At 37.8% G+C, this 144,179-nt stretch overlaps 1 pseudogene; it reads right to left on the bottom strand.

Annotated features, from left to right (window-relative positions):
• Nucleotides 1–25,203: 25,203 nt before the first annotated feature.
• Nucleotides 25,204–25,889, bottom strand: LOC118988276 (GTP-binding nuclear protein Ran-like; annotated as a pseudogene).
• Nucleotides 25,890–144,179: the final 118,290 nt, after the last annotated feature.

Raw genomic sequence — 144,179 nt, 5'->3', positions numbered from 1 at the left:
TTTCAATTTTTCCACAAAGAGGGAAGCAGAAGCAGGGACTGGACCTTGTAATTTTTATGAAAAAAATTAATCTCTTCCTTAACCAGAACTGTTTGACCTAATAGAAATTTCTTGCAAAGACTTTTAATACCAAGGTGCTCCTGAGTCCAGACGGGGAGCCAGAGGTGGAGCTACAGAAAAGCTTACAAAGCCTTCACTGTGACTACTTGCTCCTTGTGGTGTGGACCGCAACACCAGCACTACTTAGGAGCTTTTGAGAAATGCAGGGTTTCAGGCCTTCCTTCAGAACTAGAGTATCAGAACCTGCCATTTTACAAGCCCCTCAGGTGATATATGTCTCTTAAAGTTTGAGAGACTATTCTGGAAGAAGTTGCTCTTAGTATTAGCTACTAAGCCATAGAATCATCCAGGAAATCAAAATTACTGATGTCTGATGTGGTGGGCTAAATTGTGTTCCCCTAAAATGATACGCTGAAATCCTAATCTCTAGGACCTATGAATGTAATATAATTAGAAATAGGTCTTTGTAGATGTAATCCAGTTAAAATGAAGTCATATTGGATCACAACAGTGAGTCCTATCCAACTGGTATCTTATAAGAGAAGAGAGAGAATGGTTTGGATCCAGAGACAGAGGAGACACAGGGAAGAAGTTCGTATGACAACAGAGACAGAGATTGGAGTGATGCAACTACAAGTCAAGGAATGCCAAGGATTTCTGGCCACCACCAGGAGCTAGTGAGATGCAAGAAAGTATCTTCTCCCAGACACCAGGAGAGAGCATGGACCTGCTGGCACTTTGATTTCAGCTACTATGAGAGAATAAATTTAGATTTTTTAGGTCAACAAGTTTGTGCTGTTTTGTTATGGCAGCCCTAGGAAATTAATACACCTATCTCTCACATCCAGAAATTCTGATTTAATTCTTATGGGCTACACTCTGTATGCCTTGCCATTATATATAAACTTTATATATGATAGTGCCCATTGTTTGCTTTGTTTTGAAGACTAATAAAGTATTTTAATGGAATCAAATAAATCATTGAAATAAAATTAATTTATTTGATTATACCTGCAAAATAATTTTTATTCTGTTTTAAGGCCAGGCCCTACCAGGATAATGATTTGGAGGAAAGAAATAGTCTGTTGTATCCTGACCCTGCAAACCCCAAAAGTAACAGAAACCATCCCTGGCTGCAGTTCTGACTTTTACCACATTTGTAAAATTTAAGCTTAATCTGAGAGTTATAAACATTCTCAAGTACAATATTTATTGTTTATAGGAATTTTATGGGAACATTGAAAAGAAACCATTAAATGTGCTATAAAAACAACACATTATTATTAGAAGAGAAAGAATTTTAAACAGCTAACTTGATTCACACTATTCAGCAGTAAGTTATCAAAATGCATGTGAAGAATTAGAGCTGCAATACCCTTTATTAAATCTTCAAAATAGTTGACAAAGATTTTGACAATTCACATGCCATACTTGGGTGGGGTCCACATAGACATAAAAATTAAGTACTATAAAACTACAGAAAAATATCTGGAAAGCTAGCAGGATTATGAGTGGGTTTTAAAAAATTTATGCTTCATTTTATTTACCCATGTTTTCTAGTTTTCCTATCATTAACAACTAGAGAATTTGAAATGAAAATAATAATGGTTGTATATAATTTTTAATAAGAAGGCTAGAATCAGTTTCAATGGAATAGAAAAGACTAACACATTTTAAGTCTGCCAAAGCACATTGTCACTGGTCCTGCTCATAGCTCCTAATCTGTTCCTCTTATGAAAGTCATGCCTTGATCAGACCTTCCAATAGAATAAACATGGGAGATGGAAACTGATGATGCTGATCATGTTTAACACAAAGATTAAAGCTGAAATGAGCAGGTCTCAACAAAAGGAACACATGAAAAAATAAATATTCACAGTGAGTTCTGAAGTCATGCCATAAGACCTGGATACAATAGGCTTGGAGTTAACCATAGGTGTTAAAGTTTCAGAGGAAATGTACCAAATGGTGATTCAATCCCACCTGCAGAATACCATCACTTTCTTACATGAGTTACAGCTATGGAATATCTGTAAAACCTTCCTAGAGAAAAATAAAAAATAATACTTAAGTCAATAAATTAATGCTTCAAAATTCTGTCATTATGACTCAGAAGAGAGGCATGTACAAAAGAACAACACATTACCATTACACAACAATACACTAATACACAACAATACCATTTTGTGTATTAGTCGTTGAGAAAGATAAAGGGTTAAAATTAAATCAGCCATCATGCAGGGCAATGTAATAGAAACTTTGTTTATGGAAGCCCATTCAATGATTACAGCTGCCACATGAAGTAGGCAGTGAAAGCCAAGCTCAGAGAATCTTGAGTCACTCACACCGCAGCCATGACTTAACACCACACTTTCTGATTTCTAGTCCAGATAAGTCCTGACTTTGAAGCTTAGACTACAATGGTGTACATGAAGAGCCAAAGATAAGAATTTCCACAGGGCTCTGTTAATGTTAGGCTTAATGAAAACCACTGAACTGAAAGAAACAGGTAATGGAAGAAAAAGTTAAACAAAAAAGGAGTGCAAGAAGTGTATAAATGAGAAAGATTATGATAATGGATAAACAGAAGAATAAAAAAGCAAATTAAGAAGACAATCAAGAGTTTCCAATGAAGATGTCCACATAGGTACTTGGAATCTCTCACAACCACATAAAAATTACAACTGAATTTCAGAACAACCATCATTCACAAGTGCCTGAAATCCAGCTGAACAGAAGTCCTCTAACTAAGTATATAAAGAAGAAGCTACCTAGAGACTGGTAAGAAGGACAAAGACATAGAACAGGCTGATCCCACACATGGACAAAAATCTAGACTATCTCAGCTGCAGAGGTGCCTTCTGAGGCGTGAGGGGATCCAGTCCCACCCCAGGTTCCCCAGCCCAGGCTTCTAGTGTCAGGAAGAGAGGTCCCCATGACTTTTGGCTATAAAAACCAGCAGAGGTTATGACTGAGTGAGAGGGAGGGTTTCTGGAGTCCCAGGCACTTCTTAAAGAGCCTGTGCACTGACTTACTTGGATGTACTTACTCTGAGCTCCAGCACTGGGCCAGCAGCTCAAAAAGCACAAGGGACACATGAGAAGGAACTGAATTTTTTGGCATCAGGGCAAGATCTAGGGAGTAGCTTTCTCCCAGACAGAAGTGCTGGCAGAGGCCTTAGTTCCTTTGCTGAGCCCTCCCCACCACAGAGCCTGCAAGCACACTATATATCTGACTCTCCATCAATTTAGCTAAACTGTTGGCCTCACCCTAGTGATCTCTGAGACCCCACCTCACCCAGCTTTCATGTCCATGCAACTTATTTCCTATGGCTTTTTTATACCAATGGCCCATTTTGGTTCATGCTTTGGATATTTCTAAAATCTCTCAAAAAAGCAGCATCTAGCCTCTGTGTACCCGGTACCTCTTGCTAAGTGGTCTCATGTCTGGCACTAGCAATTGCTAACCTCAGGTTGCCGCTTGGCCTTTCCAGAGAACCTCCAAGCCCAGCACAAGTAGAAGTCATCTGCAGGTCACTCTGTAGCTCAAGCAGGGTGGCCCTGGGAAGGGTAAAGGCAGTGGCTGACCTTGCAACTCCAAGGAGGCCCCATAGCCAGCATCACTGGACAGTTTCAGATCAAGCCAGATTATAAGCCAACCACCTCCACAAGCAACAGACTCAAGGGATAGACTCAGTGGGCACCAAAGCCCTGGTTAAATGAGTGCTTCTTTTGGGGTCAGCCCCTGCACAGCAGTTCTGCAACTGTAGTCATAGCCAGTACTCCCATCCAATTGTCCTGGGGGTCAACCCTTCCCAGTGACATGCTAACAGCAATCAAGGTTCAACTACAAAAGGTCAATGCACAAAGCTCACATAGGCCACACCTGAAGTACGCAGCTCAAATCATGAAAAGGCATTGCCACTGGAGGCTAAAAGGTACCACCTACATAAGGCCACACTACTAAGTCTGGGAGATGTATCAGCTTTACCTAACACATAGAAGCAAATACAGGAAACCTGCCAAAATAAAGAGACAAAAAAACACAGTTTTCAAATAAAATAACGGAAATCTTCATAAAAAGAACTAAGTTAAAAGAAGGCAAGCAAACAAACAGACACAGAGTTTAAAACAATGGTTACAAGGACACTCAAGGAACTTAGTGAGAACTTCAACAGCCTAAAAAAAGTAAGTGAAAACCATAAAAAGAACCAGTCATAAATGAAGGGTACACTAACTGAAATGAAGATTTACAAGGAATCAACAGTAGAGTGGATGAGCAGAGAATCAAGCCAGCAATTTGGAATAAAGGGAAGCAAGAAACACTAAGTCAGAACAGCAAAAATAGGAAAAGAATTTTTTTAAAAACAAGGTTAGTGTAAGGAACCTCATTTCCTTGTAATGAAAGTTGTTCCATGTGGGACAACTTCAAGTGTAGCAATGTTAGCATCATGAGCGTTCCAGAAGGAGAAGAGAAAGAATAAGAAATTGAAAACCTATTTGAAAAAATAATGATGAAAAATTTCCCTAACCTGATGAAGGAAATAGACATACAAGTCCAGTATGTGCAGAGAATCCCACAGGAGATGAACCCAAAAAGGCCCACATTAAGAAACATCCTAATTAAAATGCAAAAGCTTAAAGGCAAAGAGAGAATCTTAAAAGTACCAAGAGAGAAGCAGTTAGATATCTATAAGAAAACTCCCTTAAGACTGTCAGCTGATTTCTCAACAGAAACGCTACAGTCAGAAAGGATTGGTACAAAATATTCAGTGATGGAAAGCAAGTATGTACAATCAAGATTATGGTACCCAGAAAAGCTATCATTTAAAATTGAAAAATAGACAAAGAACTTTCCAGACAAGAATAAAAGTTCATCACCATCAATCCATTATTACAAGAAATGTTAAAGGGTCTTTTTAAAAAAATAAGATACAAAGATAAAGATAAAATATGAATAATAAAATGGCAATAAATACATATTTATTAAAAATTACTTTAAATGAAAATAGATTAAATGTTTCAATCAAAGGGCTTATGAAATAATATTCTCAAGGTCCATACATGTTTTTGCAAATGGCAGTATTTCATCTTTTCTTATGGCTGAGTAGTATATCATGGTACCTCATCTTCTTTATCCAATCCTCTACTGAAGGATAGTTTGGTTGACTCCATGTCTTGGCCACCATGAATAATGCTGCAATGAACATAGGGGTGAATATATCTTTGTGAATCCACGTTTTCAAGTTTTTTGGGTAGATACCCAGTGAAGGGATCACTGGGTCATATGGTAACTTTATTCTCAATTTTTTAGGAGCTACAAGTCAGTTTTCCTTAGTGGCTATACCAGTCTACATTGCCATCAGCAATGAATGAGGGTTCCTTTTTCTCCATAATTTCTCCAACACTTGTTATCACTTGTCTTGTTGATAGTAGCCATTCTAACAGGTGTGAGGCAGTATCTTATGGTAGTTTTAATTTTCATCTTCCTAATAGCTAATGAGGTTGAACATCTTTTTCATCTATGTGTTCCCCATTTGTATGTCTTCTTGTAAGAGGTGTCTGTTCAGATCCCCTGCCCATTTATCTTTTTCTTTTTTATTCTTATTTTTATTTTTAATTATATTTCATTGTTTATGCTATCATAGTTGTTTCCAGTTTTCCCCCTTTGTCCCTCTCTGCTCAGCCTCCCCAATCTCTCACGATAATCTCCACGCCAGTGTTTGTGTCCACGTGTCCTGCATATATGTCCTTTGGCTACTCTATTCCCCATGCTGTACTTTAGATCCCCATGACTATTCTGTAACTACTGATTTGTACTTCTTAGTCCCTTCACCTTTTTCATCCATCCTCCCAACCCCCCTCCAATCTGGCAATCATCAAAACATTTTTCAATTAGAAAGTTTGTTTGGTGTTGAGTTTTATGCGTTCTTTATATATTTTTGATATTGAGCCTTTGTTGGAGCTGTTGTTTAAAAATGCCATCTCTCATTCAGTCAGTTGCCTCTTTGTTTTGTTGATTTATTTTGTTGTACAGAAGCTTTTTTGTTTAATATAGTCCTACTCATTTATTTTTGCCTTTATTTCCCTTGCCTTTTGGGGTCAAATTCATAAACTGTTCTCCACAACCAGGATCCTAATTTGTACCTAGGTTTTTTCTATGCTAAGTGAAATAAGCCCATCAGAAAAATCTAAAAACCATATAATTTCATTCATATGTGAGAAATAAAACTGAAAGTCATGGACACAGACAGCAATGTGGTGGTTGCCAGAGGGAAGGGGTCAGAGATTGGAGGGGTACCTAATATATGGTGATGGAAGGTGGTCTGACTTTAGGTAGTGAATACATAGTGCAATATAGAGACCTAGTATCATAGAAATGTACCCTTGAAGCTTATATAATCTTATAACCAATGTTACCCTAGTAAATTTAGTATATATAATAAAAATAAAGACATATGGTGACTGAATAAATAAAAAAGCAAGGCTCTTACATATGCTATCTACAAGAGACTTATTTCAGCTTGAAAGACACACACAGACTAGAAGTAGAGGTATAGAAAGAAATATTTCCTGAATATGGAAACCAACAAACAAACAACAAGCTATGGTAGGTCTGACTTATACCAGACAAAATAGACTTTGAAACAAGGGCCATAACAATAGACAATGAAAACACCATTAATTTCACTTCTGGGTATTTATTCAAAGAAACCAAAAATACTACATCAAAAAGATATTTATATCTATGTGTTTATTGCAGCAGTTTTTATAAGCCAAGATATGAAAACAATCTTAAGTGTCCATCAGTAGATCAATGCATAAGGAAAATTAATGCATGTATACAGTGGAATATGACTCAGCCATACAAAAGAATGAGATATTGCCATCTGCAAATACCCTTTAGCAAGGACCTAAAGGGTATTCAGGTAAGTAAAATAAGTTAAACAGAGAAAGACAAATGCCAGATGATTTCACTTATATGTGGAATTTAAAATCAAAATGAACAAACAAGCAGACATAAACAGACTCATGATACACAGAACATTTTGAGGGTTGCCAGATGGGAAAGGTGGTTATAGGGGTGGGTGAAAAAGGTGAAGGGATTAAGAAGTACAAATTGATATAAAATAGTTATGAGGATGTAAAGTACAGCACAAGGAATATAGTCAATAATATTGTCATAACTATGTATGGTGTCAGATGGGTACTAGATTTATCAGGGTGATCACTTCATAGATTATATAAATGTTTAATCGCAGAGTTGTACACCTGGAACTAATATAATATTGTAAGCCAACTATAATTTAAAAAGAAAAGAGAAAACTAAAACAAGAAGAGAATCATGACTAAGTTACTTTTGGAAGATAGTATATTAGAAAAACTATGGTATATCAAGTTAGAACAATGTAAAGAAGATGAAGAACAAAAGAAGGCCTATTGTTAGTATGTAATATATATGTTTATTTGATAAATAATTATAATATTAATTAAAGTCACACGTTTCCGCATAAAACTACATTATATTAATGGTGACTGCGGTAGGCAAGGCAGAGAATTCCAAAGCTTAATGTGCATGAAGAAGAGTATACAATTGAAGGCAGCCCCATTTGTCTCGTAGAACCCTAGATATTAAGAGGATTTGGTATTTCCAGGTATTAGAGAGGACAAAAACACTCATTTAACAGGAATACAAGGGAACCTCCTGAACCCGATGAATTTTATCCATGAAAAACACACATCTAACATCATAATGATGGAAAAACTGAAAGCCTTCCTAAGAATAGGAATGAGGGGGGAGAAGATGGTGGTGAGGTAGGTGGAATCAGAGTCCACTGCTCCCAGCTCACGAGCAAAACACCAAGCCAATCTTCTGAGGAATAGAGCGAACAGCCAATGGTATTCCAGAATATATAAAGATTGGAGACCAAAAATTATAGAGGACATTGAAAAATCAGACAGTAAGGAGAGTGCTTACTGGCAATAAGGTCCCTGGGACCAGCACAGGAACCAGGGCGGCTGTAGACCCAGTCCGGCGCCCACTGGGTCTTGGGAGAAGGTCTTGGGAGATTCTTGGGAGAAAGCCAGGCTGGGCTGTGTGAGAGACCGGGTTCTTGTTTGCACTGGGGGGCTTAAATAGGAGGAATTTTTCAAAAACAAAAAGAGAAAAAAGAGGCACTCTGCAGTCGTTTGGAGAATTCTCCACAGCAGCCACCCACCTCCTGCACCCCTACCCCCACATCCCGGTTGGTGCACACCCGATCTGAGGTCTGCAGCTTGTTGCCTGTCCACGCTCACCAGGGACAGAGTGCCTCCCACTTGGACCTTGAACCCAGAGCCCTTCAGGGCCAACTGGCTCTGGAGGAGGAAGGAGCCTCACAGTGGGGAGCTGCAGTCCCAGGGAAGACTTGACTCAGATGGGGGCTGAACTACCCTGAAGAGGCACTGAGAGTTTCTAGTGTCTAGAACAGCAAAGAGCAAGAAAGTGGTATGTGAGTTGGCCCCAATTGGTGCACCTCAAGGACAGCGCAACTGGTGGACTAAAGGCCTAGGCTGGGTGCAGAAGGGCACTGAGGAACTGGTCTGGAGACTGGAAAACAGTGAAGAGTGTGGCTCAGGAAGGGAGAAAAGCAAAACCAATCCCTCCTCAGCCTGATGCAGCCAGAAAGACCAGCAGAACTGGTTTGGCTGGTTTAAAGTCAGCAGAAGGCTTTAAAAAAATCCTCTTCCTTTCTGTCCTTCTTTCTTTCTTTTTTATTCCTTCTTCCTTCTTTCTTTTTTAATTTTAATATTTTTAAATTCTTTCTTTTTTNCAGCAACATAATTATAGTAGAGGATTTTAACACCCCACTGTCAAAAATGGACAGATCTTCCAAACAAAATATCAACAAAGGTATTGTGGCATTGGACAACACCCTAGATGAAATAGACTTAACTGATATACATAGAGAGCCCTTCACCCCAAAGAAGCTAAATACACATTCTTTTCAAATGCACATGGAACAGTTTCAAAGATAGACCACATGATAGGACACAAAACAAGCTTCAACAAATTCAATAAAATTGAAATTATACCAAGCTTTTTTTCCAACCCCAAGGGACTGAAACTGGAATCTAACCCCAAAGGAAAAAACCCCAAACACTCAAAATCAGGGAGAGTGAATGGCATGCTATTAAACAAAAAATGAGTCAAGAATGAAATCAGGGAAGAAATCAAGAAGTTTCTGGAAACAAATGAAAATGAACTCACAACAACCCAAAACTTATGGGACACAGCAAAAGCAGTCTGGAGAGGGAAGTTCATAGCAATACAGGCTTACCTAAAGAAATAGAAACATTTCAAACAAACAACCTAACCTTACGCCTACAAGAACTCAAGGAACAACAACAAACACAGCCCAGAGCAAGTAGAAGAAAGGAAATAACCAAGATCAGAGCAGAACTAAATGACATAGAGACTAAAAGCACAATTCCAAAGCTCAATGAATCCAGGAGCTGGTTCTTTGAAAAGATAAACAAAATAGGCAAGCCTTTAAGTAGGCTCAACAAGAAAAAAAGAGAGAGGACCCTAATAAACACATTCAGAAATTGAAGAGGAGAGATTACAACTGATACCACATAAATAGAAGGGATTGTAAGAAATTACTATGAAGAACTGTATGCCAAGAAATTTGAAAACCTAGATGAAATGGACAAATTTCTAGAAAAATATAATCTTTCAAAACTCCATGAAGAAGAAGCAGAAAGCCTGAACAGACCAATAGCAGCAGATGAAATTCAAGCAGTAATCAAAAACCTCCCAACACACGAAAGCGCTGGACCAGATGGTTTCACAGGAGGATTCTAGAAAGCATTTAAGGAAGAACTAACCCTCATCCTTCACAGACTATTCAAAAAAATCCAAATGATAGAAAACTCCCAAACTCTTTTTATGAAGTCAGTATCATCCTAATCCCAAAACCAGATAAGGACACAACAAAGAAAGAAAACTTTAGGAATATCACTGATGAACATAGACGCTAAAATCCCCAATAAAATATTGGCAAACCACATCCAATGGTACATTAAAAAGATCATACACCATGACCAAGTGGGATTCATTCCAGGGATGCAAGGATGGCACAATATTGGCAAATCAGTAAATGTAATACATCACATAAACAAAAGCAAAGACAAAAATTATATGATTGTATCAATAGATGAGGAAAAAGCATTTGATAAGGTACAGTGCCCATTTATGTTAAAAACACTCAGCAAAGTGGGAATAGAGGGAGCATTCCTCAACATAATAAAGACCATGTATGAGAGACCTACAGCCAACATCATACTCAATGGGCAAAAACTAAAAGCTTTTCCACTAAGATCAGGAACAAAACAAGGTTGTCCACTTTCACCACTTCTATTTAACATAGTATTGCAAGTTTTTAGCCACAACAATTAGATAAGAAAAGGAAATAAAAGGCATCCAAATCAGAAAGGAGGAAACAAAACTGTCACTGTTTGCAGATGTCATGATAGTGTACACAGAAAATCTTATAGACTCGGCCAAAAATACTGCTCTACCTAATAAATAAATTTGGCAGCACAGTGGGATCCAAAGTCAATATCCACAAATCAAAGGCATTTTTGTATACCAACAATGAAACATCAGAAGCAGGAAAAAAATCCCATTTGATATAGTAACAAGAAAAATAAAGTACCTAGGAATAAATCTAACCAAGGAGGTGAAATACCTGTACTCAGAAAATTACACAACAGTAAAGAAAGAAATTAAGGAAGACACAAACAAATGGAAACATATACCATGTTCATGGGTTAGAAGAATTAACATCATCAAAATGTCCATACTACCCAAAGCAACTTACAGATTTAATACAATATCTATTAAAACACCAATGGCACATTTCAAAGATATAGAACAAACACTTCAAAAATTTATATGGAACCATAAACAACCCGAATAGCTGCTGCAATTTTAAGAAAGAAGAGCAAAGTAGGAGGGATCACAATACCTATACCAAACTGTATTACAAGGCTACTGTAATCAAAACAGCCTGACACTGGCATAAAAACAGGCAGACAGACAAATGGAATAGAACAGAGAGCCCAGAAATAAACCCAAGTCTGTATGGTTAATTAATTTTTGACAAAGGGGGAAGCAGCATAAAATGAAGTAAAAATAAGTTTTTCAACAAATGGTGTCAGGAGAGCTGAACAGCTACATGCAAAAAAATGAAACTCCAGTACCAACTTACATCATATACAAAAATAAGTTCAAGGTGAATAAAAGATTTGAATATAAGTTGTGACATCTTTAAAGTCCTAGAGGAGAACATAGGCAGGAAAATGTCAGATATCTCATGCAGTAATATTTTCACTGATATGTCATCTAGAGCAAGGGAAATAAAGAAAAAAATTAACAAATGGGATCTCATCAAAATAAAAAGCTTCTGCATGGCTAAAGAAAACAGTATTAAAATAAAAAGAGAACTAACTGTATGGGAAAACATATTCACCAATGATACCTCAGACAAGGGTTTGATCTCCAAAATATATAAAGAACTCACATAATTCCCCTCTAAGAAGACAAGCAACCCAATTAAAAAATGGGCAAAGGACTTCAACAGACACTTTTCCAAGGAGGGCGTACAGAGGGTCCAGAGATACATGAAAGGCTGCCCAGTATCGCTAGCTATCAAAGAGATACAAATTAAAACCACAATGAGATACCATCTCACATAGGTCAGAATGGCCATCATAAACAAAATAACAAACAACTGTTGGAGAGGTTGGAGAGAAAAGAGAACCCTTGTGCACTGTTGGTGGTATTTCAGATTGGTGCAACCACTATTGAAAAATAGCATGGAATTTTCTAAGAAAACTAGATGGATCTTCCTTTTCATCCAGCAATTCCACTGCTATGATTATATCCTAAGAACCCTGAAACACCAATCCATAGAACTTATGCACCCCAGCGTTCACAGCAGCACAATTTACAATAGCCAAGTGCTGGAAGCAACCTAGGTGCCCATCAGTAAATGAATGGATCCAAAAACCATGGTACATTTACACAATGGAATTCTATGCAGTAGAAAGAAAAAAGGAGCTCCTCCCCTTTGCAACAGCATGGATGGGACTGGAAAGCATATGCTAAGCAAAATAAGCCAGGTGGTGAAAGACAAGTACCATATTATCTCACCTTTATCAAGAACCTAATCAACAAAACAAAAAAACAAGCAAAATACAACCAAAGACACTGAAATTGAGAACAGACTGACAGTGACCAGGGGGGAGAGGATAGGGAATTTCAGGGGAAAAGGTTGAAGGGTTTGCAGGAACAAGGACACATGGACAATAACAAGGGGCAGGTGGAAATGCTAGGTAAGTGGGTAGGGCTTGGTGACACTGGGCTGGGATGGGGGAAAAGGCAGAAAACTGTACTTGAACAATTAAAGTTTAAAAAAGAATAAGAATGAGGCAAGGATGTTCACTCTTGTCAGTTCTATTTCACATTGTACTGGAGGTCCTAAATAGGAGAATTAGTCAGTAAAAAGAAATAAGAAGCACCCAGACTAGACAGAAAGAAGCAAAACTGTATTGGCAGATAATAATCTTGTACATAGAAAATCTTAGCCCTCTAAAAAAACTAGTATAGCTAATAAGCAAATTCTGCAAGATTACAGGATACAAGATTAATATGCATCAACCAGTTGTGTTTCTACACACTAGCAACAATCCAAAAATGAAGTTAAAAAGCATTTCCATTTAACACAACATCAAAATGCTCAGGAAAAAAATAACAAGGGAAGTATAAGATTTGTATACTGAAAAGTTTAAGACATCATTGCAAGAAGTTATAGAAGATGGATGTAAATGAAAAGGCTTCCCATGTCCATGTATTTGAAGCCTTGATATTGTTTAAATGGCAATAGTCCCAAAATTGATCAGATTCAATTCAAACCTTATCAAAATCCAAGCTGACATTTTTGCAAAAATTGATAAGCTGAACATAAAATTTGTATGGAAATGCAAGGGATATAGAATAAACAAAATAATTCTTTTAAAAAAAGAAAAAGTGGATGTTTCCCATTTTCCCATTTCAGATTTACTGGGAAACTACAATAATTAAGACTATGTGTGTGTGGTATAAAGATAGATATATGAATCAATAGAATAGAATTTAGAATTGAGAATCCAAAAAGATTCCCACACATCTATGGTCAATTTCTGACAAGGGTGCCAAGACAATTTAATAAGGAAAGAATAATCTTTTCAACAACTGGATATCCATACATAAAAAAGTTGGAACCTTGCTTCACACCATGTATAGAAACTAACTTAAAATGGATCAAAAAACTAAATAGGGAATTAAACTATAAAACTCACAGAAAAAAACAAAAAAAAATTCATGATTGTATTAGGAATGGTTTCTTAGAATTGACACCAAAAGCACAGAAACAAAGGGAAAAGAAGCAGGTAAAGTGGACACCATCAAAAAAGTGAACAGACAACCAATAGAATGAGGAAAATGTCAATTACATATCTAATAAGCAACTTATATCTAAAATATATAAAGGACTCTTTGAACTTAATAATATAAAAGATATTTAACCTAATTGAAAATAGGCAAGTTTCTCCATTGAAGATAAAGAAAAAGTTAACAAATATATGAGAAGATGTTTGACATCACTGGTCATTAGAGAAATTAAAATCAGAACCATGATGAGATAGCTATAATAAAAAAGAATGAAAACTAGAAATGTTTAGTGCAAGTGGAGGAATTGGAATGCTCATATATTGCAGGTGGGAATGTACAATGTTGTATACACTTTGGAAAAATATTTGGCAGTTCCATAAAATGTTAAGTGTGGAGTTATAGCAATTTTACCCCTAGGTATATTATATCCTCAAAGAACTGAAAACATTTTTATACCAAAAATTGTACAGAAATATCCACAGCAGTGCTGTTCATAATACCTAAAGAGTGGAAACAATTCAAATATAAATAAATGTATAAATAAATGAACAAACTTCGGTATATTTATATAATGGAATAAAGAAATAAAGTACTGATACATGCTATAGCCTGGATGAATCTCGAAAACACTATTCTAACTGAAAAAAGCCAGACGCAAAGATCACATATTGTGTGATTCCATTTGTATGTAATGTCCAGAATAAACCAACCCATATAGACAGAAAACAGATATGTGGTCATCTGAGGCCTGGCAGAGGGGGAGTGAGGACTTCCTGTTAATGGCTGTAGGGGTGTTTTGTGGGAGATAGTGGGGAGAGATGATGAAAGTGTTCTAAAATTAATGTGATAATTGTACAGCTCTGTGAATATATTAACACTGCACTGTTTACTTTAAAAGAGTTAATCTTATGGTATGTGACTTATATGTCAATAAAAGTATTATTTCAAAAAAACACAAGGAGAGCTAACAGTGATTAGGAAAGAGAAAATATAATAACAAACATAAGGTTAATTCTGGATTTCCATGAAGTCCCCATATAATAGAAGGTTATTAGAACTTGAGTCTTTTTGACTCCAATATTCAAGAGTAGATCCTCCCTCTGTTAAAATACATATATCCTCTCGAGTTTTGTTTTTCAAATTTACAGTGCAATTTAGATTGAATGCCTTTGTCTTTCCAAACCCAAGGGGCTTGGCAGGGAAAGAATAATAAAGAGGAGCTTTGCCTCTCTGTCATCGGCTCTGGCTCATCCAATTTAATTGACATATACTACCTATTTACCCTCACCTCACTAGGCCTGGTGGCTAGGAAGCAACAGATTGAGATGATACCACATGAAAAGCTTATATGCAGGAGAGTATTTTGGGGGAATAGATATTTTGAGACAATCTGACATTAATTTCTACATTAAGCAATGCCTGTGACTCTGACTTGTGGCAAAGAGACACAGGACAGTCTGAAAGTGGCCACTGTAAAAAGCTCTGAGTAGCTTTAAGAACAAGTAAGAAATATGACTACTCAAGAACATTTGAAGAGCTCTTATGCTGTTTAGAGCTAAAGGAAAAGAGCAGCAGAAGGAAAGACAAGACTAACCTTGTCTGGTATTAGCCAAAGTTAAAACAGAGCCTGTGAAAGCCTTTTGCTGCCATGGTAAATCATCACTTGTCAACTTGGATTTGTCTCAAAGGCACTGTTATAACACAATAAACATAGGTGGAAACATGCAAAGAACTCCAGAACTCTGCCTAAACACCCAGACTAACCTTTTATCATCTCCCTGGAGTTGCTGGAACCACCAGGTGAAATCAATGGGTCAATGCTGAATCTCTTATTGGCTCTATATCTACTCACTAGGGATGAAAGAATTGTCTTAGTAATTGAGAGATAGCTTCTGACTCATATCCAGCTAAAGAAGCCAGCTTTTTCTTGGTGTCTGAAAACATTTCAACCTTTATTTCAGCAATTTTTACCCCATGCACTCTCCATTCTACATTATGAGTGGCCCCAGGAGTAGGTAGGCATGAACTGGGTAAGAAAACATTTTTACAATGCCTCAAACCAAGATTAGAAAGAAAAATAGCTTAAAAATCTAGAGAGAAAATTCATTCTTATAAGATTTCCAGACTAATGTATTTTATAAAGATAGAAAGGACATGGATATACATACCAAATATTTTACACACGCGTGTGCACACACACCAGAGAAATCCAAAACAAAGTTAACTTTTAGTTGCCGCTGGCAGAAAGAAGTTGTATGCAAGAATAAACAGGAAGATACTGATACATTTTCGGTAACTGATTTTCAGTAACAAACCTCATGGTACCTGGAAATGTCTAGCTGGTTCCCATTTACGTGGATGCAGAATGATTGTTTTATAAGCCTGTGTCCAATATGCTTGCCCAATGAAGAAATGTTCAGCATGTCAAAAGCAAAAGCCAGCTTGTACAATGGGAGCTCAAATATACTTGCATCTAAACCCAGGAGCTCAAATATTGTAGGATTTATGACTGGGGAGGAATTATTTATTCAAAGGTAAAATTTGAAACAAGAAAACCTGAAGCCCTCAAGGAAATATCGGCATTCTTGTTCTTAGCACTGCTTTGTTCAGAAATTTATCAGAGTCATAGCCATTATATAAATCAGATAAACAGATGTAACACAATGCAGTGAAATCTACTTTTGTTCTTGCATTTGTTTATACACTCATAAAATCATGAAATGAATTCCATTCTGTAAAAAGAACTAGAATATAGAGTCATTCAGCTGTTGATAAATTTAGTTACTAACTCAGTCTTGGACCGTGACTGATAATTTTCTTTAACCAGCAACTATACTCTTCTAATTACTTAGAAATAGTATAGTAGTGAAGTTCATGGGCTTTGAAGTCTGTGGACCTGAGATTCAGACTGAATCATAATTCTGCCACTTAACTACATCACCTTAGGCAAGTTAACCTGCCGGAAGCTTGTTATGAGAACTAAATAGGATAACATGCACCAAGTATCCTATACAGCCCAAAATATAGTAGGTATTTGAGGAATTGTTAGTACTATTTGTAGTACAACAGTATAATATAAGTAAGGTTACCTGCTGACTATAAAATATAACAATTTAGGGTAATTAGAAAATTAGGAAATTTAGACAGATAATTCATGAGTTTATTTTAAGTGTGGTACATTTGTCAGATGTACTTAGATGACATTTATTTTATTCTCTATCTCCTCTCCAGGTCATATTGGCCATATTCAGCAGATAGGTATATTGTTGAGGGCTGGGAGAAGAGAGAACTAGAATATTTTCAGTCAGAAAGACCATGATTTACTCCAGAGGAAGAATGAGAATAAGAAAGTGGGATAGGAGAAAACGAAAAGGAGCCTACATAGTTTGAGGTAAGAGGCAGTTTTGACAGAGTATGAAATATGTGAATGAGAGAGTCTTAGAGGAAGTCTTGGGATATGTGAGGATGGGAGCAAGACAAGTAGGGGAAAGAATTTTTTCAATCTTATAATCTTTTATAATATTTCTTTTTTAATTGTTATATTATAATTGACACGCAATACTAGTTTCATGTGTTCAATATATTGATTGGGCATTTTATAACCTATAAGGTATTCATCCTAACAAATCTAGTACTCATCTGACACCATGTGGAGTTATTACAATATTATTGACTCTATTTTCTATGCTGCACTTTATATCCCCATGACTATTTCATAACTACCAATTTGGACTTCTTACATTGTCCCCCAACCCTCTTCCCTCTGGCAACTATCAGTCTGCTCTCTATGTCTACAAGTCTGATGTTTGTTCATTCATTTTGTTATTTAGATTTCACATGGAAGTGAAATCATATAGTATCTGTCTTTCTCTCTCTGACTTATTTCCTTAGCATAATACTTTCTAGGTTCCTCCATGTGGTTGCAAATACCAAGATTTCATTCTTTTTCATGACCAGGTAATAGTGCATTGTATATATGTACCTCTTTATCCAATCACCTGTCAGTGGACATTTAGGTTGCTTTCATATCTTGGCTATTGTAAATAATGCTGCAATGAACATAAGTGTGCATATAATTTTTGAATTGGTGTTTTGGATTTCTTTGGATAAATACCCAGAAGTGAAGTTGCTGGGTCACATGGTTGTTCTACTTTTAATTTTTTGAGAAAACTCCATGCTGTTTTTCATAATGGCTACACAAATTTAAAATAAATAGGATAAAGAATTTTAATGAAGATTTAATTTTGAGAAATGCCTTGAGAAAAAAAATAGCCTTTTGAGTTACTATATTGGTATCATAGACTGGGAATAGTATGTTCTTTGAGAGATATAAGTAAAAATTTGAATTACTTTTATTACTTTTAGTTGCAACACTGTTTTTCTTCTCTTGTGTCACTGTGACAAGTAGGGATGACATACATATTTGGGTCACACACAGAAAATTGGAACTTCTGAGTCCTTCACAGGTGTGCTTATAGCACAGATATTCAGTCCTACAGGTTTCCAACATTATGGTCCATCTCTGAAGGTTTGAATCATACTGGCTAAGTAGGCACAATTTTTCCTATGGCCTTGCCCTTCTATCTACGCACTGCTATTAGCTAGCTGGCCTGGGACTCTTTGGGCGGGGCCAAAGGGTACATGAACAAAGAAGTACATGAACATTATAGATGAGGTGTATGCATCTTTAGGTAAAAAAATTGGTAGGAAATACTACAATCTTGATTATTTAAAATAAAATACAGTAGCTAATTTACATAAAAAGCAGAAAACTAAATAATTTCACTAATAAAGAAAAAATGCTTTCTAGATACTGGGGATAATGATAATTATTATATTAATTATAATAACAGTTACTGGTTTGGGGTAATTTAATAAATAAAATTACCAATGGTCAAAGAGGATATATGACCTTCCCAATGTCACAAAACTAATAAATTGTGAAGTTGATTTTACAAAATCATTCAGGCTTTGCATCCAAAGTACTTAAGAGTCATGCTATGTTACCACAAAAAGGTAATAATAATAAAGCACTTTTTTCTGTACTATGTTTACAGTACATATTCAATAGAGAGTGCATAATGAAAAAAAGATACAAAGACAAGATAAAAATAACTTGTACTCCTACTCCCAAACATAACTACTGATAATATTTTGGAATATACTGTTTCAGCTGTTGTTATTTTGGTTTTTTAATCTTCTTTTTTATTTTATTTTTATTTTATTTTATTTATCTTCTTAACTCAATATTAATTACTTTGTTCTGGTTTTCTCTAAACTTATTCTTAATCAACTAGAACAATTCCCACTATTTAAATACCAAGAGAAACCACTTTGTTATTTCTTTTAACTTACTAAATGCAACACAGAGCCTTCATGTACTTCGTGAATCATTGTGTCTCTTCTCTGGTCTCTCCCAAACCAAAAATGCCTGAATTCCTCTCTCTGCTCATGCCCAAGATATCTGTAATATTAACTAGAGGCTCTTCCCTGGGATACATTTAATTAATCCCTCCAGGCTGTCAGGAGAGGTAAATGACTCAACGACTTGACTTTTTAATAAAGCTAGACACATAAGTGCCATGTTCAAACATGATAAGCCATAACATGATATTTACAAGTTAATCCTTATTAATTTATTTACAATAACTCTGAGAAACCACTAAACCTGATTAATCATACAGGCAATGGACATGAGTTTTCAGATACTCACTGGTTTAAGAATGAGATGGATCTGAATTTTGACCCTAGCCCTACCACCTTCTAGCTATAAAAATTACTTAACTTTCTAAGCCTCAAATTTCATCATCTGAAAAATAAAACAGTGGAGAAAAATTTTCAGGGCTGCTGTAGGACATACATATATATAATGTAAAATGCCTAGAAATAATCAGGATTCAAAAGAAGTTTATTTCCTCACCTCATTAAGAAATATATTGTTGGTGAAATGTACTCTTGTTTTTTTAAAAAATTAAAAATGGTGTATTAATATTAAGAATAAAATATATATGTCAAGAGATACTGAAGTATCATGGAGATGTAATAATATATTGCTATATTTCAAAAATTTAATTGTTCTTATTAAAAGTAATTGGACATATATAAAACTACAGAATGAGCTTTATACTTTCCAGGTTCATAGTGGTTGAATTTCATTAATAGCCAATTCAGTATTTTATGCTTTAATTAAAAAATTCTTTTCATAGGGGCAAAAATACTTACCATCAAGTATAAATTTGAATCACAGGAGCTTAATCATTATTAATTTGTCCTAACTATTCTCATAATGATGTGCTTCTAGCTATATGTCAGTTCATTTCCCAATTACAAGAAAAACAGCAAAAGAAGTCAAGTGATAGGATCATATAAATTCTACGCAGTAAGACAAAATAAGATGCAAGACCTATACTCATAGAAAATAGAAATGAGGTAGTAAACAAACAGAAGCAGCCAGATTATTTTTTAAAGGAGAGGTTGGGAAGGATAATAAAGTGGCACATTCTTCTTTTCCCACACAAAGGCCTGGAATTGGACATCTATAACAAATATGATGTTGCAGGGGTGGAGGAAGATGAGTAAGTAGAACACAGAGGATTATTAGGGCACCGGAAATATCCTGTGTTATACTATAATGATGGACACGTGTTATTATGTATTCACCATCTGTCCAAACCCATAGGATGTCCAACACCAAGAGTGAACTATAATGTAAACTGTGGACCTTAGGTGACAATGATGTGTCAATGTAGACTCACCAGTTATAAAAAATGTGTCACTCTGGGGAAGGATGTTAATAATTGGGAGGGCTATGCATGTGTTGGGGTAGGGCTATATGGAAATCTCTGCACCTTCTTTTTAACTTTTCTGTGAACCTAAAAGTACTCTAAAAATAAGCACTTTTTAAACATAAGGCACCGGATTAGTGAACCCAGCTATTCCGCTGCTGCTGTGTGTTTAGGGATTTGTCCTTTGATAATTCATAGAAGAACAATAGTTTCTTGCAGTGGACAAAGTAGGAAGAAATATGGAATGAGAAGAGGTAAAAGGAAAGCAAACTCAGAAAAATAAAAATATAAAATAATAAATAGAGGTAAATAGCTTGTGAAGAACAAAATCTTCGGCATTGCGTTTTTCTTTGGTGAGCTTTAGCTGTAGTGCTATTTTGATCCCCTTTAACAAATTTAAGAACAGATCAAATAACATCAGCTCACTGGAAGGCTAGACTGATACCCACCATGAGTCATGTAGGACACTTTCGTACTTTCGTCAGGTAGATGTAGAGACTCTAGCTCCCCAAGTAAATTTAAAACCTCATGGATCTATGTTCCTCAGGAATATTCAATGATGCCAGGAAAAAGTTGGCAGAGCCTACCTCACTCATCTCAAGATGCTCTTTCCCATTCTTGCCCTTGTCTGATGTCCCCCCAAGTGTCCTTTGTTCTGATGTCTGAAAAAGGGTTTTTGCTGAGAAAGTGGTCCTGCAGAATGATATGTGTTGTGCCATTCATCCTGCCAGGGGCTGGGTGACAGGTGTGGTAATTAAGAATGGAAGAAATGCCAACAGCAGAGCAGAATGGAGTAAAGACTGATTACTAGGCTAAGCAGGCTGCTTGCCTTTCTTTGGGAGCCTCCATAGTGTTCGGGAGCCTAGTCTTTAGAACAAATACATGATACCCATTGCTCCTCCTGAGGCACTGTCCAGCAGGGTCTGGCATTCATGGGAATGGATGGCTTGCAACAGAAGATTAGCATCAAGTCAGGATAATGGTCTGCAGGCTTGAGAAAGGAACTTTTACTATGTGACTAGAACCTGCAATGAGATTCAGGCTGCTTCTCTCCAAAGATCCTGTAGTTCAGCACCCATGTCAAAGCACAAACCAAAACTAGGAAACAGAAATCTGAAGAAAATGACCTCTGGATGTTCTTGAAAACATCAAACACTTCAAAGGAAAATGAAACACTTGCAAGGATGCACAAACTGCTTTTACCACTTGGGAAAAAGAACTTACATACTGAATCTGAATATTAAAATTTGAGGAGAAAAAAAGAACCACATTTTATTTTGTTTTCTTCATTTCCTCTGAGCCTCATGCTGAATTCAGTGGAGGAAAAATTTACTACTTTTTAAGTAGATTTTTTTCCTGTCAAGTTGTAAATTGGTTTGAATACCTTTTCATGATTTTTAATTCTATCAATGTGAAATTGGTAATTATTTATGGCTTACCACACCTGAGACAAGATTTCTGGAGAAAAGCTAATTTAGATGTAAAGTAATTTCTCATGAAATAAAAGTTTACTTTCTAATCATGGAAAGATTTATCTTTGCTCTTTCTGGGTCTTGCAAATAAAATCAAAGTCCTCAGTGAGGCTTTCTCTATTCAAATTTTAAGGAATCTAGAGCAGAAAATGGATGCAGTTCATAGTAAGGGGATCCTTAATATATAGATATTAACTTATTTATAGATCAGAGGCATGCTGTATAAAATATTGATTCACTCAGAAAATGGACATGACTTACAGCTAGGAGCTAGGCTTGACATATTCCCCAGACAAGAAGATGGAAGACCCTGAGCTTCTGGTATACTGCAGATCATGTGTTTTGTTTAAAAACAGTGAATAGTGCAAATTAAAGAAGAAAAAACTACTAAACATGAAATTTTATTTCTGGCTGGCAAAGCTGCTGAATTTTATTATAAAATTAGTTGTCACGGTAGGCAGGGCTGGTTAACTATAAATGAATGTCACGCAGGGCACTGTAATCACAGGCAGGTTCTCCACAACTATTAAATGTCCAGAGAAGTAAATAGAAATAGGAGGACTTTGTAATACAAAGCTGAAGCATCTGCATGCCATTAAACAAATGCAGAATGGTGGCAGTGTATTTATAAGTCCCTGAGCATTAAAGTATTTAAGGCTTAGAAGAAAATGTCCCAAAAGTCAGTTTCCCTAAATATAGCAAATGTTACATTTATCCTTGCCCACAGATTTCTTCTTTGGGATCAGAGATGATGGAAGGAGATTAAATTCACTGCCCAGGATATTGTTTTTAGATTTGTGCTCCATCTAAAAAGCTTTGGGAAAATCATTATTTGTTATCACAGCTTCACGAGGTCTGCAGGACTGTCAATCATGCAAATAATTTTAAATGGGAAAAAGGGATAGACTTGACATTTAATGGGAGCTAACACTTAACTGAAAACTTTGTATGTGCCAGATGGGATGCTAAGAACTTTGTATATATCATATTATTTAACTACTAACCATTAAATAATGCCATACAGTTAGAGTTATTGTATTTATTTTATAAATGAAAAGCAAAATGAGACAGGTTAGGTACTGGTGAACACAGTAAGTGGCAGCATTGGGGCTGGAATCCAGGTGGCCTGTTGTGGAGCCATATGCTAAAAATCACTGTGCACCCTACATCTATAACTTGACTTAATTCAGCTGATATAGATTGAGATGATCTGCTTACATCACTTGATTAGTCACTTTTAAGGAAACATCTCATTTTACATGAAACTATACATACATCCAAAATGATGAATTAATAACTTAGACAATGGTAATTTGCAATACTAAAGCCAAATAAATCTCCAATTGACAAATCAGTCTTCAAACGTGGAGCTCTTAACTTGAAATCCAGAGATAGTATTTAGGAATTTCATTAACTCTAGCAATTGCATGGAAAATTATGGGTCCATAGCTTCCTTTGTGTTCTCAGAGGGGTTTAGAATTCCACAATGGGAAAGAACTTCTGGCCTAGGAAATTTTAAAAAAAGAGGAGAGAAGGGTAAGAAATGTGTAATATAGAGGGTCCTAGAAGCTACACTGGTTGACCTCCATAAAGAGGTCAAATAACAGCTGACTACCCCTTCTTACAGAGGATATAGACACATTACAATTACAAATTCACACTTACTGAGTGATTACCAAGTTCTACGCACTAAGAATTTTATTTGTTATCATGATTGACCCAGGAAGTCAGATTCCAGAACCTTCACCTCTAACCCACTTTGTAGTATTGCCTCATGCTAACAAGGACTGGGCAGTGGGTGATGTGGAAGAGGAGAAGGGGGACTGATTTATCAGCTGATAATTAGCCCACAGTTACCAGCATCAGCATCCTTCCTCCTGATCACTGCTTTTCCCTTCCCAGAAAGAGGGAGATGTGAGCTTCTGGCACATGGTTGTGGGTCTTTGGTCAAGAGCCAGCTAAGGGGCTGGCTGGGTTCATGGGAGGACTGGTACTTGCAAGGAGAGCATATTAACACAGGGTGAGGGAAGTGATAAATGGGAGTCTGCTAAGGAAACAGTGGGGATAGATAGGTGGAAGTAGGTTAGTTGAAGGATTTAACCCCAGTGAAAACCAAGAGCAAAACAACTCTGTTCCAAAGAATCACTGTAGATGTAGACGTGAAAATGGAGGAAGATCTTGGTAAACGAGCCTGATTGAAGACTTAAAGGAGGATGCAGTATCACAGGATACTAAGCATGGAGCAGCGTGTTTGTTGGGGGGTGGTAGTGTGGAAGTCCAGAGCAGACTTGCAATTGCGTATTAATTACCACATTTGCTCCCACCAAGACACAGTTTTAGCCACTTCAGTGAAAATGTGGAGACAAAGGGAGCTTCCTAGTTGGCTGCAGGGCATTCACCATCGATTGGAAGCACCTGATATTAAAGCTGTTGCCCCTGGTTCCTGCAGCCAGCTGGAGGCTGTTTTTACTTTGTGTGAATTGCTGCTGTGCCATGTGAATGCTGCGACCTGCCCAAGGCCACACAACCAGCAGGTGGTAGTGATGCGAGGATTTGAGCTGAGATCTGTCTCCAAAATCCACATTCTGCTATGGACACAGCATTTCAAATGAGGTCTAGCTGCTAGTAAATGTCAAGACAGTAAATAAAAATATACAGTGCTGTTCTCATCAAAATAGAATCATTATTGACCAGTATTGATTAGCCATTCAGAGTCTAAGCAATACCTATTCAAGCCCCTGGGAGCTTAATAGGAATATGTTAGAGCTAAGCTTCACTACATACATATCTTATCTTGATTGTTTTTTGACTATTTTCTTCAAGTTTTATTAAACTACTTTCTGCTTTTTTTGGTTTTAGCATTAAACACTAGATTTTTAATTATGTGATTACCTCACAGAAAATCTTAATGTAGCTATTATGAAAATGGCATCTTTTTAATTTCTGGTATGAATTTAAAGGTAAATATAGTATACAAAAAAATCCAATTCCTTCCCTAGACAAGTCTGCTCCCTTGGGCTCTAAACATAGTCTTTCCAAGCACGATGGTCCAGAAAGCCTCAGAATAATTCTGGTCAATTTTAAAGATTTATTAACTTTGTGCTATTGATATTCAAAATGCAATTTTATTCTAAATAAAAAAGAATGGGAATGACAATAACAACCAAGTTTTCACCACTGGATATTGTGATGCAACTGCAGAAGTCTTACAGTTGAAACTGAATAAGAAAACAACTGTGTTCCAAAACAGCTAAATATGCAGGTCCAGAAAATGAAGGTATTTTTAACTGCCACATTCCCTCTAAAGCCCATTCATCTCTTTCAGCATCCCAAAGATTAAGCACAGGCTCTGCTTAGCTATATAATAAAATGCCAAACATGCTGCACCACTGACATCACTGGACCACAACCTATGGAACTAGACTTCTGATGCTGGGCTCCAGTGTCATCATCTTCAGGCCATCATCCTTAGGAGGGAGAGTGATCGTCAGAGTACCCTCTAGGTTGTGCTCATACTGTGCTGCCAAAGCTGGTCCATGACAACCTCTGGTGAGGCAGGAGCAGGAATGGTGACAAACTCCAAGTTGGGGTCTCCAGTTAGTTTTCTAGGAAGCCAGAGAAAGGACTTTTCAAAGTTACAGTTCCTTTTGGAAGAAATGTCATAATACTGAAGATTCTTCTTTCAGTGAAAGACAATTGATTTTGCCTTAACTTTTCTTCCTTAATATTCACTTTGTTGCCACACAACACGACAGGGATACTTTCACACACTCATACCAGATCTCTATGCCAGTTAGGCACATTCTTGTAAGTAACTCTCAAAATGACATCAAACACTATAATGGCACACTGGGCTTAGACCTAATAGCTGTCTCTCAGTCGCCAAACTTCTCCTGGACTGCTGTATCCCACACATGAAATGAATAGGCCCTCTGTTGGTGTGGAACACGAGGGGATGGACCTCAGCACCCAAAGTAGCTACATATTTCTCAAATTCACCAGACAGGTGATGCTTCACCAGTGTAGGTTTTCCAGCCCTACCATCACCAATCAATACAAATTTAAACTGAACTTGGAGTTCTCCTTGGGTAGTCATCATGATGGGACTCCTGGAAGTGTTTCCAAGCCAGTCTGACTGAGAACTCTTAACTTTCTTTTAGATTAGGAACTGGAAGTAGATATTTACATTAAAAATGGTGCAGAACTTCCATTCTGTCACTTACATTTCTTTTATTTCAAACACATTTATTAGCATAGTAAAAATCCTGGACCATGAAACAAGAAAAATGAATAATCTGTAACTCCACTTTTCTACTGTGACCAGTTAGTGGGTTAGTATAATGCCTTCTGTCTTTTTCCTCTGATATATTTTTTTGTAATTTGGCTTTGTAACACTAAATATTTAATATTGTATTTTGCTTTTATCTGTTAATGTTATAGTCCAAGTATTTTTTCGCATTGCCATATAATTTTCAAAGTATTATTTAAGGACTATAAAATGGTATATCAAGTAAATGCATCATACTCACTGGATCTCCAACTTGATACCCATTAGGTTATTTCTATTTTTATATTATAAATAATGTTATGAATATATTAATCTATATAGATTTTTCCATATTTTAGTTTTATTTCTATGCCTCTTGATATTACTGGGAGATATTGGGTGCTACAAAAAATATAGGGTAAATAAAAGCTCATGGGGACTAAGATAAACTGTCTGAAAGTATGATATAATAGAAAGAAGTGTACTTGATAACAGGAATACAGGAAATTTGCTGCTGTGTTGTACATAAAGGCTGAATTATACTGAAATGAACTGTCTTATGCAATGTTGTCAAGTCATAAATACTGCAAAAGGATTAAAAGTCTTACATAAGAATCCTAACAGATACATAATAGTAAATTGCCTTCCTAATTAGATTAGGACAATTTACAACACCTCCAGAAATGAATGATGATGACACTATTTTAGTACCGTCAGAAGAATTATATAGCATTAGTTTTTAAACCTTTGATAATTGAATGAGAAATACTTGGTTCTAATTTACATTGACTTATAAGCCAGCTGAACATTTAACTAATACATTATGTTGAATACATGTTTATTGCTTTCTGCCACTGAGTTTCTCCAGGCACAATCCCCTTATAATCTACTTCTGCCCAGACTTCCCCAAACTAAACAAGAGCCCATATTTCTACCTCTCAATGACTTTACTGTTAGCCATGGTGTGTTTACATTTCATCTCCATTGTCACCTCCTCAGAGTGGATTTCGCTCTGGTGTTTTATGTTTTCAAACTGCTGTGTATAGAGCAACACTTGTGATGCTCTATAAATAATAAATAATAGAAGTCCTGTAGTCCTCTGCCAGCAGCCTTTGATCAAGGGCAGCTTTCAACTCACTTCACCTGAGCAAACATAAAGAAGAAAAAGAAGGAACTTTCTCCACGGTGTGGCTATTTATATGCAGTGATCGAACAGGTTGCTACGAGGAGGCATCAGAAATCCACATCACCCCAGCTCATAGAGAAACTCCACTTCCTGGTCGTTGCTCAAGGCACAGCTCTGCACATCCAAGGCAGCTGCTGTGAAATCTCACTCAAGTGCATTACAGACTGAAAAGATTCATTACCCCTTAGTCTTTCCTCTTTATCAAGAGACCCTATGTGAGCAGATGCTTCTCATCTTAGCTACTTGAGGCAGAGAGAAATGGAATAGTGTTTGGGTTTCAATGCCAACTTTTCCAAAAGAAGGTTTGAGGAAAGAAGCCACAGTGTTCTTAAGAGGAAAATGTTCAACTACTTTTCAAACAAAGTCAATCACAAAAATCTTTAATCCATTGTTTTTACCAGTTTAAAAAAAAATTTCCAATTCAATGTCATGACCATTTGTTAAAAAGATCAGGAAAAAAGAGGGTATCATAGAGAAAGAAAGGAGAGAACAGTGTAGAAGAAAGAGAAAGGGAGAGAGATAGAGAAGTGGGGAAAACAAGGTAGACATTGTAGGGAACAAACAAAATGTTACCCTGACTGGTGTGGCTAAGTAGGTTGGGCATCATCTCACAAACCAAAAGGTCACTGGTTTGATTTCTGGTTGGGGCACATGCTTGAGTTGTGGGCCAGGTTCCCAGTTAGGGGTGTATGAGAGGGAACTTAACCATGTTTCTTTCCCTCTCTTTCTCCCTTCCTTTCCCTTGTCTCTGAAAATAAGAAAGAAAATCTCTTAAAAAAGAACATTGTTAACAAGGGAAAAAAGAGAAAGGGATCCTGGGAAGGAAATGGGTACAGAAAACAATCCAGGTAAGGGGAGTGAAACCCAGGGAATTTTGTCACCATGCCATCTAGCTACAGTGCTAGCAATTTCATCTGCCTTTCTAAATATTTGTGGTTTTGAAAAATTTTTGAAATATTCTTATATTGTGGTACTGTAGAACACTTTAAATGTACACAAAAATAGAAAGGAGAATATAATAAAATTTGTGAAACCTTAGTCCAGCACCCAAAATTACCAGTCTGGGTTCATTTTTATACTTACTATCTTCCTCCTGCATCATTTTCATGCATACTCTAGATATCATACATCATACCATTTCAATTATTTCAGTATAAATTTCTAAAGCATGATGTATTTAAACATATGAAACCACAATACCATTATCACACCTAAAATGTAACACTAATTTTTAATAATACCAGAGTATCAGTGCTCAAATTTTTAATTATCTTATATATAAACGTCAATTTTTTGTTTTTTGTTTATTATAGTTGTTGTTTATTGAATACATATCTAAATAAGATCCATAGAGTTGGTGATTTGTCTTTTAAGTATCTTTTAACCTCTGTTCTTCTAGCACTTTATTCTCCTCACAATTTATTGCGAAAAAAATAATTAATTTTGTCCTGTAGAATTTTCTATATTTTGGATTTTAACATAGTTCTCTCTGTATTTTTTAAATTGATGGTTGGATATAGAGAGGTGATCAAATTCAGATCTCATGTTTTTTGGAAAGCTATTTCATAGTCATGTTTTGTTCTGCCACTAGGGAACAAATAATGCTTGACAGTCTCTATTTTGAGATTGTTAGTAAACATTAATGATCAATGACTAGGTCAATTAATTTAATAGATATTGCAAATGTTATGATAATTTCACTATCCCATCCTTTTTCTGAGCTGAAAATTTTTATAAAGATAGATTATTTCACCAACTTTTCATTTATGTGGTGGATCAAGTCTCATGAAAGGTAGGATACATTTTTGTTTTTAATTTGTTGTTTGTTTAGCTTTGTTTTAAGCTGGATTTTTCAGGTTTCAAAATGATTGGGTTCACTAATATCTCCCAACAGTGATCAATAAATTTAAAAAAAATATCTTTATGAATATGTAGATTTAACCATATTGCTATGTTTCAAAAATTTGTGGTTAACTTATTGATGTTAAAATTATCCTATCTTTAGCCAGTAGGAGCCTATTAAGTTTTCTAAATTCTTTTAACATTACTTGGTAGTCTTTGATAATTTTCTTACTTTCTGATAATGATAAAGATACCCCTAGCTTATCTTGTACATTTTCTGCCCTCCACTTGAAATCAGTCAGTTCTCAAGAAGCAGTGGTTTCTAATAGTGGAGAACAGTATTTTAATGCAAAAAAGTCTAGAAGTTATTGTTTCTAGACCTTTTCAGTAAAAAACAGGTATAAAAGCAAAATTATATATATACAGGTTACAATAAATCATGAGTTCATCCTCATAGTTCTTTCTAAATTGAGAATCACAGAAATTTTACTTAATTTCTTATACCTTACATTTATATCTCTTTCTCCCACATGAAGAATCCCAGTTATTAAAACACTAGAAATAAGAAAAATAAAGAAGATCCAAAACGATGGGAGAGTGAGTGGAAGTTACACTGACCTCCTCCCAGGACCAATCAGGAATTGCAACTAAATTGTGGAGGAATCACCCAGAAAAAACAACTGAACAACAGTGAGACAGAAGCCTTATAACCATGGACAGACAGAAGAAACAGATTCAACACAATGTGACTGGCAGGAAGTGTGGAGGGGGTGAAAAAGGGCTGGCTGGGCCCCCATAGGGGGCAGTTGAAGTGCCAGAGGGATATCTCAGCAGCTGGGGAATTCTCCTGAGAAGTGTGAAGTATAAACCCCAAGCTGGACTCTCCAGGCTACAGCACCAGAGCCCCAAAAGTACACAGGGCTCTGGTACTTTTCTCTCTCCCAGAGAGTAGCAGGGTTTCTCTCTGCCAGAGATAGACAGCTGGAGATGCAAAGGACCAATGCATACATTTTCATATGCAGCTACTTACCCTGAGGAAAGGGCAAAAGGGGGAACCAAAGTCGGCTAGAGGAAAGACACTTGAGGAAAGACTGCGGGCAGAAGTTTGGGGAGAGAACTGAGAGTAGCCTCCAGGATCCAAGTGCTGAGTCATACCCCATACTGAAGGAGCCATTTAGCTCAGGTGGAGGACTCCCTTCTGAGCTACAGCAGCCTAAGGGGAAACAATAGGCCGGCTCCCAGGAGGTTCTCAGCCCCACCTGTGGTGCTTAAACCTGATGGCTGATTGCAGAGTGACTAGATTAATAACTGAAGAAGTCAGGCACAGATGGTACATCCCTGGTAGTCTTGGACAGGCTGCCTAAGGCCAGACTGGGACATCACCTGACATCACCAGGGGCAGACCCAGAAAGAAAAAAACAGTGGTTAATACTACATGATACTGAGACAAAATCTTCCATGATCTTCTCCATGATTTGGGATATTTTCTTTCCTGCATAATTTTTAAAATGCATTCCTTATCCTTCAAGTTTGTGCATATTAAGCCACTGGACTTTATATTATAGTTTATTTCAATCATCATATTTTGCTCCTCCCTTCTCTTAATACCATTTTACCTTCTTCTTTCCTCTTATTATTTTTATTTTAAATTTATTTTCTCTCTTACTAAAATTTGTTCCATTCCACACTCTCACTATTTCTCCCATGTCCATCGTCTCAAAACCAATTTTTCTGTGAGTGGTCATCTCACATTCTTTTTCCCACTCTTAAAAATACCTGTCCTCTCTCCACGTTTAGCAATCTTTGATTGTTGGTTGTGGATAAGGTTGTTGATATTGTATTTTTTCAATTTCAGTTCTAAATCTTCACTATCCTTGTATTGCCAATCTCAAATTTTACCATTCCCCTCTTCAACTCCATTCTTCCTTCATCATGTTCATTTTTTTATCTCAAATTTTAATTTTTCCCTTTCTTAGCCTGGTTTTTACTTCTTACTCTTAGTATTCAGTCTCTCTCTATGATCTCAAAATCACCTCTTTTTCCTCTCCACATCTCTTAAGCTTTTCTTTCTTTTTCCCTCTTATTCCCAACCCTTCTATTTTAATCTTAACTCATTTATTATTGATAGTGCTGTGGTGGATCTTTTTATCCAATTTCTTTCTTATTTCTTTCATTATTTATTTACTTGTTTCTCTTTTTCTTTATCTCTCTCTTTACTTCTTAAATTTTCTATTTAAACTCAATACTATACACTTCTATTCTCTTACTCCATTATCCTTTTTCATTTCTTTTTTTTATTTACAATGTGAATTTTACTTTCTCTTTTCGCATTGCTCTGATTCCCTACTCTTGTTAGTGCTCCTTCCTCTATCCTCTCAAAATCATTTTTCTTTCAGTTAGTCATCTCATATTTGCCTCTCCTTTATTATAAAAGTCTTATCTCTTCACACCCTTATTAATACTGGTTTGTTTGCTGTTGATAATGGGATTGTGGGTGGGAGTTATTTTTGAGGATGTGGGATTGTTCCCTTGGCTGTGTGGTTTTGTTCTGGCAGTAACTGCACAACAAAATACAATACATGGTCGGTGGAGAGACCCAGTCAGCAAGCTGGAGGAAAAGATCCACCAAAAAATGACCTAAAAACAGAAGTGAATTATATCTGGAGAGCCTAAACAAATAGCATAAATGGCATCCCAGGAACATCAAGTTCAGAAGATCAAGGAGACTTCACCACAGAACCCACAGCTCTCTTATCATAGAAGTTCACACCATAAAGACAAGGAGTCAAAGCAGATCAACTTGAGAAGCAAGAACAAACAAAAATACTCTTTTCTAAAATGGAAGACAAATAAAGAACCCCTAACTTAAAGGGAAGACAGGATCCCTAGGAGGAGTGCTAAATGAAATAGAGCCAAGTAAACTTTCAGATACTGAGTTGAAAACAATGGTTGTAAGAAGTTCAGTGAGCTCTGAGAATTACTGAAAACTACAGGGAAGCTCCAAGGAAATTACTGTGAACTATATCAGCATGAAAAAGGACATAGAAAATATCAACAGTGTCTTTGGTTATCAAAGACACTGAAATAGAGAAGAGGCTGACAGTGACCAGAGTGGGGAAGGGAGGGAATTTCAGGGGAAAAGGGGAAGGATTTACAGGAACTAGTATAGAGGACACATGGACAAAAACTAAGGGGGGGTGGAAATGGGAGGGAGGTGGGGAGCACTGGGGGGGGGTGTTAGGATGGAAGTAAAAGAAAACTGCACTTGAACAACAATTAAATAAAAAAAGAAAGAAAATATCAACAGGAGACAGGAAAAAATGAAGGTACAATTTCTGAACTAAAGAACAGAGTAGAAGGAATTAAAAGCCACCCACATGGGAATCAGCACCAGAGGGGCCCAATTTGCTGGTGGGAAGCAGGGGAACATACTGAAATTCAGCAGAAAGCAGAGCAAGTGCCATAGTTCCCTGTCAGACCCCTTTCCCACAGACAGCATCACAACTCAGTGACATGGGTTGCCCCACCAAGGAACACCTAAGGCTCCAACCCTCATTATGTAACAGGTGCATCAAGACAAAAAAATAAAATGGCCCAAATGAAAGAACAGATCAAAGCTCCAGAGAAATACAACTAAGCAATGAAGAGATAGCCAACCTATCAGATGCCATTTCACAGCACTGGTGATCAGGATTGTCACAGAATTGGTTGAATTTGGTCACAAATTATATGAAAAGATATAGGCTATGCTAAGTGAAATAAAGAAAAATGCACAAGGAACCAATACTGATGGGAAGGAAACTGGAACTCAAATCAATGGAGTGGACCAAAAGAAAAAAAGAGCATCCAACTAGAAAAAAATGAAGAAACAAGAATTCAAAAAAATGAGGAGAGACTTAGAAACCTACAGGACATCTTTAAACACTCCAACATCCAAATTATAGGAATACCAGAAAGGGTCTATGGCCATATCACCCTGACTGTACCAGATCTCTTCTGATCTCAGAAGCTAAACAGGGTCAGGCCTGGTTAATACTTGGATGGGAGGAGTACCAGAAGGGGAAGAGGAAGAGCAACAAGTAGAAAGGTTATTTGAACAAATAAAGGAGAACTTCCCCAATCTCGCAAAGGAAATAGACTTCCAAGAAGTCCAGGAAACCCAGAGAGTCCCAAAGAAGTTGGACCCAAGGAGGAAGACACTAAGGCACATCATAATTACATTACCCAAGATTAAAAATAAGGAGAGGATCTTACAAGCAGCAAGAGACAAGAAGGCAGTTACCTACAAAGGAGTTCCCATCAGACTGTCAGTTGATTTTTCAAAAGAAACCTTGCAGGCAAAAGGGGCTGGAAAGAAGTATTCCAACTCATGAAAGGCAAGAACCTACATCCAAGATTGCTCTGTTTAGCAAAGCTTTCATTTGGAATAGAAGGGCAGCTAAAGTGCTTCCCATATAAGGTCAAGTTAAAGGAGTTCATCATCACCAAGCCCTTATTATATGAAATGTTAAAGGGACTTATCTAAGAAAAAGAAGATCAAAAACATGTATACTAAAATGACAGCAAACTCATGATTATTAATAACCACACCTAAAACAAAAACAAACTAAGCAAACAACTAGAACAGGTACAGAACCACAGAAATGGAGATCCAAATGCTGTAGAAATCTGCCCTGACTGGTTTCAGGAGCTGGAAACCTCCCCATGGCTAAGGCTGACCTTCAGACCATAAGCCACTCAGGAGACAAAGCTTATTTCCCTGGCCAGAGCATCACTTCTGCTCCTTTTTTCATTACTGGCCCCAGTACTTGATCAGTTAGCCAATGATGGGTAAGATTTCTCAAGGGGGGGATGACCTAAGACAGACATGATCATGAGGAGGCCCCAGGGAAGGACTTAGAGGGCTATGGAGAAAGGGGGTGATGGATCCTTGCCCCTCAGCTTTGACAAAGCCTGAGTCCTCATTTCTCCTAATTCCTTGGATATCTTGCCTCCTCTGCCTGACTTAAGCCTGAAACAATGACAGAGGGTGGTGCATCACTGTGCTGGAAAGGGCGGGGTCCCCGGGTGATCAGGCCTGAGAAAGGATATGTAAAATCTTATGAAGCCTGCTTTGTTAAGAATGCTTCTAGTTAAATGATAAAAGCCCCAGCAGGAAATGGGTTTGTTTCCCAGAGTTTTGTAGGCTTTTAGCTGATAGACCCTGACTCAGAAGAAGCACTAGTAGTTCTTTGTATGCTATCTACTGTTTGATCCTTACTGCCTGACAATGATTAATGAGCTGTACCTGTAGTCCTGCTCAAATTTAACCCAATAAAAGCCTGTCTAGGCAAAGGTCAGGGCACTTTCCCCTTGAAAGAGTGGCCAGGCCATTCTGAGGCACTCCCCACTTGAGGGAGTAGCCATGCTGTCCCTTTCTCTCCACAGAACTTGGTAGTCTATTTGAATTTGTTTCATGTCTCATCCATGACGCCTCTGGCACTGTGGGGTGGTGCATACGTCAACATGGAAGACTAGCAACAGGGGAGTGGTAGGAAGAGAGAGGGGAAAAGGTACAGAGAATAAGTAGTATAGATGGTATAGGTAGGAAATAGGCAGGGGGAGGGCAAGAATAGTATGGGAAGTGTAGAAGCTAAAAAACTTATTAAGTATGATATGTGGACATGAACTAAAAAGGGGGAATGTGGGTGGGAGAGGGTGTATTGGGTGGAGGGTAGTGAAGGGGGGGGGTAAATGTCTCATAATAGCATAATCAAGAAAAAATTTTAAAGATTTTATTTATTTATCTTTAGAGGGGAAGGGAAGTAGAGAGGAGGAGAAATATCAATGCATGGTTGCATCTCATGAGTCCCCTGCTGGGAAATGGCCTGCAACCCAGGCATGTGCCCTGACTGGGAATCGAACCATGATCTTCTGGTTCACAGACCCACACTCAATCCACTGAGTACACCAGCCAGGGCAAGAAAATATATTTTTAAAAAATAAAAATAAAATAACCATCAAAATTATTGTGGCTATTCAGGATCATTTTCGGTTCCATATAATTTTTTGAAATGTTTGTTCTTTATCTACCAAATATGTCATTGGTATTTTAATAGGGATTGCTTTTAATCTATAAATAGCTTTGGGTACTATGGACATTTTGTTGATGCTAATTCTTCCAATCCATGAGCATGGTACATGCTTCCATCGATTTGTGTCTTCTGTAGTTTCTTTCCTCCATGCTGTGTAGTTTTCTGAGTACAGGTCTTTTACCTCCTTAGGTTTATCCCTAGGTTTTTATTTTTCTCGTTGCTATAGCAAATGAGATTTTTTTTTGGATTTCTGGTTCTGATATTTCATTGTTAATGTACAAAAATCCCTTTGATTTCTGATTATTAACTTTGTATCCTGTTGTTTTGTTCAATTCACTTGGTAGGTCAAGTGGTTTTTGGTAGCGTCTATGGGATTTTCTCTGTGCACTCTCATGTCATCTGCAAACAATGACAGTTTTGCTTCTTCCTTTCTAATTTGGATGCCTTATATTTCTCTTTCTTGTTGGATCACTACGGCTAGGACTTCCAATACTATGTTGAATAGAAGTGGTGAAAGCAGCCTTTCTTGTCTGGTTCCCAATCTTAGTGGGAGAGATTTTAATTTTTGCCCATTGAATATGATATTGGCTCTAGGTTTCTCATATACGGCCTTTATTATGTTGACGTGTACTCCCTCTATTCCCATTTTGTTGTGTGTTTTTATCATAAATGGGTGCTGTATCTTATCAAATGCTATTTCCATACTATTCATATGATCATATGATTTTTGTCTTTCCTTTTGTTTATGTGATGTAATATGTTTATCGATTTGGAAATATTGTACCATCTTTGCAACCCTGGGATGAATTCCACTTGATCATGGTGTATGATCTTTTAAATTTATTGCTGGATGTAATTTTCCAATATTTTGTTGAGGATTTTAGCATCTCTATTCACCAGCAATATTGACATGTAGTTTTCTTTCTTTCTTGTGTCCTTATTTGGTTTGGGGATTAGGATGATGCTGGCTTCATAAGAAGAGTTTCAAAGTCTTCCCTCTTGAATTCTGGAATAGTCTGTGAAGGATGTGGGTTAGCTCTCCCTTAAATGTTTTGTAAGATTCTTCTGTGAAACTGTCCAGTCCAGGGCTTTTTTGTGCTGCTAGTTTTTATTAGCACTTTGATTTTGCCAGCTGTTATTGATCTGTTCAGACTTTCTGCTTCTTCTTTATTCAAATTTGGAAGATTTTTTTTTAGTAGTTTGTCCATTTCACCTAGGTTTTCACACTTCTTGGCATATAGTTCCTCATAGCAATTTCTTACAATCCTTTATATTTCTGTGGTATCAGTTGTAATCTCTCCTCTTTCATTTCTGATTTTATTTTGGTCCTCTCTTATTCTTGGTGAGTCTGCTTAAAGGTTTATTGATTTTGCTTGTCTTTTCAAAGACCAGCTTCTGGATTTATTGATCCTTAGAATTGTGCTTTTAGTCTCTAGGTTATTTAATTCTGCTCTGATCTTGGTTATTTCCTCCCCTTTACTTGCTCTAGGTTGTCTTTGTTATTGTTCTTCCCATTATTGTAGATGTAATGTTAGGTTTTTTATTTGAAATGTTTTTATCTTATGTAGGTAGGCCTACATAGCCTGCATGGCTATGAACTTCCCTCTCACAACTGCCTTCACTGTGTCCTATAAGATTTGGACTGTTGTGAGTTCATTTGCATTATTTTCCAGATACTTTTGATTTCTTTTTGATCTCATTGTTAATTCATTCATTGTTTAATAGCATGCTGTTCAATCTCCATGTGTTTGAGTGTTTTTGAGTGTTTTTCCCTGAGGTTGGTTTCTAGTTTCAGGCCCTTGTGGTCAGAGAAAATATTTGATATGATTTCAATTTTCTTGAATTTGTTGAGGCTTGTTTTGTGTCCTCTCATTTGGTCTATCTTTGAAAATGTTCCACATGCATTCGAAAAGAATGTTATATTTTGCTTCTTTGGGATGGAAGGCTCTATGTATATCAGTTAAGTCCATTTGATCTAGGGTATTGTTCAATGCCACAATATCTTTGTTAATATTTTGTTTGGAAGATCTGTCCATTTTTCACAGTGGGGTTTAAACCCCCCTAGTTTAAGTGTGTCTCTATCCATATCTTTCTTGAACTTGTACAAAATTTTTCTTATATATTTGGGTGCTCCTTTGTTGGGTGCATATGTATTTACAATGTGTATGTCTCCTTGATGGATCTTCCTTTGAGTATTATGAAGTGTCCTTCTGCATCTCTCTTTTTTAATGGCCTTTGTTTTGAAGTCTATTTTTTCTTTATAAGTATTGTTACCCCAGCTCTGTTTTCTTATCCATTTGCTTGTATTTTTTTTCCATTCTTCACTTTTAGTCTGTGTAGATCTTTTTTTCTGAGGTGGGTCTCTTGTAGGCGGCACATGTATGGGTCATGTTTTCTTTTTTATTCAGCTACCCTATGTCTTTTGATTGGAGCATTTAATACATTTACATTTAAGGTTATTATTCATAGGTACTTATTCATTGCCGTTTTACTTCCTTCATACCTATGTTCCTTTATCACTCTTTTACTCCCTTTTTTAAAAGCAGTCCCTTTAGCATATCTTGCAATGCTGGTTTGGTAGATGTGTATTATTTGAGCCTTCTTTTGTTTGGAAAACTCCTTATTTTGCCTTCCATTTTAAATAAGAAGCTTGCTGGGTAGAGTAGTCTTGGTTGCAGGCCTTTACTTTTCATTGCTTGGAATATTTCTTACCATTCCCTTCTGGCTTATAGTGTTTCTTATGTGAAGGCACCTACCAACCTTATTGGGGCTCCATAGTATGTTACTTCTTGTTTCTCCCTTGCTGCCTTTAAGATTCTCTCTTTGTCAACACTGAAATAGAGAACAGGGGGACAGTGACCAGAGGGGAGAGGGGAGGGAATTTCAGGGGAAATAGGGAAGGGAGTTAGAGGAACAGATATAAAGGATACATGTACAACAATTAAGAAGGGTAGAAATGGGAGGGAGGGGGGAGTATGGGGAGTGAAATGAGATGGGAGTAATAGAAAACTGTACTTGAAAAATAATTAAATAAATTTAAAAAACATTCTCTCTTTGTCTTTGAATTTTGCCATTTTAATTAGATGTGTCTTGAAGTGGACCTCTTGGAGTTCCACTTGATTGAGACCCTCTCTACTTCTTGAATTTGTTGGCTTTTTCTCTCATCAAATTAGGGAAGTTTTCCATCATTACTTTTTCAAACAGGTTTTCTATCCATTGCTCCTCTTTTTCTCCTTCTGGTATCCCTATCAAATGGATATGATTTGTTTCATGGTGTTCTCCATTTTCCCTAATCCCTCTTAATTTTTTCTGAGTCATTTTTTATTTTCTTGCTATTTCTGGGAGTCTTTTTTTACCTTACCCTTCAACTTGCTGATTGATCCTCTGTTTCATCTAGGCTACTTTTGATTCCTTCTTCTGTGTTCTTCAGTTCAGAAATTGTATTCTTCATTTCCTCTTCCTCTTGTTGATAGCTTCTATGTTCTTTTTCATGTTGATAGAATTTGTAGTAAGTTCCTCATAGTTTCCCTGTAGATCTTGGTAATTGTCAATGAGCTCATTGAGTTTCTTTCTAGCCATTGTTTTGAGCTCAATATCAATTGACTTGCCTCTATTTCATTTAGAATTCTTTCTGAATGAAGGACATTCTTTCTGAATATCCTTTCCTTTAGGACATTTGGGGAGTGTTTCTTTTTCTTCCCAATTTGTGAGACTCTTCTTGTTTGCCTCTGCTTTTTCAATTGATCCATTTTGACTCCCTGAATTTGCAGTGTGAAGTTTTATAGTAGGAGAACTCTGAGATTCAGTGGTACAGACTCCTTAATCTCCTGAACCTGATGTTGTCCAGGCACCCTTTATATGGGCTCTCTGGATACAATTGGATTTGATTTTTTTGGATCTTTCTTTGGTGGGTCCTTCCCTCAAGCTGGTTGACTGAGGATCACTCTCCCCACCACATTTTGTATGCTGTTGTGCAGGTGCTGCCAGAACAAAATAAAAAAGCCCAGGGGATCAACCCACATCTGCAAAAATATGCCCCCTTGCAATCCTACTATCGATAGCAAATAAACCAGTATTAATAAACCAGTCTCCTTTCTTATAAGACTATTATAAGAAAAGAGAGGAATACACTATAATATAAAATCTAGTAACTTAATATGCACAATCTTGCTGAACAAGAAATGGATATTAAAAAGTTTTTCAGTAAAGAAAGCACTGCTAGTCATGGAGAAGACCACAGTGGATTTCAGCTCAGTGGACTCTAATATTTACCATTGTTCTTCCTTTCTGGATCTGCCTCTGGTGATGTCTGATGTTGACCCCATCTGACATTAGGCAGCCTGCTCTGAGGCTGCCAGGTATCTACTATCTGTGGCTCTCTAGTATGTGTTGCTTGGAGGGGAATGGTCTGCCTGAGCAGGGTGGCTGCTGCTGTATGGGGGATGAGTCAGCACCAGGATTCTGGAGGTTTCTCTCCCCAAAGCCTCCATCCCCAGTCTCTTCTCAGGCTTCTTCAGCCCACTCTGCCCTCAACTTTGCCAGAGCCCTGGATAAGTGGCTGCAAGTGAAAATTTGTACATTGGCTTTTTAAATGGCTCTTTGCATCTCTAGCTGTTCATCATTGGCACAGAGCCACCCTGCTGCTTATCACTGCCTCTTGTTATCTGTGTACTTTTTGGGCTCTGGTGCTCTAGCCTGGGGGTACCGTTTTCAGATTTAAGACTCCACATTTCTCATGGGGATCCAACCAGTTGTTTAATTATCCCTCTGGCGCTGCCACCTGTGGGCACCCAGCCTGCCCCTCTCAAGTCTCCACCACAGTCCTTACCAGTCAGTTAGTGCTGAAGATGATTCTTCTGTCTGTCCTAGGTGATAAGGCTTCTCTCTCATTATTGTTCAGCTGTTTGTTCTCGGTGATTTCTCCACAATTTAGTTGTAATTCCAGATTGGTCCTGAGTGGAGGTTAGTGTGGCTTACATTTACTTTTCTGCTATCTTGCCTCCTGCCTGCTAATGGAATTTTATTAAGCACCTGATTGGGCACCATGTTATATCCTATGTATGAAAAATTAAATGAACTAAATTGCCTTTTGCCAGCTCTTAAGCAGCCACATCTCTGCAGAGTTTTAATGTGGCATTGTTTTTAGCTAATAACCTGACTGCTTCTTGCTCTGTAATTTTAAATTGTATGAAATCAAGTCTTAGCAGTGCCAGGCTAACCTGATTTGAACTCCTCTTGTTGGCTTTCAGGCTGATGTTGCTCTGTGTCAGTCATTTTCCCTGGGTCACAGACATGAAAATATTCTGCCAACCTAGTGAGATAGTGGGAACATTTGACAAAGAAAAATGCTGTAAGATTCTATTCACAATTGGCAATATAAGTAGAGTGGGATATTATTCATAAATGAACATGCCAATGTTGAATTATCAGTTTGCATTTTCTGTGTGATTGCAGTTGGAAGGTCCTAAAGGACAGCCCATTTTCAATCAAATCTTGCCCATAGTAGCAGTATAGTCCATTCACTTTATGATTTGCTCATGGTTTTCTGACAGCTAAAATTTTTATCGCACAAACTCTTTGAAATACTTGTCTAACTTACTTTCAGAAAAAAATGTTTCCAATATGCTAGTGGTTTGCAAAGGAAAGTCCTCTGTTTTGGGGATTGATGTGTTTTTAGTTATTACATGTGGGATATTATATATTCAGTACAATTAGCTTTCTAAGGGAAGGAGCTTATATTTATTCCTGCGTTCCCAACACTTAGCATTATAGATGTTCCCTAAGTTAAAATAAATGTGAATTAATTTATAAATTGAAGAAAATAAAGAAAACATCTAGCAATGTAGACAGAGATAATAATATGAGCCAATTATCCATTTAATAAATACATTTTCAAGACTGACTTCTAACCTAGCCCTTCATTGTTTTTCTTCACCAGCTTTCTCAAATATATGGTTGCATGGAAAGCTGTATCAGAAATCTCAGGGTGTCATTCAATAGGACTGATCTAGGCCTCTGAATTTTTAATAATCATTATGTGGGTTAAATTGTTTTTTCTCCAAAATATTATGTTTAAGTACTAACTCTTGCTACTTGTGAACATGAGCTTACTGGGGAATAGGGTCTTTGCAGATGTAATTATACAAGGAAATACTGGAGTAGGGTGGGCCTTTACTCCAGTGTGAACTGGTATTCTAATAAGAAAAGGCAAAGCAGCCCAGAGATAGAAGCATGCAGGGAATATAACAAAGAGGGACTAAAGGCCAGATGATGATGGAGGCAGAGATTAGAATAGTGCAGCTATAAGCCAAGGAATGCCTATGATTGCTAGGATCCATCAGAAGCTGGAAGAGAGAGCATGACCTTGCTGACACCTTGATGTCAGACTTACAGCTTTCGGACTATGAGAAAGCAAATATTTATTGCTTTAAGCCACTCTGTTTCTGATCCTTTGTTATGAAAGTCCTAGGAAACTAATATAGTCACATCTTTCCCTCTGTAATCCTGATTAAATGGTCATAGACTAGAGTTTGATCTTACCTAAAATTTTTATCCCTGGAAATGTATAATTTTTCTTGGTTTATTAATTAAACAGAGAAATTTTTTTTTTTTTTTTAGTTTTAAGATTTTATTTATTTATTTATCTTTACAGGGGAAGGAGAGAGGGAGAGAAACATCAATGTATGGTTGCCTTTTGTGCGTCCCCTGTTGGGAGTTGGCCTGCAGGGAACTGGACTACAACCCAGGCATGTGCCCTGACTGGGAATCGAACCGCGATCCTCTGGTTCGCAGGCCCGCACTCAATCTACTGAGCTACACCAGCCAGGGCATAAACAGAGAAATTTGATGTTCCCTGTCTTATTTTTCAACCTGTCAGACCATAACCCAGAACCAATTTTTCCCAACAAAAGTGGTTCGGGAAGGTCTATTTATTGGCTAGGTTGACATTTGAACACTGGTCCTCCTGTCCCTTTAGTTTACTTTTCTTTCTGCTACACCAATCTGTTTTACTTTCTTAGTCTGACACAGGACTCTTTAAAAGCATGCCAAATGGATTTTTTCTGTTTAGAAAAATTTTTTCATAGTTTATTCAAAGCTTTCTGGAGTCTCCTGTGCTGAGCTGCAATAGGGTCATGGAATTATTCTTTTTATAACTTTTAAAGCATTTTATATTGCCTTATAAGTGTATTTTTCTGTTTCTTTTTAAGACTTTATTGGAATAGAAACAGCCAAAGATTATGCTTCCTCAAAGCATAATTATGTTGTCTCAAAGACTAACTGCTCTAAAATTGTTCCATATTAACTACACAATTAAATCTTTTTCTTCTGCAAAATTTCTAGGAAATAAGACATAGGCAAATATTAACTGGTATCATGTACGTAGGTGCCTTCCCCCCTCCAAATCTATATAAGTTGGACTGCAGAGTTTTCAGTGAAGCAGAAGTTAAGACATTGATATAAGGATGTGGGTTGAAGGTATAATTAGCGAGAATCATCAATTCCACCTCCGCATTCACCTGTCAGGGATCAGGGAAGAATTACAGGCAGTAATAAATTCAGGTTTCCTGAGCCCATCACACCTTATGAACTCCGATTCACAGAGGGCTCAGAAAGATGGCCTTATGCTTTCTCTCAGTCTATGGAACATGAAAATATTATGCAACATTCTCTTTCCTCCTTTAGAAAAATAAAAGAGAAAAATAAAATTGAGATTAGGAAACTTTGTCTTCAGTTCCAAACTATTCATTCTTCTAAAAATCATTGTTACAATTCAGAAACTGTGATCAGGATATAAAGATGAGAACATGAAATCCCTTCTCTCATGTATGTAACCAAGTTGGGGAAACAGCCACATACACAACTGACGTAATTGATATGATGTATAAGAGGGGTATAAGAAAAATGCGACTGGAAGTAGTTTCCAGGGAGACATCAAAGAAGGCTTCACAAAGGAGGTGACTTTTGAGTGGAAGCCTACAAATGAGCAATAAGACTCTGAAGCTTCTAGAAGTTATGGGTTGTGAGGAAATGAGGTACTTCAAAGCAAACTGTCAAATACAACTTTCTATGATGATGAAATGTTCTCTATCTGCATTATCCAATACATTCAGCTATTGAGTACTTGAAGATGTGCATAATATGACTGAAGAAGTGCATGTTTAATTTTATTAATCTTAATTAGTTTATAATTAAATTTCAACTAGTGGTTACCTTAATGGACAGCATAGCTTTAAGTAAATTAAACAGTATATGCAAAAGCAAGGAATCTGAAAACATGGCTTATTGGCACAGGGTAGCAGGTGTTTAAGGGGATGAAGTACTACATTTTAACAGAAATTGTAGAAAATAGGAGGTGATGTTGCTGCAAATGTTGGCTGGTGCTGGATTACAAGTGACCTTAAATATCATTAACGTACCAAAGATGTTGGACTTTATCATTCCGGTCGTTGATGACATAGAAACATTTTTTAATAAGAAAGTGTATGACACAGCCCTGGCTGGTATGGCTCAGTGGATTGAGTGCGGGCCTGTGAACCACACGATCGCGGTTTGATTCCCAGTCAAGGGCACATGCCTGGGTTGCAGGCCAGTTCCCGGTTCCCGGCAGGGGATGCACGAGAGGCAACCATACATTGATATTTCTCTCCCTCTCTCTTTCCCTTTCCCTCTAAAGATAAATAAAATCTTAAAAAAAAAAAAAAAGAAAGTGTATGACACAATCTTATTTTAGATCATTACACTAGTTTGGCTGGCTTTTATAATATAGTATTTGGAATCATATTGACTTTATGTGTGGGGTAAGGGGGTTGGGGCCACTTGAGTTATTGGCATTTTTCCCTCCCCGGTGACAGTACTGGTGTTCCAAAACAAATGCTGACGTGTACAAGTAATATATTTGCTCCTTGACACTTCTTTTAGGCTCTTAAACAATGGCATGTGGCAGAAAAAAAACCCTCATCCAATTGTTTTTATAATATATAAACAAATTAATGGAGGGGTGGGCACAGACATCTTCATATAGGGAACTGATCTACCACTGGTTTCGTCACCCTTACAAAACACTTGGCATCTAAGTACTTATGACATACTAATAGTGAGTATGCTTTGTTTTGTAGATTGTTAAAGGAATACTTTAATAACCATTCTCTCTTCCAAAATCAGTCTCTCACTTGCCTTCTCTTGGATATATTTTCCAGTTCTGTGTTTAAAAGAACAAGTCATGGATATGAAATAAACTAATAACATATTTTGGAATAAATTTATTACATGTTGAAGCTTTATAGCAGTGCCCAAGTGGAGACTCTGGAGCTAGACTGTTCCAGACTGATTCAAGGGACAGCCTGCCACTTCCTAATGATGTGTATATTGGTAGTTTAGGTAACCATTCTCTGCCCCTGCTTTCCAAGACAGAGGTAATTGTACTCATAGAGTTGTTCCAAGAATACATGAGTTAACAAATGAAGGGTTACCTAAGTTTCTGATTAATGGTCAATGCTTAATATACATTAACCATTGTTTTTATAAATCTAAGCCTTCTTTGGTACACTCTCTGATATGGCCTCCAAAGATCCAAATTGGAACCCTGGGTTTGGTGGCACAGTATGGAAGGTCATTTGGGCCATCCTCTCTTTCCACTACAGGCAAAAAACGTGACTATAAATTTTGGCATGGACACCTCATATTATATTTTAAAAAAGAATAAAGAAAGAACTTATTGACACCAATGGGTTTTTTAACATGCTTAAATTACTTTCCAAGAAATCTCATAATCCCTACTTCCTACAACAAATCTGAAATAAATTGACATGCCATTTCACAACTCAGAATCTACTAGAATCAAGAACCATGTGATCTGGAATTATCATTAGAAACAAAGTGGGTTTGTTTACCTGCCGATAAACAAATGGTGAGACAGGCTGCAAATGGTGACAGGGGCCTGAATTATAACTGGGTTCCTGCTCTACTGACTGTATTGGACAAATCATGTAACAAGCAAGTGGAACAAGCTGAAAATATTAATGCAGATTTTTTAGAAAGTAAAGTAAGTGAACTGAACTGATTTGATATGTTTTGAAAACAAGGGGGATACAGGAATCAAAATTGAAACTGGACTTTTTGCTTAGACAACTATGTGGTATCATACACAAAAATAAAATACACTTTGTTTATTCAACAAACAGTTAATGTGTGCTTACTGAAAATTCCTAGCATTATTCTAATGAGGATAAAATGGCCGTAAGTACATCAAAGATCTCACTGTTATTAAGGTGGCATTCAAGCTGGGAAAACAGATAATCAATGAGTTCAGTTGGGGACATATTGAGTTAAAGGTATCTGTTAAATCTCAAAGTAGCAATGTCCATGGCAACTGGTTGTATGGGTTAAAGTTAGGAGAGAGATTTGGGTTGTAGACAGAGATTGAGAATCATCTGCACATAAATAGATGGTTGTTGAGGTGGTGGGAGAAAATGAGACTCCCTGGGGAGAGAATATAAGGATAAAACCCTGAGGAGAAAGTGGGATAGCAGAGTACCATGGAGGTTCAGTAAAGAACAAGTTCATAAAGGAAATGAATAGCTGAAACCTCAAGTTGTGCCAATAGGTCGAGGACCACTGAATACAGCATGAGGAAAGATTGGCTTCCAGTTGGTAAGGAAGGAAACCAGGTTGAATGGAGAGGAGGGATGGTTTGGAAATTAGTTAGAAGAAACTGTACATGCAGGCACTTCTCCCAGAAAATACATTTTGAGGAGAAAACATAGGACTGTAAGTGAAGGTTAGATGAGAACATTTAAGTGTCCTGAGGATAAGTGAGAAGAGAACACTTTTAGATACAAGATAGCAAGGAAATAGTTGTTGGGTAAGAACTGAGAAGAGGGCAGGTTCCAGAGCAGAGGGTAAGGTACCAGCCCTGGATGTGGAAAAAGAAACACCTTCATTGTAAGAGAATGGAAGGAGGAAGGGTGTAACTATTGTGTATGTCGGAGAATGAAAGACCTGGAGAGGTAAGAAAAGGACCTTATACTCTGTGCTCCATTTGGACCTCATCTTGTAGGAGATGTGGATCCTTTGAAGGTTTTGAGCAGGGAGATGCACGGGTAGGTCTGTCTTTTAGTTTTATGAATCTGGCAATAGTCCACATGCATTTGAGGTGAACAAGACTTGAAATAAGCCAACCAATTTAGAGAACTCTGTGGTAATGTGAGAGTTGTGAGAATCCTGAGCCAAAGAGGTCAGAGTAAGGGATGGAAAGAGGGTTCTGAGTCAGAGTTAGGGATTAATTGGGTGCAGTAAATGAAAGAGAATGAAATTGTGAATGATTGTCAGATGTTTTGCAGGTTCATGATAGAGTGATTAACTAATGACAGAGAATTCATGAAGAAAAGGTTTAGGGAGATAATGAGTTAAATACTGGAGATGGTGAGTGATGTGTGTGTATAATACCCAGTGGAGATGCCCAGCAGACAATTGGATAGGTGAATCTGAGACTGAGGAGGGGGACTGAATGAGAAGCATGTTTATTAATAGTAATACTTAACTAATATTTATTTAGATTTAACTATATGCATGCACTTTGCCTACTCTGTTTTATTCTCCCATCAACTCTGTGAGGCAGATACTGTATTGTAATTCCTATTTTATAAATAAGGCAGCTTTTCCTTAATCACAGAGGTAGTAAATGGCAGAACCATGATTCAAATCCTGCTGAGAAGTCATTAATGCCTAGCTGCTAAGTGAAGCCATGGGCCTACCGAAGGTTGTCCAAGGACACTGTGTAGGCTAAGAGAAGGGGAAAAACATTCCTGAGTAAATAACATATTTCAAAGGGTGAGCAAAAAAAGAGACTAAGCCAGGAACAAAGAAAGATTGTCTGTTTACTAGAATATGGCAGGTAATATTGTGCCCTTTCTATTCCTGGGATACAAACATCCTAGCTCAATGTTTCAAAGCACAGGCATTCTGTACATACCTGAGCTGTGCGTGTTTTTAGTTGCAGCAAAATTAAATTTGCCCACAAGCATTTCAAGGTAACAAGATACACTTTTGCCTCAGAGAACCAGTTAAAAACTATGGCTCTTCTCAGCCAGGTTCTCCACCTTACAATTGGCATCTGGCTCCACTTAGTCCTGAAACAGTACCAGGCTTCAAACTCTAGATGCTTATCTCCATTCTAAGACTGCTTCACTAGACTTAGAATTTTCTCTGGGCTGGGCCCTCCTTCCCTCAAGCTCCCTAACAGCTCTGTCATACCAGCAAGAAGACTTGTGTTCTATGATTACTCTCTAAGCAGCTACAGCCACAAGAACAACACAGCCATTCTTTTCAGTGATTTCCTTAGTCAGTGCATTAGTCTTACTTGTAATTAGAAAGGTTATTGCTGTTATTTCTCATGCTCTGTAAGAATATCCACTGACATCCCTGAATTATAATTAATTTTTGAAAAGAGTGTTATAAGCAGTTTCCTGCTGACTTGCTAGGGAACTGCAATGCACCAAGTGCATGAGTTTCAGCTCTGATAGATTTCCTTTGGATAAGTTGAGATTCATGCCAGATGCTGGCTCACGAATTGCTGGGATTGTGTCAGAATTCCAGTTTGGTCCTACCTGAGCATGGTCATAGCAGGTGTGATTGACAGTTTGACCTGGGAAGCAGCTTAGCTGTATGTCATGAAACATGCTCAAGAGACTGTCTAACAATGCTACACCTTGTGACTGTGTTTTGTGCACCTGGAATGGCCTCATAAATCAGATGTGCTTGTTTCCAATAGCTCCCAGAAAAAGGAAAAAGAAAGATAAAGACATTCTGAGTGTATTTCTGTAAGGCTGTCCTACAAGTGTCTTAGAAGAGTAGCATTGTCTTTCTGAAACATATCTACTCATATGTGCAGACCACCAACATATAAAATAAAGACTGACATGTTTTTCTTTTCCTTTTTTCTGATCAATATGGGCTTTTATTTCATTATGATACATTGCCTTCATTCTGTTGTGATGAAATGCAGAAAAATATAAAGATTTCTTTTTCTTTTTTAATTACCCCTTTAATTAGCCCTGTAATCCTAGCTTTATGGTCTGTGTGTAGTGGGTACTCAAGCCAGTGAGGCAACACCCTTGACAATAACCCAGAAAGGCACATGGTATAATCACCCTGGCATGAGGCTGGGCCACAGATGGATGATTCTGCTGTGGTTGACATATGTGTGAAATGGCAGGCAGTCATCATTTAAATGGGTTTTGGCTGATTGACAAGCTGAAAATCCTTTAGTACAAAGTGCAGTTTATGATAAAATTAGTATCTGATTATAGTTTTACTTTACTGGTCCATCAAATGCAATGCCACCAATGTAGACATTTAACTCAGGAAAACCTTGGAGAGCCTCTCTCCTCTCCCCATTGATGTCAATTTAAACATATTAAAGTAAGAAAGATTGAAAAACGGAACTTGACTGAGCCTTCTACCCTAGATACCCCTCACCTGTTCTCCTCTGAGCCTGCAAATGACAACACCCATGGATCCCTAAGGGACCCATTTTTGAACTTTTAGACATTAATTTATCTCCTAACCCTTTCCTGAATATCTAACAACTTAAGTTTAAATTTCCTTTCCTTGTTTGTTTTTACTTGTATATAGTATTTTTGAGAGAAATTGCATAATGTATTGTGTTAATAGAGACATGTATATGTATAAAACATACATAAATATATGTATATGTTACACAAAAGCACTTATGGAGAAACACATTTAATTTAAAAAAGACACTACAACTTACTGATTCTGTTCATTTGGCCACCATAATTTTAGAATGATAATGTTGTGTTAAATTAGTTGATTAGAAAGTGTTTGTGCTATGCCTATACTATAGTAAAATAGTCAATTCAGTAAGAAAGCATACATTTCAGCTAGTTATTTTTACTATGTAGAACAAAAGATCAAATTTTCACATTTCAGTTGAAAGTATAATATCTTAACATAACAAAATAAAAACTAGGTATGTTGTGGTTTGGGGATCAATAAATCTGGCTAAGTAGAATACCAGTCCCCTGTAAGCCCCCACAAAAAAAAAACTGGTGATATGCTATGTAATAGTTCCCCGGCTTGTTAACACATCCCTCTGAGAAACTTGTATCCCTGAAATACTGTGAAAAAAGATAAAGAATACATTTTTTTAGAATGATTAGGACAGATATGTTTTTTTATGTGGAGGGGGAAATCAGGTTGAAGGATATTTTTTAAATGTCTTATTATATCTATTTGTTTTTCATTCATTTCATAATTATTTATTGAGCCATATGCTAGGCACTGTGGAATGCGGAAACGGACAAGACAGTGCCTCTGACTAGCACATTGTGTGCACAACTAACAGTAAACTAAATGGAAATATACAGTAGAGTGCCAGCCCCCAAGGAGCTGAGCATCAGAGGACACTGGTATGAACCATTGGAAGTATAGAAGGTCAGAGAAAGTCCAAACTGATAGGGAATGGAGAAGTGGGGAAGACCTGATTAGGAGCTGTGTCTTGACCTGGACTTTGAAGAGGGGATGCTATTTAAACAGAGAAGAGTATAAGAAAAGAAGATAAAAAATATGAACAGTGAGAGGACAACAAACTCAGTTATTAACAACCACACCTAAAACAAAGGCAAACTAAAAGGACAGCTAGATCAGGAGCGGAAACATAGAAATGGAGATCACATGGAGGGTTAGCAGCAGGGGAGTGGGAGGAGGAGAAGGGGGGAGAAGGTGCAAAGAATAAGTAGCATAGACAGTGGGTAGAAAATAGACAGGGGGGAGGGCAAGAATACTATGGGAAATACAGAATCTAAAGAACTTGTGACACATGGACATGAACTAAAGGAAGGGAATGGTGGAGAGGGGTGTGCAGGGTGGAGGGGAGTGATGGGGAGAAAATGGGGCAACTGTAATGGCATAATCAATAGAATATATTTTAAAACACTTAATAAACAGAGAAGAGAGGGAAGGTCATTTGAAGCCAAGAGAAGGCAACAGCATGAGCACTGAGCTGGGAATGAACATCGTTTGGAGAACAAGGAGATTAATGTGGCTGGATTATCAAGCAGAGTATCAGATGAGGTTGGATGAACAAGTTGGTACCGAAAAGGATGTGCTTAGGCATTGGAACTTGGTCATAGGCAATGGGGAACCTTGGTTTTAATCCAAATGGGGGGTTTACAAATACTTGATTTTTTCCTCCTTTGTGAAAATGACATATTTTATTTCTAAGTAATGGTTTCAGACTACAGTAGAGAAAGCATTAACAATTAAATCAACAATACATTGCTATGAAGAATGTGAGAAGGAAAATATCTGACAACAGTGGCTAAAGAGACATGGATTTTGATGCAGTTCCCTCTCTTTCATGTTCATTCATTAATGTCTTTATAAATAAGTGAGCACAATTCAACCAGAGAATAATTATATATAATTATATGCTTCTGTAGAAATACTGGAGAGTGGCATTTGATTAAATTTCCACCCACCACAACTCACCACTCTTCCAATAATGGCTTCTGGGATCCTTCATACTGGTGTTTCTAAGTATAAAAAGAAACAGAAATGAAATGCCAGGGGTTTTACAAAAAAGATTTTAATTTCTTAGGTACTCCAGGCAAGTCCAAAAAGTTAGTTTAAGCACCTTATTATGAAGACTGACAATGCAATTTTTTTGGAGTTAAGTATCTTGGGGTTGAGGGAGGGCATTTTCCTGAGAGCTATAAAAATGTTCAATTTTTTACTAACTCACTGTCATGCTTCATGATTTAATTCTGATATTTTGCACAAGCAATTTGGCTTAATCAATAAAAGTTTCATTAAACCCAATTTGTAGAATGTTGCTTTGTTTGTTTGTTGATGGTAATGATATTATTATAAAATTACAGCCAAATTAATGTTATAGTAATAATTACATAAGAGTGTTTATATTGATAATATTTAATAATAACACTGGCATTAGCATTATTTTTATTGAAAGCTTACTATATTCCATCAACTACAAGCACTTTATATGCATTATCTCATTTAACCCTCACAACCATCTGAGTTAACCTCTTTAATTTCATATGACTTTTCATTTGTAAGTCACCACTTTGCACACTAGATTAGGGCTATAAATAGGACCATACAAAATAATTATAATTATCAACAGAAAACCTTACTATTATTTGCGACCTTAAAATTTTTTTCTCCAAGTATTAAGAACTTTGTTATAAATATAATACATAAAAATTAAGAAAAATATTACTCTGTTATAAATGCATGAGGGAATAAAAAAGAAGAAAACTAATATTTATTTGATAATATTCTAATTTAAGAAAATTAAAGTGTTTTATTTTTTTCAAAGAAAAGTCTGAAGAGTAGTTTTAGCAGCACTTGCTTACTTCTTCCCATTTAACTTATATTCAGAGCATCTTTTCCATACCTTGGCAATTTTCACACTTTTTTCTATGTTTGAATGAACATCCACCTTTCATCATTTGCTCCTTTGTGCTGAAATAGTTCTGAAAGTTATTTTAGTATAAATGTTATTGCTGACCTCACTTCCTCCAAGATACCACATCCTTTTCGTCACAACCACTTTCTTTATTTCTGTCTCTTCATTCATCCTAAGTTCTTAAGACTGCATGTGTGGAGCCTCTAAAATACCAGCATTGTCAATATTTTCAGATCATCTATCTCTTCCAAAGCTCCATTTATGCGCATTCAAAATTCAGTTCCAACTATACCATTTGTGTTTCTTGGCTGCACTTTCACCTGTGTTGGTCAGTGTCCTCTTTTGATTACTCATTTTTGTAAAAGTCATGTTACTTTATCACTGGGACACAAGAAGGCAGCACAACAATACACTTTGTTATCTGTGTGTAAATTGAATAAGAGATGTTTCCTAGTGACCAAACACCCACAGGCTTTAAAAGAAGGGACATAATTGGTTACTGTTCATAATACCCATCTGTTATTTACATTGTGATTTGTGGGCTGAGAAGCTAAGAGGGAAGTTTGTAAGTTATGCAATAACTAATGTCAATATATTGGGGTAACAAATTTGAACAGTCTTTTTAAGCACTAGTATTATTTAACTATATTGTTAACTCAAATTCTTGCAGCCAGAAGTGTGCAAATAAGGGCTTTCTGCAATTGCTCATGTTGATACAACTGATGATGATAAAGCCAATGCTTGAATTCAAGTCTGCGTAGTCCCTAAGACCATGCATGCTTTGACGGATGCCTTGCCATTGATTCAGAAATTTATTCTCCACAGAGAGAGAGAAAATTTCTTTTTCTGGAGGAGGCATGGATGAAGGAGAAATGATGAGAGGGAAGTTAGAGGAAGAACCACTGAAGAGGATGAAAGGGGGAAGAGTTAAGGACATGGAAAGAGAAACACTGGAAAAGACAGAAAAAGTGAGAGACAGAGAGAAAGAGAAAGCAAGTCAAAGAGCATGCAAGAGAAATAGAACAAACAGAACAGGTAAGAGAAATGACAGTAGCAAAAAGAAAGAAAGAAATAGGAACAAGGAGAGAACAGAGTTCAGTTTTCCAGGACATTGATTCACTGGTCAGTGTGAAATACCAGAACACTGTTAATTATAAACTGTTCCCTGCCCTCTTTCATTACCTAAACTCTGAGCTTCTAATGATTAAAATATTGCCAGTTTTATTTTTCATTACCTTGTGCCTAGAAACCTGCCTGACTCAGCAATGCATAATATTGAATAAACTTCAAAATTATAATATTGTCAACAAGGCATTTGAGATTAATCTTGTGATATTTAATAATTGATGTAAGAATAGAAGTACATAATATAAAATAACCTCATCCTTCTATCAAAATAAATGCTACATGATTAAAGAGGCGAATATAAAATTCTAATAAAAAAACTAGCAGACCATAAGATTAAGAAAATTATTTCTAGCTTTGGGGAAATGGCAATTATAAATGAGAAATGATTGACAGAGTCAGTTGCATAAATATTTAAAGCCCTGATACAATAAAAAAAGTTAACATCACTAAAATACAGAAGAAAAAAATAGACTGAAAATATATCTGCAGCAAACAAGAAGGCTCATAAAAATTGACAAGAAAAGCATCTAGACCCAAGGGTAAATAAACAAATGAAAAGGCAATTCGCACAAGAGGAAACACAATCACTAAACAAAAGTTTAGAAAAATAGCCTTTGAAACTACCAAAAATACAAATAGAGAGTATTATTTTGCACATGCTATATTAATTAGAATTATAAGCAAAAATCCATAATCCTGATCAAAATATTTTAAAATTAGTATCAGGCATACCAATAAGGGCAATTTAAATTTGTTCAACTGCCTTAAAATTTTATTTGAAAATGTATTTTATGAGATTTTTTTAAATTCTTACAATTAGACCCAATAAAATTACTCAGAGGAGTAAAGAGTAATGTTAAAAGTGAAGTATATAAAAAGCACATAAACATAAATATTTCCTTTGCAGTCTTATTTACAAGATGAAAATGAAATTGACAACTACAGAACTGTGTGAAATGTTATGCAGCCATTATAAAATTGATATAAAAACAAAAACATTTGATAAAAGAATAAAACAAAACACAATATTTTGTGAGTGCTATCTAAATATATACTCCAAATATATATGACATTCTAAACTCAGAAGAAAATATGGCAAAATGAGAGCAGTTGCTTGGAAGACAGTGTTTAGATTTTTTAAATTCCCATAACTTTTATTATTATTATTTTACAAAATGTATTACAAAATAGTGTGTTTTTACATTATACATCTTAGTGAGATTACTGTTTTCAGAAGCTGAAAACCCTTTATTCAGTTACTGGGACTGAAGAAATGATCAAGCAAAATATGTTTCTCAAGGTAAAAGTGTAGCCAGAGTACAACACATAAGAAAAGTTCTCTTTTCATATGCTTTATCATAATAATCTGAATATAGAAAGGCAAGGCCCTAAATTATACCCCAGAAAAAAAACAATGGAGACTGTGCTTTGAAACTTCCCAATAGGACACAATATTAAAAACACCCTCCAAAACATTCTTTTTAATGACCATATTTGAGCCATTTGAAGCCCTAGCTCCGTATCTTTCTGTGAGTTATCATTTCAAACAGATATTTTTAATTTTTTACCTCAACTTAAACATTGCTAACAACCAATCAAACTAATTCCTCTGGATAAGCATATAAATACCAAATAAAAATGGTTATATGGCTTGATGATGCAATGCCCAAATCACCAACTTGCTGGCTTAGTAATTAATGGAAATTAAATGCATGGAACTACCACATAAGAATATTCTGAGACACATTATGCTCATAATCAATTGTTTTATTATCCCCAGTGCCTTAGAGTTTTGTTTTATTAATACCAATATATTTTCATCAGTTGAATCAATAAGGATGTGTTATAATGAATGTTTCATGCTCAGTCTTGAGGATAATAGAAAAACTGACAGACTAAAAAATGACTGCAGTTTCCTTCTGCTCTTATCTAAGTCATTATGGTTGCTGCAGGGTTGTTACCCAGGCAGCTCGTCCTTGCCTCCATAGCTTTGAAGGCAGATTCTCCCAGAACAGTCACTGCAGGATGGCAGACCAGCCAACCTTCTTTGGGGTTGGAAGTCTGAGCCCAGTCAAGTGGTCCCTGTAAAGAAGTCACTTGGGCCTTGGCTGGTGTGGCTCTGTGGACTGAGTGCACTGAGTGCCAGCCTATGAATCAAAGGGTTGCCAGTTCAATTCCCAGTCAGGCCACATGCCTGGGTTGTGGGCCAGGTCCCCAGTAGGGGGCATGCAAGAGGCAATCACACATTGATATTTTTCTCCCTCTCTTTTCTCTCCCTTCCACTCTGTAATAAATAAATATTTTTTTTTAAAAAAAGAACTTTCTTGGCCACAGGCAAAGGAGCCTCTGGAGGCAGCTCTTCCTATCCTATGGGAGGGGAAGATAGTCTCCTCTCTACAGCAGACAGATGAAGCTCTTTTTTTCTCTGCCTGGGGAAGTGACTCGGAGGCAAGTACAGCCAAGCACCGGAAGGCCTGGCTTGTGGGCTGCCCAGCTGCAGAAGCAGAAAACTGCTGTGCAATGTCATGAATGCCATGATGAGAAGGATGCAAATGGTGTTTCATGATCCCATAGAAACAGGACCTATCCCTGTCTTAGAGAAGGATTTTCAAAAGAAATGAAAAATAAATTGAAATATTAATAATGAGAGTTAGCCAGAAGAAAGGAGGAAGGGAAAGTTCAAGAAAAGATGAAACTGGAATGGGCTAGGGGAAGTGGAGAGGGTTTCAACAAAGACACTGGGGAAGTGGCTCAGAGGCCACTTACTGAAAAGGAATCTCCAGTGACATAGGATGAAAACGGAAAGAGTATGTCCTAGGAATCAAGTGAAAAATGTGTTTCTGAAAAGAGAGAATTTATCCATTGTGTCACATGTCTCTAAGATGGGGATTGAGAATCCACCATTGGATTTCACAACATGAAGGTCTTTAGTGATCTTTGCAATTGTGGTGCTGAAGTGGGAGAGGGGTTAAAAGTTTGACTAGAGAAGAAAAATGAGATGAAAAATAAGTAGACACAAAGAATATAGACAGTATGATGAGAATTTTTGCAACAAAGAAGAGTAGAGAAATACAATGATAGCTAGAGGGAGTGTTTGGTCAAGAAAATATGCTTTTTAAAACAGAAAACATCACAAAATATTTTATTGTTGGTGAGAAAGAATGAGCAGTCAAGGGAAATTGATTGTTCAAGAGATGGGGAGAGTTGAAAAAGCAAAGCATTTGAGAAGATAAGAGGGAATGGGGTCTGGGGCGAAAAGAGACATGACCCCAGATGAGAGAAAGGCCTCCTCCATGGTAACTGGAGAAAAGGCAGCACATACAGGCACAGGCTGGAGCAGCACTCTGAGACCATGGGAGGCAGTTTAGTTATTCTTGAGCCTAGAGGTTGTCGAATGAATGAACAATGCCTTCAGTTAATCAATTCAAAAGGGATTGTGTAACATTGATTTTATAGGATCATGACTTGGATTTGAAAGAACTGCTTAAAGGAATTTCTCAGTGCACTTCATGCCATGGGCATAGACATGTAATAACTGCACAGACTCCCAACATACCTACACAAGAAGAACACAAAAAATATGTATTTTTGTTTATTCATCCAACTTCCCTCCTTTAAATAATAATAATAATGCATAACACATGACTTGTGTCAGGCATTGCTCCAAGCATTTTGCTTATATTACTTCATTTAATCCTCTCAACAAATCTAGGAGGTACTGTTACTATCCTCATTTTGTAAATGAGACACTAAGATACATAGAGGTAACATAACTTGCCTAAAGGCCCACAGCTAGCAAAGGACCAAGCCAGAATTTCAGCCAAGGGATTCTGAAGCAAGAACCCATGTTCTCAATCATTTGCCATATAGCCTTTCTGATGAACAACTATTTCCAAGTGCAAGTTCTGTTAAACTTTATTTAAAAAGAATTCTTGGTAGTCATCCCTTTACTGCACAGGTTTTGGCTGGGAGATGGGCAAATGTAGGGTGACCTGAGTGAGTAAACCTGAAAGAATGGCAGTTGGGCTTCCCCAGGTCTGGTAAGGAAGTGCTTATACAGCCAGCCTGTGGCCCAGCTCCTTGAGAAGCCATGTGCTTACCTAGGCCTCACAGACCCCTCCAGTGTCTTCTTGAACCTCTACACCCCCTGAAGTATACTGCATAACCCAGAATAGGGACTCACCCTCCAAGCTCCCTCACAGCCAATTGTCAAAGCATCCAACTAGCCACTGGATGAAGTAGGCAAACATGGGTATGGCATAGACAGGTAGTACTCACTCAGTGTTCCATGTGCTCCTTTATGCTACCCGGACTTTCATACAGTCAAGGTGAAGTCACATGCTGTGTTGTGAACAATGGACTGTAAATATCACAGTGGCATATGTAAGTCCCAACCCAAGGCAATTAAGAATCACTCATTCCCTTTTTCCTACTACAGCAACCACAGAGGTCCCTTGTTCTGGATGATGTAGCTATGGGGTTGAGGCAAACCACTCAACCCACATCAGATCTTATGTGAATAAGAAATACATCTTACGATGTAAGCTACTAAATTTGGGAGGATTGTCTGTTGAAGCAGTTATCACTAATCACCTTGATTAATAAAGTGGGCAAGTGACTCTTCATCTCCAACATTTTCCCCAGGGAGCCAAATCACTGCCTCTCATAGACTAGTTGCTGAGGAGAACTAAGGCTGAGCCCTAGAAGACTCTCAGGCAGCCTAGTGAGAGTGGCAGAAAGAAAAAAGGGGGGGGGGGCTTTGCTAAAGGATATTTTGTTGAAAAAAAATAGAAGTTATCTCAAAGCAATTTAAGTAAAAGGGGAAGTTATTTTAAAGGCAGTATTTCTCAGGACCATCTAAAGACAAAATGACGTGTATCTGAGCTAGACAGGGACACACTGAAATTCAGAAGTCAGAGAAGCCACTGTGTTCTCAAGAATCATGTGGTTCCTCCCTCTCTTCTTTTCTCTGGTTCTCTTTCTCCTTTCTTCGTCTGATTTCATCTGCTTCACATGACCCCTCTTGGGGATACTAGTCCTGACTTTACCTGGTTTTTCATGAGTGCCTGCCATGATACAACTGTCTTGATCTTGGTGCTACAATCCAGATCTCTCTGAGAGAGAATCACGTTGGTTTAACCAACCTGCCTGTGGTTCCCCCTGAATGTAAGTGTCTATGATCGCACCCAATTTAATTAGTCTTGGCCAGAAGCCAGGGTCTCGTGACCTCAGAAGTGGCTGTGGGTGGGTGAACTCCAAAATAGGGACTAAACCGAGACCTTAAAAAGGTGTTTGACACAGGAGGAAATTTCTATGGGGCCTTAAAACAGTATTGCTAAAATATTTAAGAAGATAAGGGAGGCATTATGTATTATAGAAAAAAATAAAAGACCTAGTACAAGCAGAAGGAATAAGGGCATCGGCCAGAAGGAGAAATGAATGCAGAAGTGAGTCCTGGGATGAAGTCAGACCTGGATTCATGAAGCAGGCCCACTGCAGATGGTGCCAATCTGTCATGGACACTAAAGCACCATTGAAATGTGTTGGAAACATGGGACTATTTAATTCAGAACCCCATACATGGCATCCCACATACCCAGGGAAATGTAAATTGGTTCCATTGCTGCTGATCTAGGCAGTGTCCTAAAATGAAGTTACAAAAACATAATATTCTTCTCCAGGGCATACATGTCTCGGCTGAGCATTTTTGCAAGTTGGGTAGAGCAGCTACACCCCAAACCAGCTCACTGAAATTTGCATGCAATCAACCCTCAGAATCAGCAACATCTGAGAACTGCATCATGCATGACATAGAACTACTTAGCAAAAACAAATGGTTTATTTTTGTACACATTTCAAATCCTTGAGTATGTCTTCCAAGAAAGGCACATCTGTTTCAGGAAATCACAAATGAGAGCTGAAAAGAAAACAGAAGTGTAGAAAAATGTTTTTATAGAATTGTTTTTCACAACATTTGACTGCTTCTGCCAGGGAAAATTATTTAGTAAGTGAATTTGTTTCAGAATAAAATATACATTAATAGAAAATTAGTTTATCCTCACCTCCCTTAAATGTTTAGAGAATATTGGTTTGAAAGATTGCCAAATTATTAACCTGCCTAAGTATGGATCTTGGTCCAGCTCTGGCTTGGGCTGTGATGAAGCAGGAAATAAGTTCTCTGTAATTGTGCAGATGGTGATAAGAAACCAGACTCACCCAGGAAAATAAGAAAAAAAATGCTAGCTAGTAATTGCTAAACTGTGTCACATTAAATGTCCACCCCAGCTTGCCCAGAAGATGCTTGCAGAGGAAGATGGGACGCAGTTACTAAGAGATGCTTTAACACAGTAAATTTAATCCTGGAGTCATACTCAATTTAGGCTTAAAGACCATTTTTTATGAATGAGAAAAAATACCAACTTAAGAGACTGTAACATGCTTTCTCTCTATTCTCATATCCTCCCATGGTAAACACAGACTCCTCCATGCTGTATGAATAAATTAACTTCCACAGACATTTAAGACATATTTCTTATCAATTTAATAAATTTAAATTTTCCCCTTTAAACATTTTTTTCTGGAGTCTTCTATATCCCCTACTTAGTGTTACCCTGATGCAGTAAATACTAACTTCAATTCAATTTGATGAGCATTTGTTTAATTAAATTGAACTATTTATGAAGAATCTACTATGTTCAAGACAGCGTGTTCAGTATTATAAGACTGCAACACTGAACAAGAGTTTAGCATCTAATAAAGAACACCACCTTTCATGCAAGCCTAGGAGGGGAACCAGGAGGAACTATGACTTGAAACTACTTGAATACACAGAGCGAGAGAGACCCATCTTCAGACTCAGAAACAATGTCCAGTGCAACAAAAAGAAAACAATACCCAAAAAAAGGCACTGGACAGTTGATACTGACTAGGTTAGCCACAGGCTCAGGAAGGGCCATGGAATAACAAGTGTCCAGCAAGACAGAGGAAAAGGAACACAAAGGAATTTCAGAGCAGGTGAAAGCCATACTGGGAAAGTCAGGGGTGGGGACTGGGAGCTGGGGCCTAGCCCTCAGAGCAGAGGCCTGCAGTAACCACAGGCAGAGATGCTCAGGGCTGTGGGTGGCCATGTGCTAGCCAGAGGGTAGAATGTGTCCAGAGAAATCCAGGAAGCCTAGGACAGAACCTTGGGAATGCTGTCACATAGGAAGTATATCAACGAAGAAGTCATAATGAAGAGACCGTGAGGAAGACCTCAGGATATTGCACCGTCAAAAAAACCACGTGGAGGGGAGTTTTAAGGAGGAATGATTGGTCACCAGAAAGGTCTGGGAGGTCAGGCAGAGAAATAACCAGTGGGTACCCATTAGAAAATTGTCGGAGACCTAGAAAGCCCAGGTGAGTGTTCACTGAAACAGTTGCCTAAGCAGTTCTCACTTCCTCTGCTTGACAATCCTGGCAGGTTTGCACGAAGGGCATCTTCATAGCAAATGCCACACTCACATAAGATGAATCATGTTTTCCTCATGAGAGTCAGCTCAGGTGACTCCCAAATGCTATGAATGCACATCATTTTTAATTTCAACAGAAATGAGATTGTTTCCAAACAGAATGGGAATTTGTTTCTCACCTTGCTATTGCAAGAACTCAAAGTCACTCGCTGAATTTAATTTTTTTCTGTGATCAATTATTTTATGACAAGGAGCTGTCTAAATTTCCACTTGGAGTGACTATAGGAATGAGGCTTACAAAACTGCTTACAGAGTCAGTGAGGGCCTGCAAGCAATCAGAGACAAGGTGGTGAGCGAACCCACGTGGCATGTGAGTGGCACAACCAGGATGCTATTCAGTCTCAGCTTGTGGACCCTGTAGGCCAGTCTCAGGGACAGCCTGTGTGTAAGTGGTGGGGGAGAGAGAGTGCTGCAAAGTTCCAGGATACACCCACATGATGGAGAGTGAATGCACCCCCTCCTTGGGCCTTTTGGCATGAGATTCTAAGATACATATTTTTTAAAGCCAACCCTTTTAAAATTACACTTTTTGGGAGGTCCATACCTGTATTTTCTTAAACTTAGAAGTTCTGAGTTTAAAACCTGGCCCCATTACTTTCTAGCTGTATGATTTGGGGCAAATCCATTAATCTCTTCTGCAAGCCCCAGTTTCCTCATCTATAAACCAGGATAAATAAACCTTACCCTGCAGGTAGGACTTATGGCTCTGGCATGTAAAATATCTGACATAAACAGCTGGTCAATGAATGCAAGTAGTACCATTATAATTAACAAGCAGATCTTCCTCCCTTCAGCCTCTATAAGTACAGCATTGCAAACAAGGAAAGTAGTACAGGCTGGTAGAAATGGGGAAATTAATCCTCACTGTTTGGTGCATTTTCATCAAAAAAGCTGTGAAGTCAGTGAAGAATGAAGCTGAGTGCTAAGCCCACTGCGTCGCTAACAGAAAATGCTGAGGAAAGATCTCAGCCCAGGGACCCTCCATTTTCTGTTCCAGAAGTGCTAAATCTGAGTGTTCGCCTTTGGATACATCCTTCCTAGGGATTGAAAAGAAGAAGAAGAAACAACAAAAGCCTTAAACTACTAAACCATTAGAGCAAACTGTAGAGAAAGATGAATTCCACACAAGCTAAAGAAAGTTGAAATTAAAGAAGCAGCTGAAATACGAAATTTAAGCAACAGAAAGGAAAATAAAAGCTCCAAACACCTTTTAGGATTGAACATGTGCAGTCACTAAGACATGATTATGCTGCACATGGTCTGCTTCTCTAGGTAACATGAGCTTCAGGGGCGTTGCTTGCTGAAAAAGTGAGAAAATTATGGTTTCTGAAAGCTGATCATACACTCGGTCTGTTGACATTTGCTCCAAGATTTTATATACCACCATCTGAGAACCATTAGTATTTTTCACTATAAATGCCCAGTAGATATGCTGTCTCCTGGCTTTGGAGGCAAGGGAGTCAGCTTAAATTACCCCAAGACTGCATGGGAGCCAAGGCAGAGAACAGCAGTCGCCTGAATTTTAAAAGTCTAGTTTGAAACTTACGATCCCTTCAGCCTTAGAGGAAGTTGGCTAAAATTTGCCAGCAAAAGATGAATTTGAGGCCTGCCTGGTGTGGCTCAGTGATTAAGTGCTGGCCTGTGAACCAAAAGGTTGCCAGTTTTTGATTCCCAGTCCAGGACACAAGCCTTGGTTGTGGGCCAGGTCCCCAGTAGGGGACTTGCGAGAGGCAACCACACACAGATGTTTCTCTCTCTCTCTTTCTCCATCCCTTCCCTCTGTCTAAAAATAATTTTTTTTAAAAAGGTCCTCTCTTATTAAAAAAAGGATGAAACTGACAAAGAAAACAGGTTAAGAGAAAGGGAAAGTAAGAAAGAGAATAGAGGTGACAATTGTCTAGTGATTTGGGTGCAAATGAAAAAGCCTGTTTGGGCTGGTTCAAACCCCTGAGAATTGCTGAGGGAAGCTGAACACAGCCTGAGGAACACTGACTCCACAGACATAATACTCGGGTGTCTATGCACCTTTCAGCTGGACAGGACCCACTCTCAATGCCCAGTATCTGCATACTTAAGTTTTGACTGGTCTAGGTCAGGTCAAGCAAGTGTTGATTTGGCTTGAAAGTGGGGATAAGGGAGCAGGTGCACTGAGGATAAGCAGTTCCCAGAGAACAGGGGTCAAGTCGCTACCCAATGTTTGTCCACCATGTATAAAAATGTAGAAAGAGATGAGCCACAGAAAAAGGAAACCTCCATTGAAAAAGCATCTCCAAAATTGATGATTCTTATGGCATGAACTTTTTATCTGAAATGGTATTTAAGAGACAAGTAAGGTGGTAAGAACCCAAATGTCATCAACATGTGAATGCATGAACAGGATGCGATACATCCAGATAATGTAATATTATTCAGCCTTAAAAAGGAAGGAAATTCTGACACACACTGCAACATGGATAAACCTTGCAAACATTAGCCTAAATGAAAGAAGCCAGATTCAAAAGGACAAATACTCTCTAATTCCATTTTTATGTGGTATCTAGAGCGGTCAGGTTCATAGAGAGAGAGCAACATGGTGCTTACCAGGGGCTAAGGGAGAGGGAAGAATGAGGAGTTAGTAGTTCATGGAAGTAGGATTTCAGCTGGGAAGATAAAAAGAGTTCTGGAGATGGGTGGTGGTGATAGTTGCACAGCAATGTGAATATACATTATGCCACTGAACTGAACCCTGCATATTTAAAATGTAAATTGTATGTTATATGAATTTTTCCATAATAAAAGAGACAAAAATATGTATGCTTTGGCAAAGGGAGGTGTCAAATACAGAAAAAACAAATGTATGTTTTATATCTAAAGTATTTCCTAAGAACTTTTTTGTGAAGAGCAGGCAAATGTTCTTCCTAGATCTACAGAATCCTGTCATGCTTTACTTAAATCCAGGCGCCAGTCACGTAGGGTTTACATATGCCATTCATTTCCTGTTTTTGTGCTTTCTTTGGTCCCCTGAAGAGTCCAGAAGACAACCCACAAGAGAGCACCAGCACTTCAGTGTTTGTGACACAGAAAGCCCCAAAGATAAATAACTAAGTAAAACCATTTCCCCTATTCCTGCTTCCCCACCACAGTCCTGAAGAATTCAGAAGTCACAGAGCATTTGAGGATGGAGGCAGGACAGGTTTCTAAAGACTGATCAGGTCTAATCCAGAAGAAGGGCAAGGCTTCAAATTGTATGAGGATTGAGGTTTGGATGTAAGACTGGACTGGGCTTCTTGAGATAACACTGCTTAAATGACAGGAATGGCAAGAGCTATAAAATTTACCTGAATTATTGCTGAGTAATGGGAAAGGGTATGTCAGCAGACCAGATTTGAAAGGTAATGCTGGGGAAAAAATTAAGTTGTTCCTACTTGCATCCTACTCAATAGCTGACTTTAGTTTATATTTAATCTTTACAACAATCCTAAAGAGATATACTCTGCATATGAGGAAACCAAAGCTCAAAGAAGTATATTGATTTACATAAGATCCCTGTAGTGAGTTAAAGGGCCAGTGTCTAAACCCTATACATTTCCCATCATGCTATGCTGCTATATTAAGATACTCCTGTATAAAATACCCCTCATAAGCCAGTAGATGAGTCTGCAATGGGCAAGAAAGGCATGATATTGCCTTTGGGGCTGAGAAGGAAGCCTGACAGTGACTCTAGGCAACATAGTGCTTGCTGCAAAGATGTTTGGTCTTCAAAACGAGGTTTTCTGGAAGGCAGGGTCTGAGAGGCTATCAGTATTAAGCAAGGTCTCCAATTGTACTACAAGTGTTTATGACATCGATCTAATTTACATCCTCACTTGGTGGGAATAATGGTTGGTGCCTTGCAACCTTGTATGGCTAAAGTGATAGATAGTGCATGACTGGAGGTCTGCTCCATCCATTCTTTAGCTCTGAGCTACATATTTTTCAGGCTCAACTCCAAACTTAGGTATTTTAAATAGATAACAGATTCCTCTTGGTTTCCACACTGCCATATTTATAGTCCTCACCTCCCAAATCTTAACTTTTTCCTCTTTTGATGTCAATGATAGCTCCATCCTCCCCAGATAATTACCATGGAGGAGGAGTGGGGAAAATGAGGCCATTGTGACTTTTTTTGTTCTTCAACTGCTTTATCTGCCTGTGCAGTGAGGGAGAATCTCCATCTATCAACTCTCTTGTTAAATTTAGAGTTCTTAAAGCCTAAGGTTCCAAACAGCCTGTAGGTGTTTCTTCCCTCCATGGATTGTTACCTGTCCTTCATAATTTGGTTCAGTTCTATTTCCTGAACCTAAATGGCTAATGAAAGATCCAAGAAGTGAGAAGTTTTGGGAAAGACAAGCTCCATCACCTATGTCAGCTATGCTTAGCTCTCAGTGCCTTGCCAAAGGACAGCATCAGGAATTCACATCTTGCAATCCTGTTACAACTGAGACCAGTGGTTCTTGATCCTGACTGCACAGTAGATTCACCTGGAGAAATGCTAAAGCATACTGGATGTCACCCAAACTCACTGAAGCAGAATCTCTGGATAAATTACTTGTCATTAGTATGGTGTAAGCTTCCTCACTGCTTCTAATATACATTAAACTACTTTTCAAGGACACAGCTGCTCAAAGTGCACTTAGAGACCAGTGCTGGTCAATGACCTTGTTACCCATTTGAAGTGATGTAAGATTATATAAGCATCACACATGTCAATTCACAATTTGGTTCAGCTGACATTTTCTTTGTAGCAAGACTGCCTCAGTGAAAGAAGCATTTCACTGATTTATCTTCCGGTGAAAGCTCCTCATCTTGTTACCCATCTGAACAAAGAATCTGAAGGCTGGTTTCTTTGACTATGGCTACCTTAGGCCTTTATAGCACATCCAAAAGTCTTTGTAATTTTTCTTCTGTAGTCTCTTTGAGCTGGGGCATTTATTCTAAACATTTATTGTTATAGTTCTGACTATTATATGCCAGGTAGAGTATCAATGTCTGATGAACTGCCTACCATCAGTTTACAAGATTTGAACTTCCGCCATTGAATTCATAGTGCTGTCAGATCATTACAATGTGCTATTACCAAAATGCAGGGCTGCTGGAGGTGCTGTGACTGGGGAAAGACTTTACAATGTTGATGACCCTAGGGATTCCAGTTCAGTGGCTTAGGTGGGTCTGTCCTCTCCCTGCTCCAACCTCCCTAATTCTCTCATTGCTTTTCTCTTCTACTCATGGATGGTTTGGGAGTAGACAGGAAAGTCACTGACCAATATAGAAAAATATGGGCAGTCTTAAGACCAGCCCTCCCTCTAAACCCCAAAACTAGACCCACTGCTCTAAAAGATGTTCTTTCTGTTGGATCCTAAAAGTGTTGTTGTGATAGAGAGAGTATGTTTCAAATGTTCCAGGGAAGGCTGCAAATATCCCTAAACATTTAAACTTACTAAACCACCAATTGAAGTAAAAAGAAAAGAGTAAAGTACTATAGGAATTGGGGCCAAGATAAGCATTTTGTACGGAAAGGAGAGAGTGCTTATAGACATTTAGGAGACCCCTAGAAGGCATCAGGAGAAAAGGAATTCTGCATTTAGAACAAAACCTTGTTTTATGTCCTGGATCTCTCTATCTTTATATTCAGTGGAAAGTGTTTCTTAACATATCCATACCTTAGTTTCCACATTTGCAAAATGATCACAGCATTTACCACCAGATTTGAAATTTAAATGTGATAATGTATGTAAAAGCACTTAGCACAGCATTCAACACCATTATTCTTCATTCATTCATTCATTAAATATTTATTGTAGGCACTGTGCAAAGCATCAAACAATGTGTCTTCATCATGTTTAGAGTGGCATCGGGGAGACAGAGAAGAATCACAAACATAAATGTATAAATAAACACATAACTACAATGGAAACAATTAGTATGAGCAAGCATAACACAAATAATTTATCTCATTTGTAAGATTAAGAGGCACATTCCTAAAGATGTAATGTTTCAGCCAAGCTGTGAAGAAATTAACTGGTGAGAGATGAAGGATGAGCTATGGGTATAGAACAAATGATGATATTAGAATAAGATTCCTTTTTATAAGGGAATCTTTTAGTTATGATAGTAACTCAATTTAAATTTGCCCAAATCAAAAAGGAATATACTGACTGATGTAAATAGGAAGTTCAAAATCTGCTGACACGTGCACCAGCTCCCAGTGTCCAAGGCATCATGGATGAGATATGAGACTAATTCACAGGGACTACTGAGTCCTGTGGAGGAAAAGGGACCACATGGCTACTCCCTTAAGCGGGGACCACCTCGGAACACCTGGCCACTCTTTCAAGGGGAGAGTGCCCTTACCCTTGCCTAAACAGGCTTTTATTGGGTTAAATTTGAGGAGGAATATAGGTACACCTTATTAATCATTGTCAGGCAGTAAGGATCAAACAGTAGATAGCATACAAAGAACTGCTAGGGCTTCTTCTGAGTCAGGGTTTATCAGCTAAAAGGCTACAAAACTTTGGGAAACAAACTGATTTCCTGCTTGGGCCTTCATCACTTAACTAAGAGCATTCTTAGCAAAGCAGGCTTCACAGGATTTTATATATCCTTTCTCAGGCCTGATCACCCGGGGACCCCACCCTTTCCAGCACAGGGCTGTACCACCCTTTGTCATTGTTTCAGGTTCGAATCGGGCAGAGGAGGCAGATCGCCAAGGAATTAGTAGAAATGAGGAATCAGGCTTCGTCCATCACCTCCTTTCTCCATAACCCCCCAAGTCCTTCCCTGGGGCCTCCACATAATCATGCCTGTCGGTGGTTCCCCTCTTGGGGAATCTTACCCATCATTGGCTAACCAATCAAGCATTGGAGGCCAGTTATGGAAAAAGGAGCACAAGTGGCGCTCCTGCCAGGGAGATAAGCTTTGTCTCCTTTGTGGCTTATGGTCTGAAGGTCACTCACTCAGCCTTAGCCATGGGGGGTTTACAGCTTCTGAAACCAGGCAAGGCAGTTTCCAACAATCTGACACTGGCTTCTAGCACCAGCTCAAACAAATGTCCCCAGTTATCTGTCTCTTTGTTTCATCTCTTGACTCACTTTTCCTCTCCATTAACTCTATTCTCAGCACACTTTCTTCACATAGTAGAAAAGACCAAACCTAAAGGCAGATTTAAGAGCTCTTATTTCAGAAGATGAGGGGTCCTTTATCTCCTAGGATTTATATTAATTGCCAAGATAAGGCTCTTCATGACTCAGAATATAATGTCCATCTCTGATCTAATCACTGGAGTACTCTGATGAGCCAGGTTGGGTCACATGTTCCACCTGTGTAGGGATGGAGCTAAGTGACACATCACCCACCATATTGGAAAGAGGTATTTGTGAAGTAAAGAGGGGGTGGAGGGGCAGAATGTAACAGATATCCACGGCAGGTAAATTTATGCCATGCTTAATGTTTTAGTCTTTACCATAAGAGCAGTGGAAAACAACCTAAGGATTTTAAACAATGAGATGAAATAAACAGATCTGTACTTTGACACAAATCACCTTAACTGCAACATGGGTAATAAATTTGAGGGGACATAGTAGATGTGGGGAGATTAGTTAGGCTAGGCTCTTTCAAACTGGAGGGGATGATAATTTGGACTAGGGCAGTGAAAACATAGCTATAACTAAGGCAATAGCATAAAAATATTTAGCGGGTAAAATCAATGGTAGTCAAAAATTAATTGAGAGTAGGAAAGTAAAAGAGAGGGAAAAGAGAACCAGCTTATGAAAAAGACTATGGCTGTGATCTTGACTGTGTTGGCTTTGGGGTACCTTGGAGACATTTGAGTGGAATGATGAATAGGAAGTAGGATATATATGTGTAGAGTTCATAGAAGTTACACAGGATGAAGATATACTTCTTTTTTTTACTTTCGATTTTTATTGTTCAAGTACAGTTTTCTGCCTTTTCCTCCGACCCCTCCATACCACTCCAGCCTTCCCCACCTCCTTCCCCTGTTTCCACATCCCCTTGTTTTTGTCCATGTGTCCTTTATATTTGTTCCTGTAAACCCTTCACCCTTTTCCCCCATTATCCTCTCCCCTCTCCCTTCTGGTTACTATCAGCTTGTTCCCAATTTCTATGTCTTTAGTTATATTTCGCTTGCTTGTTTGTTTTGTTGATTTGAAGAGGGTAATAAATTGCTGCTATGGAAATCCATGAGTACAGATGAAATTGATTATAGTGATAAGAGGCCTATGACTGAGCCTAGAGGAAATACAGTGCAATAAATAAATGTTTACATGGTTTGGGCCAGGGTCAGGTTGATCCTCATTTGCTCAGATTCTTATTTTCTACTTTTCAAGTGTTACAACTTCCTTTTCTTCTGTAGACTCACCCATAGCATGCTTCCTAATTTGATCCTTTTAATGGAAATGTTTTTACAGATTATTTAAAATTGCTACATAAACAATAAATATAAAAATGATGGACACATATAGAGGTTATTGTAATCAAAGCCAGCAACAGAGTTAATCAAGTGCAAATTTTAATGCTATGGAAAAATTTTTATTATGCTGCATGCAAATTAGTCTCCAATGGTAAGTAGTTCACAAAAATTATTGTAATCAGTACTACAGTTACACACAAACCAAATAAAATTTTTAATTTTCCTATTTCTACTTGATTATTTTTCCAGTATTTGTCATCTTTGTTGCTGTTGATCTTTCTTTCTTCTGAGTAGTTCTAGCTTATATGTATATTCACACATATACATAACTTAAATACTACTCATCAATGGCTAGAATTACCTTGTTCATGGCACTCTCTTATTACATTATAATAGTTCAGGCTGGGTTGAAGTAAGATAAGAACCTCAAAATCATAATAGTGTACAACAACAGAAGTAAATAAATGATAGAAATATAGATGATTGATTGATTGGTAGATAGATTAGATAGATGGATAGATAGGTAGGTAGGTAGGTAGATAGATAGATAGATAGATAGATAGATAGATAGATAGATAGATAGATAGATGATTGATAGAATGAACTACTGGGTCACTCAACCCCCTGTTGTCTCCTCTGGGACCCAGGCCAATGAGGTAGTGCTTATTCTGGATCAGTACTGGTTATTGTGACAGACGAAACACAGAGGAGACATGGATTACCACATATTAGCCCCCAAATTTCTCTTTAGTAGTGAAACTGGCCACTTACACTCATTTCATCAGCCAATGAAAGTAGCACAACAAGGCAGAGAAATAGGGAAGATAACGCTTTGTCAAGGAGAGCAGCACATATTTTGAAAAATAGTATTCTATCATTCCCCCCTTCTGTAACTATCTCTTTGAGACCCAGCTCTGAGAGCATTTTGCTTTTTCACTTACTGTCATCTTACCAGTTCTCTCCTCATACCAGATGGGTTCTAAAGCAACACTGCTCCCTAACTCTGCTGGATGTCCTAGCCCTCAGGTAGTCTGTGACAGCAGAAATTCTAGGCCATGAAGATATGGGTTTGCTGCTAAGAAATCATTATGATATGAAGGTGGAGGCAGTGGTGGTGGTGGTGATGGCACTGGTGAATCAGAGGGAAGAACATAGAGCAGTAAAGACATACATAGATAAGGATAGAGAATACACTGAAAAATAATAGTTAACATTTGGGGTCAGTGTTAAGTGACAACAGACAGACTTTTTCTTTGAATAGCATAAAACAACTAAAATATTTGTTATTAGAACATTTCTAGGTACAAGATAAATTTAAGGACAAACATAATATTTCCCGTATTTTATATATTTTCTAGAAAGTATTGGAGGTAGTATTCAGACCCTCACTACTTTATACCACCTAATTATGAGTTCCCTATCACTATATCCTACCCACCTACTCAACCTCCTCATTCATTGCTATGCCTGTTGGATCCATACCCCACCTGAAAGACTTGTTTTAGTTACACCGCACCTCTTTTTCATATGCCTACCTTTCCCAGAAGAAAGACTCATTTCTTCAGGTCATGGCCCTCCCAGATTGTTGTGATGGTCTATAAAAAAACACCCCATGAGATAAAGCATCCTTCCTAAAGCAAGGTATGTTGGGTATGGAGAAGGACATAGGTCCTGTCTCTTCTAATATCAGTGAATGAATTTCTGCCAAAGGATAATACTGATATAAACCAATGCTTGCTTTTCTTGAGAGAAGGCTCAGAAAGCAGTGAGGTCTTGGGACCCATTGAGTGGAAAAGAACATTCATGAAGGTAAAATGAGTCAGAAAAGGAGGCCAAGTAAACAATTATCTTGCTAGCATGACCATTTCCCTGGCTGAGGCTGGTTATTCTCTGTCTCTCTCTGTCTGTGTCTGTGTCTCTGTCCATCTCTGTCTCTGTCTCTCTCTCTCTCTGTAGGGAAGGGGGATGGATATTCTGTGAGTGTTTATAGGGCAGTGTAGCATGTTATAGACTAAGGTATAAATCAAAAGCTTTGAGCCTCATAAATGGAGATTAGCAGGACCTTGAACACTAGATTGGCCATAAAGCTCCAGACATTTTGTTCTTATGTCATTTTCTTGTGGAGTTGCTCAGTCCAGTTTTTGACTGACCTTAATTCTAAAATTTCTCAGCAGTGCTGTTCATGCCAGCTGAATTAGAGTCCTTGGTTCACCCTGTTAGGATTTTTATCCAAGGTTCTCTGCTCCCTGCAGATCTTGCTGTGCTTGGTGTATACAGGACAATTATGAAGGGGACTGGCTTTTGACGAGCCAATTTCTGACTTCTATGTGGTCCTGACAATTCTCAGATTTGTCTGGTATTTCTGTCTGAAGCTGTTAGACCCCAACCAATTAACTATCTTTTTAATGAACATAATTATATGATTTGAATTTTCATGTAATTGGATCCCTGCAATTCAATCACAGTAAAATGTGACAAATCTATTTTAGACATTTGTTAGATATGTCTCCTCTAAAGATTAGTTCATAAAAATACTATTTTGTTTGAAAAAAAAAACAATTCAACCACCTTCAAATTAGCAAACCTTCAAATTACTGTGTCAAAATACTCCCACCTATTAGAATACTTTCTATCAATATCAAGTCTTATTTCTCATTACTTCTGTAATATTGCCCAATTAAGAACAATGTATAAAGAACTGCCCAGAGATGCTGACTTTTATATTCATCAGAAGCAAAGGTTAGTATTCATTTCATCTAATTCTCCTTCTCTGGATCTGAAACCTAATATTGCTATGCAACTGAGCCATTGAGTTATACAAATGAGGTTCCTTGGCCATAAAAATCTAAAATGATCAATGGTGGATTTCAAACTAATTTTTAAAGTGCTTTGGTTACTTTAAGGTATTAGAACATTGTGTAAAGTCATCATTTTTTTGAGACAGACATTATTTTTCCAATTTCCCACTGATTTTCTTATACTGGTCTGTAGGTCAGCTGATCTGTTGATTTATTTCAGAAAATCACTAAGTACAGCACAGGCATTTTGCAATTAAGTATCTGTCAACTGCATTTCATATTCAGATGGTCAAATCTGTTTCTCTTTCTGAATCTGACTGGATGCAGGTCTATTTTTAGTGGTGCTAGTAAAGTCCCCTGAATATCCAGAGTGTGGAACAATGAGAAAGTCACCTTCAAAAGCATATTAGTGTCATCCTGAAAAACATTTGCTTGATTAGACTACAAATATCTATATTGTCAAAAAATTGATAACAAGGCAGCAGGAATCTGGTTAGAGTATAGATAACTGTTTCTCATTTACATGTACCTGGATTAAGAAAAGTCCTAAGGAACAATATCCAAATATTAGCCATGGATAATGTGGGAGTGATAGCAGCCAAGCCATCGAGGTTTCACCAGAAGTATTCTCAAGAGGCTCAGTCCAATCTCATTATTTTTCAACTGTTGAAGCTGAAGCCAACATGGTAAAGGTCATGGTGCTAGCTAATTTCAAATCCAGGTAGAAGCTTCTGTATGATAAAAAATTTGAAGATCAATTCCAGCATCACAAAGGCTTGAGTCAAATTGTAAGTTAATACTTATTAGTCATATAATATTTGGTTAACTAACTGACCACTTTGCACGCTCTCATTTTTGAGTTAACAGAGAAAACCACGTAAAACATCTGGCACACAGAAGAAGCTTAATAAATGTTATTTCTCTTCATTTTTTTTCATTCTCCTAAGTGTCACAGGAAAAATAAATATTTTATTTTATTTTATTTGAATAAATAAAATCCCTATTTTATTTGAATTCAAATCTTGTATTTTTGTCTCACCTTTCTGTCTCTGACCTACTTCATATGCTAAAGTTTCAAAAGGTTGTATTAAGCATAAGAAGTAGTAATAAAAAAATCTAAATGAGATTAATTAATCATGGCTCAAACAATTATTTTCCCAGGAACTACTCTATTAAATATCAAACCTACCAGAAGAGGAAACAAATAATGTTTTCCCAAAAAGCATATTACAGTATCGTCCCACAATTTAGTTGGGCAATTGGCCCATCTACGTTCTGGACTTCAGGAAACAAGGGTGCCATTTCCACTCTGAGGAGTCAGATCTATCCCCAGCCCTAGACAATCCTGGAAACTTTGCTTTATTCCTGAAACTCTCTCATTATGTCCACAATTCAGCATCTTATAGGATGTGGGGAGAGCTCCAAACTAGAGTTGATCCTTCCAGGATTCAGCTGGTTGTTTTATCTCATCTTGGATGACCCCTCCCTGTCAACCTTTCCAATGCATCTGGCATACATATGAAACAAGCATACAAGGTTTAAGGAAAAGTAACCATAGTACCAACGTTTAGCTCAGGAACAGGTCTTTCTTCTCCCATCTTCTTATTCCATACCATGTGAGTCTAACAATACTGACCTATGGGCTTCACTCTAGTTCTGCCTTCTTACATTGGCTCCCTCTTTGCTGCTGAATTTGTAAATTTGACAGCCAGCTCTGGCACTGTCTTACCAGCTCAAACTTTGACCCTCTCAGGCCCCTGACTTTGGAATCTCCTTGTTTATTTCAGCACTAAAATCTTGCCTTCTTTTCCACTCTTATTCCCTTATACCCAACCTGAATAATAATTTATCTGCCTCCTCTGAGCTCATGACAGTGAGAAAATACACTAATCATAACAGCCAAGACAAGTACATGACCATGACAGGACTTTACACTTGTATTCTTTCTGCCCCCAAATATTTTTATAGATTACATTTTTTCAAATTCATATAGATTTACATATTTTACATAATCATATAGATTGCATCATTTCAAGTTTCTACTCAAAGTTCACCTCTTCAGAGAGCCCTCCCTTAGCAGGCTTTTAAAAATAGTACACCCTTTCCTTATGCTCTATCCTCTTACTCTGTCTCATTTTCTTCATAGTATTTATCTTGACCTGGACCTATATGACACATATGACATATTTTTCTTGTTTCTTGTTTATCATAAGGACTGGGAAGTAAGTCCAGGATAGCAGTGACTTTTTATGCTTGGATCATCATTATATTTCTGGCACCTAGAACAGCCTGTTATACAATGAACATCAAATAACTATTTGTTTCATAAATGAATGAACAACCCTTAAGTCCATTGAGGTGACCCATGACCACTCAATTCAAGAAGTCAGATAGTGAGTTAACTGACCTGGTTTGATTATGGCCAGAGTAGATGAAGTGGTAGATAGTCAATATCAATCATAAATAAGAAACAGTAGATTATTTTATTTATTTTTATATATAAATATAGGAAATAGTCTACTAGTTAGTTTCCCAATACACCCTTCCTCAGTGGAGAAATCCTTGTGACAAAATTAATTAAATCAGCTTTTTGTCTATTACTTTTTATTACCTGGCATATATCATCACTTGATGTAAGCAAGTAAAAATCTGGCTACTTTCCAGGAGGCACTAAATGTAATTCTGGCTCATTTGTTTGAATGAGTAATAATAAATATATATACTTGTATGAAATATCAAGATTTATAGTTTCTTTGGAGTCGATATTGATTTCTACTTCCCTTGAATCAAATTATTTTACTGTGGTCGGTGTATTTTAACTTTTTTAACCAATTTCCAATATCTTCCTCTTTTGGGAGTTGCAATTACAAACTATGAATCTGTCTTCCCATTGCTTCTGGACATTATGATGGAAGGCATTTCATCAGGTGGATGCTCCCACCTGAAAGAAAGCCCATATACAGATGCAGAAATTCTTGCTCTTTGTGGGCATCTATGCCTTCATAAAAATTATCTTTGTTTGCTCAAAAAGCATTTAATCAAGTTAATTATTACAATTGGAAAACAGCAGCTGATAACATATTATATATATATATATATATATATATATATATATATATATATAATTTATATTTATTTTGTATAGAGTCTATATNTATATATATATATATATATATAAATGCCATGGCTAAAGACCCAACATTGGTAAGTTTTCCAACATGGTAAAATAACAAGCAAATCTACAAATCAGGCCTCTGGATGCATATCTTTTTTGAAAAAAGAAATCTATGATTGATTTAAGTAAGGTACATAAAATGGAAATATCAGCAGGTACACAAAGGCTAAATCAAATCTCTGTTTTAGTGGCATATATATTCTCATCTACTCACCATCATTATTTCTATCTAGATAAGAACTTCTGAGTTGAAGCAACCAATTGGTTATAGCCAACAAAAATACAATTCAAATTTAATTGGAATTACTCCATGAAAAAATAAGAGGAAAGGAGACCACTCAGTGATGTATGACATTTTTGATGATTATCCCACACATTAACTACAGAACCATCACATCCATGATTCTGGAAAATGCATAGGCCAAGGGAAAACTAACAGCAATCTTTCAGAAGAGAACCTAGCATTCATTTTCTGGCAAAGACACAGAATAGGCTGCAAGGACTTAGAAGGCAGCTCCTAGCACTTTTTTCCCACACCCCTTTCAACCCTTGGTGGAGAAATAGTCTTCGAAGGGATCATTTCCTTTGGGGAAGGGACTTTACAGAATTTTACAAGGCAATCAGTTTAGTAAATCATTCTGGGAAGGCTGATATTCATAAACAAATTATTTTGAAGCAGTTATTTAAATTGTACATCAACAGGAATTAAATATTCAAGCACAGAAAACTTAATAAATTATGACTTGCCTATATTGTAACATTTGCTGTTTGAAGTCTGCAGAGGCAGGAAGAATCTTAATTCTATGGGTTGTGAGAGTAAATTTAAAATGTGTAAAAGCTGTTGTCTCTTTCTGTGGCCAGTGTGTATACTTGTCCCCAAGGAGCAGAATGTCACTTAATGCTTTAGAGACTCTATACGGGAGGATGTCTGTCTAGCAGGGACCCTTTAAAACAGCTCTGCATTCCAGATATGGCCATAATGGGGAGGCACCGCCACTGTCTACACCACCTTCTTCTGTCTTTGGAAGCAACAAACACAGGACCTGGCAAGCCCTCTGTTATCGGTACTGAGTTCTCCATCCTTAACCTGCTAGGCTGCTATCAGAGAGGTATGTTATGTTGTGTTTTATACTAAAACCCTTCACAATCCTCTTGAAGGATTGGGACTTAGGGATGTAGGGAGTGTTCCCTGATGTGAATCTGGAGTTGGCACCGCCTTCAGATTTCTGTGCCATTGTACCCACACCTCACTGGCTTCTGGAGAGCTCTAGAAGGTTAGCTCCCTTCAAGATGAGGGGAATGATGTAGGGATATAAGATCCTGGCCCCACCCTGACTGGTGTGGCTCAGTGGGTTGGGTGTGGTCCTGCAGATATAGGGGAAGCTGGTTTGATTCCCAGTCAGGGCACAGGTCCCCAGTTGGATGCACGCAAGAAGCAGCCAATTGATGTTCCTCTCACATATCAATGTTTCTGTCCCTCTCTTTCTCCCTCCTTTCCCCTCTTTCTAAAAATAAATGGGGATGACTGTACTTGAACAATAATTTTAAAATGAATAAAAAGAAAAAAGAATAAAAAAGAGCCCCTCACCTCCAGATGAGATACCTCTGAGTGTGATTTAGATTCTAGAACCCTCAGACACCAGGCTGGAGACCACATCCTTGCTGAGCTCCCATCCTTTCTGATCCTGTTTCCCTCTCTTTGCCAAAGAGCACTTTGTCCCAGGTCCTGTTTCTAGAGAACCTGACCCAAGACAACCATTTGTCTCAGTGCCAGGACAGATGAGAGCAGACAGACAGGATCAATGTGTCCCTTTAGATTTAGAAGAATCCCTAAAACAACACAGGAGAGGAGGAAACCACCAAGTTGACTGCATGGTTTCCAGAGTCAAGTGCAGCCACTGAGACTCAACCTCCCTGGAACCCAAGTAAGCAACAGCCCCCAGATTTGCACCTCCATGCTCTGCTGCTGGATTAATCTGGAGAAAAAGACTAGGAATCCAAATTTTAGATGTGCCACTGTTCTCTTGTCACATCCAAGAAGCTCAAAATAGCCTAGAGATCAAGTATACAATCCAGTTTAAAAGGTTGGTTTTTTATCCTATAGCCACAGTCAGCATCTTTCTCTTAGTTCCTGAAGGCAGCAGAAGATGATAATATGCATAGTGATGCCATATTTTCATCTTCCAGAACAGAGAATTAGTGTAAGCTCTAAAATCATATTTAAAGTAAAAGGGATAAATCTGAATTTCCTTACGACAGGTATATTTGTGTGGGTGTCATTATGCTGGTCCATATGGCTGTGGACAGAGGCAGACTGATGGACATGCAGAGCGTGGGTTTGTTCAGGGACCCCTGCGAGATGCCTCAACAGTACCCTGCATTACCTCTTTCCAGCTCTATATACCCCCATTAACATCTAATTAACTAATTTTCAAAATACTCTTGTTTACTTTCCACTCCTAAGCATAAGCTGCATAACAGCAAGAAATATGTAATCTGTTCTTTAAAATCCATTTGCTGCCTCAACCCAAATAGTGTGACTCCTTATCAGTACAGCTTTGTGGTTAAAAGCTCCCATCATCGGAGTCAGAAGACCATTCTCTGCTGCCAACTAGCTATGTGACCTTAAATGAGTTGCTCAACCCTCTGAACCTCACTTTTCTAGTAAGCAAAATGAATATTATAGTAGAGCCTATTTATAGTGAAAATTAAAAGAAATAAAATCCATGAAGGCCTTAACATAGTGCCTGGAACATCATAAGTACTCAATAAATGGGTGCTATTATTATATTACTGGATCAAGACTGTTACAACACTGAACTAGAAATATCAAAATTAAATTCCTGCATAGAACAATAGAGTCACATATATGAGAATATTCTTCCCCTTCCTTCCCCTTCAACAATATTTTTACTGCATTGACCAGAATCTTCCTACTTAATTTGGATAATTAATTTTTCTTTCCAAATAACAGCACTTATTTCTCTAGCACACTTACCTCCAAGTAACAAGATTTGTGGAGGTCATCTGGGTGGGCAGCTCTCAGTGCAATATATGGGAGTGCATTAGCAGACCCTGTGGCCCCAAGGTTGCCCTGGCTTGTGATCTACAAGCTGCAATGTGGAAAGCAGGGACTGCAGCTTTGAGCCCAAACACTGCCCAGTGGAATGGTAAATGCAGCAGAGCTTGGGGTAGAGCCTGGATCTTGGCTCCTTACCCTTTAGACCAGATCACGCCTCTGTGCAGCATTCCCTTCCTCCTCCTGACCCTTCCACCTGATTATGGGCATTTCTAAGCCACGGCAGCTCTGCCCAGTGCAAAAGATGCAACTATGTAAGGCCTGAGACTAGCGTGGGATCGGCAGATGCAGAAGCTTCTTGCTCACCAGCAGAAGGGAAATCTCAGAGTGAGCATTGTCCTGTTAGTTCCTGTTCACCTAGCCCAGTCGCAGTATTTTTGGTTGTGAGCTTGCTGCACTGCAGGCCCTGTTGTCCTTTTCATTATCAGTGAAGATTTCCTGAGAAGATTCATTAAGTATTGAACTAGAGGTCTGCTATCAATTTGGTGCCACAAGAATACAAACAAAGCAGAAGAATTTCTAGGCTGATTTGATTATTAGTGGTCTGAAAATATGTAATTGAGTATATTTACCTAGCATACAAGGCAGAAATTATATAGCCATGAATTCTACATTATTCAGGGTATGCTTTCTGAGGCAGAACTTCTTTATTATGGCTCCGATTGGGAGTGTGCCATATTATCACTGCAAAGATTACTGAGGGATGAATATGCTAACTTTTTAATTGAATAGAGCACAGATGCTGTTTCTTAGGGTATGGTCCTTTTCAACAAAGTTTTTGAGAATGTCAAGACATTTGAGATTTAAGCCTTCTGAACTACAAAGCAGTATATAATACATCAACCATTAGATAAGTTTTCTTTTTTTTATGTTGGGGAATTTGGGTTTTTTAAATTACTTTTTAAATTTAATTATTATTCAAGTACAGTTTTATGTCTTTTACTCCCATCCCAGGCCACCCACCCCAGTGCTCCCCACCTCCTGCCCATTTCCACCCCTGTTAGTTTTTGTTCATGTATCCTTTATACTTGTTTGTGTGAATCCTTCCCCTTTTCCCCTGAAATTCCCTCCCCTCTCCTCTCTGGTCCCTGTCTGCCTGTTCTGTATTTCAGTGTCTTTGGTCATATTTGGCTTGCTTGTTTGTTTTGTTGCTTAGATTCTTGTTAAAGGTGAGATCATATGGTATTTGTCGTTCACCACCTGGCTTATTTCACTCAGCATAATGTTTTCCATTTCCACCCATGCTGTTGCGAAGAATAGGAGCTCCTTCTTTCTTTCTGCTGCATAAAATTCCATTGTGTATATGTAGCATCGTTTTTGGATCCATTCATTTACTGATGGACAGCTAGGTTGCTTCCAACTCTTGGTTATTGTAAATTGTGCTGCTATGAACATTGGGGTGCATAGGTTCTTTTGGATTGGTGTTCCTGGGTTCTTAGGATATATTCCTAGCGGTGAAATTTCCAGATCAAAAGGCATATTCATTTTTAGTTTTCTTAGAAAATTCCATACTGTTTTCCATAATAGTTGTACCAGTCTGCAATCCCACCAACAGTGGACCAGAGTCCCCTTTTCCCCACAACCTATCCAACATTTGTTGTTTGTTGCTTTGTTTATGATAGCCACCCTGACCCATGTAAAGTGGTATCTCATTGTGGTTTTAATTTGCATCTTTCTGATAGCTAGTAATATTGAGCATCTTTTCATGTGTCTCTGGATCCTCTGTATGTCCTCCTTGGAGAAGTGTCTGTTCATTTAGTAGCTCCTACTTGGAAATCTCTTCCATGATTCAGCTTCTATTTTATTTTCATGACTTGAAGGGCTACATGGAAACATTGAGGAAGCCAAAACAATACTGGCCACATGCATGGAGAAGTTTATGAAAAATTCAAAACTGAGGTATTATCCTCATTTTGCACGTGGAGAAAGTGCAAATAATGGTCTTCATGATCTCAAACTAAGCAGTTAAATTCCAACCTTTTTTGCAGTGCTAATTTGTGAGATTTTTTCACTTGCTCTCAATTTTAACTATTCCTAAAAACCTCCAAGGTAGCTTTTTCCAAAGGGGTTTCTGCAAAACACTAGTTTAAAATATACCCTTGTTCCCTCTTCAGCCAAAAAAGCACTAATTGGTTGAAATAGGCTTTGGAAATGCCATATTTTATAGGCTGTGACTGCATACTCATAATTCATGTCATAAATTAAAGACTATGAGGTTCTTTCATGAAAAGACCTGTTTAATGTTGGATTGCCCAACTTCATTTGAAGAGGAATCTTTTACTGAGTTCCACTTACAATGTACTGCAAAACCAAATTTAGAAAAAGCACCTACAGGACATGTGCTCATCGTTTTCTTTAACATGAAATCATCATCTATCAGCTTTCACAGGAAACACTCGAATTATCACTGAAAAAGTGTACACTTAATTTTTCTTTGATAAACGGATTTAAAAAATGAAGGTTTTTTAAAAATCTTTTGTGATAAAGGTAAAGTGTCTGTAACCATATTGTCTGCACAGACTTCAGGAATCATCTGCTGAGCTTGGTGGTACCTGCTTCCATCCTCACTTTTTCTTTCCTAGGTGATGTGTGTGGTTCCTGGTGCATGTCTATAGTTACCATGGCTACTCCTGAGCAAGTAGTGCATGAATGCACCTGGTGCTGCTCTGTGGCTCTGAAGCCAGCCCCGTAGATTTCAAATGTCTTAGATGGCTTTCCTCTTCCACTGATATAATTGGATCCATTTCTCATCTGTCATGTCCAAAGTAGAAACAGACAACAGGCCATCTGTTCCACCTCTCAGAGTTCTTCTTTCTCAGCATGAGGCACCTCTCTGCTCTTTACTGTTACTATGATAAGGTACACCCACAGTAATAATGAACTATGTGGCCTCTGAGCTCCCCATTTAGCTGCCTGAATGACACTCAGTATCAACTCCTTCAAGTCAGAGAAGCTGTACTTACCCAGATCTTCCAACAAAGAGCTAATACAAACACTTTGTATTTCCTGGAGGCACTTTCCCTGGACTCATTTAATGCATTTTATGGCTCATGTGTCTTCTGCAAATGGTTGTATCTGTTTTGCTCAAGTGATCTGAAATAATTAAGATCATTCTAAGTCAAATGAAGTGTTGGAACATTATCAGTAGACCTCAAGCAGTGTAAATGTCTCGTTACCTCTAACACATGTAATGGGGTGTGTGCCAGCCACTCCATTCAGTTCTACTGAAATGCCTGTGCTGGGGCTTTGCTTTCCACATCACCTCTACCTCTCTGTGTGTCAAAAAACTACCACCCCCTACACACATCTCTGTGATACAGACTGATGATAAAGGGCCTGGTGCTCAGATGGTGCTCAGATGGTGCTCGAAGGCTTGAAGCACCATCTGCTGACTCATCCATGGGCAAGGTGAGGTGCAGGAGCTGTCAAGAGAACACTCACCTCCCACAGCAGTAAGGCAAATAGCAAGTGTGTTCGTGCTACTCGGACTCTGTGAATCTTCCTTCACATGGCAGCAGGTGGTCTACAGAACTGGCTGAGCTACCTTTCTTCTTCTCTCCCTCCTCCCTCTGAGGATGTACCTGGTCCTAATCAGCAGAAGCAATCCTCTGCACAGCTGAAACCAATTGGTTCTGACTTTAAATAGTCATCCTAAATATATATGAGCTAACGGTCAATGAGTACTTACTATTTGTCAGGTACTATGTTAATGCCTTACACATGTTCTCTAAATTTATCTTCACAATAAGTCCTTCAGGAAGTTGCTATTGTTGGGGTTCAGTAAGGGCCACCCCAAGATGTGCATTAGCGGTATTTGGATTATTTTGAGCTAAAAGCATCTGACACTTTGTGGACTCAAACTTTTGTCCTCCTTAATTAAGGAGGAAGAGGACTCAAACCTCTTCCTCCTTAATTATCTAAAGGAATTTGAACTAGGGACCATTCCCAAAATAGATTATCAAAGATAACCTTTCTTTGACTTATCTATAGGGCAGAGCAAACTATTAATTACTGAATATGTGCTCTCCCTACAATGACCTAAAGGCCCAAGGTGCCGTACCTCACCCTTGGCTCAGAATGTCATGAATATCATCATTTCCCTTTCTGTCTCTGAACCTCTCATGTATATGAGGTCTCTAATTCTCTCCTATGCACATGAAATTAAATGGGATTTTCTCTTGTCAATCTATCTGTTATTGATTTGATTATTCAACTATCCAGAAGAACCAGAGGAAGGAAAAGGGATTTTTTTCCATCCCCAGACTATTATCCCATTTTATGTTTGAGAAAATTCAGACTTAGAGACTCGTTCACCACAAACCATTCAGCCTTTAATTAATAAAATTGAAATGCAAATCTATGTGACCCTACAGGCTAGTATATAATCTCTTTACTATGTGGCAGGATCCTATGCTGCCTGTCCCTAGAATCTATGTATTTCCAGACAGCCCATCATTGAATTGCTGTACCCATGGATTGTGTGTTCTATCTGCCAAAATATTTTCCTAACTTGTTATTCCGCTCACTTGTCTGGCTTTCCCACCCTTGTGGACAGAACTATTTCCAGGTCCCAGCTCCTCCTGTCTGTTCCAGTCTGCTCTTGTCAACAATATAAGAGTGTGTAGTCAAACTCAAATTTAGGTAACTCCCATTTACCAAAAAGATATGCTTGAGTTGGAAAAGGCACGATGCACAAGAAGCTGTTCACAAAAGAATGCCTATTAGAATAAGTAGTAATGCTTACTTTTGTGTAACACTTTATAGTTGACAAAGCGATTGGACATGTTATCTCATTTAATGTGAATAAGTAGTTCAAGGTTCAGTTGCAAAATGACTCTGCAAGAGGACCAGTCCACATACAAACAGGCTCTTAGGAAATTTTCCAGTCAAGAAGGAAAACATTCACACCAAAAATAAAGGATATGTATTTTTAAAAATCTATAAACTGTAATTAAAAAAATTAAAGTAAAAATAAAACAAAATTAAAAAATCTTTAAAGTACTGGGTTTTCTCTTACCTTAATTCAGTTTCTTTTTGCTCACTGATTGAATATATAGAGACTTATACAAATTCAAATATGCAGTTGGTAGATTAATTAAACCTGATGAAGTTTCCAATTCTCCTTCCCAAAAGTAACCAATTGTTAAGAAAATAACAACGTTAATTACTGCCAATTGTTAATTTCAAATACAATTGCACTGTCATAAAATAGAATGTTTGCATTTCACAGGTCTTTTGTTTTATAACCTGTAGAAAGTCTCCATTAACTTTTTTTAACAGAATAATTAGAAAAGGCAGTGATTTAGCAAATAACCAAATAATTACCTTAGTTAAAAGTACTCTTGTTCCCAGTTTGGAGATGTACTGTTATTCTTTCCTATAGTGAACATTAACCTCCAAATAACCTCCTACTACATCATTAGTAAATTATGTATACTAATTGTTTACTTATACCTACATTAATGTACATCTAAATGTCCTCAGTCAATCCCAGACCCTCCTGGTCTGACCCTCTGCAAGTTGTTACAGGTTGGTACTCACTTAGTTATCCCCATTCATAGTATCTCTCTGGCATCCTTTCTGTTTCCTGGTGGCTAGTTTCAAGAGATTTGCCTCTGGAATTACTGTGAACATCTCTTCTTACTTCTTGGAAGCTTTGTCAGGGGTCCCCAAGACCACCCTCAAGTTCTGTGAATCCATCGGAGGGGTTACAGAACTCAGGAAAGCTGTTGTACTTAGGTGATATGGATCCTGGCCAGCAAGATCCATGTGTTGTGGCTGTGAGAGACAAATTCACACAGACTACAGAAGTCCTGTGGAGAAAAAGGGTCGGCATGGCCTCTCTCTAAGTGAGAGAGAGGGCCCTGGCCGGCCACTGCCTGGACAGGCTTTTATTGCTTTACTGGGTACATTACATTGAAGATGGTCCTCGGTTACTATGCACAAGTTCTCCGTAGGTGATTACCTTTTACAGGAAACAAAGGAAAGAATGTAGCTAATTACTTCAAAGAGAAGAATGTTACAGATCAGGAGGAAAAGTGGTTGGACTGGTTATACTCTATACTTGGGAGGTTTAGCACAGATTTTAGGAAGTTACAGTAAGCACTTTTAACTCAATTCAGGGTGAGGGAATTTTAGCAAAAGCAAGTCTCATTGCAGCCTAGGTACAATGCAGGCCTGATTCCCCATGGAGAAAACCTATCTGTGGGTGTGGTTCCTGTGTGCCGACTCACTCCCCACTGGCCTTTCCTACGTGGGGCTGGGCTACATTCCTACACCATTTGGAATGGCTCTCTGTATTCATGCTTGTGTTGTTCAGAACCACTAAGATTAGGAGATGGTCTGTGGTCATAACACAACATATCAATAAATGTAACTTATTACCATAAATGTATCTCTTCAGTCCCTGAAATTCAATAGAATCCTGACAAAAATTTATATGTAGTTGGTTTTTATCCCTGCTAAGAAGTCTTGACTCCTCTATCCTGAAAAGCTAAGGTTCTCAGCAGCTGCCTTGTGCATCCATCTACTAGACTCCCATTCTCACATTCTTCCAAGATATCTTGACCTCTTGCCCTGGTCGAGGGGGTGCTCAGGTGGTTGGAGCACCATCCCATACACCAAAAGATTTCACATTTGATTCCAGGCAGGGCATATTCTCGGCAGGGCACATTATGAGTTTGATCCCTGGTGGGAGCACATACCAATTGATGTTTCGCTCTCACATCTCTCTCTCTCTCTCTTTCCTCTCTCCAAAAATTAATCTAGGATTAAAATTTTTTTAATGTCATGTCCTCTGTATCTTACCCCAAATCCCAGATTCTTAGGATAGGAGACCTTCAACTTCTGCCCTATCCAGTTGGCCCTCATTTCTGCCAGCCTTATTCTATGAGTTTTTCTTATGACTGCCTCACAAAGCAAGCACAGACTGAGTGGCTAAAGACAGAAATTTATTTTCTCAGTTCTGGAAGCCCAGGTCCAAGATCAAGGTGTCAGCTTGGTTGTTTCCTTCTGAAGGCTGTGAGGAGAAAGTTGATGTTCTCTTAGCTTGATTATTTGCTGGCAATCTTTGGCACTCCTTGGCTTGTAGAAGCATCACCCTGATTTCTTCCATCATGTTCACATGGTACTCTCCCAGTATGCTTGTCTCTGTGTTCAAATATCCCTTTTTTATAAGGATACCAGTCATATTGGATTGGGGCTTACCCTACTCCAGGATGATTTCATTTTAACTAATTATATCTGCATATAATTAGTAATGTTCTGAGGTACTGGAAGTTAGGACTTCAATATATGAATTTGGAGAGGGGGATAAAATTTAACCCATAATACCCACTCTTTACTAGATCTACTGGGAACATCTTTTCTTAAGTGAGCTAGCTCTGTATCTGTCATTACAACCCTCTACTTCCAAAGTCATACCTTCAGTCTGCTTCCAGATTTATATTCCTCTTTGAATCTTCCATTTCCTTGAAAATATGTTGTGTTATAATTTAGAATAAAGTATAACATACTCTACCATAGAACTGATTTATCAAAATAAATGTTTACCCAACAAACATTTATTTTAGTTCCTACCTTTATTTACTGGGAATTCAAAGTGTTTCCTGTTCCCTAAAAGCCCACAATTAAGTGGTAAGAACATCTATATACAGTAAAGAAAGACTCTTTCCCACAGTTATTTCATGTAACCCTCAGACAACCTCGTGAGACTGTCATTATCATCACTACTTTACAAGTGAAGAAATGGAGGTTCAATAGAAAAACACAAGCATGTTATTGTGATCAAACCCACAAAAGAAAGGGTTGAAAAGTAAGAGAAGACAGAAAAGGTGATATCCAAGCTGGACCTTACAGCAGATGGAGAAAATTAAGGGAAAACTTAGTACCAAAAATATTCTGTCAGAGATGTGATCTTCAGTTATAGCACTGTCTTTGTTGAAAAAATCCACCTTAAGACACTTGGTGACATTGTGATGATTTCTAGACACACAGCATGGCCTGTACTTGCAATTATTTCTTCAGCTAGTGCCAGTGAAATAAAATCCTCCCCATAGGAATTCTTACATTTAGGATAGAAGTAAATCAACTAGTAGACAATCTTTATTTTGCATAGTGTTAAGGCCTCCCCCCCCAAAAGAAAACATTATATGTTGAAGTTCTAACCCCCAATATCTGGAAACAGGATCTTTACAGAGGCAATTAAGTCAAGATGAAGGCCTTAGGGTAGGCTCTAACCCATTGTGACTGGAGATCATATAAAAAGAAGAAGTTTGGACCCAGACACACACAGAGGGAAATGTGTGAAGACAGCGGGAGAAGATGGCCTTCTAGAAGTGAAGGAGAAGGGCCTGGGACAGATCTTCTTGTGACTCTCAGAAAGAACCAATCCCAAGCTCTGGCCAAGATGGAGTCGTAGGTAGACACACCGTGCCTCCTCGCACAACCAAAAGAAGAACAACAATTTAAAAACAAAAAACAACTAGTACTGACAGAAAATCAAACTGTATGGAAGTCTGACAACCAAGTAGTTAAAGAAAAAATAGTCATCCAGACCAGTAGTAGGGCCCAAGTCAGGCAGCCGAGGTGGAGAGAACTTGCTGCAAGGTGGCAGCAGGGGACCTGGCAAGGCAGTGGCTGGCAGAGCAAGTGGTCCTACATTTGCACACATATATATAAACTGGGAGAAACAACTGGAAAGCAGGACAGACTGCACAACCCAGGGCCCCAGCTTGGGAAAATAGAGCCTCAAACCTCTGACTGAAAACACCTGTGGGGGTTGAGGCAGAAGCAGAAGAAACCCCAGCCTCACAGGAGAGTTCACTGGAGAGCCCCACAGAGTCCTAGAACATACACAAACCCACCCACATGGGAATCAACACTAGAAGGGCCCAATTTGCTTGTGGAAAGTGGGAAAGTAACTGAAATCTGACAGAGAGCAGAGCAAGCACCATTATTTCCTCTTAGACCCCTCCCCCACATACAACATCACAACCCGGTGACTGGGTTGCCCTGACTGGGTGAACACCTAGGGCTCTGCCTCTCACCACATAACAGGTGCATCAAGACAAAAAAATGACCCAAACAAAAGAACAGATCAAAGCTCCAGAAAAATACAACTAAATGATGAAGAGATAGACAACCTATCAGATGCATAGTCCAAAACACTGGTAATCAGGATGCTCACAGAATTGGTTGAATTTGGTCACAAATTAGATGAAAAAATGAAGGCTATGCTAGTGAAATAAAGAAAAATGTACAGGGAAACAACAGTGATGGGAAGGAAACTGGGACTCAAATCAACCATGTTCACCAGAAGAAAGAAAGAAACATCCAACCAAAAAAAGAATGAAGAAACATAAATTCAAAAAAATGAGGAGAGGCTTAGGAACCTCCAAGACATCTTTCAAAGTTCCACTATCTGAATTATAGGGGTACCAGAAGGAGAATAAAAAGAGCAAAACGTGAAAAAGTTATTTGAACAAATAATAAAGAACTTCCCCAATCTGGCAAAGGAAATAAGACTTCCAGGAAATCCAGGAAGCTCAGAGAGTCCCTAAGAAGTTGGACCCAAAAGGAACATAATTCATATCACTACCAAGGAACACCAATACATATCATAATTACATTACCTAAGACTAAAATGAAAGAGAGAATCCTAGAAGCAGCAAAAGAAAGGAAGGCAGTTACCTACAAAGGGGTTCCCATAAGACTATCAGCTGATTTCTCAAAGGAGAGCTTACAGGCAAAAGGGGCTGGAAAGAAGTATTCCAAATCTTGAAAGACAAGGACCTACATCCAAGATTCCTCTACCCAGCAAAGCTTCCATTTAGAATGGAAGGACAGATAAAGTGCTTCTCAGAGAAGGTCAAGTTCAAGGAGTTCATCATCACAAAGCCCTTATTATATAAAATGTTAAAGGGACTTATATAAGAAAAGAAGATAAAAAATATGAACAGTAAAATGACAGCAAACTCACAATTATCAACAACCACACCTAAAACAAAAACAAAAGCAAACTAAGAAAACAGCTAGGACAGGGACAGAACCACAGAAATAGATATCACATGGAAAGTTATCAACAAGGGAGTGAAAGGGGAAGAGTGGGGGAAAAGGTACAGAGAATAAGTAGCACAGATGGTAGGTAGAAAATAGATAGGGGGAAAGTAAGAATAGTATGGGAAATGTAGAAGCCAAAGAACTTATATGTATGACCCATGGACATGAACTAAAGGGGGAGAATGTGGGTGGGAGGGGGTATGCAGGGTGGAGGGGAATAAAGGGGAGGAATGGGACAACTATAATAGCATAATCAATAAAATATATTATTTAAAAAAAAGAAAGAATCAATTCTGGTAACACTTTCATCTCTGATTTCTGGCCTCCAGAACTATGAGGAAATAAATTTCTGTTGTTTAAGTCATTTATTCTGTGGTACTTTGTTATGGCAGCCCTAGAAAACAAACATTAGTGGCTAACTTTTTAAATTAAAAAAAAATAGAGGAGGTAAAGATTTAAAGTCAATGCAAAAATCTCCCAATTTTTATAAGAGAAGTTCTACTAATAGTTTTACTAATTTGTATGACACTATAACAAAAAATAATAGACATGTGATATTGTGATTTATAATAAATATGTATTTTATCTTTATTCCAGTTTCTGGCACCTCTGGAATTTCCTAAGTGATAGGAATGGGAAAGGTGTCTTATATTAATGAGGTGACTTTTGGAAGGCCCTTGGGTAACCAAAAGATGGGTACTGGTTACCAGGAGAACCAACTTTGTAATTAGAGGAGCGAAGAGGGGTTAGAGATTGAATACAATCACCAATGGCCAATGATTTCATTAATCAGGTCTATGTAATGAAACCTCTACCAAAACCTGAGAAAACTGGATTCAGAGAGCTTCCAGTTTGGTGAACCAGGATGCATCCACATGCCTTCAGGCAGGGCTCTGAAATCACCAGGAACAGAAGCCCCTGTGTTGTAGACCTCAACCCATGTATCGCTTCATCTAGCTATTGATTCATATCCTTTAATATTTTTGTAATAAATGGTAATCTAGTGAGTAAACTGGTTTCCTGAGTTTGGTGATTATCTCTAGCCAATTAATCAAATCCAAGGTGGAAGGTATGGAAACCTCGGATTTTACAGCCAGTTGGAAGTGTAGATAACAACCTGGATTTGGGAGTGTCATCCAAAGTGGAGGGTAGTCTTGTGGGACTGAGCCCTGAGTCTGTGGGATCAGACACAATCTCCAGGTAAATAGTTTCAGAATTGAGTTAAAATGTGTGACACCCATCTGGTGTAGAATTGCTTGGCATAGAGAAAGAACCCACGCATAGGAAGTGATGTCAGAATCAATTTAAATATTGTTGATATAATTGACACATACTCAAATATAGAAGAATAATCCCTCTTTCGGCAACTTATTGCTTTTTTTTCTAGGAAGAAAGTTAGTCTGTGCTACCACACAACAGCAATAGAAATATAGGTTGAATGGGAGAACAAAAGAAGAAATAGGTGAGAAAATACAAAGAAGAAAGAAATTTGAGAAGCCACGAGGAAGGGAAGAAATTACCCAGAAACTAAAGGAATGTAGAAGGCTAGGAACACAAAAATGGCATCCATCATTGTAATAAAGCTTCGGAGCCACTCCTGACACGGAGTAAGTAGTTTCAGAGACTAGTAATACTCTGCAGTGTTTATAGAACATGCCAGTTTGTCTTCCTATCTTGTCAAATTTTAATAAAACTGTTACAGAGCTGATCATTAATCTTAATAGGTGATAAACTAACATGCTAGAAACAAAATCACAAAAATACAAATGATATTGGTTATCATAAAATTGTGGCTAAAGATACACAATTGGCAGACTGGGTTTAAATCCTAACTCCCTATCTTCCTAGCTATGTCTCCTTGACCAAACTGTTTAACCTCCCAGTGCCTCAGTTTTCTCATATGCAAAGTAGACTAACAATATTACCTTATTCGAAAGGTTGTTAAAATCAAGTGAGTTAAAACATAAGGTTCTGAGAATAATTCCTGAAATATAGTGAGTACCAATATTAATATTTATTAGAGTCATCAGCAACATGAATTGCAAAGAAATTAGTAACCCCTAGACAATTGTCATGTGTCAGTTTGGGGAGGGAATGTCTTTTTAATGCCCAAAGAATTTGAGGGCAGCAGATGACAAGGTGGGGGTGGGTATTAATTTCAATGATAAACCTGAAAGAAGAATACAATTAAAGGGAAACTTTCCTCAGATCAATAGAATAAAGTTACAAATGATAGAATGAATGACCTGGCTGCATATGCCTATGCTATGCTCTAAAATACGTTCTTTAAAAAGGATTTGGTGTCCTCTATAGTTGTTCCTGCAAACCCTTCCCATTTTCCCCTGAAATTCCCTCCCCTCTCCCCTCTGGTCACTGTCAGCCTGTTCTCTATTTCAGTGTCTTTGGTTATATTTTGCTTGTTTGTTTGTTTTGTTGTTTAGGTTCTTTTTAAAGGTACGATCGTATGCAGAAAACTGTGCTTGAACAACAATTAAAATAATTTTTTAAAAAACTGCTTGTTTTTTTTTGTGTTTCTAATTCTTCACCAGTATTCTCAAATAAGAATCAACCATCATGAGCCTAGATTTCAAGAAGAAATGAGTACTAATTTTTTAGCTTACAACTCATTTTCCACTTGAAATGCCTTTTCCCCAGTTTCGGAATTACATCACAAATGTCACAGAGAGTTTGCTCATTTTAAGTAACAAGCCCAAGTATTTAACCTTTGTTCATGGAGAGGACTGATTGCTACTCAGATCACATGCTCAAGAGGAAACAGGCAGTGATGTGATAATGGGCACTTTTAAGTCATATTTATAGCCCAGCTTGGGCACCCATTTGCTGTGGGCCTGCTGACACACACACACACAAAACCAATGTGAAGGGGGGTATTGCCAAGTGTGGAAAGGTTCTGGAAGAAAGGAAAGTAGAGCATCCAGGGCCTTCTTCTAGACCCTAAAGTGCTGGATGCCTTTGTCTGGGGAATCTTTACTGAACAAGCTCTACACACCACATCTGAGAGGACAGTGGGCTGGTGACCAGCAAAGTCAGTCATGGAAGAAATGCCTCTTCATCGTTCTCCAAGATTATAATAATAACTAAAAATGGAATGTTTTGCTCTATGTCAGATAAAAAATTAACTCTTTAACGTGCATTATCTCATTTGTGCCTCATAATAATCCCATGAGTTAATTACTACTCCCACCATAATTTTAAAGAATAAATCATGGAAAATTTGGGTAAATTTCCCAAAGAGCTATAAATAGCTCTTATAGGGGCAGAATGCAGTTAAAACCAGGTCTGTCTGACTCAAAACCTAAGTTCTTAACCACAGGACCACCCCTTACCCCACTGTGTCACTCACCATGTCTCTCCTGGTCTGCCCTTCTACACTGCAGTGAGTCTTCATGTTAATATTCTGTATAGGACATTTTGATGGCCTCAATTGCCTCCCAAACTCTTGAGCCTGGCCTAAGCATTCCAATTTGACTCTCCAAAGTCACCCAATGGACTCTTGATTCCAAGCAAACCACATTTGTTCCTCTCAATCACAATACACAATCCCAGCAATCCCCTGCCTCTCTGCCTCTGTCCTCACTGCCATCTCAGCCTAGAGTCTGCTCATCATCTCCTTTTATTAAGCCACCACCACCACACCACTACCACCACCACCACCACCAACTGTTGTGACCAGCCTTCCACACTGTGAGGTAAATACATTATTATTACAGTTTTATAAATGGGCAAATTCAGGTTCAGCAATGTCAAGTATGAGGCCCCACAGCTAATAAGTGGACTGGGGAGGATTTGAACTTAACCCAACGCCAGAGTTTGAGTTCCCATCCTTTATATTACACAGATGAACAATGCCATGCTCAGCCTCACATACCTGCAAACCACTTTGCTCAGCCTTCCTGGTTCCATAGCAAGAATCAACCATCAGCTCCTTCTTCCCACTGGGGGCCCACACTCTGTGCCTCTGTTACAAAAATCATTCCATTCTGTTTTGCTTTAGCTGTGTCTCTCACCCATGAGACATGCTCTGCTTGAGGCCATGCCAGCTGTCTGTGTTCCTCATGAACCTAGTGCCATATATGAGGCTCAGCAGGTACTCACTTATGTGTGCTGAATTCATTCAATGGCTGTTTATTGAGTTCTTGCAGAAATTATCTCACCCCTGCCTGCAAGCTCCCAGATACAATTGTTTTTATCTTTTTTAGGTTCATACTCCCCTTGGAGAAGCTGATGAAAGCCATGCATCTTTACCATGGAAAAATGCAACTACCAATACAATTTCACAACATTCTCTAAGGGGTTCATAGATTGTGGGTTCGGAGTCTAGTTGATTTCAAATCTATTATTAGTGAATTAAATTGCTCTTGCTATTTCCTTTATTCAAATCATAGAAAGCCAAATTATTTCCTTTTCTTTAGCCTGGGTCCAAGAAATGGTTACATTAAAGAAAAATAGACAGGTGAGCTTGGCTGCTGGAATAAATGGAATCAGAGACTTCAATATTACCAGGATATGCAGATCAGTTCTAGTCTCAAACCCATCTCCCCCACAAGTGGGGGAATCAGCATGCTGACAGGTCCTGCACCTCACATCTCACCACCAGAGAGGAGTTGCCCCTTCTCCTTTCTAGTCATAATTTTTCAAAAATAAAAATTCTCAGAAAGTATTTGAATTGGCCAAATTAAGTAACATGTCAACTCTTAGAAACTGGTCATTGAAGAGAGAAAAGCCCACCCTCACCTCCCCCCCTAAAGTGTTCTTCCCAGAAGGGCAGGGGATCAGTTCAGCTTCTCTCGCCTCCAACCCCTGGGTGCTTGTTTCCCACCCACAGCCCTGTCGTCCTCTGCAGCCGCTCTCCAGTACCTGTCTAAGCTCCCAGACTTCTGTTCTCTCATCTTTAATACACACTATCAAAGTTCACCTGCTCTGTGCCACATCCTTTCAGGACCCAGCCAGCCCTTTTCCTTTCAAGAGAATAGGTAAGTAAGTAATCCAGTGGACTGATCTGAGTCAGACTGATAAGGAGAAAAAAATGAAACAAAATACAAGAAGAATTATTGGGCTCCCTCTCCTTCCGAGGTAAGCTGTTTTACCTGTGACATTTATAATAATCACCTTAACCAACAGCACTTCTAATACAGGAAATTTTACTTACCTTTACACATCTCAAACTTAAACAGCACTGACTTTTAGGGCCAGGAGAGTCTCAAGATTATAGTGTCTGGTTCCTCATTTTTTAGATGAGGAAACTGAGGATGAGAGAATCACTTATTTAATTCACACTGCAAATTGATATTAGGCCCTAAACTAGACCATATGCCCCCTAATTCTCAGTCCAGTCATCTTCTGATTTCATCAAGATGGGCTGAGGAAAAGAGTTGGTCTGTTTCTGGCCCATAGGGGCTCACCAATCACTGCACCTGGATTGTTTCCTTACTAGGACAAGTCTTGATTTCAGTGTGTCTATAAAAACATGTAGAATTAGTTGTCTTTATGGGAGGCATGTGCTAGAAGTGTTGGGAGTATAAGCCTGAGAGCAAGGCTGCTTATGTTCATTCCTTAGCCTTACCACTTACATGCTGCAGCAGGTTAGTAAACACTCCTGTGCCTCAGTGCTCTCCTCTGTAATATGAGTTGAACTACAGATCTTCTAAAACAAAAGCTCACTTGGTGTTTTTTGTTCTTAATCCTCACCCAAAGATATGTTTATTGATTTTAGAGGAAGGGAGGGAGGGAGGGAGGGAGGGAGGAAGGGAGGAGAGAGAGAAATAGAAGGATACTGACATGAGAGAAAAACATTGATTGGTTGCCTCCCATACACACCCCAACCAGGCATGGAACCTGCATCCTAGGTATCTGCCCTGACTGGAAACCAAACCTGTAGTCTTTTGGTGTGTAGGCCAACACTCCAACCAACTGGGCCACCCAGCCAGGGCATGTTTGTTGTTCTTTTGGTTTATATTATTCTGGATAGGAGCAGCCACATGCCAAATAGATAACCAATAGTGGTATCTACTACATTAGGCTTTGGAAGAATAAATTAATTCATGAAAATCACTTAAAACAGTGTCTGATGCATTTTAAGCATTCCATGAATGTAACAACTATATTAAAGTGAAGTTGTCAGAATAAAAAGGAGTCTTTTAAGGGCAAAAATAATAAAAATACAATTTTTCAGAAGTTAGGTAGTTTAAACCTTTAATTAGCTAGAGCTTTCTTTCTGCCACATCTTGTTACAAGAACAACACACATTAAAAACAACTGTTACCAGAAAAATTTGTTTAAAATAATAAAACAATTCAATATAAATAAGCTGAAAATATTCTTAAATTTAGCTCAATCTACTAAATAGGCTGTCTGGATCAGCTGTTCTTTGCCATCAAAACTGACATTCAGAATAATAATTTGTGTCTCTTTAAAGGCTGAGCCCTCAAAGACAAAATAACTATAATAAATGCTGTCATTTGAGAACTGCTCACCAAACAACAGACATTGTGATAAGTGCTTAATGTACATTATACACCATGTAGACACACACACACACACACACACACACACACAAACTCATTCATTTTATCTGCTTAACAACTTGGAGGTGAGGGGTTATTCCAATTCTGCAGTTCAAAGTATATTTTACAGATAAGGAAATACACAATTTAGATATAATCTTAGCAGTGGAATTGCCGGGTCAAAAGGCAGATCCATTTTTAGTTTTCTTAGAAAATTCCATACTGTTTTCCATAGTGGTTGTACCAGTCTGCAATCCCACCAACAGTGCACTAGGGTTCCCTTTTCTCCACATCCTCTCTGACACTTGTTGTTTGTTGCTTTGTTTCTGATGGCCATTCTGACTGGTGTGGAGTGGTATCTCACTGTTGTTTTAATGTGCATCTCTCTGATAACTAGTGATACTGAGCACCTTTTCATGTGTTTCTGGATCCTCTGTATGTCCTCCTTGGAGAAGTATTTGTTCAAGTCCTTTGGCCACTTTTTCATTGGGTTGCTTGTCTTCTTAGAGTGGAGTCGTGTAAGTTCTTTATGTATTTTGGAGATCAAATCCTTTTCTGAGGTATCATTGGCAACTGTGTTTTCTCATACAGTTGGTTCTCTTTTTGTTTTAATACTGTTTTCTTCAGCCATGCAGAAGGTTTTTATTTTGATGAGATCCCACTTTTTTATTCTTTCCTTTACATTCCTTGCTCTAGGGGACATAAAAATGTTGCTGCGTGAAATATCTGAGATTTTCCTGCCTATGTTGTCTTCTAGGATTTTAATGGTGTCAGTTTATATTTAAATCTTTTATCCACCTTGAATTTATTTTTGTGTATGATGTAAGTTGGTGCCCAAGTTTCATTTTTTTTTGCACATAGCTGTCCAGTTCTCCCAACACCATTTGTTAAAGAGGCTATTTTTACTCCATTTCATGTTGCTTCCCCCTGGTGAAATATTAATTGACCATAGGGACTTGGATTATACCCTAAGAACCCTGAAACACCAATCCAAAAGAACCTATATGCACCCCAATGTTCATAGCAGCACAATGTATAATAGCCAAGTGCCAGAAGCAACCTAAGTGCCCATCAGTATATGAATGGATCATAAAACTATGGTACATTTACACAATGGAATTCTATGCAGCAGAAAGAAATAAAGAGCTCCTACCCTTTGCAACAGCATGGATGGAACTGGAAACCATTACGGTAAGTGAAATAAGCCAGGCGGTGGAAGACAAATACCATATGATCTCACCTTTAACAGGATCCTAAACAATAAAACAAAGAAACAAGCAAAATATAACCAAAGACACTGAAATAGAGAATAGGCTGACAGTGGTGAGAGGAGAGAGGGGAGGGAATTTCAGGGGAAAAGGGGAAGGCTTTACAGGAACAAGTATAAAGGACAATGGACAAAAACTAGGGGGGATGGAAATGAGAGGGAAGTGGGGAGGAATGGGTGGGTGGACTGGGATGGGAGTAAAAGACAGAAAACTGTACTTCAACAACAATTAAAATTAAATTAAAAAAAGAAATATACAGTTAGTAAGTATATATAAGATTTGAGCATTTCTGACTCCACAGCCATTTTTCTGAACAATTCTATTTATAGTCTTAGTACTTCAGTTACCCCCCAAAAAGAATATGGTGACTTGTTTTTGATTTTCAACATTAAAAAACCCCAAAGATTTCTGCCTGACTCTCTTTCTTTAATTTATTGATTGATTGATTTCAGAGAGAGAGAGTGGAAGAGAAAGAAACATTGATTCATTGTTCCACTTACTTATACATTCACTGGTTGATTCTTGTATGTGCCCTGACTGGGGGGTCAAACCTACAACCTTGGTGTATCAAGATGATGCTGTTCTGCTTGCTCCTAATGAGAAACTAAAGAAAATTAAAGAACTTTGCCCTTGGCCTGAGAATCCACTTATAGTGCACCTATTTTTCTGTGTTTTTAATTATTCTTCACTGTCAACAATGAGGAAAGCTAAGAATTGACTGTGGTGGTGGATTTTAATTCCATAAGCACAAGGGTTGTGTTTTATTTGTTTCTATTTTCTCAACAGAGCTAAGGACAATGAGTAATTAGTGTTGAGTAGACATTTATTGAACAAACGAATGAGTAAATAAATGTGTGTATCATCCTCTCCAACATGGAGCTGTGTTTGAAAGAAGAAAAATCTTTTATCCAGAAATATGGGTGATACAATGAAAGTAACACTAACTTCAGTGCTTCCTAGCTTTGTGATCTTAAGCAAGTTACTTAAATTCTCTGAACTTTGGTTTTCACATTTGGAAATTGAGGGGTTGCTTATTGTTTCTTTGACAATGTAGGAAGAATTTAGTGTGCTAAAAAAATTCTAAAATACCTCTCATATAGTGGCCACTCAAAAATATATTTTGTTTTCCCTCCATCTTTATTTTTTAAATTTCCATGGGAAGCCTACCATTTCCTTATACTTATACCATTGATAAATAAAATCTTCCATTCCCAAAGTTCTTTGCAATTTACAAAGAATATCACACTATCTTTTCTGAACATCACAATAACCCTGAAAGTTAAGAAGAGTAGAATAAACGCATTTTATCTCAATATATGAAGGACAAAAACTATTCTGTTCTCTTTTATATGATAAGTAAATCATAGCACCAAGATGCTAATGTAGATCCAGAGGCATAAATTCTGAGCTTCCCTCAATACTCCAAATTGTTTTGGAATCAGTGAGAAAACCAAATTTTAAATCTTTCAGATTAGAAAGTATATGTGTTCTAAATGTAGAATTATAAGGTATTATAATAATAATAAAATCATATATATCCTTCAGGTTTAACATATAATACCCTTCCTTGTAGAAGTAGCTTCAATTTGTTCAGATAAACATGACAGTTTTTTTACCAGGTGTCACTCTAATGTTAATGCCTAGGAATGGCAACTTAATAAAAACCAAGACTTAAATTCAGAGCTCATCAACTCTAGGTAAAACCTGCAGTTTTTGTTTTGTTGAGTAAACTGGGTCAAATATATACAGTTAATTAGGACTATTTTTAATAAAACTCTGGTTTTTACACGTTGGTCAGAAGAATGTCACTTTTCTTTCTTACCTTTGAAAGTATAAGAACAAATGGAAAAAACTGGCTATAAAATAAAGTTTATTTTAAATTAAAAGGTTATTCAAATTTTATGTGTTTTGAGTACACTATGTTTTGTGCAATTATTAAATTATTCACCACTCCATATCCTTCCACAGTGCCACTGTACAGCCAAATAGATTTTTCTGTACAGAGAGAAAAACAAGTCAATTCTGCTTCACTTCAGGAAATGAACATTTTTAATAACAGCATATTATCATTATTTGCCATCTATTAAACATTAAGAACTCCAGGGTCTCTGTTATTTAGTGAGACTTTTAATACCAAATTATGCTAATCCCAGTTTAAAGAGAACTCAATATCTAAATGTGACTGAAGAAGAAACTGGAAAAGAATGAAGAGGACTTGTAGTCAAAGACAGCAATGGTAGTTGACATATTCTTTGATTTAGTATGCAGTGTGTTAATACTTCACACTCATACAGTACTTCTCTTTTAACTTAATAAGAGAAAATCTCCTCTTATGACAAGAAAACTGAGGCATGAGAGTAACTAGGAATCTGACTCTGGTTCACATGGCTGGTGAGGACCGGTTGGCTGAGGGGACCATCTCAGAGGAAAAGTTAATTCCCCCAAGGCATTTTCACACCTCCTGTCTTTATTTTACCCCCTTCTCTACTCCCACCTCCACCCCACCAGCCCCAGAATAATCCATATGAAGTAAAGCCCTGTGACTTATTCATTCCAAACTTGATTTTCTTATCCCCTTGAAAAAGACAGGATGTCCTTGTTTTCCCCCTGCTTTTTTCAATTGTTATGTGACTGAATGTTCAGGCATATGCAAATAGAAAGAAAAATTGATAAGTGACTTGTCATTAATTTTTGCCATTGGTTCCTGGTATGAGAAGAATTACACCAATTTTACATATCAGAAAAGTTATTTTTCAAATAAACTGAATCAGACTTTCCTCACACATCTCTCTCTGTGGGCCACGGGATCCTGTAGCTATTATCCTGAGAGTTTGCCTAACGTGATTAAAAGAACAGACTGCAAAATCATCAGCCAGAGCTGCTAAGCATGAAAATGAAAGCCTATGGAGAAAATTCACAAAGTCAAAATGCAGACAAATAATACTAGATATCATTTATTGGAGATGAATCTACAAAGTGAAAGTTACTGTCTAAATTAGATTTAGTCTGGAATCCAGCTCACAGAAATAATAAAGTTAATGGAAAACACCATGCCACATGTACAGTGCAAGGTGCATAAGTGGTAAGTAGGATAAGCAGTCATCTAAGTGATATGACTGGAGGCTTCTTCTACCCTCAAACATCTCCCCAAGTAAGCCAAGTAGCATTATGCCTGAAATTTCATGATTTGAGACCTATTTCTATAATTTAAGCATTGTCTCCACTAACAACAGCATTCTCTTGTCAAATGCATGAAGTCGGCAAAATAATAGTGTGAATGAATATGGGAAATGGTGTTTGTTGGTAGAGGAACTCAAGTACCCTTATGAGTACCCTTATGCCCTTATGCACTGGGTATCCTGAAGCTGAGAGGAACCAAGAGAAGTGAGGAACAAAAAACCAAAGGGAAGCAATTTTTCACATGGGTTGTTGAGATCCCATCAGAGAATAATCACCCATTTTTCTTAACTTCTTGACAAAATCCAAAAGATAAGATTGGTAATAAGTAGTGTAAAATAGTCATATACAAATAGCAAGATAGCCACTTGCCAAAATGTTATGCCAGTGTTAAAGTGCTCTTTCTTATGCTATTTCATTGCAGAAGAAATATACACTTTTTTCCATGTAGGTGGGGGTGATTTTATGACATTGCTTTTCTCTGTAAGCAGGTAATGGCATTGTTGTAAAATTCTCCTCTTTTTGCCTTCTATAAAACAATTCCAATTGCCCTTGTATAATTCCATTGAAAAGTGAGACATCTCTGGAATCACACATTTCCGTTTGTTCTTATTTTGGGGGCTTTTGTTGCTAATGCTTCAGAGCCTGCAGTTTGGCAGCCAAGTGAAGCTCCTGTCACTCCTGCCACATCACTCAGACTTCCCTGTCTCAGATGCTGCTGCTGTTCCTGCCAGCTTCAGGCTCTGCGCTGGTTCACAAGGCAGCCTGTCGGAGGGCAGCCCAGGCTGAGTCATCCTCAAGATATCTGTGTTAGCCTCTTACTAATCAGTTTCTCAGATGGAAGAGATCAAATTTTCCAATTGCCTTTTTAGGTTTGAATGCTGAACATTTGGTGTTTGGCATTGCCATGTAAGAACACAATAATCCTCAAACATTTTGATAAGAAGTGAATCTCTATGTGAGGAAAAATGTCTTCCTGCTGGTAAATTTCTCCTTAAGTTTGATAAAAGGTGTAGAAGACAGCACATAGCACCTAAATTTGCTAGGGAAAGCAGAGGCTCATGGATTGTTTGGAGTTTGGAGAAATCTGCAAATAATCGAATTCAATTCCCTGTCTAATTTACTTCTTTTAATTTGGAAGTGAAAAAGCTGATGCCTGGAGGGGAGGTGAATGTCCCTTATCACTTCCTTAGTTAATGGTAGGTGGCCACAGTCAAAATTCTGACTCCAGTTGACAAATGGAAGATTAGATGGTCTTGCCTCTAGTTGCTTCTTTGGACAAAAGAACTTTCAAAACTCCTACAAGCCATTGTGCAGGTGAAGAACTAGCTGGGCACAGCAAAGGGAGGTCAGAACTCATTTTTGTCTGAGGGCACCATCATTTAGTCTGACTCTAACATTTTTCTGGATTAGTGGGTTGGCATTACATTATCAAATGTTACTCTTTGCTTTTTGTTTGAATCAGCCTGGTTGTTCTGAAATAATGAGATGTGAATTTGAAAACCATTCAAACAGGAGAAGCAAAACTAATTAAAAAGTTAAAGTGGAGAGGCTTCAGAATATGATGCAGTCCCTGAATCATTGGCTAGTTTTTCCCTAGAGACCCAGCACTAATTAAGTAGGGATAACATCTGCCAGCCCAACGGCAGGGATGAAGCTAAAGACTTTCCTGTTTAAGAGGATCTCCCTCACATGCCAACAATGCAGACTTTTAACTTCTGAGCACCCGAGATCTTCTTCCTAAGGCACAGTCCCAGATTTGGTGTGGTTGAACTAGATAATCCATTAATCCTTGAGTAACTTTCACCATTTAAACATCTGAGGGAACTGAACAGATAAAAAGTAAGATATAGTGATTTGGGGTGTTAGAGGAGAAACAAAGAGAATTACACAGTTATGTGCTGGTCATCATGCCAAAGGCTTTACATATACTGTCTTATTTAATCTCTGCTGCGAGGTAGATGTTAGCTTTATTTTCTGAGGAAAATGAGACTCATGGAAATCAATTAAGTTGCACAAGGTCACAGAGCTAATGAACATGAGAGTTCTAGAGACAGTTAATGGTTCATCAAAAATAGTGTTCTCCCAATATTAAAAAAATGTAGTGACTATGGAAAACAGTATAACAATTGTTCAAACATTTTAAAAATAGAATTATCATATGATCCTCTAATTGCATCTCTGTGTATATACCCAAAAGAATTGAAAACAAGTACTCCAAGAGGCATTTATATACCCATGTTCATAGTATCATTAATCACAATAGTTAAAATGTGGAAGCAACACAAGTGTCCACTGACAGATAAATGGATGAACAAAATGTGGTGTATACATACAATGAAATAGTATTCCATTTCATTCTTTAAAAAAGAATGAAATTCTGGCACGTGCTACAACATAGATGATCCTTGAAAACATTAGGCTACGTGAAATAAGCCAGACACAAAAGGACAAATATTATATGATTCCACTTGTATGAAGCAGAAGTACCTAGCATATTCAAATTCATAGATCCAGAAAGTAAAAGGTGGTTTCCAGAATCTAGAGGGAGAGAGGAATGGAACAGAGATTCAGTTTAGAAAGATGGGAAAATTTCTGAAGCTAGTGGCAGTGATTGTAACACCACAATGTGAATATACTTAATGAAGCTGTACTATACACTTAAAACTGGTTACAATAGAATTCTTTATGTTATGTATATTTTATCACAATAAAAATTATTGTTATCCCTTTCATATTACAGAGTACTACTGGGGAATAGTGACCAGCCAGTAACTATGTTTCCCAGATGCTCTTGCATCCCTGTGGGCCACATGAATAGCTCTCACCCATGGGATGTGTGTGAATGTAATGTATATCATCTATGGACCAACACAGTTAAGAAGCAGGTGTGCCTTCTCCAGCCTCTCTTTAACCATGTGCAGAGTATAGCCAGAGGATGCTGGGACCATAAAGGAGGAAGAATCCACAAGATAGGAGGAGGCTGGGTCCCTGAGTCATCATATGCTGGAGAATTGCACAGGACTTATGAAAGTGAGAAGTATAATTTCATTATAAGTTACTGAAATTTTGGAAGTTATTATTGCAGTGGCTAGCATTTTCTTAAACTACACATATAGGAATTTGGTCCCTGTCATGTCTAACTGGGGAAAATGGAAGGTATCCCTAAGGTATTATTCATAAAAAGAAAGCCCAAAACCACCACCACAAGAGGCCTAGAATCAGTGAGGTTGGATTTTCAATCAAAGGAAGTGACTCTAATTCATCTGTGATAGGACAGACCTTGTACAATAAAGATGGGACCAAAATAAAAATAAAAGAATTGATGACTAAGGGAAAATGTTAGAAATTAACTTCTGAATTACAGCAAGAAAGGTCATGGTGACAGCACCAAGGAACATAGTCTCTAGAAATGAATTGTGAAGGACTTCCGGCTAAGATGAAGGTGTAGGTAGATATACTGTGCCTCCTTGCACAACCAAAAGAGAGACAACAGCAAATTTAAAAACAAAAACAACTAAAACTTCCAGAAAATGAAACTGTGTGGAAGTCTGACAACCAAGAAGTTAAAGAAGAAATATTCATCCAAACCAGCAGGAGGGGCAGAGACAAGCAGCCAGGGCAGAGGGGAATTGTGGCAAGGTGGCAGCTGGAGGACCGAGCAAGGCAACAGCTGGCTGAGTGAGCCATCCCACATTTGCATGTTGCTAAACCAGCAGGAACAACTGGGGAGTGAGACAGCCCACACAACCCAGGATTCTAGTGTGGGGAAATAAAGCCTCAAAACCTCTGACTGAAAAAAACCTGTGGAGTTTGCAACAGTGAGAGAAAATCCCAACCTCACAGAACGGTTCATTAGAGAAACCTACAGGGTCCCAGAACGTATATAAACCCACCCACACACCCAGGAATCAGCACCAGAAGAGCCCGATTGTTTGTGGGTAGGGAGAAAGGTAATTAAAAGCTGGCGAGTAACCCAGCAAGTGGCATTGTTCACTGTTCAACCCCTTCCCTGCATATAGCACTACAATGAAGCCAAAAGGGTTGCCCCCCACCCCCGGACAATACCTAAGGCTCCACATCTTACTACATATCAGGTGCACTGAGACAAAAAAATAAATGGCCCAAATGAAAGAACAGATCAAAGCTCCAGAAAAAAATACAATTAAGACATNACACACCCAGGAATCAGCACCAGAAGAGCCCAATTGTTTGTGGGTAGGGAGAAAGGTAATTAAAAGCTGGCGAGTAACCCAGCAAGTGGCATTGTTCACTGTTCAACCCCTTCCCTGCATATAGTGCTACAATGCAGCCAAAAGGGTTGCCCCCCACCCCCGGACAATACCTAAGGCTCCACATCTTACTACATATCAGGTGCACTGAGACAAAAAAATAAATGGCCCAAATGAAAGAACAGATCAAAGCTCCAGAAAAAAATACAATTAAGACATAGTCAACCTATCACATGCATAGTTCAAAACAATGGTTATCAAGATGCTCACAGAAATGGTCCAGTATGGTCACAAAATAGAAGAAAAAGTAAAGGCTATGCAAAGTAAAATAAAGGAAAATGGACAGGGAACAGTTAAAGGAAAATGGACAGGAACAGTGATGGGAAGGAAACCAGGACTGAAATCAACACTTTGGACCAGACAGAAGAAATAAACATTCTACAAGAACAGAATGAAGAAACGAGAATTTAAAAATATGAGGAGAGGCTTAGGGACTTCTTGGACAACTTAAAATGTTCCAACATCCAAATAGTAGGAATGCCAGAAGAAGAAGAGAAAAAGCAAAAAATTAAAAACTTATTTGAAAACATAGTGAAGGAGAACTTCCCTAATCTGGCAAAGGAAATAGACTTTTAGGAAATCCAGGAAGCTCAGAGAGTCCCAAAGAGGTTGGACCCAAGGAAGCACACACCAAAGCACATAATAATTACATTACCCAGGATAAAACATAAGGAGAGAATCTTAAAAGCAGCAAATGAAAAGGAGACAGTTACCTACAAAGAAGTGCCCATAAGACCATCAGCTGATTTCTCAAAAGAAATTTTGAAGGCAAGATGGGCTGGAAAGAAGTATTACAAGTCATGAAAGGCACTGACCTACATCCAAGATTACTCTATCCAGCAAAACTATCATTTAGAATGGAAGGGTAGATAAGTGCTTCAAAAATAAGGTCAAGTTAAAGGAGTTCATCATTAACAAGTTCTTGCTATATGAAAGGTTAAAGGGACTCATCTAAGAAAAAGGACATGATCAAAAATATGAACAGTAAAATGACAACAAACTCACAACTATCAACAACTTAACTGAAAAAAGAAACACAACAACAAACTAAGCAAACAACTAAAACAGGAACAGAATCACAGGAATGGAGATCACATGGAGGGTTCCCAATGTAGAGAGAGAAGTCAAGAATGGAGGGAAAAGTACAAGGAATATGAAGCATCAATAGTAGATGCAAAATAGACAGGGGGAAGTTAAGAATAGTATACAAAATATAGAAGCCAAAGAACTTATATGTATGACCCATAAACATGAACTAAAGGCGGGGGGAATGCTGGTGGGAGGAGGGGTGCAGGATGGAGGGGAACAAGGGGGAGATGGAACAACTGTAATAGCATACTCAATAAAATATATTTTAAAATAAAGAATATACCACAGAAATACAAAGGATCGTAAAAAATTACTATGAAGATTTATATGTCAAGAAATTTGAGTTGTTTTTTAAAGATTTTATTTATTTATTTTTAGAGAGAAGGGAAAGGAAGGAGAAAGAGAGGGAAAGAAATATCAATGTGTGGTTGCCTCTCACATGCCCCCCACCAGGGACCTGGCCTGCAACCCAGGCATATGCCCTAACTGGGAATTGAACCAGTGACCCTGTGGTTCACAGCCCATGCTCAATTCACTGAGCTACACCATCCAGAGCTATATGCCAAGTAATCTGAAAACCTAGGTGAAATGGACAAATTACTAGAAAAATATAATCTTCCAAAACTCAGAAGAAGCAGAAAGCCTGAACAGACCAGTAACAGCTGATGAAATTAAAGCAGTAATAAAAAATCTTCTGACACACAAAAGCTCTGGAACAGATGATTTCAAAGAAGAATTTTACAAAGCATTCAAGGAAGAGCTACCCCCTATCCTTCAGAGATTATTCCAAAACTTCAAGAAGTTTGAAGACTTCTGAACTCTTTTTATGAAGCCAGCATCATCCAAAACCAGATAGACACATAACAAAGAAAGAAAATTTCAGGCAAATATTGCTGATGAACGTAGACACTAAAATCCTCAACGAGATATTGGCAAACTACATCCAGCAGTAGGTTAATAAGATCATACATCATGATCAAGTGGGATACATCCCAGGAACGCAAGGATGGTGCAATATTTACAAGTCAATAAACATAATACATAAACAAAATGAAAGATAAAAAATCACATGATCATATCGGTACATGTGGAAAAAGCATTTGATAAGGTACAGCACCCATTTATGATAAAAAAAACATTTAGCAACATGGGAATATAAGAAATATTCCCTAATGTAATATAGACCATATATGACAGACCAACAGTTGACATCATACTCAATGGGCAAAAACTTAGACCTTTTCCACTAAGAATAGGAACAAAACAAGGATGTCTGCTTTCACCACTCCTATTCAACACAGTATTGGAAGACCTAGCCAGAGCAATTAGACAAAAAAAAAAAAAAGGTGCCCAAATTGGAAAGGAGGAAACAAAATTGTCATTGTCGCAGATGACATGATAGTGTACACGGATAATCCTAAAGACTCCACCAGAAAACAATTTGACCTAGTAAGTAAATTTGGCAAAAGAGCAGTATACAAAATCAATATGCAGAAATCTAAGGCATTTTTGTACACCACAATGAAATATCAGAAACAGAAATTAGGAAAAAATCCTACTTGACATATCAACAAGAAAAATAAAGTACCTAGGAATAAACCTAACCTAGGAGGCAAAAGATCTGTACTCAGAAAATTGCACAACACTGAAGAAAGAAATTAAGGAAGACACAAACAAATGGAAGCATGTACTATGTTCATAGATGAAATAATTAACATCATCAAAATGTCCACACTACCCAAAATAACTTATAGGTTCAATGCAATACCTATTAAAGTACTAATGACATATTTCAGATATAGAACAAACATTTCAGAAATTTATATGAAACCGTCAATAATTTGGAATAGCTGCAGCAATTTGAGAAAGAAGAAAGTAGGAGGGATCACAATACCTGATGTCAAACATATTATAAGGCCACTGTAATCAAAACAACCTGGTACTGGCATAAAAACAAATAGACCAATGGAACAGAACAGAGAGCCCAGAAATAAACCCAAGTTTCTATGGTCAATTAATATTTGACAAAGGGGAAAGAAGCATAAAATATAGTGAAAATAGCCTCTTCAACAAGTCGTGTTAGGAAATCTGGACAGTTACATGCGAAAAAATGAAACTCGATCACCAACTTACACCATATACAAAAATAGACTCAAGGTGTATAAAAGACTTAAATATAACTTGTGACACCATAAAAGTCCTAGAAGAAAAGATCAGCAGGAAAATCTCAGACATTCCATGCAGCAACATCTTCACTGATATGTCCCTAAAGCAAGGTACATAAAGGAAAGAATAAACAAATGAAACCTCATGAAATTAAAAAGCTTCTGCATGGCTAAAGAAAACAGCATTAAAATGAAAAAAGAACTAAATACATGAGAAAAAATATTTGCCAATATCACCTCAGATAAGGTTTTGATCTCCAAAATATATAAAGAACACATATGACTCTACTCCAGGGAGACAAAAAAAAAACAATTAAAAAATTGGCAAGACACTTGAACAGATACTTCTCCAAGGAGGACATACAGAGGACCCAGAGGCATATGAAAAGGTGCTCAGCATCACTGGTCATCAGAGAGGTGCAAATTAAAACCACAATGAGATACCACTTCACACTGCTCAGAATGGCCATCATAAATAAAGTAACAAACAACAAGTGTTGGAGAGGATGTGGAGAAGAGGAAAACCTAGTGCACTGTTGGTGGGAATGCAAACTGGTGCTGCCACTGTGGAAAACAGTATGGAATTTCCTCAGAAAACTAAAAATGGAACTTCATTTTGACCCAGCAATTCCACTGCTGAGATTATAGCCTAAGAGCCCTGAAACACCAATCCGAAGGAACATATGTGCCCCAGTGTTCATAGCAGCACAATTTACAGTAGCCAAGTGCCAGAAGCAACCTAAGTGTCCATCAGTAAATGAATGGATCATAAAACTATGGTACATTTACACAATGAAATACTATGCAGCCAAGAGAAGGAAGGAGCTCCTTCCCTTTGCGACAGCATGACTGGAACTGGAGAACTGGAACAGCATTATACTAAGTGAAATAAGGTAGTGAGAGACAAATACTGTATGATCTCACCTTTAACTGGAACATAATAAGCAAAGGAAAAAAGCAAACAAAATATAACCAGAGACATTGAAATTAGGAACAATCTAACAGTAACCAGAGCAGAGGGAGGGAAGGGTTTTCAGAAACTACTATAAAGGACACATGGACAAAACCAAGGGGTAGGGTGAAGCAAGGAAGGGAGATGAGTTTGACTTCAGTGGCAAAGAGTGGTGGGGGGAAAATTGGAGAGAACTGTAATTTAACAACAGTAAATAATTAAAAGTAAAAAATAAAAATAAATAATAAAAAGAGTATATAAATGAATTGTATAATCACTAAAGCTATTTTATGGCTATGATTCTTATTAGTAATAAAGAGTTTTAGCTTGTTTATAAGATGCCTGATGACTCAAATAAACTGCCTTGAGTCAGGCCACAAGAAACTTTGGAACACAAGAGAATCAGTGAACACTGAGTTTCACACAAAGTACCTGCTGTAGTTCTTCTTCTCATAGAATACTCTAGATGACCCTGAAGTTGGGGAGCCAAGGCCACTATATTTACTGACCAAAAACTTCTTCCAATAGGTGACATAGTTATGTATTTTTGAGCCACATGTAATAAGTATATTTTCCTAAAAGAGCTGTGCTTTTAGCTTAAAATAACAACGAGAGCATTTAAGTAAAGCAAAATCAAAGAAAGGAGTGCTTGGAGTGAAAAATGTAACAAATAAAGCATAACTAGGTGTTATGATGCCTGATCCCTGTCTCCAGTCATTCTTCAAAGAAAGTTAGTGAAGCAAAGAAGTGTAGAGTTCCATTCAGCACAGTGGACCTGCAGAAGCTTCCAAGGGTGGAAGATATGAAATAGATGATTTTTCCAAGATTCCTTACCCTAGAACATAATGCAGGAAGCAACAGGTCAGAGATAAAAAAGCCTATAGAATTAGAGTGAGTTTTTCTTTTTCAAGCACATAGTGGAATAAGCAGGAACCCAATGCAAAACAAAGATTTGATCCCTTATCAGATGTTGTGTTGCACTTGAAACAAGTTTTACTCAACAACTCTGTTTAACCAAAGACACCGAAAGAGAGAACAGGTGGACAGTGACCAGAGGGGAGAGGGGAGCAAATTTCAGGAGAAAAGGGAGAGGATTTACAGGAACTAGTATAAAGGACACATAGACAACAACTAAGGGGGGTGGAAATGGGAGGGAGGTGAAGAGCACCTGGGGGTGGGTTGGGATGGGAGTAAAAGACAGAAGACTGTACTTGAACAACAATTACATTTATTTATTTATTTAAATAAATTTAATTTAATTGTTTTAAAATTAAATACTTTTAAAGTTAATTTAATTGTTTTAAATTAAATTAAATTTATTTAACTAAATAAATTTAATTGTTGTTCAAGTACAGTTTTCTGTCTTTTACTCCCATCTGAGGCCACCCCCCAGTGCTCTCCACCTCCCTCCCATTTCTACCCCCCTTAGTTGTTGTCCATGTGTCCTTTATACTAGTTCCTCTAAATCTTTCCCCTTTTTCCCCTGAAATTCCCTCCTCTCTCCACTCTGGTCACTGTCCACCTGTTCTCTATTTCAGTGTCTTTGGTTTTATTTTGCTTGCTTGTTTGTTTTGTTGTTTAGGTTCCTGTTAAAGGTAATATCATATGGCATCTGTCTTTCACCACCTAGCTTATTTCACTCAGCATAATGTTTTCCATTTCCATCCATGCTGTTGTGAAGGGTAGGAGCTCCTTCTTCCTTTCTGCTGCATAGAATTCCACTGTGTATATATACCATAATTTTTTGATCTATTCATTTACTGAGGGGCACCTAGGTTGCTTCCAGCTCTTGGCTATTGTAAATTGTGCTGCTATGAATATTGGGGTGCATAGGTTCCTTTGGATTGGTGTTTTAGGGTTCTTAGGATATAATCCTATCAGTGGAATTGCTGGGTCAAAAGGCACGTCCATTTTTAGTTTTCTGAGAAAATTCCATACTGTTTTCCGGAGTGATTGTACCAGTCTGCAATCTCACCAACAATGGATTAGGGTCCCCTTTTCTCCACAACTTCTCCAACACTTGTTGTTTGTTGCTTTGTTCATGATGGCCATTCTGACTGGTGTAAAGTGGTATCTCATTGTGGTTTTAATTTGCATCTCTCTGATAACTAGTGATATTGAGCATCTTCTCATGTGTCTCTGGATGCTGTTGGCTGTAGGTCTCTCATATATGGCCTTTATTACATTGAGGAATGCTCCCTTTATTCCCAATTTGCTGAGTGTTATTATCATAAATGGGTGCTGTACCCTATCAAAAGCTTTTTCCGTATCCATTGATATGATCATGTGATTTTTGTCTTTGCTTTTGTTTATATGATGTATTACATTTACTGATTTGAGAATATTGAACCATCCTTGCACCCCTGGGATGGATCCCACTTGGTCATGGTGCATGATCTTTTTAATATATTGTTGGATGCAGTTTGCCAATATTTTGTTGAGCATTTTAACATCTATGTTCATCAGTGATATTGGCCTGAAGTTTTCTTTATTTGTTGTATCTTTATCTGGTTTTGGGATTAGGGTGATGCTGGCTTCATAAAAGAGTTTGGAAGTCTTCTATCATTTTGGAATTTTTGGAATAGTCTGTGAAGAATAGGGATTAGCTCTTCCTTAAATGATTTGTAGAATTCTCCTGTGAAACCATCTGGTCCAGGGCTTTTGTGCTCCAGGAGATTTTTTATTACTGCTTCAATTTCATCTGCTGTTATTGCTCTATTCAGGCTTTCTGCTTCTTCTTCACTGAGTTTTGGAAGATTTTATTTTTCTAGAAATTTGTCCATTTCACCTAAGTTTTCAAATTTCTTGGCATACAGATCTTCATAGTAATTTGTTACAATGCTTGGTATTTCTGTGGTGTCAGTTGTAATCACTCCTCTTTCATTTCTGATTGTGTTTATTTGAGTCCTCTCTCTTCTTTTCTTGATGAGCCTGCTTAAAGGCTTATTGATTTTGTTTATCTGTTTTAAAAAACAGCTCCTGAATTCACTAATGCTTAGAATTGTGCTTTTCATCTTTATATCATTTAATTCTTCTATGGTCTTAGTTATTTCCTTCCTTCTACTTGCTCTGGGCTGTCTTTGTTGTTGTTCCTTGAGTTCTTATAGGCATAGGGTTAGGTTGTTTGTTTGAAATGTTTCTATCTTCTTTAGGTAGGCCTGTATTGCTATGAACTTCCCTCTCAGGACTGCCTTTGCTGTGTCCCATAAGATTTGGATTGTCATGAGTTCATTTTCATTTCTTTCCAGAAACTTTTTGATTTCTTCCCTAACTCTTACCCATTTGTTGTTTAATAGCATGCTATTCAATCTCCATGATTTTGAATATTTTGAGTCTTTTGTCTTGGGGTTGGTTTCCAGTTTCAGTTTCTTGTGGTCAGAGAAAATGCTTGGTATGACTTAAATTTTCTTGAATTTGTTGAGGCTCATTTTGTGTCCTATCATGTGATCTATCTTTGAAAATGTTCCATGTGCATTTGAAAAGAATGTGTGTTTAGTTTCTTTGGAATAAAGGGCTCTGTATATATCAGTTAAATTCATTTCATCTAGGACGTTGTTCAATTCCACAATATCTATATTGATGTTTTGTTTGGAAAATCTGTCCATTTTTGACAGTGGAGAGTTAAAATCCCCTACACTAATTGTGTTGCTGTCAATATCCATCTTGAAGTCCTCTAAGATTTTCTTTATATATTTGGGTGCTCCTATGTTGGGTACATATAAATTTAAAATGTTTATGTCTTCTTGGTGGATTCTTCCCTTGAGTATTATGAAGTGAACTTCTGGGTCTCTTTTTATGGCTCTTTTTTTGAAGACTATTTTCTTTCATATGAGTATTGCTACCCTGGCTTTTTTTTTCCTGGCCATTTGCTTGGAAAATTTGTTTTCAGCCCTTCCCTTTTAGTCTGTGTATTTCTTTTGTCCTGAGGCGGGTCTCTTGTAGGTAGCATGTGTGTGGGTCATGCTTTCTTATCCATTTAGGTATTCTATGTCTTTTGATTGGAGCATTTAATCCATTTACATTTAATGTTATTATTGATAGGTAGCTATTCATCATCATTTTTATACCTGTGTTTTTCTTTCTCACTCTCATTTCCTTCCTTTCCTTAAAGCAGTCCTTTTAGTAATTCTTGCAGAGCTGGTTTGTTGGAGATGTATTCTTTTAGACTGCTTTTGTCTGGGAAGCTTTTTATTTGGCCTTCTATTTTGATTGAGAGCCTTGCTGGGTTAAATAACCTTGGTTCCAGGCCTCTGGTTCTCATTACTTGGAATATTTCTTGCCATTCTCTTCTTGCTTGGAGCGTTTCCATTGAGAAGTCAGCAGCTAACCTTATTGGGGCTCCCTTGTATGTTATTTTCTTTTTCTCCCTTGCTGCCTTTAAGATTCTCTTTTTGTCTTGGAATTTTGCCATTTTAATTATGATGTGTCTTGAAGTGGGCCTCTTTGGGTTCCTATTGATTGGGACTCTGTGTTTCCTGGATTTGTGTGACTTTTTCTCTCATCAAATTAGAAAAGTTTTCCATAATTACTTTTTCAAATAGATTTTCTATCCTTTGCTCTTCTTTTTCTTCTGGTATCCCTATTATTTAGATATTATTATGTTCCATATTATCTTGCATTTCTCTTAATCCCTCTTCATTCTTTCTGAGCCTCTTTTCTTTTTCTTACTCTTTCTGGGAATTTTTTCTACTTTGTCCTCCAACTTGCTGATTGATTTTCTGCTTCATCGATCCTCTGCTTCCTCGATCCTGCTTTTGATTCCTTCCATTGTGTGCTTCAGTTCAGAAATTGTATTCTTCATTTCCTCTTGACCCTTGCTGATAGTTTCTATTTCCTTTTTCATGTTGATATATTTTGCAGTGAGTTCATTGTAATTGCCCTGTAATTTCTGGTAGCTCATTATGAGCTCTTTGATCTTCCTGATAACCAATGATTTGAATTCGATATCTGATAGCTGACTTGCCTCTATTTCATCTAACATTCTTTCAGAGGCGTCCTCTTTTCTTTCACTGGGGTATTGTTTCTTTGTCTTCCCATTGTTTGTGAGACTCTTCTTGTTAGTTTCAGCTTCTTAGATTGAGTTGTTCTGGCTTCCTGGATTTATAGTGTGAACTTCTCTGGTATAATACCTGTGCGATTCAGGGCTGTAGTCTCTTTTATCTCCCAAGCTCACTGGTCTTGGGCTGTCCTTCACATTGGCTCTGTGTTTGTCTTTGGGTTTTTGTTGGTTTTGGGTCTTTCTTTTGTGGGTCCTTCCCACCAGCTGTTGAACTGATGGTCCCTCTGCCCACTATCCATTTTAATTTGTTGTGCTGGTGAGGGTGGGTTGTGTTCAAGCTGGTTCTTCTGCGTGTACAGGGTTTTGAGGATTCTCTTTTGCTCTTGTTCAGTTGTTTGCCCTGGGTAGTTTCTCCACTGTTTAGTTGTATTTCCAGATAGGTCATGGGTTGAGGTTTGTGTGGTTTCCACTCTCTCCTTCACCTTCTTCTGGTGTTATCTATTGGTGTTTCCTTTGTTGTTGGGTTTCCTCTTCCAGTGGGTATCCTGGTGTTCACTGCTTCCACCTACTCTTTTTTGTGTGTGTGATCTGTTGGAGGGGAAGGCAAACTGGTTTATGACAGCAGGAGAATATTCTATGCTATTTATAGTAGCAGCTGGTAGAGAAGAGATGGGATATCCCCTGGCTATGTACAGCAGTAACCTCAATATTCAACCCAACGAGCCACATTTTAGAAAGGATGGAAAGAAGCTAAGACTCTTGTTGGGGAAGGAAGTTTTGTGATTTGGATCTAGAAAGCAGTGAGGTTGAGGGAGGTCAAATTCTGAGGGAAAGTAAGAATAAAGGATGGTAAATAGGTGTAGTGTGAGAGAGAATAGAGTTAAACACTACAGTATTGTAGTTTAGGAAACAATGATGTGGGCTAAGATCTGGGAGGGGTGTTGTGTAATATTTACAATAGTATGTAATAGCTATCATTTACAATAATATTAGAGCAACAATCACATGACAGAATCTATGAGATACCAAGATTAGGGAGTATTGGATCTTCAATAGTGTGCTAATGGAACAAGGGAAAGTAAAGGGCAGTAAATTAGCAATGCACTATGATCGAGGGGACAGGGGAAACCTGTCAAGTGATACAATATCCAGCGAAGGTAAAAAAAAAGAAAACTATACAGAAAGAGGAGGAATACAAAGATACTATTAAAATAAAAGATGTAAGAATAATGAAAAAATAATGAAAACATAATACAAATATGCAGTAACTTGTAGTTTTCTGCTATAGCAAAGTGAATTTTGTCTCCCTGTCTCTACTGTTGGTATGCCCCCTCTTTGGGTCCAACTCTGGTCTTTTCACCGTTCCAAGCCTTTTGTTTCACTTGGCAGGGAGGGGTATGAAAGGAAAGAAAAAAAAGGCAGCAGAAGGGAGGAAAAAGCAGTAAGTTTGGAAAGAAAGGAAGAAGGAATAAAACAAGAAGGAAGAAGAGAGAGGGTAAAAGTATTAAAAGATAAAACAATAATAAAGTTAAAAAAAAAGATCATTTAAAAACAAACAAAAAAACCCCTCTTGTTGGTTTCCAGCTGGCCAAACTGTTTTTTTCTGGTCTCACTGGCTGCAGCAGTCTGAGGGGTGATTGGTGTGGCCTTTCTCCCTTCTCAGTGTACTGAGCTGGTGTCATGGTCTCACGAGCCCTCTCCCAAGATGCAGAACAGTGCCTCTCCCCAGCGCCCCACTAAGAGCAGACTTTCCCCAGGAATCACAGTCCTGGGCTGGGGTTCGGGTACTGCTCCCAGGCAGGCTTTTCTGGTCCCGAAGGCTTGGGCGCAAACCTTTTCCAGTGCTACAGGGAACGCAAGAGCGACTCTCAATTCTCCCAAGCTGGTGACCACAGACTCTATGGGTGCTCAAGGTCCCCTTATTTGCTTCTTTGTGCCCATTCCTCTCTCTGACTCTTCAAGCAAACAGGTCTCTCCCCGTATTTTTCAAACTGCTCCTGGCCAGGTAGGGAGGGAGCTGATGACCTGGCTCTCTCCCAAGGACCTTGCTGCCAGCCCTCCCAAAAAGTTCAAGGCAGACCCAGCCTAGGCCCTGGCACGCCCAGCAGAGGCAGTAGCCTCGGCCTGAGGCCTCTGTGCTGTTTCCTCGGACCTTATTGACCTGCAGCCATCTCCTCACTGTCTGGTCTTTCAGTATCCACTACAATTTCTGGACTCCTATTTTCCTATATGCTGGGTCACTGTTGGCTATTTGCTGTGTTCCTCCACAGATAGACTGGATTTTTCCCCCATGCATGGGGGGAAGCAGAATTCTTTGTCCTACTCCACCATCATCTTTTCAACAATTAAATTTAAAACACACACACACACACACACACACACACACACACACACACAAAACAACTCCGTTTAGTAATAGTCTATATAAAAGTACTCAATAAGATTGCCTGTGTCCAGGTAGGTCATAGCTGAGGCTCAGTTATGTCAACATGTGCTGTGGGAGACACTTGTTCTACTGATGGGAGATATTCCAATCAAATCATTCAGCAAATGTCTAAGTCTCTAGCATATGTGAAGCAGAAATGGGAGGCAGTGTGTGCTATATGTGTTCAGCATTCTTATAGATCTTTCTTTCCCAGCAGCCCAAGAGGGAAACATTTAAAACATTTTCTGTTTTAGAGAAATGCGTTTCTAGAAGGCCCTTATTAAAACATTCATGAAAAGGATAATGTATAAACTTTTGTTTTTAGTTACCACAATGCTTAACTTAATAAATGGTTTAATGTGACATCCAGAATTCATATTTTAGAAGTTCTGTGGCATTTTCTAGTTGAATGGCTAGAGACTTAAAACAGTCATAAACAGAATGAGGAGAAGGAAGAGGAAGAGAACAGGGAGAAACATGCAGGTGTGCTACACCTATTTCTCTCTTGTCTCAAAGGCTACTTTAGCTATTATCATTTCCACTTTATACACGAGGAAATGGAGTCATTCAGTAGTTACGTGACTTGTCCAACTTTTACAGATAAGTGACAAAACCAATTCAAATAAGACCTGACTCCAGAACATGAACTTTTTGATTTTCATTATTCCACAAAGATTGTATTCACATCAAACTTGAACAGTAGCAGAAAAGCAAGATATAACTAAGCCACATATCACAGAACAATATACAATAGATTCAAATTTCTCAATGGCATTAGAAAATATTTCTACACATTACATTTACAATTCTAATGTTAGGTCTTTCAAGGTGCCTAAAGCTTCATAGTACTAGAATTGATTTTTATCAGAAAACATGCAAAATTGTGCAACACAATCCATATTAATTACACAAAAAGGGTATCAGTTATTTTTCATTCCAGCACAACCATGCTGCTCTATGTTCTGGAAAGAAACAGTCCCCCCAATCCAAGTCCCATTTAGTTATGCATTTAGTCACATATCTTTTCTATTTTTTATTTTTGACTCTATTACAGACGTTCCCATTTACCCACCTCCACCCACTCCTGTTCCCTCTGGCCATCACCACCCCATTTCCTGTGTCTATGGGCTATGCATATATGTTCTGTGTGTATATATATACACACACACACACATACACACACACATATTTATATACACATATTCCTTGGAGATATATATGTATGTATATATAAATATCTCCAAAGAATGAATATATATATATATACATATATATATAACATACATATATGAACATAATATATATGTTCCAAAGGATATATATATATGTGTATGTGTATATATATATATATATGTATATATATATATATATGGCAGAATAAATCTTGGGGGAACATAAGACCCCTAACTAGGACTGAAGAGATCGAGGTACATTATGGCTGAATGTTCATGTGCCCCCCAAGTTCATGCTGAAACCTAAGAGGTAGAGCCTTTGAGAGGTGATTAGGTCATGAGGATGAAGCCCTCGTCAATGGGATTAGTGTTCTTTTTCAAAAATATATTTTATTATTTATGCTATTATGGTTATCCTAATTTTTCCCCCTTTACCCTCCTCTGCCTTGCACACCCCAACCCTCCAGCATTCCCCTCCCCTTAGTTCATATCCATGGGTAGTAAATATAAGTTCTTTGAGTTCTGTGTTTCCTATATAATTTTTGACCTCTCCCCAACTATTTTATGCCTACCAATTATGCTTCTTATTCCCTGTACCTGTACCTTCCCCCCCATTCTTCCTCCCCTCCTCCCTACTGAAAACCCTCCATGTTATGTCCATTTCTCTGATTCTGTTCCTGTTCTAGTTGTTCCCTTAGTTTTTGTTTTCATTGTTTTTCCTTTCTTTTCAGGTTTATTTGTTGACAGCTATGAGTTTGTTGTCATTTTACTGTTTATAGTTTTTATCTTCTTTTTCTTAGATAAGTCTCTTTAACATTTCATATAGTAAGGGCTTGGTGACGATAAACTCCTTTAACTTGACCTTATCTGGAAAGCACTGTATCTGCCCTTCCATTCTAAATGATAGCTTTGCTGGACAGAGTAATCTTGGATGTAGGTCCTTGCCTTTCATGACTTCAAATACTTCTTTCTAGCCCCTTTTTGCCTGTAAGGTTTCTTTGAGAAGTCAACTGACAGTCTCATGGGAACTCCTTCATAGTTAACTCTCTCCTTTCCTCTTGCCCCTTTTAAGATTCTCTCTTTATCTTTAATCTTGGGTAACTTAATGATGATGTGCCTTGGTGTATTCCTCTTTGGGTCCAACTTCTTTGGGACTCTCTGGGCTTCCTGGACTTCTTGGAAGTCTATTTCCTTCACCAGACTGTGGAAGTTTTCCTTCATTATTTGTTCAAATAAGTTTTCTATTTCTTGCTGCTGTTCTTCTCCTTCTGGCACCCCTATACTTTGGATATTGGAACATTGTAAGCTGTCTCCGAGGTTTCTAAATCTCCCTTCATTTTTTAAAATTCTTGTTTCTTCATTCTGTTCCAGTTGGATGTTTGTTTCTTCCTTTTGTTCCAAATCATTGCTTTGAGTCCTGGTTTCCTTCTTGTCACTGTTGGTTCCCTGAATATTTTTTTTTCATTTCATTTTGGGTATCTGTCATTCATTCCTTCATTTTTTGACTAAGCTCAGTCAGTTCTGTGAGCATTTTGATTACCAGAGCTTTAAATTCTCCATCAAATAGGTTGGCCATCTCCTCATTGCTTAGCTCTTTTTCTGGAGTTTTGCACTGTTCTTTCATTTGGGCCCTATTTCTTTGTCTTGGGACACCTGCTAAGTTGTAAGGGGGAAGGGACCTAGGTATTCACTAGGGTAGGGCAACCCTTCTTACTGGGCTGCAGAGCTGCCTGTGGGGGAGGGGCCAGAGAAGGGGCAATGCAGATAGCTTGCTGGGCTCTATCCCACTTTCCAATGAACTCTCATGTGAGACCAGGAGTTTCTTCCACTGCAGCAATTGCTATAGTCCACAGTCAGCTCAAAGTCTCAGTTTCCCATTCAGTCAGCCCTGCCCTCACAGTGGTCCACTGATTCCCAGGGGGTTCTCTCAGCCAGGCCAGCCCTCACAATCTGTCATCTTGCTGTGGGTTCTCTGCCCATTGTCTTACCAGTCTGGTTGTTCTGATTGGCTATTTCTTTAATTCCTTTGTTGTTGGAATTCCATGCAGTTTGATTTTTTGGTAGTTCTGGTTGTTTATTGATTTTAGATTGGGTGTTATCCTCCTTTTGGTTGTGGGAGGAAGTGAAACCATGTGTTTCACTTAGTGAAAAATAAGTGTTCATATTTTTCTACCTTTGCCTCCACCTTGGTCAGAACTCTGGGATTAGTGCTCTTATGGAAGAGAGCTCCCTCACCCCTGCCTCCATGGAAAACACAGTGAGAAGATATTGTCCTATGAGCCCAGAAGCACACCCTCACCAGACATTAAATCAGCTGGCATCTTGATCTTAGACTTCCAGGCTTCAAAACTATGAGAAACAACTGTTGTCTTTTATAAATCTATTGTATTCTGTAATGGCAGCCCAAACTGACTAAGATAAAAGAGATAAAAGTGGAAATGATAAAGAATTTGGTGAGTGTTTGGACAAAAGAATAAATAAATAGCCCAACAATGTGGGGGTGACTTTTCCCTCAAGTTACTCCATCCACCACAAATAAAAGTAAACTTTGCCAAGACATGATCTGCTTAGGGAGGAGAGGTGGCCAGTTTCTCAAGGAAACAAAGGCCAGGAGGTAGCCAATTTCTCTAAGGAAAAAGGCCTTGAGCAATGGCCAGTTTCTTAGGGGAAAAAGGCCTCAAGCCCCCTCCTCCAGAGGCTTTTATTGGGTTGTAATACACAGGAATGCAGGGCAGCAAGGATCAAACAGTAGATAACATTTCAAAGAAATCTGAGGGCTTATCCGAGTCAGTGTCTGTCAGGAAGAGGATTTGCAGAAACTTTAGGGTTTCTTGCTCAGACCCATAACATATGAATGAAAACATTCTTAGCAGAGCAGGTTTCACAGGTTTTTCAGGAATCCTTTGTGATGCCAGATTTTCCCCCCTTGGATCCGCTCTGGCAAGGCAAGGAGCTGCACCCCTCCCCATCCGGTATTCAGGCTTAAGTGGCTTAGAGCCAGGAAGCACTTCACCCAGAGGACACAAGGACTTGAGCTATATCACATTGCTGGGGGACAAGGGTCTATTGCTCGATCTCTGTTGCAGACCCCGGAGTCCTTCCTTGATGGCCTCCTGAGTGATCAAGTCTGGCTTAGGTTGCCCCTCCTCTGTAAGGAGACTTACCCATCAACAACATAGACCATGATTTGGGGGCAGGGAGAGGAAATTGTGGCAGCGTTTGCTACCAGAAACAAGCCTTGTCTCCTGTGGCTCTCATTCCAGAAGTCACTCACTCATCCTCAGCCATGGGGAGTAGAGTTACAATTCCTGAAACCAGGCAGAGTAGTCCACAACACAACAATAGCAGTCAAATTCTGCTTTGAGATAACCAAAAGCAAGATGAGACAATCAAATGCACACACTGTGGTTGTTGCTGATTTTAGAAAATACTTTGGTTCTGAATTTTCTATACAGTTTTATCTTCAACTATGAAATTCTGCCAGCCCACACAATCAGACCTTTTCTTTCTTACCCATATCATCCACTCTGTCTGAAATGTCCTTCTTTCTCTCTCTGTACTCAGTGTCTTTGCTTTCTTTCAAAGTTCAAGTGTAGTATTATCTCCCCTATAAAACTCAAATATATTTTTCTCTCTTCTCAATTCATATTACTAATATACCGTATTGCCTTATATTATTTGTTGATTGCTCTAAACTGAATTCTAATGGTCTTAAATTCACTTAAGTTTTTTTTCAAATTGTAAAGTTATATTGTACAGTTGTACTACAATTGTACTACAATTGTATATTGTACAATTTGTAGTACAATTTATAAGTAAGATAAAGTATGAAGAAGTAAGTTAATTCATACAAAGACCGATCAACCAGAGAAGCAACCATACTAACAGTTTAATTAATAGGCTTGTAGACAATTCACTTTTACACTGTAAACCAAATTAATTTTAGGCTGTAATAACGAATAAAAACATTTATTTGAGCAAAAGGAGCTCCAGTCCAGGAGACACAGAGTCAGGGAGCAACTTAAAATGTGTTTCACTGAGACAAAAAGCAGGCTGCCATTTATAGCAAAAGTTCCTGCCCAGGTTCTCAATGAGATCTGCTTTATGTAAATGAGGTCTCCAAATTGTGCAGTTCTCACTGGAGGGGCAGGTCTCAGGCTAATGGTAGGGAGATAAAACCAGGGTTTCCCTGCAGTGTTTGACTCAGATGGCATAAACAACGGGCATAGAGCGGGCAGCCCAGATTTCAGTCTGAGATTCTTTCTAGTTTACAGACTAGGTGAGGTACCCCTGTCATCAAATGACTGCTAGGTTCTTACTATTTTTAAAATTTGGGCCCTTGGTAGACCATGGGGAGTCCATCTCAGCAGATAAATTCATTCTCAGAGTTCACATCAAATGAATCTTTCATCTCAAGGTCCACAATACACAGACAGAGACACACATACAAATGTTCACATATACCTCCATAAAATTTAAAAAGAATTAGTTCACACATTCAAAACTATTTTTAACCTTTTAACTTCATCATGTTTATGAATATATTTTTATATTGATAAGTATAGAATATTATAATTTATAATAACTTCAAAATTCATACTTCTATGGATATGCAATGATTTATTTAGGCAGTCTTCCATTGATAGACATTTAAATTGCTTCTAACTTTGGTTATTGTAAACAATGCTGAGACAAACAACTTTGTACAAATGTCATTTCGGACTTTTCTAATAATCTCATTAGAATATGTTTCTAGAATTATAATTGTTTGATGAGATTATTTATTTTTTCATTTCTATTCCTATAACACTTGATATGGAACTAAGCACAAGAAAATACAAGCCTAAGTGTAATTCAGCTTGACAGATACAGGAAGTCTCCAATACACTAACACTGAATACCAAATAGAAATGTAGATAAATTTCTCAAAAAAGAACATAGCCTCGATCCAAACACCATGTGTCTTCCCAGGAAGATGTCCTTTGTTTTTCACACAACAGGGAGTTTTTAATGTTGATGAAGAAATAGAGTGAGTTAATAAGTTGCTGGCAAGAAATAAAATGCTTGCACATAGTTCCTGCCAGCTAAAACTGCTGTCAGAAACAAAGAAAAGATTTCTTTGCATTCTGATTCAAAGCCTGAATGCATTCCTCTAATAGCACCAATGACTGATTCAAATACCAGTGTACAAAAGCCTATTAAACCTACAATTGTCCTGGCTGGCATAGCTCAGTGGATTGAGCGTGAGCCTGTGAATCAAACAACCATGGGTTGATTCCCAGTCAAGGCACATGCCTGGGACATGAAAGGCACATGCCAAGGCACAAGAAATAATTTTAAAAATAGACAACACATATGAAAAGACAAGATATTGGATATCAAGAAAAAAAGTATAGTGATTTTTGAGAGTCAGGAAACCAAAGTGAGCCATATGATTACACAAGATATTGGATATCAAGAAAAAAAGTATAGTGATTTTTGAGAGTCAGGAAACCAAAGTGAGCCATATGATTACACCAGCTTACTGCCTGGAGAGAATTCCCAGGAAGGGGAAAATTAAGAAGATTGCAGCAAGCAATCTGAGTTAAAAAGGCAGAGTTGGGACTATGGGGAAACAAAAGATGCTGGACTTCACAAAACAGAAAATGGCAGAGAAGAGAGCTGCAAGAGAGAAAGAGATCAATAAAGAATTCCTTGAGTACATAAGTCATGTGTGACAAAAGACTACACAAGACTAAGGAATAAAACATTCAAAGTGATTTATTATAGGAATGAGCTTATACAACTATAAAGACCAAGAAGTTCCATAATCTGCAATCTGCAAGCTAGAGAACCAAAAAAAAAAAAATTGGTATAATTAAGTTTGACTCCAAAGACTGGAGAATCAGGGACCAACAGTGTAAGGCATGGTCCAAATCTAAAGACCCAAGAACCAGGAGCACTGATGTCCAAAGGCAGGAGAAGATGGATAGCCCAACTCAAGCAACAAGTAGAAAAATTCCTCGTCTTGTTGCCCTACCTTTCTGTTCTGTTCAAGCCCTCAAGAAATTAAATGAGGTCCACCTACATAAGTGAAAGTGATTTTCTTTTTTCAGTCTACCACTTCAAATGTTAAGCCCTTTCTTTCCAAAACATCCTCACAGGCATACCCAGAAATAATGTTTTACCAGCTATCTGGGCTTCCCTCAGCCTATTCAAGTCAATACATAAAATAAACCATCACAGGTAGAGTAAACAAGAGATTTAGCTTCAGTAGTAGAGGAAAGTTAACACTAGCTTAAATGTACTCTACCCCACTTAACAAAGTTTAAAATCATGACTTTTAGGAAAGGGTTGAACTGTTTAAAAAAAATTGACTACATCACAGAACTACAAGGAAAATATTTATAGAAACAAAAAGTATGCAACATCTAACAGGTTAAAATTCATAATATCTAGCATCAAAGAAAAAATACCTAATCATGAAACAAACCAGAAAAATATAACTCAAAAGGAGAACAGGTGTCAGTAAATTGATACCCACCAGAAATTACAAATATGATATACTTAGTTCACAGAACATTGAAACACATGTTAAAAATATACTACATGTGCTCAAGAAGCTAAAAGAAAGATTGAGCTATTAATCCAAGATATAGAACATATAAAAATGAGCCAAATTGAACTGCTAAAAATCAGAATTATAATGTCCAAAGTGAAAAATACACTAAGATGAGGAGATGAGCAAACTGACAAATGAGAGAAAAGGTAGAGGAAAAGAAAATTTAGGAATGTTTGTGTTTTTAAGGTAAATGAGGCATATATTTCAGAGAAAGTGACTTGATAGAAAAAAAAAGAGGAAAAAAAAGATCACTGAATGGAAATAAAACAAAGGAATAAAAACAAGAAAACCCATAAAACTTGGGATGCTGCTTTGTCTCATGGGACCAGGCCAATATTCAAGTCTTGTCTTTGTTACTTTGCTACTTGGGCCTTTGAGCTGGCCCATCCAACCTGCTCAAGCTTCACTTCCTCTTCACTAAAACGGAGAGTTTAATAATCCTTGTTGTTTCCTCACAGTTTTATTAATATCATTCATTCCTTCACAAAACCTTACCTGACATATTTCATGTATTAGGAACCATTTTAAGAAGAGGAAATGAGAGATAAAAGACTCACTATTTACCTTCATAGACTCAAAGCCTTTTCAGAACTAGGCAGGGATGGATAGAGTTAAAAATGATTTATATGGACAGTCCCTAGCCTCATGGCATTTCATGGTCATGAAGGGTAGCAGGGATACAATAAAAGCCTAATAGAGATGCACAAAATAGATTGTGACATGGTGAGTGTGTATCAAAAAGGGCATTTTAAAGAAGACAATTCCCAAATTCAATACTGGAAGTACATAGGAACTGATGATGCACAAGTCAAGAACTAAAAGGCAGAGAGAAATGGATGAGGGTGTGAAGAAAAGGCTGGAAGAAAAAAGTGAAAAAAGCAGCTTTGGAATTAGTAAGCCCTGGATACCAATGTAAGGTATATAGTTATTGTTTGAGTAATGAGAGGTACTTTGAAGGATTATTATGATGATTGCAGACAATTTATGGAAAATGAAAAAAATGATAGTTGGTATAATGTTTCTTATTTCAGTTAGTGAGAATATATTCAAAGCATGAAGTCATGAGGAAATATTAGCAAGGATTGGAGAAATATTATTAGAAGTTAGATTTCCAGAATTTCAGGTAAGAACTGGTGAGCTCTCACCTTAAGTAGTAGCAATAGGATTAGTGCAATAGAAGAGGACATAAAAATGTGAAGCCCTAGGATGTGAGGAGGGTGACATCTGCTGTAGTGTGGCCTATTCATTGGTGCTTGTCATAGAGGTGGGAAATAAGGCCAAAGAAACAGGGTTGTCTGGGAAGTATGGGCTGGAGGACAGGAACAAGCAAGATAAATTAAGAGTTTGCCCTTGTACCTGTTGAATTTGCAGTGTCACCGAGACATCCAAGAGGAGGTGTTCAGGAATGTGCATCTGGACTGGGGATTTAGTTTTGAGAGTCATCAATTCATAAGCAGTATGGAAGCCTCCTCCCAGTGTGGATGAGATCACCTTGGGAGAGCATTTACTGGGAAGTGGGAAGAGGATCAAAGACAGACACTGAATAACAATAGTCAACAGTGGGGTGAGAAAGAGAAGCTTCCCCAAGGAAAAAGGACAGGGTGTGTTCAACCACTTAATAAACTCCCAGGGGCTTGTGGCTAGCATCTTTCTCTTCTCCCTTTCTGGATCCTGTCTCCTATCTTAGACTCTCAGTCTTCTTGAGTTATTCTGTTACATCTCTTCCAAGGACATCTGATTTAAAAAAACCATATCTCCTCACACTTTCTTCCCCTCCAAACTCCCTTTCTCCCCATCCACAGGTTTTTAGCTTATCTGATAAGTTACATCACAAGGTAACCCCAAAAGAATACTGACCAATGGTAATGCAGGCACTCTCAATAAACAAGCTGGTAGCAATTTGTGCTTGGCACATCCTTAACACCTAACATCACATCAGTTAGTTCTTCCATGTGCAACTCCAGTCCTTGAAAAAGACATGTGGAAAATCAGGGATGAAAAGAACAGAAAGCAGGAAGAATGTAAAATACTGCTACAATCCCTCTCTACCCCCTCTTCTAGCAAAAGGAAAGAACCTAAGGGGGAAACTGAGGGGGTGGGAAGACACTTTCAAACAGAAAATTATTCATTAGACATAAGGAGCCTAGTATTCCATTGTTTCCACCTGGTATATAATGCCGTGTTATTTTCCATGGAAAGCAATAAGATTTTTTAAAAATATTACCAGCAGCAGGACCTACTGGACCATCTGGATGCATGGGACACTCATGATTCTCAGGTAGAACTGCACTGATATGGAAAAAATCTAAATATTCATAAGTACCAGGGTTTGAAAAAGTAGATTTCAGATTGTACCAGGTGTTCTAGCTTCTGAGTCAGAAAGTATGTTCAGCATCTTCTTCTGAAAATATGGGAACAGAACCTCATCACTAAAAGTCCCAGGAGATGGACTGCTCTTCCACTCAAAGAGGGGCCCAAAATCTTTTCTGCAGCTCACTTGTCTTCTTCAAGATCATCTAGTTTGAGAAAGAGGGCTGAGTGTACAACCAGCACTGTGCACATGACTATTTCATCTATGGGTTTCTTATTTATAGCAGCTTCTCATCTGTTGGTCCTCATTTTAAATATGATTGCTAACCACTGCCTCAGTGAGATAAGGATTGTGTGGACTCTTCTATCTCCTGCTCCTTCCCTACTCTTCTAAGCCTCAGAGTGTATATTAGGAAGCTGGTTCAGTGCTTGCCCATAGTACGCACTTCATAGATGGTAATTGTCATCATGCATCCCTGTAGTATATATTCTGCATTCAGGATTCTCTTTCTCTCTAAACTCTTATCTCAGAAACTTTGCATACATGTAAGGCATATACATTTGCAATAACCTGCATGAAATGTTTCAGTACTACCTGGTCTGATGTTTGAACTTAACCAAAGTTTACTAACAGTTATTGCTTCTCCCAATCATCCTAGAAATTTTGGCTTCCACCCATGAAGGATGGTGCTGGAAATACCACTAACACAGTTGGGTATCTGCTATAAGAAAGGAGCAAGACTACAGAGATATTGGCATACATCTCATTCAGGTTCCACTGGTTCTGGGGAGGAGCAAGGTAAACTGCACATGCAGATGGTGGAGCACATATTTGTAAAACTGGGACACAGAAGAGATTATCAACTACTTATTACCTTCCTAGAAGTTCTCTCCCTCCCTCCTTTACTCTCTTCCTTTCTTCATTTCCTTCCTTCTCTCATTATTTTCTTCCTTCCTTCCCTCCAGAGTAATTACTGTATGCCTAATATGTACCAGGCACTCACTATTGTTTTTAAGGATGAGAGAGAGTGAACAACAAAAATAAGACCCTGCTAACAAAGGACTTACATTCTTGGTAGGGGTGAAATACAGCAAACAAGTGTTCCAATAAAAAGGTTAATTTCAGATATTATTAGGTGCTATGAAAAGAGTGAAAAGAGGATACCTAGTCCAAAAAGCATGGGAAGGAGAGCTTGTCTGAAGATTTGACATTTGCACTGAGACCTGAAAACAAGGAGCTCACTTGAAGATTTGAGGAAATAAACTTTTTACTCAAAGAGAATAGCAAGTCCAAAGACCTGAGGTTGGGATGCATTTTGTGAGTTCAATGAACAGAAAGGAGGCCTGTGTGGCTGCCATGTATTAAAAGGAAGGGCAGTAGGAGACCAAGGTCAGTGTGATGGGAAGAAGCCATATGGCTGTGTAGACGTTGATAAGAACTTCTAATTTTATTTTACTGGGGGGCCACTGATGGGTCCTAAGGAGAGAATGACGTCTTCTGGTTTAAATTTTTTAAGATAATTCTACCAGGTGGATGGAGAATGGAGTGAAACAAACCAGTCTCATCACATTATAATAACTTATACTATGGGATTTAAAAGTAGTTCAGTGGAACCTCTACCCAATCTCTTGGCTATTGCCAAGGCTTATCATCAAGGTGAAAGCACAAACTTTGGTCCTACACTAGAGGTTTGAGAGAATATGAAACAGGTTCTAAATACAATCCCAAGAGAGAAATGCATATTCTGGCACTAGATTTTTCTAAGTTAGTCTGTTTTAGCCTCATATACACTTTAACTCCCACAATGCAGTCTCAACCCTCTACCTCCCTGTGCTACTCACCCTTGACCATATATTACAATTGCCCAGGGAGCATTTAATGATCCATGCCCAGGCTACATTACATTGTAATCCATTAAATCAGACTCTCAGGGTCTGGTCCCAGGCTTTGGTGTTTTTAAAACTTTCCCAGGTGATCTTTCTGGACAACAAAAAAGCAGCCACAGCCTCACAAAAATGGGCATTACAGAAGCATCTGATGGTGATGGCAAGTGGCATGGGACCACAAGAAATCTGCAGTCCCCCTGCTGTGTGCCTGGCGCGGGGGGTGGGGGGGTCTGAGAAAAAAGTTGATGATGTGCTTTCAGCTTCTGGAGGGCATATTCTGAAGCCTGAAGAAATGCATGTAGCTCATACAGGAAGCCACTCTGCAGTCAGGAGTATGCTGCTCAGCAGTGTGGTGCTCAGATCTGCAAATGAAAGTAGAGAACATGTTGCCTCTTTAGAAAGAACTGTTGGGACCTTGACAAACACAATTTAAAAATAATAAATGAAACAAAGGATGATTTCATCCAAATAGGATGCCTGTGCAAATAGCACCATAAAGATAGATGCCACCCCTGCTCTGAAGTGCCTGACATCCTTCAGAGCTCAGAATGTAAGAGCTCACACATCTTGTCAAGCTCTAAAATAACAGAGGCAGCTCTCCCACTTTCCTATTTAGTTTTGCTACATTTGTTATGCCTAGTTGCTGGATTAAAACAAAAAAGAAAAAGAGAGAGAACATAGTAAAAAAAACCCTAGCTGGATGATTGGCATGAGCTAACCAAGCAAGTTTTCATTGTCTTCTGTAGTGTTAGTTTTGGTTTACTTTTTGATGGTACAGGGAAACGAACAGAAGGAAGACAATGCTGTAGAATTCTAAAACACTTCATTATAGTTTTTTCCACATGCTTAACACTGAATTACATTCTGCTTTATATGGTTTGCTATTATTTCAGATGTGTTAATCTTGCCAAATCTGGTAAATTTCTTGAGAACATATTTCTTCTGTGAATTAAATAGCACCTGTTCACAGGTACCAGTTGCCTAGTGATCACAGATTCTATATTTAAGACACCAGGTAATACTTGCATCTATTTTTATATCACTTATTTCCTTCCTGACTCAAATCCCCAATACTCCTCATTTTTTATCTGGGTGTGCATATGTGTATGTGATTCTCCAAAGGAAGCACAAGGCTCTATACAGACACCCTAGTAACTATGGAACTTCAGTGTAGATTGTCAGGGGTATTAGTAAATAAGGAAACTATTCTTGAAAGCGTGCTTACAAGTGACATGTTAAGCTAGCTTAGAGCTAAGTTCATTGTGTTAAGACCCTGATATCCACAAGAAGGGGACTGCATCTTTTAACAAGAAATGCTTAGTATGTCAGTACCCTAACTCATAATGGACCATGAAGTTGCTGGGAAAATAAGTCTCAGATGTCAAGGGTGAATTTCCCCCCATGATCTTTGAGTGCTGACCTAGATCCTTTAATAAGAGTATTTATAAACTTAAAAAAATCAAGGCAACATTCAGAGGGCAAAAAAAATGTTGTAATACTTAGAAGCCTAGGGGTGAGGAGTCAGAGCAGCAAGCATCAGTAGGTACATTAAGAAGAGATTCTTTAAAGTTCTCAAGAGACAGCGCCTTTAGTGCACACAAGTAATGTTCTTGGAATCACCAAACATGGAAGCTCTTCCAAGGACCTCCTGAGGAGAAATGTGACCAAAGTACTACTTTCTTCCTGATTATACACATGTGTATGGAAGACAAAAATCAAAACCTACCACTGACTGCAATACTCACTGCACCCAAGAACCTGGAATCCTGCTGCGTCCTGGAGATTAGAAGTCCATCAGCCTCAGTTTTCCACTATCTCTGTGGTCGAAGAAGCAAGAATCATAATCACTGTTAGGACTAGGAGTTGAATGAGATATCTTAAAGAATGTGAAGATTAAATGTCTCAAGAATTACAGTATTCCAAGAGTTCCATTCAAGATAGAGGTATAGGTAGAAACCCTCCACTTCCTGTCACAACCAAAAGGAGCATAACAACCAATTTAAAAATTAATAAACAACCAGGAGTGCCAGAAAATTAAACTGCATGGAACTCGGACAACCAAGGAATTAAAGAAACATTCAACCAGACCAGTAGGAAGGAGTTGGGTAGCTGGAAGGGCAGAGAAGACAAGGCAAGGAGGCAGATGATGCAGACAATGCTGGCTGAATTGGAAACTGAGACTCTGAGCTGACTGTGGACCACAGCAGGGTTTGCTTCGGTGGAAGAAACGCCCATTCTCACACGAGAGTTTGTTGGAAAGTGGAGCTAGAGCCAAGAAGGTGAGCGGCATTGGCCCCTCTGCCACCAACAGTGCCGCAGTGTAGCAAAGAGGGTTGCCCAACCTTGGTGAATACCTAAGGCCCTTCTCTCTTACAACTTAGCAGATGCCCAAAGACAAAAAAAATAGGGCCAAAATGAAAGAACAGCATGAAACTCCAGGAAGATAGCTAAGTGATGAGGAGATAGACAACCTATCTGATGGAGAGTTCAAAACCCTGGTAATCAAAATGCTCACAGAACTGATTGAGATTAGTTGAAAAATTAAAGAACAAATGAAAGATACCCAAAGTGAAATAAAACAAAATATTCAGGGAACCAAAAGTTACAGGAAGGAAACCAGGACTCAAAGCAATGACTTGGAACAAAAGAAAGAAATAAACATCCAACCAAAATAGAATGAAGAAACAAGAATTCAAAAAAAAAATGACGGGAAGCTTGGGAACCTCTGGCACAACATGAAATGTTCCAATATCCAAAGTATAGGGGTGCCAGAAGGAGAAGAACAACAGTGAGAAATGGAAAACTTATTTGAACAAAAAGTGAAGGAAAACTTCACCAATCTGGCAAAGGAAATAGACTTCCAGGAAATCAAGGAAGCCCAGAGAGTCCCAAAGAAATTGGACCCAAAGAGGAACACACCAAGGTACATCATCATTAACTTACCCAAGAAAGAAGTATTTGAAGTCATGAAAGGCAAGGACCTACATTTAAGATTATTCTCTCCAGCAAAGCTTTCATTTAGAATGGAAAGGCAGAGAAAGTGCTTCCCAGATAAGGTGGAGTTAAAGGAGTTCATCATCGCCAAGCCCTTATTATATAAAATGTTAAAGGGACTTAGCTAAAAAATTGACAAAGATCAAAAGCTATGAATAGTAAAATGACAACAACTATCAACAACTGAACTCCCCCCCCCAAAGAAAAACAATGAAAACATAAACTAATCAAACAACTAGAACAGGAACAGAATCAGAGAAATGGACATCACAAGGAGGATTTCAATGGGGAGAGGGAGGGGAGGAATTGGGATAAAATGTACAGGGAATAAGAAACATAATCAGTAGGCATAAAATAGATGGGAACAGGTTAAGAATGATATAGAAAACAATTCAAAGAACTTATATGTATAACCCATGGACACGAACTAAGGTGGGGGGAATGCTGGAGAGTTGAGGGGTGCAGGGCAGAGGGGGGATAAAGAGGGGAAGTTGAAAAAGTGTAATAGTATAATCAATAAAGTTTACTCTTTAAAAAAGAAATAAAAATCATGTGACAGTTAAAAAAAGACTTATGGTATCTCCCAGAAATTTCTCTAGCGATTTGCTAGGCAGTGCCATTATCAAAATCACCTGAGAGACTTATTTACAACAATAGGGAGTTTCTGGATCCACTCTATAACCACCAGACTCTCCAAATGAGGGCCTTGGAACACTGATTTACAAAAGTTTCCCCAGATGATCTGATCATGTGTGACTGGTTTGGAAACCACTGTTTTATACTGATCAAAAATGTTTTACACAACCAACTAGCAAACACTGCCCTTGACTTTTTAAGAACTAATAAGAAAGTCATTAATGTTTCCTTAGTCATTAATCAGAAAAGCCTGGTATCATTGTCAAGAGAAACAGAGCTTAATAGTTAACGGTCTCTAATTTTGCTGCAGATCAAAGCTCCCTAGGGAAGAAGGAGTAGACCTGATGTGTAACTTTTTTTCTGGTTAAATTTACCAGTGTGGATCTTCCACTTGATAGCATGTCTGAGTTCTTGATTAATGTAATAAAAGTAACCTTTCCTAGTCTCAGACGGGTGATAAAACAAATGAATCATCTTGCTTACTTCTAAATGACTTTTTCTTAAATCATCTCTGTATAGGACAAAACTTCATTACATTCTTCCAAATATTCTGTAAACTTCAGTGGGGAATCTCAGTCTTTATAAATTTACTGGAAAAAGGAGTCAGAGTTGGGGTTAAAAGAAAGAACCAGTGGGGAGTTTTCTACCAGGAGGGCAACAAAAGTCAGAAAAAAGTTCATTAAAAAGGAAGTGGGTTACAAGAGAGTAACAAAATTGGGATGACAATACATGGCTTGGTAGTAAGAGGCCAAGAAAAACCAATACTAATACTGACAAGATGTGTAGAAAGTGGTGTGTTTTGGTAGAGTGGAAGCAAAACTGGGGATCTGGCTTGGGGTCTGGATATACCTCATCCCTCTTTCCTTAGATAACATCTTGTCCATAGTTCTATTATGGTGCTACAAGGATTGAGTGTCCTGTCTATTCCTCTCCTAGGTGGTCAACTTCCTGAGCTCAGAGAATGTGCATATTTGGATTAGGATTCCTAGTCTTTATTAGGATTCCTTGCACACAGTCAGCTCTCAATAAATGTTGAATGAATGGACAGCTGCCGTCTCGAAGATATTATCCATAGAATGGCCTTGCAGATACTCTATGACTTAATAAACTGTTGGATGTGCCAAAAATTTGTCCCTAAAGTAGGTCTGAGTCTTGGGAAGTCTCTAGAATAAAATGTTTTGGAATTATCCATTAGAGTTTATTAAGTTGTGTGTGGTTCTTGTTCTTATTTTGTTGTTTTAGTAAAGTTATATTTTTATTAAGCATTTGAGAGCTATGCCACAGCTTCTGCACTGAGTCATATTTCCTAGGTTTAGGCGTTGCTGATGATCTCCATGCACTGCATTCACAAGATGTAGGGTAAAAGGATGCACCCCATGTGTATCTGTGACTGGTTTTGTTAATAATTGTTTTTCTTTTCTCATTAAAGTCTGACATTTTAGAAGCCAAATGCTGGTCCACACTCAATTGGCCTCTTGTACTAGGCTGGAACTAAGGTTTAGAACAAAAAGAAAGTAAAAATGGAAAAACATGTAAGACTGAAATGACTCAACTAGGATGATAACTTTAGTTCATTCACCTACTGACACCTGGAAATTAAGGGACAAGCACTTACCCAGAGAGACATAAAGAATCATGCAAAAATCCAGGGAAAGATCAGGTCTGCCTGTAATATGTTATATATTCCTCAGCTGGTAGGTTTTCTTTTGTCACAGGTGTTTTCAGTTGGCACTGCATTAGTCAGTTATTTCTACATAATAAATGACCACTAAATTTAAGAGGCATACAACTGTAAGGTGTCAGTTCCATTCACATGGGCTGATATAGGCTGGGGTGACCACTGATCCCAGTCTGCTTATGTATCTCTCACCCTCCCTGCACCAAAGGCTACCCAGGGGAAGCTTTGTTCATGGCAATAGCAGAGTAACAAGAGGACCCAAACAACAATGCAAGAACATTTCAAATGAAATTTGAAATTATAAAATGGGTATCTCATTGAACAAAGCAGGTCACATGGCCAAACCCAAACTCTAAGGGTGGCAAAGTATATTATTTCCATGGAAGTGGCAGAGAGGAAGTAAATATTTTAAATGACAAACATTCATAGGCAGAGCCCTAGTCTGATGCATTTCAAGATTAATGAAGATAATTATACTAAGGAGGTTAAGGGTAAGTGAATCTTGTGTCATTAAGCCTCAGATGTCTTTACTCTCATACATTGCCAATAGGACAGTGAACTAACACCATCTTTCTACACTACATACATTAGCAATTTTTTACTTCTTGACTTCTAAGAATTGTCCTGAGATGCCTGGAAAAACTTTTTACGTAAATTCATCAGTCTCATGTTTACATTAGTGAAATACTGGAAACAGCTACAGGGGATTTGATGAATCAAGTATGGCACATCCATGTAACAGAGTATCTGTGCCACATTAGAGTGATGTTATAGCAGAATATGTAATGACACAAGACAATAAGGCCAGCACACTTATTTAATGAAAAAAGCATGTTACAAAATAGTAAGTATAATATCTTAATTTTGTTTTCAAATGCAACAGTGTAGGTATTCATATTAAAATTCTATAGAGATATAGAACAAAATATAATGAAGGTTATTGTGGGTGGAGACAGTTTTCCTCTGAAACTCATTGTATTCTTCCTCTTTACACTAGAGGAAAATTAGATTACCCAAGGACTATATCTGCCTGTGTCTAAGAAGGACCATGTCATCGTTCTTGAAAACAGAATGTGAGTAGAAGTAATGTTTGTCCATAAATTCTTGCCTCTCTTACTGATAGCTGGAGTGGTGATGGCTAGAATAAACTTGAAAGGCACATTGAAGTAGACAGAACTACTACCTTACTTGAAATGTTCTCCTTAGAATTCTTATGTAAGAGGAAAATTAATTTTTATAATCTCTCACTCAATTTTAGGGTGACTTCATTATAGCAACTCACATAAACTATAATACAGTGGGTTTACAAATTATTTGTGCTCTCTTTAGTATGGTTTTCTGCATTTTTCAAATTTTCCATTTTGGGTAAATAGTAATGCATAATTAACACAGGGAATAAATATTATTTTTAAGCCTAGATATCTTACTCCAAGACTTCCTGAAAATAATGAATCACAAATGTTTTCAGCAGGTATCATTTTTCTCTCATTTATTCTTTTTAAATTTATGGAGCAGGAAAGCAACAGTGATTTCTAGACCCTTCCAATTATATTTCCCATATTTCAAGGTCCTTTTTTAACCAAGAAAGTTTGGAAGTAGAATACAGAGGTTGGAGCTCAGGCCAAAATGGACTTGAAATTTCTTCTGAGATTTGGATAAGTTAGCTAACCTCTCTAAGTCTCAATTTTTCTCAGCTCTAAAATGTGCAAAATGATTGTGAGGATTAAATGAGCCGATGAGGAAATACACAGCCCAATGGTATGTAGCACATTGGTATGAATATTTTATGAGATGTAAATTTTCTTTACCTCGCTTTCATTTGCAAGAATCTGACCACTTGCACCAAAGACCTGATATTGAGAAATGTGTCAAATGTACAATTTTGTATTTGTAAGCTTGTGCTTTGACCTCTCATCCAAAATTTCACATTCCTCTGGAAAGACAAATTATAGCATTACGTGACTGAATATGTCACAAAATTCCTCTTCCTCGTTCAATTTCCCATTAGGCAACTGCCCAGTCAAGTTAAGAAGGGAACATGCTGACAGGCTTTGATGGTTAACACAACATTGCTCCACCCGACTCTAGCTCGCATTTTGCAAACTATAGCTGAGGCAGAGGATTGTGTTGCTCTTGGCAGAAATTAGAACTTACTTTGTGTAAATACAATTAAAAAGTAAGGTGAAGGGGGAGATGTTAACAGAAAAAAAGCCACGGTCTGCAAAAGCACTTAATGGGAATTTCACTGCATATGTTTTCTGAAAAACCTAGAAATAACAACATGCATAGTCATGAAGCTCAACTTAAACTCACCAACTCCTACAGCTACTCATAACCTTTCCTCTACTTGCTGTACCTCTTTCCTCTTATTTAATTAGCATATTTAATCTACTCTAAATCTTATATTGACATCCACGGGTAAAAAAAATACACACAAAATACTTTTAGGTGGTAAATCTTTAATGAAATATTTAGACCTCAGTTCCTGTCCCTGTTTTTCTCCTTCTATTTCAGGATATATTTCACTCTGTCTCTGTCTCTGTCTCTTTCTCTTTCTTTGTCTCTCTTTCTCTGATTTTTGCTCCCTCTCTCCCTCTTTCCTTCCCACCACCCCTCTATACCTACTCAAATCTAACATTTCTGTTATTTCTCTAGACCTCACCCACTCCCAAATGATAAGATTCTTTGGTCTAGTATTCTTTACATTTTACTGCTTTGTATATCCCAAATTTTCTACATACCCCATGTCTGATCTCGTGGGGGTAAATTTGATGAGGTTATCAGAACAGATGTATTCACTCACTGTTCTGTTAAACTGCACATCATATTTTAACAGTCACTTGTATGAATGTGAGCTTTAAGTAAACTCTCCAGGAATGGCTCTCACTGAAGAAACAAAATAAGTATCTAAGAAGTAGGTAGGTATATATATATATATATATATATATATATATANATATATATACATATATATAAATTGCTTATATCTGGCTTATGACAATAATTATAATTCTGCATGAGATGCCTTTCTCTCAGGGAGCATTTGATTTCTTGTGCCAGATAGAAGATATTGAAACCAGTATAATGAATGTCTGAACCTATACTTTCTGTTTCATGGCTGTGAACTTGATCTCATTCACTGTACTGCTTGCAAAGCTGCATTTCTCAGGAGTGAATGAAGCAATTGGGAATGAAATCTGGGAACCAGGTGCCATGTCAGGATTTCACCAAGGTTAGAAACTATAAAACACATTCACCTAAAGATGATTGTTATTTCAAGGGAGGACAGCAAAGGCAAAAAAGAGCATCAGTCAGTTATGAGAGGGAGGAGCAGGTATGGAGACAAAGGGGACACACATGAATTTTGAAAACCTTGATACCTCAGTGGGGTCTGTCTGGGGTTCCAAGTACAGTCCATATGAAGCTGTGGGAAAATGAGAGATGCTATATGAGTTCTATCATTTGCACGGAAGTAGTTTAGGAAGAGGATATAGGTGGAAAAGGCTGCTCCAAAAAGAAAGCAAAGCCCTGCAAAAATGAATGGCTATGATAATTAACAATATAGCTATTACCTCAGGCTATTCATTACGCTCAATGTATTCTGTACATTATCTTATTTAAATATAGGCAGGTGGTTTGCCCATCAGAGGAAAGGAACAAGGGTTGAAAATTAAAATTCTTGAGAATCCTGAGAGAAACAGGACAAAGGTATCTCAGCCAGGAATTTCAGAAAAGCATTTTCAGCAGCTAAAAGTAAACCATTGGATAAACAGATGCTTTGGGAGAGGGACAATTCTTTCTTGAATAAATGCATATGCAAGTTGTTACAAACTACTGCACACTTAATGTATCAGCATTGGGCTAAGCAATGTACATGCATTACATCTCTCAGTCATCATGAGAAGTCTGGGATGGAGACATCTTAAAGGGAAATGGGGGGTTTGACAATTTTAGGAAATTCTCCATGATTATATAGCTGGAAAGTGGCTGAGTAAAATTTAAACCCAGAACAATTTTCCTCCAGGCTCTGTCCTTTAATTGCTGTAATATGCCAACTCTGGTTTCATCTTTTCTATTCCTATCTGAAGTCTCATTGTTAAAGATCATTCTTCTTCACCCTCCTCAACAAACCTGACAATTTTCCTAATTATTACTTTAAATAAACCCATGAAATGAATATTCAATTATTTTCATCAGGACAGAACATCCTAAATCCTTTTCCTCCTGAGGCACAATTCGACACCTCCTTAAACTCAGAATAAACATACAATACTCTTTTACCAAACTGTTTCACACGTCAGATCAGATCAAACTCTCTTGGTGCCAAAACTTAATACTAAATCATATAGCCCAGTTTTGTGTCATAATATCAGCTTGCATTTCTTTAGCGCCTGTCATCCCTGTGGATACCAAAGCAAATTACAACCATAGACCAATATGCATCTATATATAGGTGTCTCTTCACCTCATTGGGGACACAGTTAACTCAGTCTTGAAGATTGCCTGACAGCTCTAAAGAAGAATGAAGAAAAATGAATACATCCATTTAAATCAGAATATCCTTTGTGTTGCATATTCACTTAAAGCAGGATAAATTTTAAGCTAGAAAGTGTTATAATTACATATAGAATTTTTAATGCTGTATGAGATAAATGTACCATTTACCATTGCATTCTTATGTCTAAGAAAACCTTTTTTTGAAATGTAACACTATGCTAACAACATCTCTAATTCTGTTTTCTATATTAAAAAATTAAGTGTTGATTTGTTTAATGAGAGTCATATTTCTATACTCTCCTGAATGTCAAAAATTCTTTTTGAATAATGACAATGTTTTTCACTACAGACAAAAGAGAAAAGCATTCCCATCCATGATACTCATTATTTTTTTTATTACAAATAATTCCACACATATTAAGCACCAAGTATTTTAGACCCTTCTCTCAGTGATGCAATGCAGGTAGTAGGGGTAAGAATATAAAAATATTCTTATATTATTTTATTCTTATTTGTATGAATAAATAAGGCATAATTCCTGCTCTAAAGAAACTCACAGCATAACAAGAGAAACAGATATAAACCAATTTACAAATATTACACATGATATGATTATGATATGAGCAAAGTTTTGTGGGGAACTGAAGAAGAAATAGTAAATTCTCCCTGGGGGAACAAGGAATAGCCAACAGAGGAGATGGATAACACACACTGACAGGAATAGTGGTGAAAGAAAAGTCCCCTGTGAGTCTTCCATGTTTCTGCACATCTTGTGAATATGGCATTGCCCTTTTGTTTTGGTCTATTTTTTCAAGGATGTCTGTGTAGCAAGACATCTTCACCCTTGGAAGATAGAGCTAATGTCTCCCTCCTGAGAAAAGGGCAGATTTTCTTACTTCTCATTATACTAAAGATAATCTTTCCCTTGGAAGCAAAGAGCAGTCAGGCTTGCAGCCTGTTATAAAAGAAGCACATTCCCTAAGCTTGGGGTTCTTTAGCTGCAGTGTGACAGCTAAATACCATTCATCAGACTCCTCAAAATCAGATCCATGGGATTTGGAAGGAGGGATAAAGAGGAGATGATGCAAACATTACTCTCATGGTCTTTGCTCTGCCATGAGTATTAAAATTCTTTGTCTCTTGCCCAAGAGTCTTGTGTCTTCTGACAGCATTCATGAAATACAAACAGGTTAATTTGTTAGTTGATAAGGTCAGTCTCAGACCCTTCACATTTCCTTACAGATAACCTTTACTACAAACCAGACACTTGTTTAAGCACTTTATATTTATTTACTCACTCTTACAACAGTGCTTAATATAGGTACAATAGTCCTTCTTGTTCATGTTTCACTTTTTGTTGTTTCAGTTACCCATGGTCAATTGTGGTCCAAAAATGTTAAATAAAAAGTTTTAAAAATAAACAAGTCGCAAGTTTAAAATTGCACATAATTCTCAAGCCATCCTGCTCCATCCCACCTGGGACATGAATCATCCCCTTTGTCCAATGTATCCACACAATGTAGGCTAGTAAAATTCAATTCTGTAGCATCACGGTGCTTGTGTTCATGTAATCCCTATTTTACTTAATAATAGCCCCAAAGTGTAAGAGTAGTTTAAAGTTTATCATACATAAGCAGGTACAGGAATAAAACAGTGTGTGCATCAGGCTTGGTACTGTCTGCAGTTTCAGGCATCTACTGAGTATCTTAAAACAACCCCCCAGAAAAGGGGGGGACTACTCTATTATTATCATAATCATTCCTGTATTGCTAGTGAAGAAATTATATTAAAAAACTAGGAGATTACATAAGCACCACAGGTATGATACAAATTTGTGCAATCCGGATGGAGAGTCTGCTAACTTCACTACTTAACTTGGCTACCTTCATGGCTGGAAGCTCAATGCACTTCACTGCTGATGAGCTGGAAATTGCACCATGACTTAGAGTTTGGCTTCTTCACGAAAAGATTCTGTTCACATTGTAAGGAACTATGAAAAAGCCTCTTGAAAAAAAAGGAAATAGTGTCCAGATAGTCATACAACCTTGGAAATGGAATGGGATTATCCAGGGAGAGTTCAGGCAGAGGTGGGGAGCCAATAAAGAAAGCTGACAAGGAGTAGCCTATGAGTAGAAGGGAATCTGAAGAGTGTGGTGTTAGAAGAGCCAAAACAGGAAAATTTTTCAACGTGAGGTGGTTTATGAAAAGCAACCTTTGCATTTGCCAGCGTAAAGGTCACTATAATGTTCATGAAGGTAGTTTTGATGGAATGATGAAGACAGAAGCTGGTTTAGAAAAAAGGGAAATTAGTTGTATACATAACTTTTTCTAAAAGTTTGGACTGAAAAGATGTTAACTAGAGTAATATGAAGACACTGTAAGATTTTATTATCATTTTAAAAAATTTAGATGGAAGGAGCTCCTATCCCTTGCAGCATCATGGATGGAACTGGAAAGCATTATGCTGAGTGAAATAAGCCAGGCAGTAAAAGACAAATACTATATGATCTCACCTTTAACAGGAACCTAAACAACAAAACAAACAAGTAAGCAAAATATGACCAAACACATTGAAATACAGAACAGGCTGACAGGGACCAGAGGGGAGAGTGGAGAGAATCACAGGGGAAAAGGGGAAGGAACAAGTATAAAGGACATCCCACTAAGGTAGGGGGTGGAAATGGGAGGGAGATGGGGAGCACTGGGGAGGCGTGCAGAGCTGGGAATATAAGACAGAAAACTGTACTTGAACAACAATTAAATAAAAAAATAAAATAAAATAAAAAATATAGATGGGAAATACCATAACAGTGGGAATGATGCCATGGAAATAGAAAAATGATTATGTTCAAAGAAATTATAACAAAAGAAGAACAATTTTTGAAAAAGTAAGAGAGTATATCATTTATAAAGGGGTGGTGGTGCTAAAGAGAAGAGACTAATCCATGAAGATGTCCAGCAAGTCAATGGCAGTAAGGGATTAAAATCAGACCTGTAGATTTTTCCCTCAACTGTAACTTTTTCAAATAGCATGTGATGCTCTTTTGTCCCAGCATTTACCAAAGAGGCAAAGATCAAGAAGCCATAATGGTTTTTGACAATTAGATTTCACTAGTAAAACATAGTTATTCAGAGAACACTCTTTGAAAATGTGAATCTAAGTAAGGGACTAGACACAATACATGCCTGAGATCATTATAATTTGACATTGGTATTTTTATTCCCGTATTTGCATGGTTTAGTGATTGAGGTGAGCTGAGCCAAGAGTATCCTCACAAAAATACTCAGGCTTCTATTGTCTGACATCAGTCTTTCAGGAAGCTGGATACTTCAGCTATTTTGCATTATTTTCTCTAGTTATCCCTTCCCACTTACGGGACCTTTGTAAGGTTGGTGCCTACTTTTTCCAGGTTCTGCCTCCAACTTCTACTTTAAAAAAATTAGGAGATCACCACCAAAAAATAGAGTGTAGAATATAGTACCCATCTCATCCAGGACCATTGACAAAATAATTAATCATATTAATTTTTGTATTATTTTATTTGTCAAGTATATATTCATTCAACAAACTTGTAGCAGCTGAATGAAAAAGCCATTTTGTTTTCTTATATATTTGTTCAATTGTTTACACTATTACAAATGAATTCTGGGCCACAAATGAATTAAGCAAGGCTGCCTTCACTCTAGGTTGCAAAGTTATGTTCTAACAAAAATGCAAAAAAAAAACCCCACAAAGGATCTTACATAAGGAAGAATGAGCTCTGTTCGTTTACTCTGATAAGTATGATGGAGTTTTCATTGCAAAAATACTTAACAGTACACAGACAAACTTACCGTTGTATATCATGTAAAATTAATGAAATAACTATAATGTAAGCTCTCACGGAGACATCTGGCAGCCTAATTCTTACTATTTTTGTAAATAGAGAAACAACAGCAAGTAGGTGTGTTGGGGGGGTGCACACACCCATGCACTCTTAGGCAGGCAAGCACATAAAAGTATAATAACAATAAATTTTGTCCTGACATCTAAAAACAAAAATTGCTGTTCATCTTTATACTTACCTATGTATAATGACAGGATTTTCATTTTTTACTGTATATATGATTTGCAGGTATAAGTAAACTATACAGAAATACATTTTGTTACCTCAAGAAGATAGTAATATCTTGATGGCAAGAACTCTAGCTTTATTCTTGATGTATTATCTCCCTCATAACTACCTATTGGAGAGTATTCTATACACACCACCCACTCGGATGCAGCTAATGCCACTGCTGGATTGGAAGCTGGGTCTGGTATGGGGCAGAGGTAGAGAGGGGAAGTTAGTGTTGGCACACACACAAGTCAGCAGTGTACAACAAAGGGTTAACTGGTAGGGCATTTCATGTGGACTAATGGATAAGGACCAAGTGTATTTAGATTTGGGAGTCTAAGAGCAAAAAAGACTAAGACTCTCCAGGTTAAAGAATTAAGCCAAGGTAATGCTTACAAGTTCTCTCAAAACACAAAATATTAAATAGGGCTTCTTGGAAATTTTTGTCTACAGGCTCCAGGAAGATTTTTGCAAGGTAATATAAACTCTGAAATTTATTTTTAGAACAGTTATTGAATTAAGTCGTGATCTTTAAAGTGTTTGGATTTTGCTTAGTGTGCCTTTTTTAAGAGACATGAGAAATTGGGATGATTAATTCACAAGAACAGACATAACCTTACCCAGTTAAAATTCTTCTAAGAGGGAGGCAGAAATTATATAATTCAGCATACCAACATAAAACTTTGTCCAGAGTTAAATAAAAGTCCAGTAAGATTGTAACAATATTAGAATCATGGCCCAGGTCTACCTTACCTTATGAATACTGACTGTATGAGTCTGTGGCTCAGAGGTCGATGGTTTTGATTCTCTACTATGTTTCTAGAGAAGTATCTGCTCAGCCATTGGGACCAGAATTATTGCATTAAGCTAGTCATCACTCAGAATAAAACCTTACCTTTTTAAATTATCAGACATTGAAAGTGAGGGAAAAATTAAACACAATAGGCACCTTTTACTGTTATTTTAATAGAATCAGTTTTTAATTATGGCATTTAGCAATATCATCTCCATTTCATGGACAATGGCCATGCCAGTTCTCCATTAATGGTTTTTACATGCTACTTTTTCTAGTCATCACTTCATTAATTCACTTACTCCAAGGAGGGACAATTAACAAATGCAAGTCACCTGAGCTTTAAATGACCCTTACCACATTACCTCAGAGGTAATATCTTTGGAAACTGAGCAAGAATTAATCCCCAAGCTTTAACAAATGTTGCCCTCTCTCCTACCTCAGTGGTTTTCCAAGTCTGGAGGAGAAATAAAGCAGTCATCATCAAATATGCCTACCTGTTCACACATTATTTTTAAAAGTGTATGAGAGAGCTCTTCAACATTCTGATGCATCACCCAGATTTTATTCTCTCAACAGAAAAAAAAGGCATTTTGTGCTAGTAACTTTGCTATTAAGTTTGTCAATTTTTCAAAAATCACTACAATGTCAACAACTTAGTATCTGTTCACAGGATTTTTTTTACTTATTCTAATTGAGTTGACATCCCATAATACATACAGAACTACATTGGTATTCTGCAAGGTGGTCATTAATAAAATTGAAAAATGGGAAGTGTCTAGGCATTGATCATAATACACCCCAGGAGGAACGATTTGCAAGCAAGACATTGCTTCCTCTCACACAGAATAAGTGGATAACTTGTAGGCTGCCATCTGCTCGCAACTGTATCATAAATAATTAAATATTCAAGGTATCATGGCTCAAATAAAAATGCAAGAATATTTTGTGTTTTGCTAATGAGGGCAAATAAATTTTATCTTATATACAAGTACCAGTCAATTGACAGTGCAGATTCAAGTGTTGTTGAAAAAGATTTTGAAGTCACATTGAGGTTCAATGTGAAAGAATGCCTTGATGGGATAATGACATCCCCAAGGAACACAGAAGGGCTATGTGTCAGGAATTTACTGTTCCTACAGTAGATTCTTATGGGAGATTAGAATGGCATGTGTAAGTGCTTATGGACAATTTCCACGCCAGCAAAGCAAAACCAAAGGAGACATTTGACAATTTTTCTGATAAGCAATCAAGTGAAAGTTGATTATCAGTATCGATACTGACTAGTAGGCTAGATCCAAATTTATCTGGGAATATACAAACCTTTAATTTGCTGCTTAACCAAGTAATAAAAAAGTGATAAATCAGCATATTTGGAATCTTTTGCCCTTGGAATTTATGTGATATTTGCTAGATCCATTAGTTGTGTTTGATCTAAAAATTAAATACATACCTTGTATTCAAAATTTTGCTGTGAAGGCTACAAAGCAGACTTATGTATGTCATGTACAAAATATGTTCATGTAAGAGAGGAACAGATAGATAAATCCCAAGTAGAGAAACAACTACAAGTGTGTGTGTATGCACGCATGTGTGTGGGTTCCCAGTGAAACATAGCAGAAACCATTCTGAAATGTATGAAATTCATATTATTTCTTAACTTTCCTATTTCTTAAGAAAATCCAGAGTATGACAGATATTAGCAGACAGCCTCAAATTTGGTAATACTACTTTTGATAGATGTACATATATTTCATTTTAAAAGGTGAAATATAGGTTTCCATTGATGTAAAAGTTATTCCTCATAACTCTGGGTAATTTATTTAAGTTTTTTAGTTTCTATAATTCTTCCAGAGAGTATTATACTTTCTACTAAGTGAGATTTTTTGAAAGATTCCAGGATGATGCATTTTGCATTCTTGTTCTGAAAGATGGGCTTCATTCTTTGTTAAATTATATATTCTAATTTATTATCAAGTATAGTTTCTCCTATATAGGTTAAGGTAGCTATAAACTCATTACACTGCCAGATTCATTGAAAATAGACACTATCATTTTCTTAATAAATTGCAACTCCTGTTCTTTCCATACAGTATTCTACATCGAGAACATGCAACTATTTCTATATTCTTTTTCACCTTGCTGACACAATAGCTAAAGATAAGTAGGACTTGGGCACATTAATAATCTATCATCAGCATTTGATTCTATTAACTCTGTAAAATCAACATGTGCTTTCAGAATCTCTTAATTTATCATATTCCAAACCCAACTCTTAAGAATCAAAACAATAATTTACTTTGTTTTTTTTTTAGTTTTTACTGAAATTTAAAATATTATGGCCTGTGATACAGATAATTTAGGAAGATAAAGCCAGTTGTGTATTGCCAAAGATCTCATATAATGCCATTTATCCATAAAATTCAGTGAAGCTAGATTTTGTTTGGCTCATTGATAATGGATCCATTAACCAATTATATGTATGTATCTTTTCAAAATTGTTCTTCAAATAAGATAAAATCTTATTAGGATTTTACTTCTTAAATTATAATCCCCAGCTCTTTATACCTTTACAAAGAGAGGATTTCACATTCAGAAGGATAATCCTAGCCATTTCATATAAATATTGCTAATTGGACTTTCAAAGCATATTATTTCCTGCTCCTCCAAATATCTAAATAACTTCATGCATTTCTTGAATTAACTAGATGCACACTGTCTTGCTTTGGCAAACAAGAAGAAAAATATCCTTCTCTATATGGACAATATGTTTTTTCTTCCCAAAGCTACTCCTAATAATGTAAAAACACATGACAAT

The sequence above is a fragment of the Sturnira hondurensis genome, unplaced genomic scaffold, assembly GCF_014824575.4.
Source record: "Sturnira hondurensis isolate 20B ecotype Veracruz unplaced genomic scaffold, ASM1482457v3 Scaffold0006213, whole genome shotgun sequence".
In the NCBI taxonomy this organism is placed as follows: Eukaryota; Metazoa; Chordata; class Mammalia; order Chiroptera; family Phyllostomidae; genus Sturnira; species Sturnira hondurensis.
The sequence above is the reverse complement of the archived record's forward strand: the minus strand, read 5'-3'. Positions and strand labels throughout refer to the sequence as shown.